Source organism: Sceloporus occidentalis, unplaced genomic scaffold (assembly GCF_023333645.1).
Source record: "Sceloporus occidentalis isolate IW3139 unplaced genomic scaffold, rSceOcc1.0.p SCAF_101, whole genome shotgun sequence".
NCBI classification, from domain to species: domain Eukaryota; kingdom Metazoa; phylum Chordata; class Lepidosauria; order Squamata; family Phrynosomatidae; genus Sceloporus; species Sceloporus occidentalis.
This window is the reverse complement of record NW_028317081.1, coordinates 1,686,543-1,830,721: the sequence shown is the minus strand read 5'-3', so window position 1 is coordinate 1,830,721 and position 144,179 is coordinate 1,686,543. Positions and strand designations below refer to the sequence as shown.

At 38.9% G+C, this 144,179-nt stretch overlaps 3 protein-coding genes across 3 annotated transcripts; all 3 read left to right on the top strand.

Moving 5' to 3' along the window:
* The first annotated feature begins 70,824 nt into the window (after positions 1-70,824).
* On the top strand, positions 70,825-96,938 carry LOC149283786 (disabled homolog 2-like). Its single transcript, XM_089497302.1, has 13 exons — positions 70,825-70,912; positions 75,041-75,180; positions 76,668-76,766; positions 79,508-79,639; positions 80,893-80,976; positions 81,612-81,638; positions 82,038-82,091; positions 86,204-86,266; positions 91,152-91,832; positions 94,226-94,397; positions 95,221-95,862; positions 96,333-96,445; positions 96,876-96,938. The coding sequence occupies exons 1-13, from the start codon at positions 70,825-70,827 to the stop codon at positions 96,936-96,938; spliced, it is 2,358 nt and encodes a 785-aa protein (XP_089353428.1).
* Positions 96,939-107,368: 10,430 nt separating this feature from the next.
* On the top strand, positions 107,369-122,017 carry LOC149283785 (complement component C9-like). Its single transcript, XM_089497301.1, has 11 exons — positions 107,369-107,457; positions 108,360-108,453; positions 109,228-109,372; positions 109,745-109,895; positions 110,535-110,673; positions 110,985-111,206; positions 114,294-114,534; positions 114,975-115,109; positions 118,106-118,278; positions 120,631-120,859; positions 121,866-122,017. Exons 1-11 carry the CDS (start codon positions 107,369-107,371, stop codon positions 122,015-122,017), a joined length of 1,770 nt encoding a protein of 589 aa, XP_089353427.1.
* A 6,437-nt stretch (positions 122,018-128,454) lies between these two features.
* On the top strand, positions 128,455-140,411 carry LOC149283784 (complement component C9-like). Its single transcript, XM_089497300.1, is given in 13 exon segments — positions 128,455-128,505; positions 128,965-129,047; positions 129,874-129,967; positions 130,468-130,612; positions 131,356-131,506; positions 132,210-132,348; positions 132,606-132,821; positions 133,564-133,804; positions 133,958-134,072; positions 135,772-135,797; positions 137,021-137,199; positions 137,787-138,015; positions 140,254-140,411. Coding segments are annotated over 13 exon segments (1,827 nt in total).
* Positions 140,412-144,179: the final 3,768 nt, after the last annotated feature.

Below are 144,179 nucleotides of genomic sequence, written 5' to 3'. Positions count from 1 at the left end.
GGATCATTATTATGCAGAACTAACCTACATGAACATATTGTCAAAAATTGTATCTACATTCAGCTTTTAAATAAAATATATGTATCAAAAATATATATACGTTCTGTTTTACCTCACTGATTGTCATGTGTACCTTTAGGCTTAACTAGAGCCAATGGCCTGATGTCCACCTTGCACTGATCTGTTTGCCAGGAGAAGAAAGTGATAGACATTGTTTCTTCTTTAAGATGTTGGTGTTCCAGTAGACTCTTCGCCAATATCCAAGAAGATGTCATAACTGGAAAAAAATAAGTGGGTTTTAGAGAGTTTAACCACAGGGGGAGAAGATTTAGGCATAGAAATTATGGAGCTGAACTTTACATGGTGTAACATATTATCAAGAAGGGTATACAGTGCCGAAAATGGCAGAAAAACACTTTTAGCTTATTTATACAGCGCAATTGTGGGCTCCATTTATGGTGAGCACAAACCTGAATGTAAATATTATCCTTCTCTGATCCCCTAATTCATTAATCATACCCATATTCAAACATTTTACCCACCATTTCATTAATATTTAAGATATATGACTAATTACTTCTAGAGCAAATTGTAAAAAGGAAAGCCCGATAAACCTCTTTAAAACTTTAGATTCTTACCGGCTGAATCTGTTCTGTCCAGCACCTTTCTGGGAGCTTTGTGTATATAGGAGCTATATAAGGTGTGTATGATAAAATATTTTGTTTATGGAGAGGCAGGTAACCATGCCTTGCAGAGGTCTGATGTTTCTGTGTCTCTTCTGAGAATCAGTGCCAGGTTTCTTCTATTGACACTCAGCATTATGAAGTCACTGAGTGACATCACAGCTCATTGTTGCACGTTGAGTGGGCGAAGGTTTAGTTCAGCAATAATAAAGGTTTTTCTCTTAAACCTACCTGCTTCATTTTGAATAATTTTTTAAAATATTTTTCAGTGTACTTAAAAGGATTACATGGAATACTCAATACTCACATCAATGGACAAACATACTATACTATGGCATGGTGAAAGGAAAAAAGTTACCTAAAGGATGGTATTTTACAATAAAGGTTAATTACAGGGTGTGCATGGGTTTGTATAGCACCACCATATTCTGTAGTGCTGTACTATGGGTAATTATCACATAAGCAGATATCTTGAGCATAAACAAAAGCCGAAGAAGACTTACGATCGAAAAAAAAAAGGTACGTAAAGTACGTAGGTCCCCAGTAACCAGTTCATTAAGCTACATACGTAGCGTATAAACGCAATAGCACTGTCGGCCAGTCGGCCGTCTTGGGCTTCTCTGTATGTTGTTATTGGCCGTTACAAATGCTGAGGTTTTTTAATAGACGCATCTGGCCACATCGTGCAGCCTGGATAATTAGCACATGACAGAGCCTTTTATTTCTTACTCTGTTCATGTAAAATGTGTTGTTCAGTGAAGTACGGGGGTCGCAGCCTGCGACCCCTTGTCCGTATCCCCTTGTACCGGTTCAAGGTAGTTTGGGGAGGGGTCTTCCGACCTGGACCGCTGCGGTCCAGGCCGGAAGACCCCTCCCTAAACTACCTTGAACCGGTACGGGGAGACAGGAACGTATCGGGGTCAGGTGACCGCGCGGTGAAACCGAGGCCACCCGCACGGAGCCGGGGAGTGTGTGTGACAGGGAGATGGGCATAGTGGTGGCTGGCGTCTATGTATGTATATGTATGTATATATATGTATGTGTGTTTATATGTATGTATGTGTGTATATTTGTGTATGTATGTGTATATATATATATATATATATATATATGTATGTGAGCATGGATGCGTAACTGCAGTGAGATGGAGTGTAAATTTGACAATGTGTACATGTATGTTATTGTGTAAAAGTTTGTATATGTGAGTGTATGTTGGAATGTGGGCCAAAGAAGGCAGACACGCTGTTTGTGACCAATGGTGGCACATAAAAGCTGTTTGAGGGTAATGGTGGCACATACCAGCTGTTTAGGAGCACTGACAAGCTGGGGGCATACATAGCATACACAGGAGAACTTAAAATCCAAAGTGATTTAAAATCATTTTTAAAAGAGAAATGGTCATAATGATGTATGTAAGAGAATAAACATAGAATCTGACAGCACATGAGACCCATTTGGCCCGTCTTGTCTGTCCATTTTTCCTGAAGTAAAGATCGTGGTCTTGTTTTAGATTCAGGAGACATATGCCTATCCCATTCATTTATACAATCCCTCACTGTATTAGCCTCTACCACTTCTGCTGGGAGGCTGTTCTATTTATCTACCACCTTCTCTGTAAAGTAAATAATAAAGCTTTTCTAGTGTTATAATAATACATGTTTGAGTAAATAATAAAGCTTTATTTTCTGCTGCTGAGTGAACAATGATAGGTCTCCAAGACTGCAACGCATATTTACCACCATTCCGGTGCTCACTGGTCAAGGAGGAAGCTGCTAAAGTCGTGAAATGTGTTGTGTGAGGCTCTGCCAGAGTTAATTTATTCGCTATGTGCAATAATAAGATTTATTCCGCGTCCATATAGCGTATGTATGTACGCATGGATCGGATTGCCGAAGCTCTTCAAATGCATAAGAGCAGCAAATCCATTGGAGCTAGCGGTGCCTTCCCTACTAATGCCCTTGGATTATACGTCAAGTGCACAGAGCTACCGATTCTTCAGTCATCCTGCTTGACATTTGACTTTATTATGATTATTATTAGCTGGATATGAAAAGTACTTCACTGTGGTTTTTATGACATAATACTTAATGTTAGGCATTAAGATGGAGTCCAAAGTCATAAAATTATATTCCAGTTTAGAAAACATTCATTTCCATGAATTTGTAGGTATCACAGTGTCCTACACTCACAATAATATGAATAGAAGCGGATTAGCACTGACTTTTATTATTTTTTAGCTTAACAGAAGTATTGGGCTTGGAAGAACACTCATCCCTGGTACCTACAGTCCCTCTTCCCACTTGCTGTATGTATAAACACAGAATATTCCGCCCCGATAAACGTTACTTTAATGTCCCAAGTGTTTTTAGTGGACTGTCGATGATAGGTATTCATCAATCCTTGTCTAAGTAATGCTAGAAGCCCAACACCAGACAATAATAGTTATTATGCCCTTTCTCAGGATAAAGCAACTATTATACCATGTTATTCCAATAAACATGTTAGAAAATAAAATGAATGCTTAGATATAGTGATTTATATAATGTGCATAGTACCTTCATAGATGTTTTCAAAGGTATAATATTCACCAACGCATATATATATATATATATATATATATATATATATATATATATATATATATATATATATATATACCATATTACATTGTAGTCATTGGATATTTCCCTTCTCAATGTCTTAATACAGATGCCGAGCATCATGTCCAACTACCCTCCAAACAGACGCTTCACCCACCAATCCAGTGAAGCTTTCGATGAACAGTAAGTATACTTATCTCGGATGGAGATTGGATACAATGCAGGTGTCTGGACATCTGCGGAGGAGATTTATGTTTGGAGAGTAGTCTTATTAAATATTTGCCACCTGCTAAAGATATCCCATTACCCTCCCACCCTGTAACAAATGCTGTTGGCTACCTGTAATGTTATTTTTCAAGATTATTATTAAATAAGAAAAAAATATATATAGGCCCAAGAGAAAATGTCCAATGTGATACCTTTTGTTGGGCAACATTAAAAAAGATTTAAAGTCATATGGACCTCAGAGCTCCTCATCTGAAGTTTCGAACGCTAATGTGATGTTATGTTTTTTGATGGCAAAATAAAATAAATCAACTTTAACTAAAAACTCTATTTCCTTTACATGAAAGTCTTCATTGATCAAACATACACTCTTAGTGAAGGATGCATGGGCAAAATGAGCCGGAAATGGTCCTATTGTGTTCATGTAAGAGATGTCTTTGTAGAGTAGATTGTAAGCTTGCAACCTTTTTTACCTAATTTTTCGGTTTCTCTTAGTCTGTAAATTCTACTTTAGTCATATCCTTTGAATAAATGTACTGTAAGAATACCTCCGTAATTTGGTATAAATAAAAATAATAAAAGGCAAGTGCTTAGTTCACCCTACTAAGATTTGAAATAAAGAATAAATATATTCTTTAAACATTTATTGAGAAATTATACACAATGCTATTAACTTAATTTTGGGCCTTTTTTAAGTTTTGTGATGCATTACCTGACTTTAATTAACTTTTAGGACTTTTTATAAAACAATCAGTGTATAATATTGAGAGAACTGGCCGGCCAAAGTGGTTCAATGTCTCCCTCTAGTGGACATATGTTGTGGAGCAGTGACCGGTGTCTTTAAAACCCAAACAGGAAAATGTGAAGTGATTAGCAGACATATTCTGCAACATAAAATATGCTGCCCATGCATGCGCTGAAGTTCTTCTCAGCTGGACAGATGCGGTCTATCTAAAACATCAATCTATGATTATTATTTTTTCCACCAATTTGCTTTATACGCCTAGCAAATTGGAATCTACTCTTTTGCCTTTACCCTGCAATATCACTCTGGTCATGTATGCCACTGTTAAATCTAAACCCCTTTTACTACCCTTTAACCCCCTGTTTTTGCCAGGTACCCCCTTTTTGCCACACTTTAATCCCCTGTCATGTCTGGCTCTATTGCCTGATAAGTTTACTGGTCACAAGTGGACAGATGGTGGAGTTAAACTGGAAGGAAACTTAAACACTGTTCGCTTTTGGCATCCCAGGTACTCTGCTTTACTTTGTTATTCGTATTTTCATGCTTGTTATTTAAATTCTTCATTTCACTCCCTTCTCTTTAACTGATAACACTTCTTATTACTTGTATATTCAGGATTTTTCCTGTGCTGTAGCTATTCTCGGGAATTCTCTACCTCAGGCCCGGACTGGCTATATCTGCACACTGTGCCAATGCCTGGTGGGCCACTAGCCGACAGCGCCACGTACTCACCCAATCTGCCTCTGCCTGCACATGCCTGGCCACGCACTCAGTAGCACGCAACCTCACATACCCATTCTACGTCCGCTTGGCATTGCCGGTCCGGCCCTACCCTACTTTGTCAGACTCACTCCTACTTATTCTAATGTTAAACACTCACTAACCATTCACAGAATTTTGCACTCTATCCTAATACTCACAAGATATTTATGCCACTGACCTCCCCAAATGACCATCGCTACAACAGAACAATCTTCTCCCAAGCAGCCCTTCTTTCTCGACTTCTTTCTCATTCCCGTAACCCCCCTAATAGATTGTAAGTTCGCAAAAGCATTGCCCTCTTTTTCTTCTGAATCTGCTGGCCCTCTGTAAGTAATTTAAATTTAATGTTAAATGTCACACAACGCATAAATACTTCTGGAGTTCCCATCATATCAATGAGAGCCAAATATAAGAATTTAGAAACCATGCAGTACTGTGCAAGTGTGTTGTTCAGTTGCCCCTCTATCTGTTATATTTATACCTTGAGATACTTATATACATGTTATTTAAGAGGCTTTTTGTTGTTTACTTGAGAACACAACTGTAACATTATTTCAGTAATCTGCTATTTCAGACCAGGGTGACAGAAGTTACACCTGGCACAGAATATTAATAAAAAAGTCTGTTCAGGGAAAAAATATTAATCATGTTTTTACTTCGAAAAACATATTTACCCCATTCTTCAGGAGATATACGCATATAAAACCTTTTTTTTTTGTATTTATTTTAAAAATATTCACAGGCAAATCAATGAAAATCACAAAAATGAAATAAAAATTCTATACTGTGCAACAAATCACATGTGACATGCAGCTACAGTGTATGTTGCCATCTAGTGGAATTAAAAGACAAGTGCAGCTCAAAGATAAAACTGATCGGGTACTCTGGTATGTAGGCTTCATCATGCACTTAGTAAAGGGGTGTATTTATTTCCTTCCGTTTAAGCCGTAAGAAGATGATTATCCAGGCCTTCTTCTTTCTTAGTTAAACACCATGGCTGGTTCTTGGGACACTTGGTATTCTTTCCCCTGGTTGTGAATCTACATCTTTCTGGAACTACTTTAAAAAAAAGTACAATTTGCCTACTCCTAGATTGTAACCTTGCTCGAGCAGGGCCCTCTTCACCTATTGTTTCTGAATCAATGTTAGGGTTGCCACCTATCCAAATTTCACAGAGACAGTCCCAAAATAAAGAGGTAAGTCCAGAGTCCAGGATTTACCTCTGTGTCCCAGAAACTGATGGGCTGGTAGCACTTTCCAGAGCAGGAGGCAGTGTTCAAAAGGGTCACCTGTGCAAGCTGCCCTGAAGACAGCAAGGCATTACACAGTGTTCAGGGTAAGTGAGAGTGTGTGAGTATCTGTGTGTGGGGGTTATCTTTAGAGGTATGTCTTAGTTTGAGTGTGTGTCTCAGTTTTAGTGTATTAGTGTGAGTGTCTGGGTGGGTGTGTGAGTGTCACCCATCTCTCCTTTTCTCCATTCTTTCCATCTTTCTTTATTCTTTTTTTCTCTCTCTCTCCATCCCTCATCTTTTTCCTTTCCATTTTCTCTTTTCCTACTTTCATTCCTCCTTTTAATCTTGTCTACCGCTTTTATCTTGTTCACCTCGTCTCCTCTTTTTTCTCTTTCTTTAATCTCGCTCTCTTCTCTCACTCGTCTTTGTAAATGTAAAAACATTTTTGTTGTAAATCATAAAACCATGACCCGGCCAGACCCTTGCCACATGCCAGAAGCAACCCTTTAAACACTGTTCATGAAATGGCTTGTCAAAAGCTGGCAACCCTACTCCAAATTGTTATATGATACATTTACTCACTGTACAGCTCAGCTCAGTTTTGAGTTAGTTCCCATCCTGTCAGTTTAAATAGTGCGTCCCTAAGCGTACCTAAAAGCAGGAAGGTGTTTGGGAAATGTTCGCGGACGCTTGTCCCTTAACAATAAAGCCAGCCTTGTTAACAAAAACACACAGCCCATTGGTACCAGCATTTACTTAACAAACTTCATAAACTAAAGTTTATACGGATAAAAAACACAAAGTAAAACCACACTTTTTTCCTTGCAGCAGTTTTAATATGTTTTATATATCATTTATATTTATCTTCACTCCCTGGTTAGGATTTGTAACATTCTCTTGTTTAATAAAGATTTTTTGATAACACATGCCTTTACAGAAGTGAGTGGGTATGTCTTGGTGGTCATCCAAAAATGAAAATCATCCAAAATGAGAGGGCATATTACTTTCATTACTGTCAATGGAGGATTCAATGTGTCATTCATCCACTTGGGGCTATTGGTACGCGGGGGTATATACACATGCCCAGTGACATATCTTTGTCTAAGTCCACTATGCCTAGCCAAGTGGTAGTGGCGTGCCGGAGGATGATGTCTTGCCTTTTATTCTATTTGGGATGTTGACTGTGTAAGTGTGGAGGGGTTGATGGGTAAGGGCACTACACTGGGTCAAGCCGAGGACCACCTCATCGCTGGACATGCAACCACTCAAGCAACAGCTATTTTAGATTCCAATCCATTCAGACACCAGGTGTTGTTTTCTTTTTTGTTTGTATTTAGCATTAGGCCTTTTTGTTATTATTTTTTGGGATGGTTGATTTCCATTATTTAACCAGAACCATGCTACACCACACGGTACGGAAGAAGGGAGGATGCATGGTTGGGCGTATGCTTTAACAAATTGATCCCCGTTGTCTTAACCATGTGTAGGCTTTTGTGTGGTTCATGGGTGCTAAATTATTATTAAATTATTAGCCATCCATTGCTTATGAGGTAGGGAAAATAATGAGAGAATTGTTTAGTGGTAGCATTTCAGTTCAAGCAATGTTAGTAAAGTTACATTGGTTGACTTTTAATGCAGCTGTTTAGTGAATAGTCCCCTTTGTATACTCCAGCACCCACTCTCTAAACACACATTTTACATGTTTGATACCTTTTACGTGCACCTTCAAGCAATGAAAAATAGATGGCGCTCCTACATAATTTACTTAGCCAATGTAGTTGTTTTATTTCATTTATCATCTACTTTTTATGTATTCTGCAAATAATCAACATTACTTTATTAGCAGGTGCAATGCATCTTCATAAATGATTGTTATTTTGGTTGAATATTTATTTTGAAAGTAAAATGTAATCTCTAAAATATCCATATATAACTTGATTCAGTTGCTTTCTACATTTAGGACATCAGAAAACAAAGAGAGTGCATGTTTCTGGTGATTTTGCTTATGATTGTTATATAGTTGTTGGCCCTTTTCTGGGCTGTAGATCAATGTGATATATTCATACCTAGGTAACATTACAAACGCCTAGAAAATATGGACATCAGGGAAGAAAAGAGGGACAGGTGAATTTATAATGTTACCAAAGAGTGACATTATAGTATATATTATATATATTGAGAAGATGGGTGTCAGGAGGGCACACTGAAAATCAAAGGATACAAACTGTGTGCGAATAAGGTTATAGGCTCTTAGAAGATTAGTGTTAGTGAAAACAGTGGCGCGTTTGAGGAAATCGATATGTTTTGAGATAAACAAAAGGGAGTGCTGTTTTCTCACAATGATTTCATTCGATTCTATACTTCGAACAAAGGACTTGCCCACAGATAAAATCCAAAAAGAGACTCATTTATTTTATGTGCACCGTTTAGTTTATAAATACATAAAATACATTTCCTGCTGTTTTTGTTTGCATTAGAATAGACTTGAGCATTCAGATTCAAATTTTAATTTTAACAAAATTTCCCAATTTCTTTAATTTACACAAATCTCTGAAAACTAGGAGGGCCCCAATGAAATAAATGGAAGAAAAAAAGCTCTCATTCTCTCAATGTCAATAAGGGGCAAGACTGTCAACTAATAAGATATATTTGGGAACGTTTGTTTTTCATCAAAACTCCAAGATGGCGTTTGATAATGTTTTACATCCAACAAGTTTAATTTGGTAATAAATCAGGGCAAAATAATTAAAAAGATGTCATGTGATAATTAGCATTATTATACTCTCTATGAGGTATTTTTTTAATAGTTCTTAATGAAATATTTGCAATGAGAATGCACATTTCTGTTATAGGCCCAGCCTTTAAAATGGATTAAATTAAATAATGTATACAATAAACTGGAAGATAATCTTATGATGATGATATGTGACTGGCTAACCAATCGTTGTCTGGAAAAAGTCTTGAGGCTTTAAAATGATATGTATAAAAGATATACCGTATTATTTAAAAATAAATTAGAACAAATAGGGTGTTCAGTGATTCTTGCGATAAGAATATATTTCTTAGGATACAGGAAATTGCAATGCACATTTCAGGAAAAGCCATTGCTGACAGTACATTTCCAAAGATAAGGGAAGTAAGCAAAAATGCTGTTTTCATTGAAAAAAATTTTTTTATACCGTATACACTTTAGGACATCAATCTCACCTACCAAGCAACTAATTCTATTGGAGATTTTAGACACATTAATCATAAGGGTATAACAACCAGATACATGGTTCTGTATTTGCATCTTAATATAATATTTTCATAAGAGATTATAAATATGGATCAAAGCATCCAAAGCATGGTCCTGCTTACTCTTCCTCAAGTGAAACTTCTTCAAAGGTTTTTCACATACCTCTAAATATTCCGCTAATAGCCCTAATAGATGTCACTTTCCTCTCCCTTTTTGCTTTTGCCACCTTTTTGCACCCCATCAGCATACAAAATTTATGGGTATCAGACGTTTTCAGATTTACTAGGCATTGTCAAGAATGTTCCTAGTCTGCACGGATGAGATTAAACAAGACAAGTACAGCTGTATCTCGGTGGAACTCTTTGGCATACCGTTTCCACCATACCTGGGAACTCTCTGAGTTTGACCTGAGGTCTCTGGGTAAAGTCCTTTTTTCCTCAAGTCATTCCCAGGTCTTTCCTCAAGCCATTCTTAGGTCTTTCCTCAAGCCATTCTTAGGTCTTTCCTCAAGTCATTCCCAGGTCTTTCCTCAAGCCATTCCCAGGTCTTTCCTCAAGTCATTCCCAGGTCTTTCCTCAAGTCATTCCCAGGTCTTTCCTCAAGTCATTTCCAGGTCTTTCCTCTTTCTCCTTGCTGCACCTCTTCCCACCCACTTCCTCTCCTACTCCCCACTAATTTAAGTCTATATGGGGCTAGCCCCACCGCCACATGTGGATTACCCTACCCTCCATGAAGCCACTGCCCTAGAGGGAGAGCTGCAGGTAGAATGGCCTAGGAAGTTCACAGGTATAATTTCTACCCCGTGCTGTGTGCCAAGCTACATATAAGGTGGCAGAAAAATGCAAATGGTGGTTTGGGAATCAGGCAACCCAGAATTCCCAAAGTGCTTTGGAAACTTTGCACATTTTGAATTCAGGTTGTTCTCCCTGACAGAGGAGTAATTTGTACAACGCCACTATTAAGTTAAGTTAAGTTAATATTATGTCAGATCGAAAACACGCATTTTCTTATAATAAAGTAATCTAATACATTGATTTTCTAAATATTGCAGAAGAGTAGAAAAAAAAAAGTTTTTTACAAGACTGTACAGGACTGTTAATATAGAAAAGGTGAATTTAGATCGCTCAGCATCCGAGAATAACATTTTGTTAATAAAGTTAATGTTAGGAGACAAAGATATCATTGGTGTTCTGAAAAGTCCGGAGAGTTGTAAATATAGTACATTTTGTACAGGCTGCATTAAATCGACCAAAAAAGGAACAGGACATAAAAACATTATAACCTTAACATAACTAAAAACTAAAGCGCACTTTTGGGAAGAGAACATATAAATCATAACAAAGAATGTTGATTGGTGTTCTGCTTACCGAATTCAATTGTGCTCACTTGACAGGTGCAGTTGTTGTAACCTTTACCCATTGACTGGGAAACATGCCAAAAGTCCTTGAAAATTTCTAAAAAGATTTAATTTCTTTTTAGAGTAACAGCTTTTTTTCCAGGATATTGGAAACTTACAAAACATTGTATGCTCTGGTAAAATAATACATAACGATATAACTTTTTTTCTCCGCTGTAATATTCAAGAAAACAAGTTTTGGGGGTATTGACCAGGCCATTTTCCGTATTATGTATTTCAAAATCTGAGTTTTATTCCAAGACAGTGGAGTAACTATAGGGATCGCAGCGGTTGGAACTGCAATGAGACCCCAGCTTTTAGGAGGCCCGGATGACCCCTGCGACCAGTTGTTCCTGTCTCCACGTACCAGTGCAAAATAGTTTAGAAAGGGCCCTTCCGACCTGGAGTACAGAAGGGACTTTTATAAACTATTTTGAACCGGCACAAGGAGTCACGAACGCATGGTGAAACTGAGCTGCTCTCACAGTGCTCTCTTCCAGCTTATGTGATGCTCTCCTGTTAATAGCCCTGCCTACCGTAGCACTGTCAACTATGTGAAGGTCAGGTCTGGCTGACATTCGGAATCCATTGGTGCCCTTATACCGACTCTGGAACCTAAGGAGACCCTAGTTTGCCTATAGGATGGAGCCAAGCAAGGTTGTTAGTGATTATTCAGTACAATGTTAATATTATGACAAAATAGTAAAATTTAACAAGGACTATACCCAACCAGCTGATGATCAACTAGCTAATTTTTTTTTACTCAACATTGTTTAGTAATAGGTTAGACAGATTTTGAGCCATGATCATTAACTCAAGGGGACAATGTTCAACTTTTTGTGTATTACCGGTACTTTGAAAAAGTGAATATACTACCAAGACTTGAGGTCAACAGAACAAAACAGTCCAGCAGCTATAAGTGCACATGACTAAGTATCTGAACACCCTGTAACCAAATTCAGATTATTCTTATAACCCCATGAAAGCACCATAGAAAAAGGAAGGACATTTTGTCTCTTAGTGGTTATGTATCTCAATGCCTCCAGTTAGTTTCGTGGGAAGTATGGCCTTAAAGTGGAATGGAAGTTAAGGAGTCCAAGAAGCAGTTTTACAATTAAAAAATAAAAGTGCATTTTACTAACTTAAGTATTGAATGAAGCAGTTTAACGGTTGTTGGCATACATCCAAAACTTTGTGAGCTGTTATTATTTGAAATAATACATTTGCTAATACAATGCTGGGAATTCCCAAATGGCTCATTAGGGTCCTTTATTTAATTTATATTTCTGTTAACATTTTACAGTTTTACAACACAGCAAGTACTGATGCAAGGTCCAGAACTGTGGCATGCACAGTACAGAATATCATATCCATAATAAGATAACATGAAAATCCATCTAAAACACTGAGATTTCAGGAGTAGTACAGATATTTTAAATATGGGTAACTGAAGAGAAAGTTATACAATTATATGAAAGGAGCAAATAACTTTATAGTCCGGTCTGTGCTTTAGCATAAGGAATTTATTCAGCCATGGATCCCAGTTTTTTTTTCCAAGAGTTTCTTTGCCATGGCTATAAAATATCATATTATTTAAAAACTTGTTCCGGGTGAGTAGAACGGACCTCTACTTTTTTGACAGAAGCTGCCTACGATAACGGTCTCTGCAAAATGGTCCTGGTTAATTATTGCGGCAACCAAAACTGACCTGGAGCTCAATGAATTAGTATTAAGCTTAAATATTTACTGAGGAGAAGAAAGTCCTAGATGGATGCCCCGTACTGGATGTCCCTATATGAATGATAATTAGAATACCAGCAGTAACCAACACTATGTTTAGTGACTTTAAAGGATTCTATAAGAAAATTACTTAGTTCTTGTCTGTATATTGGTCTTCCACTGCTTAACATTCTGAAAACGGCACTTTTTTTCATTTTATGTCACATGGTACTAGGCCTAGAACAATACTCTGAGAAGTTCTTCAAGCCACCTGCAGATACCACCTCTCAAGTGCTTTCGTGCCACTTAAATATATATTGCAATGTAATTGTGAGATGGGCTAATCATGTCATCTGGAGGCAAAGCTCACATTTTTGTTCGAAAGGAGGTCAGCTGAGGGTTATTGAAACATGGAATTTGACAGCAGGTAGGAACCATTTGGCGCATCTAGTCTGCCCATTCTTCCTGATGTAGAGACTCAGTCCTTGGTCTTGTCCTAGATTCAGGATAGCCATGTCTCATGTATGTTTAAATTTCCTTGCTGTATTAGCCTCTACCACTTTGGGGTTGCTGCTCCCAGTAAGACCCAGCACCACATTCTCCAATAATACTGGGATTACGATATGACCTGTCAGTTTATATGTTTCAGCAACGACTCGGTTGTCGTGTAACCTTGAGTTCCTAGAATGTTGATGTAAGTAGCTGTCACGTTTCACCATGCGCTAGCTGGACTTGTTCAAACTTGTTTTTCCATTTTCACGTTTCCTGCCACTAGTGGCCGCCCTAGCCAATCAGGACATCTCAGACTAATTATCAGGTCCAGCTGCAGTGGCTTACCTGATCAAGTCAGCCTTGATAAACCTGCCCAGCCCTGCAGTCTGGGCCTTGACATTGAAGTTGGAGGACTACCTGTTTGGTTCCTGATTTGTTCCTGTACCTGCCTTGTTCCTGTACCTGCCTTGTTCCTGTACCTGCCTTGTTCCTGTACCTGCCTTGTTCCTGTACCTGCCTTGTTCCTGTACCTGCCTTGTTCCTGTACCTGCCTTGTTCCTGTACCTGCCTTGTTCCTGTACCTGCCTTGTTCCTGTACCTGCCTTGTTCCTGTACCTGCCTTGTTCCTGTACCTGCCTTGTTCAAGGACTACCTGTTTAGTTCCTGCCTTGTTCCAGTACCTGCCTTGTTCCTGTACCTGCCTTGTTCCTGTACCTGCCTTGTTCCTGTACCTGCCTTGTTCAAGGACTACCTGTTTAGTTCCTGCCTTGTTCCAGTACCTGCCTTGTTCCTGTACCTGCCTTGTTTCAGAACCTGTCAGTACCTGCCTTGTTCCAGTACCTGCCGTGTTTCTGAGTTGCGGCCTGCGCCCCACTAAGTGGACTCCCAATAGGAGTGCCCTGCATCGCGACTCCCAGGATGACTGCCCACTAGCGGACTACCCTGGTTGAGTGCCCTGCAAGTGGGCAACCTGCCGTGTGCCCTGCAAGTGGGCAACCTGCCGTGTGTCCTGGAAGAGGGCTACAAGCCGTGTGCCCCGCAAGTGGGCTTATCTGCCATGTGCCTTGTTCCAGTACCTGCCTTGTTCCAGTACCTGCCTTGTTCCATTACCTGCCGTGTTCCTGAGTTGCGGCCTGCGCCCCACTAAGTGGACTCCCAAGAGGAGTGCCCTGCATCGCGACTCCCAGGATGACTGCCCACTAGCGGACGACCCTGGTTGAGTTCCCTGCAAGTGGGCAACCTGCCGTGTGCCCTGCAAGTGGGCAACCTGCCGTGTGCCCCGGAAGAGGGCTTCAAGTCATGTGCCCCGCAAGTGGGCTTATCTGCCGTGTGCCCCGCAAGTGGGCTTATCTGCCGTGTGCCCCGCAAGTGGGCTTATCTGCCGTGTGCCCCGCAAGTGGGCTTATCTGCCGTGTGCCCCGCAAGTGGGCTTATCTGCCGTGTGCCCCGCAAGTGGGCTTCCTGCCAAGTCGCGTGACTCTTTATATATATTGTTGTACCACCTCATTCAATACAACTCTTGATCCAGATCTGTTGTCTGTGGTTTATTCCTGCGCCTGTCTGTAACAACCCCAGACCATAAATCATCGTGGGGTACAGACAGAGCCCCTCGTATCCCCTGCACCTGGGCTCCTTATCAACCTGTGTCCTCGGTTCGTGACAGTAGCACATGAAATGTTTATGTTAACTTCACATTTTTTCATCACCCAGTAGGGTCAGCTATTGCAGAATACAATCAGTTAAATTTCCCTTTCTTCCAAGCATTCACTTCCTTCAAAACAGGACAGGAAAAGAGGACAATGAGCAGAAATCGGGCATGTGCACACATTAAATGCTAAAATCACACGATATGTCAGTTCCTGTTTTTAAAGAACAGAAGCATATCCTTAAATACCACCAGTTAGAACCTCTTCTCATGGATTTAGTGTCCACATTCTTTACAAAAATGCATGGCTGTACATTTTAATAACAGAATTTAAAATAGTATAAACCAAGAAACATTTCACAGTTTTTTTTGACAGTTTCCTAAATACATATAATGATTTGTGTTTAAGTGGGTTTTTAGCATCAGCATTCACATTTAATGGTCATTTAATCATACAAATTCAATGCAGAGTGGTTGTCATGGTTTTTATCATCCAATCTGATATTCATTAATTATATAAATATAATTAAATGTGTGTTTAAATTAGACTGACATTCAGAATCAGAAAATAGTTGCACATTGCAAAGGTATCTGTACATTCTTTCGGTAAGATACATCTAATCATTTTCCACGTTTAGCCGCCGCCATTACATTCTGTGTTGGCGATCGTTGATGAGGAAAGCGGGAGGACTGCGTATAGCAGGGTGCATATCAATGACTGAGGTGGTTTCATTGATGGTTATGGCTGTGGTTGATGTCACTTTAACTTGTAAGTGGCAGCAGTTACAGATTGGGAGTTGGAGTGTAAGGCAGTCAGTGACAGGTAACTTAGCAGAGACTGAAATTGATGCTCAACTGCAAGTTGATTCAATGGCTTAGTGCAGATAATTTACTTGGGTGAATTGGAGAAAGCCATAGTGTACTGTATATCAGTTATTATTATTATATACAAGGACTGTAGCAGCCCATTTATTTTAGGGGGTTTTTTTTCACATAAAAATCTCTTTTTTTCTTTAATGCAAAACAATAACTCAGTAAAAATCAGCCAAACATCTAGTTTGTGGACAACACAAAAAAAATTATTATTATTCATTAATAAATAATTGGTGACTCAATCAGGCATTTGACTGTGTGAAGGTCCTTTTACTGCATGCCTTACTAATGCTGCTGCTTAATAGACTCCCTTACTCTGAGGGATCAATTCTTTTTAATTTTGGTTAAATGTTTAACTACATGTGTCTGTCTGCCAGTGTCTGGCCTGTCGCTTGCCCTTCTCTGAGCCTTACTCTGGGGGATGAATTATTATTCTTTTTTAGGGCATTACCTACCCTATGACCTGCCTTGCCTCTGCTGCTGTGGCTCAATCTCCTCCTCTGTAGTATCAATTCTTTAAATATTTTTCTAATTTTAAGGAAATTTCAGAGTGCTGTACCGTGGGGCTGGATGTGTGCGTATAGGGCTACATATAGCCGCAGACTAGTCAGGTTGTCCATGCTGACCCCTGTCCACTGCCGAAAGTGCCTATAATGGGCATATGAGCATAAGCAATGGACCACAGAGCAATGGAATAACGTGGCCTGATCTGATGAATCACGTTTTCTTTTACATCACGTGGATGGCCATGTGCCTGTGCATCGCTTACCTGGAGAATACATGGCACCAGGATGCAGGATGGGAAGAAGACAAACGTCTTTTGGGTTTGGGCATTGTTCTGCTAAGAAGCCTTGGGTCCTGCCATTTATGTGGATGTTACTTTGACATGTACCACCTACCTAAGCATTTTTGCAGATCATATATACCCTTTCATGTTATTCCCTGATGGGATTGGCCTTTTTCAGCAGGATAATGCACCCTGTCACACAAAAATGGTCCAGGAATGGTTTAAGGAACACAACAAGTTTAAGTTGACTTGGCCTTCAAATTCCAAAGATCTCAATACAATCAAGCATCTGTGGGATGTGTTGGACAAACAAGTCCGATCCATGGAGGCCGCACCTCGCAACTTGCAGGACTTAAAGGATCTGCTGCTAAAGTCCTGGTGACAGAAACCACAGCACACCTTCAGATGTCTAGTGGAAACCATGCCTCGACAGGTCAGGTATCATAATGTTATGGCTGATCGGTGTATATCCATTGGTGCAGTGCTGCTGTTGCTGGTTCTGCAGAGCAAAATCAACTCTGGATCTCTTCCCGAACCTTGATAAGGTGCAGCTTTAGGTGACAGGTGAGTTTCAGAAGGTGTCAGGGACCTCCCCTTTGGGAATACCTCCATTAATGTTTCCAAATCAAAAAAAGGCCTCTGAATTTTGTCCAAAATGTGTTGCCCGAAAAAGAAATGCAGCAAAAATGAAAATTGTGTCTGACGTCTAGTCAGTGGGCTGCTAATCACAGATTAAGCGATAAAACAACTTTGTAACAGAATCACATTTTATAACCCCAAGGAGTGATGTTGTGGTACTCTGAGCTCCCAGTATATAGTTTAAGTTGTAGCACAGGGCCATAGAAGGTTATTTCATCGTATAAGCCGTAAAACCCTTCTCATACTTACTATACTTAGTATAGCATCACTTATATTCCTTTCTGGCTTATTTTTATTTTCATAAACTGGAAAAATCTAACCAGTTCTCCTGTTGGTACCATACTTCTATGTATGTAAACATTGATCTTCTGTTACACATATTTGCCTAAAATATCGTCTGGCTGGAGAGAATTAAAGAAAATCACATGAATGACATATGGGAGGTACTGTATATGTACCATGTGGAGCTCATGTACTGTATCACACATTAAGAATAAAATGCATTGTAAAACACAATAAGAACACATTTTTATTTTGTAATTTTGTAAGACACAGAAAACATATTTCACTTAACAGTCATCTGTTGTGCAATTCAAAATGTTTATGAATGATAATGGTGAAAAAATAGGGAAACTTTTTGAAAATGAAACCAGCAAATCCTAGTATGAAAATGCCTTTCACAAATTAAACATTTTATTTATTAAGCATATGTCAGTCGCCCAGTGCTCTGAGTCATAACAAGAATCCAGGAACATTGCTTAAACATTTCAAGAAACTTGGTTCATGCACTTGCTTAATCGTTTCCCTAAAGGATCATTTTCTATGTGTTATTCATGTACTAAAATTAATATAGCCATGCATGCTTTGCAGAACAAAAAGCTGTTACGGAGACATTTCAAAATTTCCATCTGCAAAATACCATGGAACCAATAAATAATCTAATGTAAACATATTAAAATTAAACAATTAAATAATCTTGCTTTACTATACCCTTTTTGGCCTCTCCTAAGGATGATGGAAGATGATGTCAGTTGTTTAAATGTTATAAAGTACAGTATTAACACCGATATAAAACAGATGACCGTGGCCATGAATTTAAGACGTTGCTATAGAACTTGGTCTTAAAAAACATAACAAAAAAATTAATAGTCTATACAATATATATATATATATATATATATATATATATACACACACATATATATATATATATATATATAATTTAATGATTAATATTTTTAGATTTCTTCTACCAGGTAAACATCCACTCCAGAACCTTGAGTTTTTGTTCTTTTTACTTTTAGAGCACGTGTTGATCACCTCTCTTTAACAACTCATACATAAAAGTCAAATTTTCTTTTAAGAGGCTAAATACTAAATGTGTCTAGGATCCCCATTGTTTTTAATAATTTAGTAATTTATGACACACAATTTAGAAAAGGCCAATTATCAATTGTAATGGGATTATTTATGAGGCAGTTTACACTCTGTATGAAACCGTTATTTATAAATGTATTTACCCTTGTTTAGCTCGAACCACAGTCGCTAATAACTTCCATATGCCTGTTTTTAGAACACGATTTCAAAGCGTTGAATGCCTTGACGGATTGGCTGGTTGAGAGTATGAACACAGACACAGCCTTAGTGCCACATTCCACAAAACACCCACTGTTCATTTCTGGGCATACAGCCAACGCGAACTACCTAATACCTCTCTAAAATCTCAACAAATGGGATTTAACTGTTTTTCCCAAGATAAAAAACATTAGACGTTGCCCTGTGCTATCATCCAGAAACACATACGTGTAAAAATTATCCATGCAGAACGTCTTTGAGTATTAAACTTAACAGAATTCAAGATCAAGCCACGGAAAATAATTGGTATTGTGGTCCAAAGAAGAAACAAAGAGAAGTTTGTGATTAATTTGTACTCTTAGACTGCTAATTTAAGCATGATGCTGAAATAATATTTTAGAGAATAGAACGATATGAATAATGATATTTGAATGATAATTTTAGACACAACGTTTCAATATATTAAAGTATATCCTAATTATTCATTTCACTTTAATGTTTCCTCCCATAGCAGCAGGGTCAGGGTTGAACTCTCTTGGCATCTGTTCGGCAGAATGCCACATCATCCTGCTTAGCATCTTAACCGGCCTCGCACATTATAAAGTACTATGCATATAATCCCTGCTCTCATCTATGGAGACCTTCATTTTTACATGAGACCAGGACATAGAAGCAGTCGCAGAGAAAGAAGAGCAAACGAGAAAAGTGAGCGAGTGAAAACCAACAAAATTTAAAGCTAGCGAGCCGGGCTCTGTCCACCTAATGTATCGGTTTGTCTTAGTCTGTCAATTCCTGTCTTGTCATACCCCTTGAATATATGTATTGTAAGAAGCTCTGTGTAAATTATTGGCGCTATATAAATAAAAGATGATAATAATGTTCTTAACCTATGGTTATATATGGATTTCCATGTAAATATGCATTGCAGATAATCATGTGATCCTATTCATGTATCCAGGTTTAAGACATATGGAATATTCAACAGTATACCAAATAACCCTTGCTAAATTCAGCAGAATTATTTATTTTTTCAAATGGCAGCTGACAAATTTACTGCTGCCGTACAATCCGAAGTGTTGCTGTTGGAGTGGGATTTTGCTGATCTATGGAAGAATACAGGATGCTCCTGCTGCTTCCTGAGTGTTTTAAATCTTCCTCAAAATGTTCCATCACTTTGTTCCTGGTATCCAGGGTTCATGTTTCTGCGCAGGATAAATAAACTTTGCATAACACGGATCAGCTGGGTAGTATAATTTGCTGATTTCTGAATAATTATCTTTGTCGAGAAGTTACCGAATGTTTAATGATTCATTATGGTTAAATTGTGTTCTAAATTCATTCCACCACCTAACAGATGGTTTATTCTTCATTTAATACATTTGCTATTTATTGAAAAAAAAATTGTTTGCTTGTGTGTTAGATGACAAATTAGTCAAAATATAATAAGATAAATCCAGACCAAACAACAAAAATAAACTATAAAAATTATGTTTTTTAAAGTGGATATTTAACCCTTGGGGCTCGTGCCTGATAATAATATGCATTTAAAAACTATTGTACCTTGTAGTTTGAAAATATTGCATATATTTCTGCCCCCCTTTACGTTGGCAGAAATCTGTGACTTGTTTTTTATGTGCGATCAGTTGGATAAAAAATATTAATGCCCTGAACTTGCCTCTCTGTTGATGCCACCAATAGATGCCACCAAAAGAATGGACCATACCAGCCCATGACAAGGGACAGCATGCCTCTCCAAGGGGTTAATTATACATTTAACCCCATCCTGCTTTACACAGGGTAGGGTCAACAGGTGGTCCACATTTTTCCCATTTTATTGGTTCAAATGTGTTTTTACGGCATGCCTACATAAACTTGATGGCAACTTGCAAAATCTAGAGACGCATATTAACGAATATACAAGTTGCTTTGCGAGTTGCAGCATACAAGTGTATGGGACTTTAGTCACATCAACCTTATACTTGACTGACAACGCAACTTCTTTAGTGAATAGACCTCAGTGAGTTGGTAGAACCAGTTGGGTAGTACATTGGAGGCAAGGTCATCAGTCATGATACCAACAACTGTGATATCTCCAGGCAATAAACGCATGTAACCTACACGAAACATACATGAATGAATAATAATGGTAAACAAACACAAATCTGGTTGTGAAATAGAATTACCGTTATCCTGAGACATCATTGAAACAGATTTATGTTTTCTATCGAGGCAGACTGTAGGAAGTACACAGAGTACGTGGCAAGCAAGCATTTCACACTTAGCTTCTTGGGTGGGTGGAAAGGAAAACATTTGTCAAGCTGTGACATATTTCTTTGTTTTCTAAACTTTTTATAGTGCATAAAACCCAGGAAAATCTGTGTTTCTTTACCTTCTTTAACTCCACAAGAACAAGCAGGGTGTGCAGTCCAAGGGTCTAAATGGACAACTTACCATCTTGGAACTCAAAGGGTTTTCCTGATACACATAAAAAAAGTGGAAGCTCATTCTGGAACTTGATTTAATGTTTTTTTTTTTGTGAAGTGTTGGTCTTATTTAAGTGTGAAAGTCATTAAAAAGAATTTAACGTGTGATTTAGGCTTTTCTACACTTGGCCTACATTGTTTTTTATTATTTGACAATCTGCTACAGTGTGGAACGAATGGTTTATTGTAAATTAATTTGTGTCACATGCACATGTACATAGATAGATATCCATGAGATTTATTTTTCTTATTTGTGAAGGAATTTAGTAATTATCCATGAAGGGTTTGAGAGTTCATATTTTTTTCTTCTTGAATTACTGGAATTAAGCTTTTGCAATTATTATCTACCTCGCAATTAAATATTTTGTATATTGCTGAGTTGGTACTAGAATATGCAGGGCCAGGTGCACATTAATACCTCTCGTGCACCATCACCCTCTGCACTGTATTTATGATCTGGTGCTGTGGCACCTGCAAACTTCCCAGGTATATTTCACAGTCCTGCTCCATATAAAAGTGAAATGGGGCAGATCTGGGCTAAATGAGGTGGGCTAGCCATGCCAGAAATGGGCAGATATCAAAGACCGACGCAGAGATCCAGTGATCAGCTGTAATGTCCAGCAATGTGCTTACCTTTGGCACTGCCCTGAGGCAGCACAGCCTCCATCGTGTAAATAGGTTGATTGGGGAACTCAGAGACCTCCCCTGGAACCAGCCCGTTAATTATCAACACACCAAAGAGGGCAATCAGTAGGGAGAACTGCCACCTCCTGGACCTGCCGCCATAGCCCTAGGCTTCGTTGGCCAGCATGCATCATTGGTAATGCCTAAAGACTCTAGGAGAGAGGTGAACAACTCTAGTCCTCGAGGGACAAAAACTGGCCTCATTTCTAGATTTCCCAGCTTGGGCTCTGCTATCACAATTAAATATTCATTAAACTATATTTTTTCAGGCAAGGATACAGAGTGTTCCTGGCCTGTGTGCGACTCTTGAGGACTGAAGTTTTGCACCTCTGCTCTAGGAAGTTTACATATACTATTGAATTGATCATATGTCAGATTTTTTTTATGTAGCCAGAACTCTGGACAACTTAAGGCAATCCTGCAAGAGTAAGGTTTCAAACATTAAGCTTTATTTTATTCTCCCATATTAAATATAGAAAACTGGCAAATTCATAACCCCATAGGCTATTTACATACACATAAAATATCCAAAATAGAGCGCACTATAGAATAAACATCTCTTCTCTCTTACATCTATGTCCTTTAGGCTCAAGAACTTCTCAAAAACTGTGCAACAGCTGAGGAGAGAACTGCCAAATGTTTTTTTTTCTGTACACAAATAATTTTGGATCGCATAAAGAAAAGTAGCTGGAACATGATTCATATTTATCAGAAGGGATAGATAAATTCCTCTTCCCAAGAAATAGGGTGACCACACAGGCCATTATTTCCAGGAAATTTCATGGGGCCAGTTTCCATAGTTACTATAGTTATATTTAGGGGACAGACTTATTTTTTCGGGACAAATTAAGCTATTCATAAATGCCTAATGTAAGTCACACCATGCATTAAATAACATGATATAGCGGTACAAATGTAATTATATATGGCTTACAAGGACCGCTGTCATTTTTCTGGCTATGGGTCATAGGATTTGCAATCTACAAAACATCAGGTGACTTATTTTAATAAAATAGGGAGCATTGGCAAGTGTGGCAGACAATAGTGTTTCCATGCTGACAAGCGGATCTCGGGTGAACAGCACCCAGACACCCATTAACCAAGATGCCCAGTAGGTAGTGCATTATTAGGGCAGTGCAATGGAAGGGGAGCTGGCAAGCTACACCAATGATGGGAGAGGGTGTGTATGTATGTGTAAGCATATGGTAGAGTGAGTGGGTGTGTTACGGTATGGTGGTAGAATAAATGTATGTTACTGTATGTTGTTAGCATTGTTTGCAAATGGAAGTCTTGCGTGTATATTAAAACAAATTAAGACTTCACCTGTAGTGCTGATGATTGCGCAGAACCGGAACCCAGGAGCGGAGAGAGGAGCACAAGTGTTGCAGACAGGAGAATGGCCGGTATGGAAGCCAAGGTCAGCACACAGGAGAAAACAGATAATGGACATTACAAGCCGTCTCAAGAAGCCAGAAGTCAAGATAAACAGGTATAAAGCCAGGTCACAAAAGTTGCCACACTCGCATGCCAAGGTCCACATCACTCGCAGACGTACATGGAACCATAACTTTAAGGACAGTCCCGCTACACTTCAGAAATATTTTAGACGAGATCCCTTTTAGCAAGGGATGACAATGTTAAGATATTCACATAAGGTGTGTTTCCATACATTTCAGTAGCATTTTAAATTATTATTGTATGTATCGTTTATAATGTAAAACCTTTTAGGTTGTATGAAAGCTGCCTAAAATTATTTTAGATTCTAAATTTGATGATTGTGATTTTTCTTATTTTTGTCATGTCATTTTTATTTTTTTAGGTTTAACATTTCTTCAGGGCCATCGCATTTATATATTTACATATTTTCAAATAGTTACTTTCAAAATAATTAATAGTTTTTTGAAAAGCACATCAACTAATATAACATGTAAAATAAAGACATTTACGGAATGAACAGATATATTCAATGCTATGTTGAATTGTTAATGCATTGTGAAAGCAGCAAAGATCAGAACACAGCTCCCTGTAACACCACTACACAATGGGCCAGTTAAAATGGTGATCACTGATCATTCCAACCAATCCATTATGGAGGGCTATGAGTCGACACAGTCCAACATAGTTTCCTTTTGCGGCACAGTGGGGCATCAGGATATGACATCACATCTCAACTCCTGGAAGAAAGCATGGTGGTGTGGAAGGGGTGGTGCTGCCCTTGATTAGGCATAGGGCAGCACCAAACATAAATAAATCACGAGCACACATATAGACACATTCTAACATTCTACACGCAATTATATCATTCATTCACATATACAAACACTGCTCCATTCAGAAATGCTAATTTAATAACTCTGACCGGAACATTCACCCACACACAGATAGAGGTACATATTTGTACACAGATCCACTTAAATAATAACCGGGTCCTGAACCTTTATATGCTGATCTCAAAATGTGATGTGAGCTATATAAAGATCATGCTTAAACACATTTTTCCTGTAATTAATCATTACTTATTTCAGTGGCTGAGCATTCTTTAAGTACAAGACAAGCTTGCAGTTTTTTGCTGTGAATAAGTAACATTTAAGGACATTTTTCTGCATCACGTATTTCTGTCAATTCAAATGCATCTCGTTTCACAAACATATTCTGAATGCAGTTTCTTTCCCCCAGTAGTAGAACTTTCACATGCTTTTACTCTGATCTTGAATCTTCTTAATGGTTTAAATGTTGTAATGTTTAAATTTGGAATAACGTATTAACTATATTTTAGGAACACTAAAGGTTGAAGAGAAGTTGTATAGTAATCAGTTAACACAGAGCATAAAATTAATATTTGACGTTTCTTGTAAGCTGTAACAAAAAATGTCGATGCAGAAATATATTTGTCAAAACAAAACTGAAGCGACGCTAATGTAAAAATGCAAAATATGTTTGCAGAAACATTTCACAGAAACAAAATGTTTCAGCGATTGCTCCAAATTTCCGAGTAGGATCAAAAATGACTTGAATTTTGTCAAATATCTTAAATCTGGAAGCATCGTATAAAAAATGATTTTGATTGGTTAAAGGTGCTGAATTCAAAGCTTTTGTAAGTAGATATTAGAAACATAATTTGAGAAAACATGAAACCTATCGGTTACCCTCTTCAGAGACAAGAACCTGAAAACGGGGGTTATAACTAGTCCCTGTTTTTTGGCTAACCTTACTGATCTAGTTTTGCTGATATGCCGTGGGTGATACTCACCCTAACATTTAATTCTTTAAAAGCTTGATTCCAAACCTGGAAAGCTATAATAACTGGAATTGAAGAGTTGCTACAAACATTACAAGATGGATTTCCTCCTACAGCAAGGGGGAAAAAAAACAGTAAATGGTATAAATATTTTTTGATGTGTTAGAATGCCAAAAGAACAATCATACTTTTATCTGTGTCGAGCCCTGCAATCTAAAAGCATATACAATTGCAGCTCAATAACATAACAAACACATCTATAAATACAGAGTGACACTTTTTTTTGGTGTGATTTTCTTTCATCTTCGGAATTTTGCTTGTACTACAGATTGTCCTGGAAAATAAACATACGTAAATTAGGTGTAAAAGAAAGACAAGCTTTGTCTGCTCCCTGTTATCATTTATATTCATTCTCACAACAGGATATCTCAAATTCCATTTTTGTAGGATACTCGTGGTTTATGTTGGCAGCATCATCAATGCCGATGAAAGAATATTAGGGTAAACAGCCAAAAATTTCGCTATTTTCTTTTTCCTGTATAATTTAGGTAAACGAGAGGAGAAGGCTGGAGATGTAGCATGAGACTTTTGCAACCATATAACTGCATTTGCTAAGTTATTTACTAGGTAATGACCTATACTGGCAAGATTTTATGACTGTCAGGATGCATAATGTAAAGGAATAAACCCACATGGCAGCACCAGTTAGTCATTAAGAAAACAGAAGCTTTTCATCTTGACATTTTATTTTTTTCCAATATGTATCTTCCACATATACGAGCTATCTCTGGGTGTTATTCTTCCACACTGCCTTCTCCAGAGTCCTGCACCAGTTTCTACTTCCTTGCCCACGGGTTGTCTTATTTTGCTGTACCAATGCCATTGGATCCTGAACTGTGTACCTGAACTGTGCCTTGCCTTGACCTCCGTTCCTGCCTTAGCCCTTGATGTTGATCCTGGTCCAATATATCCGACCTTGACTTGCCCTTCTGCATTACGTTACTTCTGTTCCTGTGCTGTGTTTGCCCCTTAGGTGAGACCAGCTCTGCATTGTGGATCTGTACCCTGACTGCTCTACCTGGCATGATTAAGGATAAGAACTTAAAATAAAATAAAATAAATACAGATTGTCCCTAGTAGCTACACTAAAAAAATAATTTACAAACATTTCACACAAAGTTAGCATTTAAAAACTCGGCCAAAATAAAGTACATTGTGTTCTGAAATGACGGCCGTCTTTCAGGAGTGGAAACCACAAGGTTTATAAACCATGTTTTACGGCCACGAGCTGGGTGTGGTACTTTTTTTTTATTCCGAGAGAAGAATCTGATTTGGTAAATTGCCTTTTACATTCACTGCTTTTACTGTAAACTTTGTGTTCTCGGTTCATCCCACCAGTTTTTGTGTTGAGTATGGCCTGAAATGTTACAGTAATCTGATTGTGTAGCGAGATTATCAAAGTTCTCCAGGATGGTGTAGGAGGCTGGAGTGCTTAGCATGGCCAGATGCATTGGCCACAAGCCCCAGTCAGGTCCTAGCTAGGGGTGCTCAGAGGTTGGCCAGATATTGGATGAGAGCTTTTCCTCTTCCCTTTTGCCACAACTCCCCTCTGCCCAGGTCATAGCGCAGAAAAGGCCTCGGAGCTTCCTCACTTACCCTACTGCTCCTTGCTTGCCTGGTCCATTGTGCCACAAGCAAGATGGTTGTGACTGCATTATAGGGATCACACAGCTTGTCAGACAGCTAAACAACATTATTTTATGTACTTTTGTACCCACAGTAATCATCTAAGCAACATTCAGTAATTATTGTAAAGTTTTATGTTTTCCAATAAATGAAATGAAACTTTTTTTGTGAGTTTGCATTCAGAGGCCAACCGCATCTCCCCCAATAATTGTGAGGTTCCAGTAAGTACATATCAAGTAGTAATGGTAAGAAAGAATATTTTAATATTCTCTATGCATTAAATGCTTTTAGGCTATGGACACTTTATGAAATATTCTAATAAGTAGCAAACTGGAAGGAATGAGATAGTGGTTGTGAACATTATAGGGGTTCATATGACGAAAGAGAAGGAAAACATGAATTAGATGCTTGTTGGTTTATCATGAATGATACCAACCAGCCTTTGTATAGTCACAGGGTTAACCTTGTGACCTCCTTTAGTTGACTTTAATTGACTTTGTCAATGGTTAAAATATAGTAAAGGTGAATTTTTTTTTCTACTAATAGAATCTTCTATACAGCAGCATGCCCAACAGATTACAATCATTAAATTAACGTTTTTTTGTTAAAATGAAGTGGTAGAGGCCTCTACAGTAATGGAATGTAAAATTGCAAATATAGGCATTAAATTATCCCAAATCTAAGAAAGGTTCAAGGACTGATTAAAGTATTTACATTGGGAAAGACAGGCAGACTGGGTGGGCTGAATGGTTGTTATCGGTCATCAAATTATATGTTTCTATACCAGACACACCTGCCCCCATAACCGATTTTGCCTGCTCTTTTAGTAGATCCCCAGCCAATAATAATGGGCCTTAATACAAATGATGGGTAAATACAGAAATATGTTTGATTTCATTCTTCCACTTCATATTTTGCCCACAAGATAGTAAAGAGATTTTTCTCCTGAAATAATGTTTATTTTCTCAAGGAGCTCATACATGCAAAATGTTTTTTCCGCAGTCATGTGACTGCATGCATTGGTATAGGGAGAGCTGGGAAGGTTTTCTGTCATGTGTGGACATCACATCTCAAGTAACATAGTGGCTAAATCTAACTAATTTGAATTATGTATTGCATTGAGTTCATGCTAAAGTTCACCATCTTGGATTCTAAGCTCTTAGGCGATAAGTAACTAATGGAGAACCATATAATAATCCGACATCTATCATATTGTGTTATTTTTTTATGTTCCAATCTTAGGTTATTTACATTTATGGTCTTCCTATTTGGAATCCATCCGAGGCAAAGCCAGGACATTTCATGCAGATACACCAGATGTTTGGACTGAGCTTACACTATATATAAAAGAAACCATCCATTGACCCCCACCGACAAGATCTCAACACCGCTGGTTTCTCCATATTGCCCTCCTTTCTAATCAAGTCATCCCTACCCAAGTAGTCCTCTCCTACAGTCCCATTTCCCCCACAACCACCCAATGGATTAAGCTTGCAAAGGCAGGGCCTTCTTCTTCCTATGTATAAACAGTTATTGTCAATGTTAAATTGTCTTTGTTAAAATTTTTCTCAATCCCCCTATTTTAACAGTGCTACAAAATCTCTATATACATAAATGTAATGCTGGGGGTATTAATGTGCAGTTTTTTCAGCAGTGCCACCTAACTTGAGACCTCCTAAGTATAAAACACATAACAACGGTATCAATCGAGGTGGAAGTTTTCTAGTCAAGGGTTAAACGCACTAAGCAAATAGAGAGCTGTGTTTTACATTTACCGTTACTGTTTATAATTACTGTTTTATTTTAGAAATTAATTGCACCAATTTTGTTCTTAACAAATCCCACTAGTATAATAGAGCTGGCCCCTGTCTTGCCTAAAATATCCCAGGGGCCTCTTTAACAAAATAATGTTGCCTTTATCCTGGCATAGAGAATGGAAGCTGTTCAGTGAATAATATCTTTCTATGCAGTCATTACCAAGTGAAATTCTAGTAAATGAAACCCAGGGATCTAGACTCCAAGAGCCAAGGAATGAACCATGTGCGACGTGATCTCTGATCCTTGGAGTGGGGGTCGCATTTCAACAAAAAAAACAAAAACAGAATTGCATACCCATTTGGCACGTTTCCAGCCAGTTATAATATAACGGTGATAATGATGAATTATAAGACGTTAAAAAAAAAGGATATGGCAAAGATCTAAAATAGAATGTGTGCTCTTGGCATGCTACAGGATAACATAACATTTACTGTATTAATCAAATGCTACATTGTTTGTAAGATGTGTTACTGTGTACTTTTTAACCCCTTAAGGACAATGGGCGGTCCCTAAACCCATTGAAAACAATGCACTTTGAGCCTGTACAAAGGGGTTAATCCCAGTCCCTCGTCAATGGCGGTGTGTAGCGGAGATTGTTATCCAAGAATCGCATTTTATTTCCTCCTACATTGTGTCTCAAAAGACTTAAATGAGACATGTTATTAAAGGCACCCTGCCAACTTAAGATTTCCACAAGGAATGTAAATGAATCGCGTGGACTTTAACTAAGTAATGACATACTGATTTTTAACTGCGGCCTGTGACAAAATGGAAAAGATTGTGATTCGTTATTACATTTTTGGCCAGTATACTATTTCTTGAAATGAACTTTATGTTTGTTGTCGTGATGACTATTCTATCAAGAAATGCAAATAGAATAATCTCTCGTTTGTTGGGGTTTATTTGTCTAGATGTAAATGTTATTTTCACCCACACACATGTTGAAATAAACATCTAAAATGTAGCTTTCTGATACCCTAAATTAACTTCTAGTTGTCTCTCTTTGGCTCCAAAATCCATATGAAACCTTTTTCCTCCTGTCACATAATAATAATATATACCGCTCAACAATAACATGAGTACTGAGAGGTGAAGTGAATAACACTGATAATCTTGTTATCATGGCACCCGTCAGTGGGTGGGATATATTACGCAGCAAGTGAACATTTCATTTTCAAAGTTGGTGTATTAGAAGCAGGAAAAATGGGCAAGCGTGATGGCTAGAAGACTGGGTCAGAGCATCTCCATAACTGCAGCTCTTGTGGCCAATGCTGAGTGCAGTCATCTGCCAAAAATGCTTACAATGGGCACATGAGCATAAGAACTGGACCACGGAGCAATGGAAGAATCTGGCCTGGTCTGATAAATCACATTTTCTTTTACATCATGTGGATGGCCGGGTGCGTCGCTTACCTGGAGAACACGCGGCACCGGGACGCATCCATGGAGGCCGCACCTTGCAACTTACAGGAATTAAAGGATCTGCTGCTAACGTCTTGGTGCAGATAACACAGCACACCTCCAGAGGACTAGAGTACCATGCCGTGACTGGTCAGGGCTTTTTTTGCGGCAAAAGGGGACCTACAGAATATTAGGCTGGTGGTCATAATGATATGGTTGATCGGTGTATATATAAAGAGCAGAAATTGTAAATAAAATGCATTCTTCTTTGAAATACTTGATTAAATAAACAGTTATTATAGTTAGTGAATAAACTTACAAATGAGTCTCAATGTAGCCGAGAAGCCGCGTTGAAGCCTTTTTGGTCATGTCATATGCTTGTTGTTTGATTTAATATTGATCCTGCCACAGAGGGTCATCAACATCACTGCGAAGATAACCGGTTCTACTTCACTGTTCAACCCAGGCACCATTCTCCTATACCATTTGATCCATTCCATATATATTTCCAAGAACCAATGCTTCTTAATCCCTAATACTTACCCTCTGGAAGAAAATACCTGGGCCCCTTTATTCATCTTCCTCGCGTTCCACAGATTCCTAAAAATCTGAGAAACTACTAAATATTTACACAAAAATCAATTTCCTGACTATTTTGAATGTTCTCACATAATGCCATTTCTAAAGGGTAAACAAACGCTTTTCCTTCACTAATCCCTTTTTTAAAACTATATCTAGCACAAACCAAAATAGTTAAAATTAAAATCCCCAAATGTTACAATTTTACAACAGAAATGACATATCTTCAATACTGTGATTTAATGTTGTGGATTAAAACAGCACCATTGGGGTTTTTTCCAACAACAAGTCCAGTGACACATAGTGACAAAATAATAATCATGTAAAAATAAAGCATACCATGTATTTTTTAACTAAACAATGTACCTAAACTTTGCATGATGGGAAAAGCCTTTCTACAAGTTATTCAGGTTTAATTAACACGATTACTATGTGCAAAACAAGCTCATGAACTGGATGACTAGTATTTCCCAATAATTGTATTGCATTATCCTGCCTTGGTGTGGTTCTTCATCTTGTAAAACTGACCAATTTTATGTTATTAGATCTGTATATCCAAATCGCTTATAAATGAGGGTAATAAATCAGAAACTTCTCATTTGGTGTTTTCTGTAGCTTGGTTTATGTGACTTATGTTTAGGTTACTATAGTTCGTTTTCAAATTCTGTACTTCAGCAGCGGTAGGTTGATTGGAGATATTTGTCGATGCTGTCACCTACAGCATTCTATCAAGTCTTTTCACCAAGACAGTATATACCATGTTTTTATGGAGTATCCTCAGATTTATGGACTTCAGCTCTCTTGGACAGGCCCCCATAAGGATAAATTAAATTAGTAGTAAGAGGCGCATGCCATCACAAACAACAAGGATCAAAATATATCTATTTTTTTAACTTTTGCCCCAACGAAGACCCTGATTTTGTTGGGTGGAGAAGTACATTGGCATCTGTTTTGTTTTTTTAAGGGAATAAATACATAACTGTTGTAATTCATTGACCTCCCTGGGAATTTTCTTTTTAAGTTTTCTCTTAATGGTAAGGCAGGCATGACCAGGCCTCATTTTGGAGTATTGCTTGCATGGTGGTAAAATGGAGGGTAACTGAAAGGTATTAGGTGGTGGATGAGATAAGGTCAGGGGAAGATAAAGGAAATATTTCTTAAGGCCAAGATGTCCTGTGGACACAATGCTTTTCAACCAGCAGGTGAGAGAAGCCAATCTCTCACCCATCATCCTGTTCATATTGGGCTAGAGTAGTGAATTAGTCCATTGCTTTTGACGTTGGCTCAGTTTTGTTAATAATTTAAGAGGTTGGCATCAAAAGTATAGGAACCAGGACTGGTAAGTTTTATGGATGTGCAATGGGAAAATCTTTACCAGGATACCAACTCATCTGCTGGTGTGGGGATGTAGGGTTATGGCTCTTGGGCAATTTTGGTACTGAGTACCTTGAGTGGTATTACGTATTTAGGTTACAAGTTGAACAAAGAGCAAATATGACATATAGTTAAGGATAATTATAGGATACCCTAATACCCTTAATGATATGCTATGGGAAGATGGTATTGTTACAAGGACAGTAATACATTTACGGGTGTCACAGTGGGCTATTTACACAGTCCAAAGATTTATCTTTCTCCTTTGTTTATTCTTTCCTTTACCGCTATGGCTAACAAGGGGATGGTAGTGTGGCCCCATATATATAGTGCCTGGGCCAAGGGTTATTTCCCTGTTCTAGTTATTGAGGAGAGGCAGTACATCCTGACATTTCATCACAAAATAGCTATCTAAGGCAGTCATGAAAATAACTTTTTATACACAAAGTGGGTGGTAAGGATGTTCCTTAGGGGTGAAAAAATCCCAGTTAAGTGAAGTCAGCTCAAAGATTTTCCAAAAGCAACAATTATAATTTTAGGTTTGCGTACAAAATGTGTGCGCCACACAAGAGACATGTTGTTCTCTTTCCAAAAAGACGTTAAACTTAAAGAGAAAAGGATACGTGCCAGCATGTTATACCGGATAATGGATACAAAGCTTTATCTTATTTATCTTATTTATTTTCTTCTGCCTTAATAGGTGATCTGACATCCTATGATTGTCATAGTGTGTTATACAACTGAAAGAGTTAAAAACAGATATAATTATATTTATTATTATTTCATTGTTTGATATAGTGCCACCATATTCCGCAACGCTGTACAAGAAATATGATATTCAGAAATTATTATTGTTATTATTTACATGTTTACAGGATAAGAAAATGCAACATTATTTGCATTTTATTTGCAGACTTTACATTAAATTACATAGATTTTAGATAAAATCTATACAGTGTTTCCAATTAATATTTGGAAGCTGCACATCAACAATAAGTAAAACAGACTTACATGACCTGCCACCTTACTGTTGTATTTACGTGAAGCTATGGGGGACATCCTAATACATTTACTTAAAATAGCTTAATGTGTAAAAAGTGTACAAACATTAACCAAGTGAAACTTTGCACAGCTTGAGTTTTTGACTTCCCAAACCTATCCTGGAAGTTTCATGGATTTTGGTCTCCCACCAGGTAAATGAGTGAGAATAAGCATGTATTGTGGGCGGCTTAATGTGGCATAACATCTGATTCTCTAAATATAATGGACCAGATCATTCAACTAATTTTAAAATAAGATGAAGACAAGGTGAATAAACACAAAATGCAGTTTTTAAATGATCATTTTAATTATTGAAGGTAAATAGTTGATCACAACCTTTATCATCCATGATAAAAAGTAATTGAATAATACACAATTAAAGACTCCAATGATGGAACCATGACATAAGGGGTACCATACAGTCTCAAAAAAATTCTCTCTGGGGTACTTAAATAAAGCAAGTGACAGAATGTAAAAATAATAATAATAATAATAATTTAAAATGAAAAAAAAAATGTAAAAATAGGTGCTTAAACACCTTATGTCCCTTCTACTGGAAACAAAACAAAAAAAGAAACATTTCTTGCCCCAGTCCAAAGTTCAAAAACAAGAAGAAATAATGTAGAGTGAAAGCAAGTATTTTACTCCCTTATACAATATATGTAATATATGTAACATTTAAAAAAAAAATATGAGCAGGCAAAACACATTTCTTTTATTTCTTATGGGATTCATATTCAACTGTAGGTTACAACAGAATGGCACAATCATAAAATGGCCGCAGGGCCGCGGCAGGGCCGGATTGACTTAGGGGCTAATGGAGCTGCAGCTCCAGGCCCCTACCTTAAAATAGGCTCAGTCAGGACCGGACTGACTAGGCCTATGCGGCCGTCTTTAATGCAGGGCAAAAGGGGCACCTTCCCCTTAAGCCTGCAGCAACTGCGACTGGGCCCGCAACTCTAGCAGCGGGCCCGCTACTTACCTGGCAGATGCGCGTGAGCTGTATGGAGTATGTGAGATTGAATGAAAGAATGAATTAATGAGTATATGTGAAGGAGTGAGTGAATGAATGTTTGTGAATGAGTATATGTAAATGAGTATCTGAATGAGGGAATTAATGAGTATCTGAATGAGGGAATTAATGAGTATCAATTTATGAATGGATATCTGAATGAGTGAATGATTATCTGTGTGTGATAGCATGGATGTGTAAGGGGGGGCAAAGATGCAACAGGCAGGCTGTTTTGATGGCAAAGATGCCACAGGCAGGCTGTTTTGGTGGCAAAGTTGCCACAGGCAAGCTGTTTTGGTGGCAAAGATGCCACAGGCAGGCTGAGTGAAACCGTCCGTGGAAACCCTCCGGATGCGGGTGTCAGTGTGGCAAAGCCTGTCCAGGTGTTTGTGATTGGTTGTCAGTGTGGCAGAGCCTGTCCTGTTGTGTGTGTGTTTGGGTGTTGGTGTGACAGAGCCTGTCCTGGTGTGTGTGTGTGGGTGTCAGTGTAGCAGAGCCTGTCCTGGTGTGTGTTTGTGTATAGGTGTTGGTGTGACAGAGCCTGTCCTGGTGTGTGTGTTTGGGTGTCGATGTGCCTGTCCAGAGCCTGTCCTGGTGTGTGTGTCTGGGTGTCAGTGTGGCAGAGCATGTCCTGATGTGTGTGTTCGGGTGTCAGTGTGGCAGAGCCTGTCCTGGGACGTGTGTTTGGGTGTTGGTGTGGCAGAGCCTGTCCTGGTGTGTTTGAACACAGAAAAGAACCCCAGCACTCCAATCAGCTTCCAATCCTTAGGTTACTTTATTCAAAGAAAGCAAAACAAAAAAGCAACGTTTCGGCCAAACGTTGCTATTTTTGTTAAGCTTTCTGTTTTTGTTTTGCCCTTTTTTCCTGCTAGCTCCCAGCTTCCTGGGAGTTGAGTGCTGAACCATTTCTTCTTTTTTTAACTGTCCTGGTGTGTGTGTTTGGATGTCGGTGTGGCAGAGCCTGTCCTGGTGTGTGTGTGTTTTGATGTCGGTGTGGCAGAGCCTGTCCTGGTGTGTGTTTGGGTGTCGGTGTGGCAGAGCCTGTCCTGGTGTGTGTGTCTGGGTGTCGGTGTGGAAAAGCTTGTCCTGGTGTGTGTGTTTGCTTATCTGTTTCCTTAATTTACAGTAGGAACTATTTCATTTTTACTTATCCAGAGATAAAATGTCCTCCTGAATTTGTAGTGACTTCAGGGGACAAAACATTCAAGGCCCTGAAATCATTTAGTGGAAAAGATAAGGTATTGTGTTATTTACTCTATAATATTTTTTTTAAGGATTAGTTGTACTAAATTGTGGCTTCAGGCTTCCCATGTTGAATGACCAAATATTATGTATATGTATGTACATATATGTTCTTTCATAAAAATGGGCTGCTCAGTCTGAAATGCCCGGGCCTATTTTTTGTCCCAGTCTGGGACGCGTCAAGGTGTTGTCGGGCATATTGTAACCGGGCTTTTTTGTGGCATTGGTGCAGTAAAGGCTTCTGTAAACTCGACCAGGCCGCTCATTTTTGCTCAAGTATCGTCGTAAACGTGAAAATGGGAAATCATGATTGAACAAAGTTAAGCCAAAAAATGGCAAAAACTCTTCAGTCACTTAAGGGGGTAAACTCCTCTGTCACAAGTTGAGACAAGCGAAGTCTGTTATCTTAGTCTGGGTTCTTTTGTGACCTCCTGAATTAATTCTCTGTGTGCTCTTGGAGGAATATCGGACGACCTCGGGAAGGTTCTCCACTGTTCCAGGTTTTCTCCAATTGTAGATAATGGCTCTCAACGTGGTGCACCGGAGTCCCAGAGCCCAAGAAATGTCTTTGTAACCTTTTCCAGACTAATAGGAGTCAATGACTTTGTTTCTCATCTGTTGTGGAATTTCATTAGATCGTGGCATCATGTGCTGCTTTTTGAGACCTTTTAGCCGACTTCACTCCGCAAGACAGGTTCTTTTTAATTGATATTTAGATTCAGCAGGGCTGACAGTAATCGTGTCTGGGTGTGTCTAGTGAAACTGAACCAAATTATCAATTAAATTTGGTTAATTGATTTAGTAACTAAGGGGGCAGTTACTTTTCCACATGGTGTCAGGTAGGGTTGGATAGTTTTTTTTTTCCTTTTATACATAAAATCATCATTTAAAATCTGCATTTTGTCTTATCCGTCTAATAATATAATTAGTTTGATGATCTGAAGCACATAAGTGTGGCAAATATGCAAAAATAGAAGTAATGGGAAGGCAAATACTTTTTCACAGCACTGTATGGAAGGGTGATGCTTTGCTCTCCTGGGTCATGTCTAAAGCAGTATCACAAATTGTGTTCCCGATTATGAAATATATAGTAAACTATGATGTTCTGAATCAGAATAATCAACTTACTTACTGCTACATAATAATATCCACGTGAGAATGTGTTATATGATTTGCAACAGCTATAGAATTGTAGGATCTGAAGGCTGGCTGTCTAAAGCACATTCCATGTATGTGAGTAGCTCCTGTAACATGTTGGGGTTTTTTTACGCAAATCATGCTATTTTAAGATTTTCATCTGTGGATATGATTATATAAAACGACTATAAAATGTTTTTTTTTTCCCCCTTGAAACATGCGCTGCCTGGTTGTGGAACTTACCATGACCCTGGGAAGGAAGGGAAGTCTAATTATGATGCAGGACACCATATCCTTGAAGTATGAAGTATGTTTATTTATAGTAATAAAGTTAGATATTTATAATGAGATTAATATAGCGCAGCGGCTTTGTTGTCATTGCTTTCTGCACTCGTCTGTATGATACTAAATATATTATATATCTTAAGGCTGCTTTTCCATTAATTGAGTCTGTAGAATAAAAATGAAAAATAAAAAACTCCAAAAATATAGTTTTATTTCATAATCTCATGGTAATCTGTATATATCAGTGGCCTCATGCATTACTCCCAATGTCATTTGTCGGTGACATATATGTTCTGTGCCTCCTGGAAAAAAAAAACACCGGACCACTACCGGACATAATATTTACCATTAATTTTACGATCAATGTGGCCAGCGATGCTAGGAGTCGTGGGCTTTAAATTGTAAATAAAATAAGTGTTCCAAGCATTTTTCCCCTTGTTTTTACATATCTGCATGTAAAATATCTACTGCTTTTGGGAGATCTTTGGCAGGAGATCAAACGTCCTTCCTTAGGAAAGGCCCTTCTTTTGTGAAAATCTCTTTATCAACCTCAAGAAGTTGGGAGTCTGTTGAAAAATATGTATTTTATAGACGAATAAAAGAGGTCTCTTTTCCAGATGGATGTGTAGCCTACGTATACCATTTACCTCTTGGCGACTCCCATGCCAAAAGTTGTAGGCATATCAAAAGACTCCAAGAATGGATAAAGACAGATACTAGAATGGAAAGAGCAAGCAGGTTTAGAAGTAAGAATTCACCGCATACCCAGCGTAAACAATTCAAAACATCTATCTAAGGCATAAATATCGTGGATTCCGTCACACTGTATGGCAATATATTGCTTAGCCCACCACTACGTCCAATTCCCCTAAGATTGGTGAGGTCGGTATAATATTTCATGGCTGTATTGCTTACCAAGGAGCTGAAGCAATGGGACTGCTCTGCATTTTAATCCATTGAGACTCTCAAGCAATTTAAAAACGTCTCTGAACTCCATTAATGAGGCTCCTGTGGGTCAGGAGGGGCTGCTGGACCCTAAGGTTTGGTCACAACCTGCGAATATGCACAGCACAAAAATATACAGAATAGGGGAGCGCATAACCTAGAAGGCATAAAAGGTCTAAACATTCAGATTCCTGGGTTCAAAAAACACCTATATCTGATGCACCTGTGTGGCAGGGTTATATAGCCATGACAAATGAGATAGGACTCTCCGAACTTGGGGTACTTTGACATAGTGGGTTTACCAATATATGGCCGTACAGTGTGACGAAATCCCAAGTATTTATACCTAAGATAGATGGTTTTTTTTGTTTTTTGCTGGGTATGCACTGAATTCTTGCTTTGTTGTGTGCACTTAATGATCCTAATGGGTCATTATTATCCTAGCAGCAACCCTGGAATTTTGTGCGCTCCCCTATTTTGTATATCTTAAGTAAGATGACTGCTAGCGTTTGGGTTGTGGAATACAGAACTCTAATGATGACACCTACCAGTTTTTAAGCAACCACTGGCCGGAAGGATACTTTTCGATGAACATAATGGCTAAGAATCCCCGCACACAGAGTAATCTCTTTTCAAAATTTGGGGACCATAATTCTCACAGGGGGGGTCCTGGCACGAAAAAACTGCGGAGCTACTTAGATTCTATTGCCAAAGGAAGATGGCAAAGGTCTGCAAAAAGGTGTTAAAATAATACAAAAATGAGATTGTATCACTAATAACTACGCAACTTCCCATCAGCAACTTCTTTACAACCTACAAACAATTATGTTTGGCAGAAATAATATATCACAAGAGTTTCTTAAAAATCAGAATGTTGACGTTTTCAACTTTTAAGAAGATTCGAGACAAAGAATAAAAGGGCCTTGCGAGCGAGCTGCTTTCTTAATCCTGCCCTCAAAAATAAACACATATTAAGCCCGAATATTAATAACTGGACCCCTGAGATAGGGCTGCCAGAGAGATAAATTACTGGAATAATCCTGGAGCCCGCTTTTGAGATGCCATCCTTCCTAGACCGGATTATACAAACAATGCATTTCACAGAACCTATCATCGTGGAGAAGAAAATCTTTCGGTTTCTGCAGCATTTTTCCCATTTTCATACCGTATTTGGGCTAAATAGCTAATCTATGTGCTGCAGGTCCTTTGGCAACATGTGAGCCGAGCCAATCACCTCGCTTATCTCCACGCCTCAGCTGAATGAGGTTCAACCCGGCAGTGGCTTTATTGTTAAGATTTATTTATCAACCTCTAACATACGCCATAACAATGTACAATGGGAGACAGAACCTCCAATGTGTATTCTAAAAGAAAATGAAAAGGAAGAGGGAAAAAAGAGGAGGCAATTAAGGTTACTGATAATGATTGATGATGGTTATGAAAACGAATGCTACTGCATTATTAAGAATAATAAATACTAATAATTAATAATAGCAGCTTCTACTACAAGGTTTGTATTTGAATGTCTAACAAACAGGGCAGAATCTGTTGGTGCTCTCTCTATGTAGATTTGCACAAAGGAACTAGCAATCTCCAGACAAAACAAAAATATTATTCTTAATAATAATAATATAATAATTGAATAATAATAACAATAAAATAAATAGTTTATTTGGTCAATATATGGTCAATATTTTGGCTAATCCTCATAGCCTTTTTGATGGTCAATTGACGACCCTATTTAAGGCCTGCAGCAGCCCAATATCATATGCACCTCACCTGTACGTTATGGTTTTATACTCATGTAGCGTGCGGCCGGGCATATCGAGCCGGTGGCTGCACCACTGGGGCACCTTATCTGCCACTAGAGCGGCAGATCGGATAAGTATGGGGTGCTGTTGCCCCACTGGGCAAATGCCTGATGTGCCAGATGGCCAGTCCAGGCCTTTAGAGGGGCTACAGATGGGTCCTAAAAATGATCTATAAACAATGAGGTTGGAGAGCCATTCTGCAGGGGATAGCGGAAACATCAACCACAATTTTTTGTATGTTTCAATAAATTAACTCTTTATTCTTTCAAAAGAGAGTGACAGCTCTTTCAGTGTCCGTGGTACGTAAACCATTCCAGATCACCAGCGCAACAATTAGCAGCGCCTTGACATATATATATATTATATATATACTGTACATATACTGTATATACATACACACTGATCCAATTCGGAATCACACAGTTCTATGCTTATAGAGGCTGCATCATTGCGGATTGGATCGCTGACTCTCCTGGCTGGTATCAGAATGCTTGCATTCGGCTGATGAGGCTATATATACCCCCCCCCCCCCCCATGATTGCATTTTACAAGCTGCGATATACATGTAGTGGCTGCCCAGGACCCTTTCATTGCCAGGCTGCCTGCTGTCTGGGAGCCGTAAAGGAGTCTACGGACCAAGATGGAGCAGCTGGCCGATGTACAGGATGCAGGGTGTTTTTTCCACTGAGTCATGAAACAGATTATTAACATACGATCCGATGTCAGCGCCGAGCACACATTCCAGAGGCTGCAGCCCGGAGAGCTTGCTCGGGTTAACCCTTTGCTCGGCAAACGTCAGCCCCTCTGCCTGGCAGTGAAAGTGTTAAGGTGGAGGAGAGTGGGGGAGTAGCCAGGCTAAAGCAGCAGTACGATCGGAGCGCATTCCTGGGCTCAGTGAGCTGCCAGCATCTGATTAGAAACATACAGTATCCAAGGGGCTGGGAGAGCCGGAGCAGCGCTCCAAGGAGAAGCCAGAAGGGAGCACGCACTCACACTCATCTGTCAGACCGCGATCAAGGACATCTCCGAACACTGCAGCTACGCAGTGAGTACGTCTGATCCGTGGGGACATGGGCGACCCAGGGCTTCTCTTCCTGAGGGAAGTGGGGATTTTGAGAATTATTGGGGGGAAAAATGGTTACCCAAAAATCATTTGGTGGGGACTGCTCAGAAGGGACTGGGGGTGGGTATGGTTTGTGTTATTCTAGGTGTCACATACTGTATTTAGAGAGGGGATTTAAAAGGACTGGCAGTATAATGTAATGAGAGGTGAGATGAGTGGAGCTGGGGAAAGAAATCACTCCCCCTGCATTCCATCACACTCAGCCAGCGCACCCCTGCAGCTAGGTTACCCTGCGTGCAAAGCTGGGATTTTAACCCTTTTGGGCATATGGGAGGGGGTGCACTTAAACATGGCAGCCTGCAGGATTTAAATGGTTTAAATGGCATTTTTTCTGTACTAATGTGTCCAATCCCTCTGCATTCCAGTATAGTACTGGGAACAGTGGGGGCAGTTATATAAGCAGGGGCTGCCTCTAGCAGGAGAATATGAATCTCTGTAACCCATGTATCCATTATTCCTGGAAATTTGCATTCTGCTCATGACAGTGACATTGTTCATGCATGATACAATACATATTGGTATGTCTTATGAGGTTAAAAATGTTTATATATATATATATGTCCAGAGAGTCAATTTACTTAATATTTTTAGAAAAATCCTATTAGTCCTTATCCTTGGTCATTTGTATATTATCCACGCTACAGCACCTGGGTATATAAAGACGGCTCCTTTTCCGATGAGTGCAGGAGCAATGTTTTTGCGTGTGTGTATGTATGTATGTATGTATACATGTATATGTTTATTATATTTGTTTATTGGTCATTTATGCTGTTCGGATCTTTTGTATTAAGAAACAGATTGGAGAAATTCATACCATGTCATTCAGTATAAAGCTGCATGCTTGCAGTGATCTTCAGATGTATTCATAGAATGATCCACAATAGCCTGTAGCATTAGATACCCAAGAGAGGCCAGTTGCTGTATCATTTTTGGTGGCCCTTTCCCACAATTGTTGTTCTAGATTGGCCCTAATAGCACCGAGGTATGATGTCATATGCCTCACAGCAATGTGGGGATAACGGGTCATATATGATTTAGCAGTGGAGAGACAATATGGTTTATAGTGGTGCAGCTATGACCAAACCTAGGAACCCAAGCCACAGTAGACCCCCTTCAAGCCATGTTTCTGGTGATCAATCATGGAGAGTTGAGATTTGTGCCTCCTAGAGCAGAGATCGTTCTTCTTCTGTCAATGTCAGTTTTAGTCTGGTGTTCATGAAAAGCAGGAAAAGATAAGTCTATTCTCCCAAATCTCCAGCCAGCCCTTCTCAACTGCAGTTGATAATGACCTGCAGTCCAAAGTATTTCATGATGCGAATCCCCTGGCATCCATGGTGTGACCCTTAAACTCAGGACCTAGTCCCTCAAGAACCTTATCCATGGGTCTACAGCTCACACAATGGTATATACTTGTCATGTACAGTTACATGCCATTTAACTCTTTTAGTATGAAACAAGTGTGATACCATTCTTATTTTTTTATCACTCATTATATTTTATTGATATCTACGGGATAAGAGCTACACGGGGTTTAGTAGCGCATGGTATTATAATATATAGCAGAGCACTGTGATTTGCCCACTAGGGAAGATGAAACCGCAGACTTGTAAATCCCAGTAGGTTTTCTCTAACATGCTTTTTTAAAACAGTCATAATCTTTGACATGAGTCATATGTCAAATGTTTTTTTTGTGCGCAGTAATAGTAGTTTTTGGCTATTTATTGTATGTTTATTATACGCAAGTAGATTGTTCAGTGGATGTGCCGGTTGTCATTCCAGGTTGCTCGATCGCATCAGCGACTTCTTAATTAGAATGTATCTAGTAATCCTTATAAATGTGATTCACGAAAGCAAGTGACATACATAAGAGAACATAAATAAATTGCTAGAAATTCCGCTGTCTGCCTCTTGCATTGAATTCAATGACAAATGACAAAAAAAAGGAATCTGCCTTGAATCGTCCTGTTCTATATTAAAAATATGTATAGTAAAAGGTCAAAGGTGTAAATTCTTTTAAGGTTACTGTAATTATTATATAAAAAAAATAGCTTTTTTTGTTTGTTTTTTTATTGGAAACTCACCACCAAATATATGTTCCATTAAAATAATTTTACCGGGGTCACATCCTTGGTCGGAGACAGGGGCCCTGTAGGAACACTTGAAGCTACTTCATCAATTGCCTTGCTTTAGTTGATGAGTGGTACTGGACTATTTTGCTTTTAAGTTGTGTAAAGGGTTAAATGAGACCGCTTTCAAGGCTGCCAAGAATCTACCCTTAGTCCAAGTACCATGTATTATTCTATTACACTATTTCATATACAGGGCCATTTCCAGATTAACAACATTACACACTACAACTTATAGGAGGAAGCATCACGTGTGTGACTTAAAGGCAGATTCTGCCACGTCTTGCTTCCCGTCTTTCCTGTGGTCCATACACAACATCGCATACACACGCGATAAACACCTCATCAGCACATACTGGCCATTGACGTGTCGCGACCCACTCAAATTGTGCGCTTATAATAGGGTCTGCATGCTCAGGATGATCAATCTATAGACAATGGAAGGAAAAGCGAATGGTTTGAAGATCTTATAGAACTTATAGATTTTGAGTTGCATTGATAAAGGTGATATTCTAGTCTACCCATAAACAATAATAATAAAAGGAACATTAAACATAACAAACAAGAAATACATTATTATTCCTGATTATGGTAAATATGCAAAGAAAACAAGTGATCTGTTCAACATTCCAACTCTTACCATCACTATCAACCCTTTGGAATAAGTAGAATATTGATTCACTTTACTATTTCTAAGAAGCGTTTTAATTTAAAATGAAATGTGTCTTGTTTGGGAGCGGAGCTACAGGTTTGTGAAATGTTAAAATATATAGCCCAGCATCATTCTGTTGATGATTTAGCTGTATTCACTTATGGGTTAATTAGCCTATAAACAACCCTATTCATATCAGGGTATCCACAAACATCCGAGGTCCCTCTCTAGTTTACCCTTTGAAAAGCCCCGTTAGAAGAGACTGAATTTTTTATCAAATTTGATAGCAGATAAGAGCCATTCAACTGATTGACTGAATTATGCTCCAGAGATGGGTCAACTGGGTGCAGAAGGTGGGACGTCTCTTTGATGCTAGGAGTTGTTCTGCATTTAGTCAATGCGTTAATCACTTTAATCCTTCTACTCGTAAGATTCTGCAAGTTTTATGAATCACTGAGTTTTTGGCAATTTGTGCAAATTAACCACAGCACTGGAGTTATACTTCCAAAGCCTACTTGACCATCTTCTGTTGATGGTCCTTGCACCAAGAACATGAAGTTTTTATTTCGCACCTTCCTTTCTCCACCTGGCCATTAACTAGCACAATACAGAGGCATGTTTTCTGACATCATGATCTTGACAAATCAATAAAACCAAACTAAAAGAATTTGGTCAAATGTTAAATTTGTAGATGTTAGACTTGAATGAATGATTATATTTAGCCTGGATAGATCCAATAACGTAAACTTATTTCATGTTTGAATTATGTATATGATGGTATAAGTAATGGTTATATGTAAAATCTTTCTGCAAAAATTACATTTTCTTAAATGTGTCGCATGACAGTTCATGCCAGAGATTAATGGTCGAAGAGTTTGATACTTAGCAGGACATTGCCAAACAAAAAAATCAATTCCTTAGCAACCTTTATCTTGTTCCTTTTGCTAATAAACATTTTGCACACATCAGAAATAATGGTATCTGGAGAGGAATTTCTAAATGCTAATTATTTCTAATCTATATTACAGTATTCCCCGTCGTGGCACAGCAGTACTTTGATCAATATTCTACTACACCCCTAAGCAATAATTAGAACAAAATCATTTGTAAGGAACGTCAGTAGTTTTGAGATGAAAGTCCTACATAGAGAGTGATACAAAACCCAATTTTTAATGTATCACTGGTCTGCAGTGGCATAACAAAAATAGCAACATACTAACATACACACATACATACTAACACTATAACACATACTTACACATACATTTACACATACTTACTAACATACACATTGCCCATTGGTCAGTGACAGGTCTTCTTCTCCCTTGCAATCCTCACACACTGCCTACATCTGAGCATCGGAAATGATGTCATACCCTGAAATATGGACGTTGAATAAGTGGTGAGTTATACAGCAGCTATGATGCTCCACAACAGTTGGAAGCCACAACTGATTAAGTAACCCAACAACATAGTAGCCATACAAATACATATGGCAGCCGACATAGGGCTGCATAGATAGCCCACAAAAAATTGCCAAGCAAAAGACCCAGTCATGGTGTCAATGTTGCCAGAAGCTGGAATTTTAGACACCCTGGTGGTTATATGTGTAATTACAATTCGAACACAACGTTATTCAGGCACTGGCCCAAAATCTTAAAATACCAGCAGCCCTGGGGACTTTTGCCCCTTAGCCCAGCTTACCAACCCTGTTCTTGAACCAGCCTTCTTAATATGAGACTGCTATATCCATTTAATAATCTGTATTATACTAAGTGATTACCAATGCCACACTGACTTTTCGATACCACATAATAAATATATTGCTGAGATACGCACATGCTTGCGGCATGCTCATAGTAGAATGTGGATGTAATTCTGTCACTGCTGCCAGTGGTAAAATACATATTAATCTGAAGGGGGGGTGCATGTTATGTATAGCTTTTGCATCACTATTAGAAGTTGACCATAAAAATACTCCATTAAGTTTAGCATCAAAAACAAGTTTAAACATATTTCCGTTCTTACTATTGCATTGTGAAAATCTTGTATCCTATAAAATGTGTCCTTAGAAAACAGGTTATTTTTGTTTGAATCAGCCTAATTGCTTGCAGCCTATTGCTTGCTGTCGCTCTGAGATCGTCAAGAAGGAAGCTTTGTTTTGGCAAATCCTTCATAACCACAGGAGCTGGATAGGCAGACATTCCTTACCCCGTGGATGCATGCGCTACAGTTAATGTATCACTGATTGCACATGTGCAGAATTGCAGCAGATTTGCAATTAACAAAACAGCACAGCACTGGTGCATCAATTAATAGTAATTAAAGAATAAAAAAAACAAATAAGGAAAAGTCTAACAATGAACTTGTCACTTTAGATCACAGTTTACAATTCCATAAATAAAGAACAATCTCCCTCCTTGTTCTGATTCCTGATTATTTTGTCTTGTGTATATATTGCAGTTTTGTTTTGCATAATTTAATCATAATTAAATCCAATTATAATAATACCGACATAGGTCTGATACTTCTTTTTAATTATGCAAGAAGTCATTTTAAAAAAGTCTCACAGCAACCCCTACAGCCAGGTCATAGTTTAAACAAGTGTCTTAATGTATTTATTTATTAATCATTTATTATTATTATTATAATATTTGTGTTATTATTATTATTTTAATCATGTTTGTTTCAGGATCCCCTCATTTTTATTTCTTACAGTACATGTAATTTAAAGTTTATTTTCAGTGGAAATATTTAGCTACACTGATCTGTGATAATTACATCACATTAAATAGTAAAAAAAATATTATTTTACTTTGAAAAAAAAAGTCTGTGAGTACAATGGCCACGAAAGATTTCTCTTAGACAGGAAAAGCATTTGTGGAACTGGAGTTGAAGAACTGTGATTGGAACTAAATGCAATGAAGTGAGTACGTGCAAGAGGAAGGAAAGTCCGGACTGAGGTTAATCCCCCATGAATACCTGCCAAGTGTCTCTGATTAGTCCACAACAGTCCCTCTTTACTAATAAGCTTACTTTGTTCAGAAACAAGCACATAACATACAAAGGGGAGAACTTACATATATCAGTCACTAGTGCCACTTTGAAACCAACAGAATTAATTCGGGGCACACATCTACGTTTACAAAAATATTTTGATAGTGATTGCCACGGTTTTAACACCTTTCCCCAGAACTGCCCTAGTAATGAAATCAATAGCTGCTTTGACATACGCAGGTACAACCCTTTGCAAATAACCCAAAATACTAGACACCATACACCCATTTCTACGTTTCCTTCAAATACAGACGCTTCTTTCAGACTCTGTCCCATACTAGGAAAAACTTATAGTACGACTTCTAGAGGAATATGTACCCGGTGTCTGGAAATATTTTTGGAGAAGTGGAGTATCTCAGGCAACTATGTTACAATAAATTTTAATTATCCTAATGGCAAAAACGATGTAGACTCCACAGCATTGTAGATGCAAACCTCCCAAGTGTTCCCCTTTCGGTCCTAAATCTCTCTTCCCTTCCCTGATGTCCCTCTTTTCTAGCATCTCAAACTGGGATATTCTGTGTCCCTCTATGGCCGGTGGACACGTTGGGAGGTACTGTATGCAGGTGGCTGTCCTATGATGAGCATAATTCCATTTACGAAAATGTACAAATTCATCTGACATCAAAAGGGTTAATTTTAGGGGGATCTGAGGAGCTTATGATTCACAACAGGCTTTTCCTGCACAAAAAGAGGATTTTACAGGATAATGTATAGTGAATAAATCAATTCAATTCGGAATATATACAATTGTGAATTTTTAAACAGCACTGAACACTACAGCCTCATCTAACAGGGACGGCATCGTAGAACAAGTGTGTGGTTTCCGCATTTTAATTATATGATGATTTAAAATGTTTCTTAGTTATGTATAAACCATAGGTTGGCTTTGCCCAATGATTATCACAGGCTCCGCTCAGTCTATGGATCATTCTCTGACAAAGAGGTTCTCTGTGGTATACATATATTCATTATTATCCAATTATTGTTTTGCTTCAATCTAAAGTAAGAGTGCAAGGATATTTATTGCTATTGATAAAATGAAAGAAATGTATGCAGTTTATATAGAAACAGAATTTGACAGCAGATGAAAACCTTTGAGCCCATCTAGTTTGATGCAAAGAGCTTAATCAGTCATTATTATTATGTATTGCTTTATATAGCAACATTAGGTTCCGTAGCGCTGTACAAACGGTAGACAGGCCATAACAATTAGTATATAACATAACAAAATGGCATAAAAACATAAACCGGTGAGGATGGACCCTTTAGTTTTAGATTATCACCTCTTGTTCTAACATTTCTCCTCCTCCAAAATCCACGCAGTTACTACATTCTACTAATCCCCGCTCGGACGTGAACATTTCATTGTGTAAAGTATTACCTAATTTAGATGTTTTCCTGAAATGTATTTGTCATGTGACACAAAAGCTGATAGATTGCAGCCACAGAAATAATAAAAAAATCTTCTTACATATTTCTGTGTCTTTGATGAGATTATTCTGTCAGTGAAAAGAGTAAAATGTGAATGTTTACTTTATTTGGTTAACACACTAGTGGAACAGCACCTTTAAGTGTATGAAAGTCCGTCTCAAACAGCCACGGTCTCTTCATTATAAGAATTCAGAGCAGGTTTTTCGGACATGCTCGTGTTGACACGCTTATATTTTATTTAGCTTGCTGCCCTCGTTATTGTGTCATTCGTTCACCCTGCGATCAGCGTTGAATGATCACACCCTGTGAAGTTTATATGTACAGTCTTGTTTTATTCGAAGCAAAAGAACTCGAGCAGCGCCTTTTTAATCTGACCCAATTACACAAAGATTCTTAGTCCAAGTGTGTTTGCTAATCTCATAGAGACACACTTTGTCTAATCCCTTCAGAAAATGGCTATTAATTACTCTTTAACCATACAGAGTCTGAAAAACATTGTCATTCAATAATCTATCTATCTATCTATCTGTCGCTTCAGACACGATGCTATCTTTCCCCCAGCTCCATGTCGCAATGCTTCCTTAGGAGTTTCCATGTTTAGAATCTTGGGGCAGAGCCCGTGTTTTCTGGGAACTGTTGGATCCTCATAACTCCAGATACTTCCTGGTAATATCCTCACGCCTAAGAAGAGGTAAAGAACTCCCACTATTCTCTGGTGTAATCATTTAAGGAGACGTGTTATGGATTCTTAGACAAACAATAAGTTATGGGATGATTAACATCTAGCATAACATGTCATATGAGTTCCCAAGGATCCAGGGTATGTAGCAAGAGGCTTCGTTGTAGCTGTTTTTACTGAAGGGACCTGGCCGTGAAAGAGCCAAATCCCTCTGCACCCCTATATGTTTCCTGTTGATATTGTAGAAGATGTAAGGTCTTGTCATAATTGAACAGATGATTAATGTTTGGTCACACCCACTCCCCACCCTGGGTCCACCCATTCCCCACCCCTTTTAAGTCTATTTGTGGCAAGTCCTGCCCCTATGTGTGGTTAACCCTTGATCACGCCACCCAGTGGCATATCTATCCATCAGCTGCCACCCTAGCTGACTTGGCGGCTTAGGTCCAAATACACCATTGACAACATCAATAGGGAGCACCAAAGGGAGAGCTTTGAGGTGGGGGAGCTCTGCTTCCAGGTATGATAGCGAGAAATAGACAACCAGAACCCTTAGATGAAAGTCTTCTGCCAGATGTCACGACCTGCAGCCACAAAACAGTATTTAAATAGCACATGAGGTGGAATTGTGAAATATTTAAAAATGATGTAATTCTTCTTTACTTAGCGTCTCTGGGTGTATACAACGTTACCAAGTCAATTCACTTGCCTAATTATGTGTGTTCCATCCGTGTATTTGTTATAAAGTACTATTAAATAAAGGATCTGGTGGAAAGGAACATATCTGTTAAATTGCGAAGCACAATTTATTGCATAGTTTACGACTTAATTCTTAAAATAGCATTAAACGTCACATGTAGCATATAATGTATAAGTGATGCAAGAGAGTCGCTGGGATGAATGCCGCTCTTGGTGGAATGATATGACTCCCAGTGCATGCATTTTTCATTATTTCTATGCCCTGCATGTCACAGGTCTGTTTTCACTGCACTCTGCGCATATGGATTTCATTTTGACAGCACCCTGTTCATGTGCTAACAGGGTCCATTGTTATTGCGACATACATGACAAATGTATAGAATTCTACTTTGCTAGCCGTGGAAAAAAAAGAACACATTTGGTAGCTAAATTGCATTAGATTTGATTAAGGAGCTTCAAGGGAGGGCTGGTACCTTCTGGCCTGGCGGATAGGTACAGCCCTTATCCCCACACAGTAGCACACATATACACACTAACACTCATATAAAACTCACTAAAATATACTCACTCCATCATACTTCACTCTGATCAGTCATACATCATATATCACCACACCTCACTCCTCATCACTCCACATAGCACACCCTTAACTTGCCTGGCTGTAGCTCTCCCTTATCAGTTGTAATATAACCGCAGGGTAACATAACATAGTGCTGTGTGACCCTGCTGCCCCCTCTGCGAGTGGCATGGTCTCAGTTGGACTGGCCTGGTCCTGAAGAATTTTGTACGGACCCAGGGGCAATTACCCCACTGGCAAAATTTCAAGGCTACTTCGGTCACTTCATCAGGCACGTTATACCATATACTATGCCTGAAGAAGGGACCTTAGTTATGTCAAAAGCTTGCAATCTAATGGAATGCAGTAAGGAAAGAAAAAGTAACATCTCTACCAAATTTGCTCAGCGACACACATGTTCAAGATGCAAATCAGACGAGTACGTCTTAGTCGCTCAGTACTTCCCTTGAAATTGTATAGGTCATATTAGAACATATGTATTTATTGTATAAAGTACCATTAGGCTAGATCGCAAGATTACGGGCCGAGTTCTCAACTCCTGATGTGTCCGTATGTATTAATGTATATTTGTTATGTATATGTTAAGTGCCCCATTTAAATTGTGCAGCGCTGTGTAATTTGTTGGCTCTTAAAATATAAAAGGTAATAATAATAATTGTGTATTTTAATCATGTTTTTATAGGCGTTTTTACTGGGGTACAGCATCTCTCAACACGGCTTACTTCAACCCACTCAGGAATGGGAAATTCAGGGGATATCCTGGCCGTTTATTAACCCCTTTTGTCTGAACACTTTTGCTTATCTTTCAAAAAATGCGGGGTCAGTGTTTCAAGTGTTTTTGTATTCAAGGAGGAAGCATTAAGACCAAAACAGCTGTGTGGGAGAGATAAAAGCTAATTGTCAAAAACTAACATTATCATTATTATTATCTTTTATTTATATAACAATTTACGCAGCGCTTAATACAATACATATATTCATGGGGTCTGACAAGACGAGAATTGACAGACTGAGATAAACCGATACATTAGGTGGAGAGAGCCCGGCTCGCAAGCTTACAATCTTGAGACAGAAATAGCAAAAAAAATAAATAAAATAAAAGCTAAAATAGAATCTGAGATCAAAGTCCTTTACATTCTAAAAATCTATACATTTACATTGCTTTAGTCACACAAAACAAACAAGAAAACCGCCTGTATTTGGCACGATCCAAAGAACAGGTTTCAGCTTCACCACTGGAGAGCTTATTATGCGCTATGGGCATTTTGGGCACTCATCCATTTTGACGTGTTACGTGATGTCTGAAATCGCAGAAATAGCTGGGGTTCTGGATAAGGCAGAAACGTCATTCTGGTTATTATTAATGAAGCAGGCGGTTGGATAGAACTGTTAGTTGCTATGGCAATAAGACCATTTTTCCATCTTTGCACCAAAAAACCCTTTGAAAATATGACTCCTACGATTCCATATGATGAATCTTGGCAACCTTAGTAAAGAATCATTCTCCCCATCTAGTCTGCCTATTTTTGCTGTTGTAAGGACTCCTTAATTAGTGATTGGAATAGCTTTCTTTGTGCCTGTCCCATGCAAAATTAAATTGTGCCACTGTATTAGCCTCAACCATTTCTGCTGGGAGCCTGCTCCATTTATCTACCCCCACCTCAGCAAAGTAAAACTTCCTCTAGTTTTAGATTATGGTCTCTTGGTGTAATATTTGTCCGTCTTTGAGGTAGCAGTTACCTACTGCTCAATGCAAAGGAGGAAACTTGCAACGGGTCTCCCAACGCTTGATGTAGAGTAAATAAATAAACAAACACGAAATTACCGGTAACTACATATGTGAGTTGATGGTGTGTGGATACACGCAGCGCTCCGTGGACAGAGTATGGCAGTGTTTGGTTGTTACTGATGTCTCAGACGGCAGGCATCTGTATATTTCCAGGATTGCATTAAACGAAAGCTGTAAGATTTTCCATTCTCGTGAAAGCAAGAAATAACTTGGTTCCTGTCGCACCTATTTAACATTCCGGTCATTTCAGGCAGACAGAGGGATAATTATTATATAGAAAAACATTGGCGGAGTGTATGTAACTTGCGTAAATTATAAACTCTAGAACCTACGTGGATTCTTCCAAAGGGTAAAACACTGTTTTGGGGATGCTCCTTATTGCACAATATTGAAGACTCCGTAGAACATTTGTGTTTTGCAGAATCTCCCCAAATATTTTTGTCCAGCGAGCGAGAGAAAGTTGAAATTTTTTTTTAAAAGCTGAATCTTTATTGAAGCAAACGTATATCTAGATGCTGAGATCAATACTTTACGCTTTTCTTGCTGGACATCTCACCTCAAAGGTAACCTTACCCCGTGACGTCTGGTTTTAGGACTTTTTTTAGGATAATTGGACCATTAATTACAATGGATCCTTATGTGCTTCTGAAGAAGAGCTTGTACAGCACATATGGAGACACCTGTCTGCTTTGAGACCTTGGGAGAGACCTTGCCGACGCGGTATAACTACCTTGTGTGTTGTTGCTGTGCTGCGTGCTGCGTGAGTTTGGCTGTTCTTCACCCAGTTTTATTCCTCCTACACAATTGTTTCTGTTTCAGTTAATGATTGTTTCCACCTACATAATAAATGAATGCTCATTAGCACCTGCTTGATATAATTACAATTAATATAAACACAAAATCCCTGACTCTGTGCAAGCGTACCGAGACGAATTGATGCTGCTATGAAGACAAAGGGTGGTCACACCAAATATGGATTTAGTTTAGATTTTTCTTCGGTTCAATCACTTTGTATTTTGTAAAATGCCAAAAAATGAACTATTGACATGTTTATTTTTGAAAGTATTCTCACTTTACAGCCTTTGTTTCACACTTGCCTAAAAGGCTTGCACAATGCTGTATGTATATCTGTACATTTTCCTTCTATTTAACTGGTTTTGTACTACCATTGTTGTCGGACTTGGCTTGGCTAGGGGTTATATGCAGCCATGAATTTCGTCAATAAGCAAAGATGTTTCCTGGTTCCTGCGAGTAAATTGTCAACGCGGGTCAAGCCCTGCAGTGACGTCTCTGAATGTGCTTTTGTATGGCAAGTAAAGCACGTTACTGAAAGAAGAGATTGTCATATAGCGGCTAAGACGGCATACTTTAACGTATAGAATGTTGGGTTTAGTGAATTCCTTACAGAAAAGGCTCGTGTGGTTAATGTAAGTGAAAGCCAGTGCCTCGAATAACTTACAATGGCTCTTTTAAAATAAAGTGAGTCAATTTGCCCCATAATTTATAGATCTGTTTTTTTAAAGGTTGTGTTTCTTGTCACATTTAATTACCATACCCCGTCCAAGTCGTACGTTTACGGAGATTATGTTTATGGATTCAGCATTAACAGACTAGCGGGACATTAAATTATTTGGATTGAGGGAATTATGCAATTTGTACCGGCTGTACCGGCGATAAAATGTCTACGAAAAAGTCCATTCCTTAATCAACATTGTATGAGGAGTAAAAAAAAAACCATTAATTATTATTAACTACAGGGAATTAAATTATTTTATGTATGAGTTAAGGAGGTATAATTATCCTTTATTTATGTGCCAAGCACCTGTATAGAGATACTGTATTAGCACAATGTACTGTAGGTCTAGGGGCATGGAATGAGTAGGGGTTCCCTGCCACACAGAGCTTACAATCTAAAGAAATGATGAAGGGTTCAGACAGGGGTGTAAATGTGGAATGTGCAATTTCTCTTGGAACAAAGACAGATAAACAAGCAACACTTAAAACGCTGGCACTACAAAGAGGGAGAAGGACAGAAATAAACTGAATGGAAATAAAGGGAATACTTTTGTCCCAGATACAAAAAACATAGATGATTAAAGGCTGAGATGCAGCATTTAGATTTATGCCTCTAACCGTACCTGGAAACTCTAAAGGTTTGATCCTGAGTCTCAGGGTTCTTGCCCCAATAACACAGCCGCAGGGTGAAGGGGCAGATTCTCAGGGTCAATTTCACAACAAAGTGTGCTGGTCTGAGGAGAACACAAGGATCTTGGCAACTAGCCCATGATCCCCCCACCTGTCAAAGCAAAAATAGTGGGGCTACTTAGCAGGAGAGTATGGCATTGCCCCCAAATTGGAACTCTGTGACACCTGGGAGATGTGCACAAGGACAGCCTGCTCATACCCTTTCATGGGATGGTCTTGGGACAATATCAGGGTGATAGAAAAACATGAGGTAATAATATTTTTAACCCAGCCCCTCATCTATTGACTACACCATTATCATATATTAATAGCATTAGTATGACATTTACGTTGCAGTGTACCTTGTTCAGCCTGTCTATTATCTGGGACAATACATCATTTAATGATTTCACTAACCAAGTAATTGAATGATCAATACCAATATTATTTGACAATTATGGTTCTTGTGCTCACACAGTCTAGAACTGATTCATTTTCTCCTCTCATCTCAGCATATCTCATCTTAACAGCAGGTGCTCTTCTCACTGCCATATCACTGCTGAAATCCTGCTTGAAAACAGGTGACTTAACTCAGGACGTACGTCCTTCCTGACAAATGTCAACCATTTGGTTGTCGAAGTCTCTTCAATATTATTATTGTGATATTTACCGTGCCTCGAAGTCAGCTGATTTGGTTCACAGGAATGAATACGGATGCCAGGGTTTTACATGAGCTGAATTAATGCGAGAGCTATGTGGGATTTTAAAAATCTCAATACTAGCACCAAACGCTTCACTTGACAGTTCATGATTCAGTTGATCTGGTATTGATGTCTCTTGCAAAAATGTACCATGTTTTCTAAAAATGTACTGAAAAATGTAAAAGAACTGGCTTCTTTTAAAGAAGTCCATTGTCTGCCGAGAAGAAACATACAGAGTGCTGGTTTTTTTTAGGAAGCTTATTTGATGCATTTTGAGTCATAGAAACATAGAATTCGATGGCAGATAAGAACCATTCATCCCGTCTAGTCTGTCCATTTTCCTGGTCAGTTCTTGGTCTTGTCTTAGATTCAGATCAATAAGACTAAGGGGCAAACCGGGTAACTGGCATTCGCTATGGAGGACATTTCCCCAGCCCAGCAAAATGTCAGCAGTAGCAGTTAGAGACAGATTTTTAGTAGGCAGCGTAGGCAGATGTCCAGGGAGCCATTTCTTTAGGGAAGCTATGGGATTGAGGTTAACAGTAGCTCCTTCTACTCTTCCTTCTATTCATTACAACTTAAGCCCTACTCCTTTTTCTGGAAAGATTTTCCACCCACTCCCTACCCATAAAGCCTATCAAAATATTGCATTTTTAAGAGTTTTGGGGTTGACAGAGATCTTTTTACTTAGCTGTAACTTTTTATATAAATCCAGGTCTGGCCGTGAAGCCATTTGAAGTAGTGTTGCCGCATGAGCCATCTGGGAGGCTTTATGAAATGTAAACTCACAGAAAATAATACTTCAATCATTATATATCTCCATACCTGTTAACAGTCCTGATTTTGGTGGGATAGTCTTGACAGCTAGGTTTATGTCTCTGTTCTTGGCAGTCCTGGTAAATGCAGTACTGGGTCAGGTGCTGTGCTAGCTGGAAAAAGGAGGAGATCGGTGTTCCACCAAGCTGGTGACCATGGACCTCCCAAATACTTTACTGTAGCACTTTTTGTGAATATCTTACGTGTCCTGGAAAAAGTGGCCAATGTGGTCAACCTGTTTAGAGTCTGTGAGAAAAGAGTTTGGGAGTTACTAGATAAGAGGAAGATTTCATGATGGGCATGGATGAAACCAAGCACAGATAACCCTACTAATTTATGTTTTGTCCCCTTAACATTGCAGCTTGTGAGATGTCCTTGTTCTGCAGGCTTGTCTGAAGAACTTTGTTTAACCCTTTGAACTATATCCGCTTTGAACCATCATGTTTTCTCTGCATAATCATTTACTAGCTGCCTGTCCGTAACCAAATAATGTCTCATCCCTTACTCTGCCTTTAATGGCAGAAGACATGTATGCACTTTCCATGCATGTCTGTGTGCATTGTGGGCAATCAATTGACGTCAAACGGATAGCTGGCTCCCACGCAGAGGTTTGTGGACACATGATAAACTGTAAACATGGTAGATAATAATACATACCTCCTAATTTTCATGGTACAGTCCTGATCCTTAGACACTGTCCCTCTATCCATTCTGAACTCACCTCACTGTCCGTTTATCCGCTATGATTGCTAACGCATAGCCGGCTTACAATGCTGAGAGTCGCAATGTTGCTATTTGGGTAAGGTAGGTGAGTGGCTATACATCAGACCCTGCCTATTTCCACACCTGAGTCCACCCGTCCCCTCCTCTGGCCGCACAAACCAACACTGGAGTCCTGATTTGGACACCTGAAATGTTGGAGGTTATGATAATATGAAATAAGACTTAGGGGAAAGTTCAGAATTATTGCAGAGCAGAGTAGAAGAATATAAGGACATACAAAGCTAGTCTCATTGGTCTCATTGTGAAATAGCAAACTTGGCGAGCGCATTGTTTCCCATTTACCTACAAAATTTAAAAAAAAAATGCCAAGTTAATTCCCAGTTGTCTTTGGTTTGAATGTAAGTTCTGGAGATGAACTATGAGGAACTCACCATAACCGAGATGCCCCAAGCTATAATATCTTACATAAAATGTCGTGATGAACCGTGGCATAAAGAAGGCTCTGAGTTCAGCTAAGTTCTTGCACATTTTTATAGTCATTTTTGTGAGTGGTTCAATCAATTCTTGAGAGAGGGTAGCAAACAAAGATGATCTTGACAGATGAGAGGTGCATATACATAAAAGGTGATTCTGAAACAAAGTTTGAAAAGTCATCTTATTATCTTCATAGTAACTAGCGGATGGTTCTTATAGAATCTTTGGGGGTATAAGAGATCTGGGAGGTTCCGTGGAAAACTGCTCACTGCTCAGCGAAATATAGAAATATGCATATAGAGACAGAGGTTGAGTGTGAATTAATGATGGATATCAAAGAGAATAATATGAAGCCTATATATAGTGGCATTGCGTTAACATAAAGCTTCATTCACCATTGTGAACTCCACGCACTTACTTTTTGCTGACACTTCCCAGCAGTGTTTTCGAGACAACATGGAAAAAGCAGTGTCATGTTTGCTGGCATAGTGGCAGACAGCCAGGCCATCCTGCGACCCCCTCCTCCTACTCTTGCCTCCTGTTTCCATGTGTCCTTAATTTCCTTTAAAACCTTAAAATCCTCCTGGCTTGCATTTTCACAGTTTATCGGGTATGTTTTCGCTGCGTATCACGCATGTGTGTTGATTTAAACAGTGAGGTTTGAGTTACATCACACAGCCAAGAAAATGAAAACGAGCTGTAATCAAATTTACTATGTACTTTACTACCACAAGACCCCACAAAAAAATAGTAAGTTTCTTTTTTATTTATTAAAATATGAAAATAATAAAATAAGATACACTCAGTACGGATTACTCTTGGTGATCTCTTCTATCATTAGATATACAAGGTATTGTTGCCTGCTAGTGATTCATCAGTAGTGTATACATTTTCTTTGTCTTCTTCTTCTTATAAAACAATACTTTCACAATTATTACATTGTGGAGTGATGTATTCATTGTATTTAAGCTATTATCTTTGAAGACCCTGGCCATAAGAGCTTTACATTATGTATTCCTTGTGTAAATTTAAAGAATAATCATACCCTAAGCTAAAAAGAGCCTAGCTTCTTTAAAATGTATATGGTATTGTGCCACCTTGGTGTTTGATACTACATTTACAGCTTTTATTTTCTGTTTTTTAAAACTTCTGAAAGGTGTGACCTTTGCAATTTGTTCTAGAATAATGAGGAAGAAACTAGTATGCTGTTGTTCAATTTGGGTTATATTTAGGTTATTTCAGCAAACACCAGCACTTCATTTGAGGTCACAAAGAGTTGGTCCGAAGTTTAGCTGCACCTCTTTAGTGCATATTGAGGACATGTTTCATGGCGCCAATGCATTTTACATATGCAATTTGGAACATGCTTTTTAGACACAAATAAGACTTGTCTCACTTGACATCTCTCTTAGCTGCCTCTACTGAAACCAGGAAGCATTTACTATGTTCAGTAGTATTCCAATTGGAGTCAATGCGACTGAGCCACCATTAAAATCAAATAAAGTAGCTGCAACAAATCACAGACTAAGCAAAAAATAGGAAGGTAAAAGCGCTAAGAACAATAAAAACAGCAATAAAATAAATAGTCCTATAAATAGCAGCAGCCTACTCGCCAAGGTTTATTCTTCTTGGCTTGGCAAATAACTTGTAAGTCACAGGAGATAGTGGTTGCGCATACTGGAGAAGAAAGTCACAGTAATATAATATGTGGCTGGCACCGTGTGGCAAAGAGTCAAGGAATGGGTACTCACATTTTTCGGGGACTTAAGCAATTAGTCCCACAAAACTTGCATGGGCGATACAATCCTCGCCTGAGGATATCTTTGGCAGCAGTCCTGTGTAGTTCTTTTGTTTGGTTCTCAGGATAAGGTGCACATAAAAATTTAAAAAGAAATAAGCATAGTGCTTTCTGTATATATAAAATGAATAAAACAAATAAAAACAGTTCACTATATACTCACAATATGGTGAGCAATAAATGGATTGCTCACACCTTCTGGCCTTCCACCTACGCCAGAAGGTGTGAGCAATCCATTTATTGCTCACCATATTGTTTAGGATCTTTATGACCTCTGTTCTGAAAAATAATATTAGATATGTCTGCAAAACTGCAGTAGGCATATCTTCAGCCAAAATGAGAAACTGTACCTGAAATGTCAGTTTTAATTATTTCATTTTCATATACAAGTCACAAGTGTATATTGTATCCATAATAGGGCTGCAACTAACGATTATTTTAATAGTCGATTAGTTGGCCGATGATTTTTTCGATTAATGGATTCATCGGATAAAAAAATGCAATTTTTTTAAATTTAAAATAATGTAATAAAAAAACTTACAATTTACACTTTAATCTCTTTATTGCAATGGCCTCTCTCTATTCACCTTCTTATTTTACTGACATAATAAAAGCTACAAGAACCCAAACACTGTTTCTCAAACTAGGTTTTAATACAAAGTTATTAGTAAATATTAATTCATATGTTAACTATTTTCCATATTTAATAAAAACTATGAGAAAAAAAGCCTTGTTTATATTTTCTTTTATTTACCAAACTGCCCCCAGTTATGCACATCTGACCCCCAGCTTGCCACTCTGCCCCATATATGCCTTATACCTCCTATATGCCAGAGATTCCACTGTACCCCCTGATATGCCTTATACTCCTTATATGCCAGTGATATGCAACTGAGCCCCCTGATATACCTTTTACCCCAGATATGTTTTATGCCCCCCTGATATGCCCAATATCGATATGCCTTATACCCCCTATATGCCCTGAAATTCATAATACCCCCATACACCACTATAACTCACCCATACACCACTCTGGCTCCTCCCCCTCCCATACACCACTCTGGTTCCCCCCTCCCATACACCACTCTGGCTCCTCCCCCTCCCATACACCACTCTGGCTCCTCCCCTCCCATACTCCACTCTGGCTCCTCCCCCTCCCATACTCCACTCTGGCTCCTCCCCCTCCCCATACACCACTCTGCCTCCTCCCCCTCCCATACACCACGTTGGCTTCTCCCCCTCCCATACACCACTTTGCCTCCTCCCCCTCCCATACACCACTTTGCCTCCTCCCCCCTCCCATACTCCACTCTGCTTCCTGTCAGCAACGGAGGTTCAGAAGACACCAGGGAGCCGGGTAGAGAGGCAGAGTGGCGTATGGGAGGGGGGGAGCCAGAGTGGAGTATGGGAGGGTGGCTCCCATACACCCCTCTGACTCCTCCCCCCTCCCATACACCGCTCTGCCTCTCTACCCGGCTCCGTTACTGACAGGAACTTTCACTGCAGCTTCATAGAAGCCTCAGCGTAAGTGAAAGGCAGTAACGGAGGCTGTCTGTGCGATTCAGACCCCCACCGGCTGACGGAGAGGATGATTCTCTGTCAGCCGAAAGGGGTCTGCGCGATGCGCACAGAGAGCCTCCGTTACTGCCCTTCACTTACGCTGAGGCTTCTATGAAGCTGCAGTGAAAGTGCCTGCATTTGCTCTGAAAAAAACCTCTTTTTATAATCGATAAAAATCGATTCGACTAATCGATAATGAAAATCGTTGACAACGATTTTCATTATCGATTATTATCGATTTTATCGATTAGTTGTTTCAGCCCTAATCCATAACTAATTACGGAAGAGTAGATATGTTTGTTCCTAGTAAAGCTCATTTACCGTTTTTTTCAGTGTTTTGGTGTTCTGAATTGTAGTAGGGTATATAGTTATTTTTGAACTGGGATTCCTGTAGAATGAAAAAGTAACCACAATGATTCATAAATAATGGAATCACAATAAACATTGAGGAGGCCACCTCGTCTGTTTCCCTCATGTAATGTATTTGCTCAATGATACTCACAATGTGACTGGGCCAAGTAATTCACTTGTCCCTAAATAAATGTGCCCCCCCCCAAAACTAATATGACCCTGTTGAATATCACAATTGACTGAGCACTTCTTACATTTTTTTGCCCCTAAAGCATCCACAGTCATTCAGGAATCAAGTATGGGTAACATATGCTTGTTTAATAATTAAGGTCTAGGATCTCTGTTTACTATTATTTTAATTTATATATTTATATATTCTGCAGTGCTGTATGTACAAAGCTTTAAGGCCAGCAACTGCCTGATGATGAATGAGCGGACAACGTCTGGAAATGCGCAGCTGCACCTGGGTTTTTATGCTCGTGTAGCGTGCGGCTGGGCATTTCCAGCTGGTGGCTGCACACTACAGCACCTGATCTGCCTCTGGAGTGTGTGGCAGGAGGTGTGGAGGGATATGCTCAACATTTTAGAATGACCAAAGGTTATGATTTTAAAATCACTAACACTGTTTACAAAATAAAATCATTAAAGGGACACCTCAGCCTACATGTGTATCATTTGTCTCCTTTAAATTCTCATGGTAACCCAAAATTTAGTGCTTCAACAACCCTACATATTCAGATTTAATTGTATTAAAGTGAATTGGGTAGGGCTAATGACAGCAAGTCGGTCGTGTGACAGGTGCTGTGGTATAAATGTCTAATTAGAGAACAAATACCCAAGGATTCCAATCGACCAGCTGACCACATGTCAGTGTTAAAGGTTTGGAGTCATCAGCAAACAATGCAGAACATGGACACAGCTGACTCGACTTTCTAACTCTTACACATTACACCCTACTTAAAGTCATATGGGAGTGAAATCAATGTTTGTTATAAAGTATACCCCTACCTTTAGCAAGAGAATTGCTTTAGACTGTGTGAAAAGAGGGTTATACTCTCGAAAGAAAAACTATTGCCACAACATTAATAAAGGAACCCATATGAGATACAAAGTGCAGTGTATGAGCAACAGACTGGACATCTAAGACGTTATGGTGTGGCATATGCATTAATTAAGACTATTCAGAGTATGTAGCCCTACAGCATCCACATTACAAGATAAGAGGCACAGGGGATAAGGTCAGCAACCAGGGACATATAGTTGAGATGGATGGCAGGCACTGAGTGCTCCACTAGCACTAGATTGCATTATTGCTTCTCTGTGGCCCTTAACTGAGTAGAACACTGGGATGTCAGATGCTGAACACAGAAGCCAAAGATCCTTGCATTACTGAACCACTTCACGGGAGTCCTGTTTTGCATTTTGGTGCTGACCTAAATCAAGTCTGAGCAGTATCCATCATAAATGCATCACTGGACATATGTTAATGCCTTATTGAGGGTATTTAAACATGCATGGGTTAGGCATGTGGCTCCTGAATCTAAAACAAGATCAAGGACTGATTAAGGTCTTAATCTTTACATTAGGCCACTATGGATCTTACCATCAAACAGCTGGGATACTGACCATCAACCCATCCAGTGCCAACCAGATATGAGATAGGCTTTCTATTGCCTACATGGGATTAGGGGGGAAATTCCATGTATAAACATATATATTAGATAATTGTACTAGGGATTCTTTGTTTTAATTTGATTTGATTAGTTTTTATATTTGAGTTGTAATTCCCAACATGTGTGAAAAAATACCTATGTATGGATCTATAACCTTGAATGTTTCTGTCCAATTTTGCTGTCTTACTTACTTTTAATAAAAGTGTGGTTAACACACTAAAATTGGACAAAAGAAAACAGCAGCAATATTATATATATATATATATATATAATTACTAACTGCAATCACACTCCTATCTTGCCCAGGCAGCCAGTACTTGCTGGAACCTGGGCATGCTAGGAGTGATTCCAGCCTCCCTATGCCATGCTACCCCCACACACACTTACACATCCATGCTATCACACACATACTCATTCACAAACATTCAGCATAAACAACAGCATAACACCCATCACTCTCACACACTTACCCCTCTGGAGGGGTACCGGTTTGGTGGCACCCCCCTGATGAGCGGCTACTGCCTTATAGCAAAGACCATTTGTATAGATTAGTTACTTTGCCATCAATAAATAGTGCTAGAAGTAATTCCTCAAAGAGCCAGAAATTACTGAGATTTAACAATAATACTATTAGCTTTGCCACCTGTATTTAATCATTTCAACAATAAAAGTGCTAGCGTCATCAAATCAGTATATATAGCATGACTGATTACAATCTGGATTCTATGTTTCGCTTATGTTCCAGTTGTCAATGCGAGTAAGAGTTCTGGATACAAGTTTAGGTTAGGGGTTTATTTTTAGCCAGTATGGTAACAATGTTCCCGTGGTCTTATGACTGAAGAGCAGACGATCTCTGTGTCGTGAAGGGTGTCATGGTGCTTTCTCCGCATCCAGTAACTATGTTGCACCCTGTTCTCTTATTACATAGTGTACCTTAATGTTCTGCAGGGTGGCTAATGGAAATTGTACGGGTCACAATGCACGACCCTCTGCCCTGCAAAGATCTTATATATCTAGGAAATATTGTAACGTGATCTGATTCCTCCCTGGCAAAGATGGGCTCAGCAAGTCATGAAACGCGAGCAGTGATACAGAATCTAAAAATAAACAGCCGCCATCATGTCATCTTATCCAAGCACATAAATATCATTATTTGTATTTACAGTATTTAATTTATATAATATTTAATTAACATTTATGGATAGTCTTTGGGATAAGCTGTGCAATGAACTCACACAGTGATTTTCAGTTTATTTATCATCACAAATGATAGATATTACACTGATGGTCCCTTTGCACAAGGCTGTGTGAACATTGTAGGAGCTGGCATTACTTAGTTGAAGTTGATGCCACTACCTCTGTTAGAGATAACGGGAGGTAAGCATGCTGATCCTGAAAACAGAACGTTAGGCTGGAGGAGTAGTTGTACAGAAGGTTAAAGTACGATGTTAAGGTTTGCTGCTCGTGTTGTGTACACATGGTATCCTTACCTGGGAACTTTTAACTGCCCGGCTACCTGGAACGCAACCTCCTCTGTGGCAGTGGCTTTGTGAGGTTTGGGGCTAGCCAAGTGTGGGATGAGACCCAAGGTATAAAATTAGATTTCTGATACATATATACGTAAGGACCATATTTTAGACACGCGGGTGATATTGATTGTTCACCGCTAACTTATCTATCTTTCTTTAGAAAAGTTAAATATTAATGTCTTTGATAAACCTGGGCCCTGTAAATATGGTTTGTTGGCAAGGAGTAGTTTGGTATATTTTAGGACTAGCAAAAAATAAGAAGGTAAAAGCGCTAAGAACAGTAAAAACAGCAATAAAATGTCCTTAAGTACACTTGGACAAAATAAAATGTCCTAAAATGCACTTTGGGGAAATCAAAGTCCCATAAATAGCAGCAGCCCACTCGCCAAGGTTTCCTCTTCTTGGCTTGATAAATAACTTGGAAGTCACAGGGGATAGTGGTTGCACGTAGACGAGAAGAAAGTCACAGTAGTATAATATGTGGTAAAGAGTTAAAGAATGGGTACTCAGATTTTTCGGGGACTTTAGCAATTAGTCCCACAATGCATGGGCGATACAATCCTCGCCTGGGGATGTCTTTAACAGCAGTCCTGTGTCGTTCTTTCTTTCGTTCTCAGGATAAGGTGCACATAAAAAGTTAAACAGAAATAGACATAGTGCTTTCTGTGTATATAAAATAAATAAAACAAATAAAAACAGTTCACTATATACTCACAATATGGTGACCAGGCCCGGACTGGGACAAAAAATAGGCCCGGGCATTTAAGCCTGAGCAGCCCATATTTATTTATTTATTGTTAAAGCCCACCCTTCATGTACCATCTTTGCATTTAATCATTCACACAAATCATTAACACATTCATTAATGCAGTCTCACAAATCATTCAAGCAATTCATCCACACATGAATTCATTAATTGTCATACGCATTCACACAATTCATCCACACATTTATTCATTCATTCTCATACGCATTCACACTACCCCCTCTCATCATCTTATCTGCCCCTTCTCACTATGTTCCCCCTTTTCACTATGTAACCCCCTTCCCCACTTCTCAATATGTACCCCCTCTATCTATCCCCTCTCCCCCTTTCTCACTACCTAACCCCCCTCTGCCCCTTCTCACTGCAGCCCCTTCCCTCACCCTATTTACCTTGTTGCCAGAGCAAGCAGCAACTGCGACCGCGCCTGTGGCAGGGCAGGATTGACTTAGGGGCTGATGGAGCTGCAGCTCCAGGCTCCTACCTTAAAATAGGCCCAGTCAGGACCGGACTGACTGGGCCTATATGGCCGCATTAAGGCAGAGCCCCTTAAGCCCGCCGCAACTGCAACCGGGTCCGCCACTCTAAGGCAGAGCCGGCCTTAGGTGTTCTGGCGCCCTGTGCGGACTACTCCTCTGGTGCCCCCCCATCCCAAAAAAAGAAAGGAATAAAAACTTGTAACAAAACTCCCCTTTCTCACTATCTATCCCCCTGTATCACTATCTACCACCTCTGCCTCTTCTCACTGTTATTATATACTGAGGCAGAAATTGACGGTGGTACAGCATAACACCTACCACTATATACTGAGGCAGACAATGACGGTGGTACAGCATAACACCTATCACTATATACTGAGGCACACATTGACAGTGGTACAGCGTAATCCCTATCACTATACATTGAGCCAGACATTGACAATAGTGCAGCATAACCCCAATCACTATATACTACGCCAAACATTGTTGTGGTGTAGGCCTACCACTTCATTGTCTGGCTTAGTAGTAGGGATGCACCGAAACGAATTCTGGACTGAAACCGAAAATGCAGCATTTACCTGTCCGAAACCGAATATGACCTCCCCACACCATAAAAAACCCCCTTTTATTTAAAGTAAGTAACACACCAAAATAGGACAAAACAATTAAAAAACAATATTATATGTATATATATATGATTGTTAACAGCAATCACATTCCTATCATGCCCAGGCATACCCAGATTCCAGGATGTACTCGCAGACTTGGCATGATAGGAGTATGATTGCCCTATCTACCCCTTCTAACTCCCTTCTGCCCCATCTACCCCTTCTCACTCCCTTCTCCCCTATCTACCCCCTTTCCCCCTATCTACCCCCTTTCCCCCGTCTCACGCCCTTCTCCCTATCTACCCCCTCCTAACTATCTACCCTCTCCCTCTTTGAAGTTCACTTACCTTTCAGGAGTCCTGCGGTGAGGGTGCAAGGCCTCTGCCTCCCAGCTCTGCCACTGTATGGAACAGTATAGAGTGATGGGAGTTATGATGTACTTTTAGAGCATAATTAGATCATGAAAAAGACATTGGAAATGGTACAGCATAACACCCATCACTCTCACACACTTACCAATACACACATATATACCAATCCACACATACACCAATCCACACATATATACCAATCCACACGTATATACCAATCCACACGTATATACCAATCCACACGTATATACCAATCCACACGTATATACCAATCCACACATATACACTAATCCACACATATATACCAATCCACACATATATACCAATCCACACATATATACTAATCCACTCTCACTGAATATTTTCCTACCTTTACTCTTTTCTCCTTACAGCTCCTTTTCCTCCTCTTCGCTCCTCTTCTTCAGTTCTTCTGTCTTCTCTGTCTTCTTCCGGTTCAGAGGGCACGGACAGCGGTGGGCGCGGCTTCAGTGTTGTGCGCCGGGATCTAACAACAAACCCCGGCGCACAGCAGCTGTTGCCGCGCGGATCACAAGGGAGCGGTATCGGAGGTCTTTAGCAGACTTCCGGCTCCCTTGAGTGATTTTAAGCCGGGTTGAACCCGGCTTAAAATCACTCAAGGGAACCGGAGGTCTGTTAAAGACCTCCGATACCGCTCCCTTGCAAGCCTGCTCCTCCAGCGGCGGACATTACTGTCCGTCTCTGGAGGGGTGCCGGGTGCCGCAAGTTGGCACCCGCTGATGAGCGGCACCCGGTGCGGACCGCCCCCTAGAGTGTGACGCCCTGTGCGGTCGCACACCCCAAAGGCCGGTCCTGCTCTAAGGGGCCGGGAAGCCCCCACCAGGGCCGGCCTTAGGGGTTTGCGGCCGCACAGGGTTTAAATTAAAACATCGGGGTTTTTTCTCAACTTTATTTAACATCCTCCATGTTAAATAAAGTTAAAAAAAACTTTATTTAACATGGAGGATGTTAAATAAAGTTAAAAAAACCCCCGATGTTTTAATTTAAACCCTGTGCGGCCGCAGACCCGTAAGGCCGGCCTTGGTGGGGACTTCCCGGCCCCTTAGAGTGGCGGACCCGGTCGCAGTTGCGGCGGGCTTAAGGGGCAGGTGCCCCTTATGCCCTGCGTTAATGCGGCCGTAGGTAGGATAGGGGCCTGGAGCTGCAGCTCCATCAGCCCCTAAGTCAATGCGGCCCTGCCGTGGCCCGGCCCACCGGGCAAACGCCCGGTGTGCCCGATGGCCAGTCCGGGCCTGATGGTGACCAACAAATGGATTGCTCACACCTGGCGTAGGTGGAATGATCCCCACCAAGGATATAGTGGTCACAGGTCAGATGTTGGAACTTGCGTGTTTAAAACATTAGAAGGATACCAGGAGCAGAAAAGAATGGTGTTTAAAAAACTTATTTTCAGCTTTCTGGTTAAAAACCATGAAAAGATCAGTAAAAATGTAAAATTAGCACATACGCGTTTCACCTACTAAATAGGCTTCCTTAACCCCTTGATGACAATTGCCGGTCCGGGCACGTCACCGAAAATCGTGACGATTATGACAATTGACGTGCCAGGACCGGCACGTCTTTAAACGGGTGAAAAAATCGATCCGTGATCGATTTTTTCACTCAAACGGTGTTGCTCTAATGCCTCGACATCGAGGCATTGAGCAACACCAAAAAAAACATTCCCGGCCCCCCCCCCGATCGCTCCTAGGAGCAAATAAAAAAACATGTTTGAAAGACTGCACGTCTTTCAAACATGGCGGCGCCCGCCGCCGAAAAACGGGTTTAGGAAGCGATCGCGAGTCGCTTCCTTTGCTTAGCTGGTGTTGCTAAGATGCCTCAGTATCGAGGCATCTTTGCAACACCTGTTTAGCAAAGGAAGCGACCCGCGATCGCTTCCTAAATGCTTAACTTACCTTCCCGTTACCGGCGTCTTCAAAACACACGCGGTGTTTCAAGATGGCGGCGCCCATCAAGCCGGGGGCGGAGCCTGCTGTCATCATCGGGGGGGGGGGGTGTTGCTGGATGTCATGGACATCCAGTGAATAACACCCCTAGTGGTCAGATCACTCATAAGAGTGATCATGATTTGCTAAATCAAAGGCAATGTTTTCTAAACATTGCCTTTGACCAGTATTGGATCTGCCTCCCTCCTTCACTTGCTTCTAGTGAGGGAGAGAGACAGATCAGTGTGTTTTCAGGTATTCTCAATAATATATATATATATTGATCCAAAGGCTCTTATAAGAGCCACCCATTTAATATTAACCCCTTCATTGCCATTGATCACTGCATAAACAGTGATCTTGCATAGTGGCAATTGTTTTTGGGGTTCTTTTTTTTTTACATTTTTTTGACTTTTTATTTTTTTGTACTTTTTTTTTAGGGTTTTTTTAATTTTTTTTATTAGAGCCATTAACCCTTTCCTTCCCCACTATTTTTGCTGCAATTGTTGCCATGCAGCGGTATACGGCTGAGGAGGCATGTTCCAAATTTGGCCCTTTTGCCCCCAAACAATCTGACAAACCCATGCATGTGGGGTATCAATGTACTCAGGAGATGTTGCTGAACACATATCGGGGTGTTGTGTGACAGCAACAACATACCAGGAGCTGTAATTTTACACCTGAAGTACAAAGTATGTTTAAAAAACAGCAAAAACAATTACTATCACAAACTTTGACAAGGGTTGGTGGTAGGATTAGTGCATGGAAAGGGTTAAACTATCAGCATCTAAAATACCCTGGGGTGTCTAGTTTTCAAAAATATATGGTTTGATGGGGTAAATTTAATTTGCTGGCTTCAAAGATGCCCCAAATACCACATGGAGACAGAATTACCAGATTCAGAGAAAAATGGTTTTGAAATAGCAAAACGCTACTTGTACTTATTGCCCCATAACGTGTAGAAGAAAACATAAAAACATTGGGTATTTCTAAACTCGGGACAAATAGTAGAATCTATTTAGCAGGTTTTTTCAGTAGTTTTTTATGATGAATAAAAGATTTTTCAAATAAAAGTGAGAATTTTTTTTTTCTTTTCAATTTTTCATCATATTTTATTATTTTTATTATAGAAAATTACATCATATATAAAAAATTATGGTGTCTGAAGAAAGCCCTTCTTGTCCTGAAAAAAACAATATATAACTTGTGTGGGTTTAGTAAATGGGTTAAGAGAAAATTACAGCTAAACACAAACACCGCAGAAACGATAAAACAGCCATTGTCACGAAGGGTACAAAAAATAGAATCAGCCTTTGTCACGAAGGGGTTAAAGGTTTCAGACACCCTTGATCCTTTAGTTTGCTATTCCTTTACACTTTTACTGGAATAAGAGTCAGTTCATCACAACTCATTTCATTAAACTGAAGAATCCGGCCAACACACAAACTTATTAACTGTACTGTAACCTTTACCCCGTGTAGACCATTACGCTGTGTACTCCTGTCTGAATCCGCTCTAGCTTAATAGTGAAGGATCCAGAGATCTATTACAATCTCCTGATGTCTTGTTCCTTCTTCTCATCCACCATCACAAAGGCTACCTGAACCAATCATCAACTTAACGAGCGGGCATACATAAAATTGAGGAGGAGTAATTGTACAGATGCTTAAAACGGTTAAAAATTATGCTTACGTGTAAAGATGCTTAAAAATGTTAAGATAGCAGCTCTTGTGGTGTAGACATAAGCAGCCTTTTGGTTTTGCAGTACAATAAACATCAGTGTCAAAGTGCGTTCAACAACTTTAGAACAATCTCTTTATCATCTGTTAGGAATTCTTGTATTACACATGCTCCCTAAACTTTGCTTTTCACTGATTGCACGGACGCAACAGTCAACCTAGAAAAAGATCATTTTGAATGATTCCAAAAAGTTTTAAATATTTTTGTCACTGTTACACAATGTTCTGTTGGTTAAGAACGTAGCAGCTTGTCATTATATTTTAGAAGTCTCTAGTGGCACAACTGATTCCTTGAGCACTTTGAGCGCTTTGCGAAATGTCTCTTGTTTGGTTATTTTGTTCTCTGGTGGAGATACAAAATGTTTTAGTACTTTTGTAAGCAGCAGTCACAGCTGCTCCACGGAATTGACGTTGTGGGTTTATTATTCCCAGTTAACGGGACAATGATGTCGTAAGCTTAGCTAACACATTTCATATAGTTTACATATAGCTGGGTTTTTTTAACAATTTTACTTAAAAATTAATCGAACCTTGAAGTATTGAGCCTTTAAATTGTATAGTAAGTAACTTCTATTTATAGCACAAATAATTCATGATTTCCTAATGAGGTCATATTTCACTTAGAAAATGTCATTGTAGGAGACGCCAGCGGGTTTTTTTAGCATAAGGAAATTAGGAGTGATAGATGAGTTAAAGGGGGTTATATATAAATGATGCACAATTTGAAAAGGGATGCTGTTTCCCTAGCAATCAGATACTAGTAGTATCATTGGCTTCTCTGAAATCATAAAAAAAAATCCAGTCCCTGTCAGTACAAACTGGATCATGGATCATAAAGTGTAACTGCCGGTTTCCATGGTAACAGACAAAAAAAGGACCACTTGGATCTGCTCTATTGTTAGAGGCGTTTTCCAACATGAAAGAACAATTGTCTGATCCATGCTAACGTGCAGGGATCAGACATTCTGACTTCACAGGTACCCCTCCACCGGTCAAACCTTCCCCTAAATAAATAGAAAGTGAAAAGTGCAATATTACCCCTATATTGTTTTAAAATAACAAGAGCAGAAGACCTATTGTGAACTACAACTCGTATGATCCTCTTTCAGAATATAATTGTGTATATTTTATGCCTAGATTGTTTCTTTTGTATAATTATGGCATTTAACCCAATGGTATGTGTGCGTATTCACATAACTACATGCTGTGTACTGTCACATACATGAGTGTGCAAGAATGAGTAATTATACTGAGACTTAATACTTTTTGTTCTGTTTTTTTTTGTCCCAAATGATTGCTGCATTTCTGCTCTAGTTCTCAGACTTTGTAGGCACAAGGTTAACTAAGAATGAGTAAATTCATTTTTATCTTGCCAATCTAAAACTACTTTTGTTGCTGGTTGATTCAGTAACTGATTATTTTTAGTTAAAACTAAATTGTATTTTTTTTATCTGTGATGTGTATTTTAATGACAATTTTTTTGTCTTTTTTGTAGACATGAAAATGACATCTTGCTGAGAGTTCTTTTTTTTTTCCTGGAAATTAAATCATCACAAATCAACCTGCATTATTTTAAGGAGACTGAAGCTGTGAGGCAGGCCTCCAGACATGTCAACTGAAGTAGAAACCACCACCAGCACCACACCTGACGTGGCACCGGCTACAAAGCCCCCTTCAAAGAAGGAAAAGAAAAAAGGTATACCACTATTTTATAGAGAAATATAATAGTGTGATAATAACAGGTTTTCCATGTTTGAGGACCTTTTCACAAGTGGTTGTGTCTCGAATGCTTGTACAAACTTTGTAGATACTGATGTAACCCAGGAGCACACACTTCAGGAGTTCTACCGAAGGGTTGAGCACCAAGATAAGAGGACTTTGATAATCCCAATAGTGAGGAGGCTCAGGTAGAACCAGATTATATATAAATATATATATATATATATACACACACAATAGGGTGCTTCAGAATAATGGGTCTAGGTTTTTCCGTCACACTTTTCTAAAGCCCAAAGAGATCACACAGAAGACGGCCATTGCTCCAGCTAGCTGCCGCTTGGCTGACAGTAGCGGGTCTCTACATATACCAATCTTTGTCCCACAAATTTTGGCCAGAAATATGCTGATTTGTTTGCAGAATTTTTTGGGAAATAGCGTATAACTTCAAGTTTAAATAGAGCACCAGGTATTCTTACCCCAGTACATTTGGTTTATATGATACTATAAGATATTAATATATCTCTTAGAAGATTATCAGCATGCAAGAGCAGGGCGTACAATAACAATCTACCTGTTGTAATAGAGCTACAGAATGTGCTGGTGCTCTGTAAATAAATAGTATTAACTTGCATAGGAACGATGATGTCACTCTCTTACATGACCTCAGTATGTTTGGTGTGTATGATGTTATATAACCATGTTCCATAGTCGTTATTCTTGTTTAAATAAAACTTCCTTTAAGATACCAATCAATAGGTTGCCATCGATAAAGTCTTGGCGGGGTCCTATTAACTTGTTTAATCCTCTATCCATGCCCGGAACACATATGAGTACCGTGATTTTTAGTCATTTACAGTGTTGCAAAGAATAAAAGGCGATAGATTGGGAAAATGAGGAGAGATGATGCTATTATTTGCATACACAAGGGCTATAGAGAAACAGGGGACAGCATGTTGGTAGATATCATCTGCTTAGCAATAGGACACAAAAATATTTGGTTTAGATTAAAATATCCATAAAACATTACAAATGTTTTTGCAGCAAAAAGCATTAGAGAAACTTCATATTCAATACACATTATAAAAGTGGCAGAAGAAAATAATCTTGGAATGAAGAGTTTTTTATCCATATATATTTTTTTTAAATTAACCATGAGACCTTAATGAGTTCAGAGTAAAGATAAATAGTAGAATGGACTTTCCATTTTCATCTTTGTTCTGGAAATGTTTTCCTTTTTTTACTGAAATTATCTGCAAATCAGGTTTCTGATAGACTGTTAAAATTCATGTGGAAGCGGTTAAATACCTTTTTTTCATGTCCTTTGCCAATCGTTACTTTTATACCATTTTTAGTATAAGCGTAAATTGTTGGCGCTATATAAATAAAAGATAATAATAATAGTATGGTGCCAAAACGTGAAAAATCCATTTCCATTATTCACCAAACAGGACTTTCTGTTTGTTTGTACAAAGATTCGCAGGCTCTTATTTAATACCATTATCTTGAGGATCTTGCAATTTTTTGCATTTCTTGCGTTTGGCGGGATATTTTGCCTGGCTAAACTCAGTAATGCTGAGTCTGCACTAAAGCCATTTTTGATACAACTTAGTCTATTGAGCCCATGAAGCAACTTCAGAAGTTAATTGGACTCAAAACCACAGTCCATCTAGTCTGTTCATATTTACAGATTTAAATAAGATATATATGTTTAACCGAAATGAAACCACTAGAATGTGGAACTTTATGTTAAAGTTTGCACCATTTGTGCCCACGACAAACAGGATAAGAACCAACCTCCTAGACTCCTAGGTCCACTATCCACTCATATTGTTGATCTTCCGTCTACCTGGGGAAACTACAATTATGGGGAAACAGCTTATTGATCCAAGGAGAAAACTGACTGCCATTTTGGGGTCAAGAAGGATTTTTTCCCCTGGTTAGTGCAAAATTGGAAAGAGCGAAACTGGGGGTTTTTTGCCTTCTTTTGGATCAACAGCAACAAATTAACAGATATAGGAAAGGCTGAACTTGATGGACACATGTCTTTTTTCAGCCTATGTTACTATGTAACTTACTACACAGGCTCATTTTATTATCCTCCCAGGCCTCCCCTCTGCTCCTCGGCTAGCCAAAATGTTCATGAAGGAAACTTGTTAGTATTCATTGGGTACAATAGCATATCTTTTCAGAGAGACATTCTCAATTTGTCTCTTGTTTCTGTAGGACTCTCTGTAGACATCCAGGGGTTGAACTACATTTTCCTCCATTTACCCTTCCCACCTGATGGTCTCTCGAACAGTACCTCTGGACTTAATAAACATGACCTGCTACCTTTGGCCGCACAAAATGTCCTATGTTCTTTGTTACTTTTGCAGATCTTCAAAGACTTTTTTTGTTAAAAACTGACCTTTACTATATATATATATATATATATATATATATATATATATATGTATGTATAGAAATTGCAGATTTCATATAAAAGAATAGATTTATTGGTTGTGGATATTGTCCCGTTTATATTACATATCTGATTCACTGGGGCAGTGAAGCTGTTAATGAAATGAGAGTGTTTACAATAACCAGAAACATCTGGTTTGCATGTAAAGCATTGAATTATCTACCCACGGTGGCCACTGAAATGTGATAGCACGTGTTTTTTATTCTAAAGATTTACAGTCTCTGTTTTGGTTTTCGAGGTTATTTGCCACTCTTCACATAGTTTGAATATTCTGTTACCGTTGCTTGTGTAATTGCCGACTTACGTCATGGCATAATCTTACAGTGTCCATCGCCGTTGCAGAAGCTGAAATACAAATTTAAAAAAAAATATTTTGAAAATGATTCAATGTAGCCATGCTTGATCATCGCTGATTATATATGAAATTATATGGATATTTGTGTAAAATCACAGTCTTATATTTAGACTAGTGGTCATAGCTAATCATGGAGGATTCATTTTACATCTCTTAGCTCCAGCAACAAGACAGTTCTGGCATTAACCGATAACAAATTAAGGAAAGCTCCACAATTCATTCCCCGGTACTTTAGTGAGATGAAAAGCAGTGGTGCAGAAGGTCTGAAGCTAACTACTTTTGGTCAGAAGTCCTCTTAGTACAAATCAGTCCATTGGTGACCCCCATGGCCAGAGGTAGATCAAATCTGATTATTTCTCTTGGTTAAAGATATACTTTAATGACATATGGCGAGTACTGTTACTCTTGTGTTTACTCAATAAGAAGAACATTTTGAAAATCAAAATTATTCTTATGTATAACTAGAAATTAGCATAAAAATATTTCCCATCAACCACATACCTAATGCATTGATATGTTGCTTTCATTTGTTTTATCACAAGTTTTACATGCTACTAAAACAAATGCATACAATGGGCAGAGCAGTATATCCCCAATAAGTACTGTTGATTATGATATTCCTAAATGTTTTAGCTCATGTGTTTCACTACTTCACAATGAGCTCTACATGATATAGTTAGTTACATTGAGCTATCTCAATGGTAAATGGATATCGGTAAATGCATCATTTGAAATTTTCAGGTCACTGACCTTATCTTCAAATCGTTCTAAGATAATATATTTTATTTATGCTCCTGTCCCGGGAATAGGAATTGGAACCTAGAACAGGACCACTGATAACGAAAGTTGCTAGGGTGTGATGTACCTGTGACCTAGATGTCTGAAGACCCAGCACTTCAAAAGCATTGTTACAATATTAAAATTCTTTAATGATTACTATAATCCTAAATACAATCTCTGCAGTAACCCAAGGGTTCGTTGCTGAAATAGTAATTATTGATGGAAAAGGTTTTCAAGTCAGCTATGAAAACTAGTTTAAGACCAAGAAGCCGGGCTTTATGCGTAACCTGATGAATGTGACTTTATTTAGCTCATCTGCCCATTTCCACCAAACATAACTTACTGTGTTACAACTAAAAATATTGTTAAAAAATGTATGAATAAATAATGGCATTTAGGTGTAAAGAATTAGATTTACACATAGGTATATTTCTTCATATAGATTCCCTATAGTTTTTTTAGGTTGCAATTCTTGCTTAATTAATGACTACTGTTCCATGATCTCACAGGTCCAGAAAAAACAGATGAATTTCTTCTGGCCAGATTCAAAGGAGACGGAGTACGATACAAGGCCAAATTAATTGGCATTGATGATGTCCCCGAAGCCAGAGGAGACAAAATGAGCCAAGACTCCATGATGAAGCTAAAGGTACATTGACTAATGAGTGATGTTTATTTGTTCCTGCTGCGGGGAAAGAAGCCATTCGCTCAAATTTCTTGAGAAAACGATTTTCTCTGAGCTTTTTCGGATGTTTCTTGGTCGGTGCATTCACTGAAAAAAAATATCTTAATCAAATTATGTAGACTATGTGTTTTAACGTACTGCCAAAACGCATGCATGGTTATGTTCATATTTGAAATGCGTTTAGTCTTATTTATTTAATCAATTTTGCAATTTAACATCATGATCTTCACAAGATGTAGTTTTTAAAAAGGGAAGCACAACCTAAAAAGCATTCAGATTCCGGGGTGCTGCTGAAATGACCAACATGTACACGCAACAAATCAACGCAACCCAGTAAATACTATTTAAGACCTATCTGAGCCATAACTATTGTCATACGATATGGCCATATACTGCTTAGCCGGCCACTCTGTTAAAGTACCCAGAATTCGGAGAGTCCTATCTAGTTTTACACGGCTATATTGCTGAATCAGTGGGACTGCCCTGCATTTTAACCCACTGAGACTCTCATGCATTTTAAAGCCTTCTCTTTTTAGGTTTAACCAACAAGACAGTTCTATCGATATTATTATTATTATTATATTATTTACAGTACTTTTGTAGGACCATTGTGCTTCCATAATATGATATATAAGAAAAACAATCAAGGTAATTCCACTTCAGCTATAAGTTGAATCAATTTCCATTTTTCCACTGGTTGTGAACATAAATCATTTAGGTATCCCACAGATATGATCACACTTTGAATTGACTGTGAGACTTTATTCTTATCTCAAGATTTCAGATCACAAACTAAGTGGCAGCATAGTACGTCCAGTTGCCCAGAGTGCTGTGTGATGCCGACCATAGACATATAGAAATTAATTTAGTTATTTTCAAGGATTACTCTACCCTATTCTTATGTGGAATATATATTGGAGTCCATGAGATTTTTGTTTCATTTAAGTGCTCCCCGATGCATCTACTAAAAGTAGGGAGTTGCAGTACTGAGCATGTGCAAGACTTATGTACATACTAACAATTCCTGGTTTCTGTAGAGGTAACCAGGTGAGAAGTTAGACAGAAGTCATTGCGGTAAAATACATGCAAAATAGACTCCAGCATGCCTTCAAAAAAAAAAGTTTGGGGGGCAAGACTGTTCCTTTAATCAAGGTGTTTGGACAAAGAGTTACCAATATCACAGTTCAACTCATTGCCAGCCATGAAACTGATGATACCAACAACTTCCAATCTACGGCATTTTTCTGGTATGCCATGATTTGTTATGTTTTTATTAAAAAATAAGTCCTAGAGCCACTTTAAACCCCCTGCATTCTATATAAGATCCTGTAGCAGGGTGTCTAAAATACATAGAATAAAAAAATAATAATAATAAAATAACAAATAGCGCTCAATGGTATTTTAGCCACCATGGAACCCACTATATTTTGTAATGATTATCTTGTTTTTAGGGCATGGCAGTAGCAGCTCGTTCTCAGGGACAGCACAAGCAGAGAATCTGGGTCAACATTTCACTTGCCGGTATAAAAATTATTGATGAAAAAACTGGAGTAAGTATCCTTGATATGTGATATTATATTGTACATTATCAATGTTTATCACGGTATTGTATACACATCTACTTTTACTGAAATAATATGGCATTGTGTGTAGTCTTAACAGCTTCTTTTTGTTCAGCTTGTCATGCTTGGTTGGCAGTTGACATTAATGACAGTATTTCTGTGCATGCTCTAGAAATGTTATACGCTTTATGTGAGATATTACTTCCCACTCTTCCTTCGGTCTTCCAATCTTCTTGTAGATTTCATGTGGAGTTCCAATAAAGAAAAGTCTGCTTTTTTGGGTCCAGACATTTGCTCTTAACAATTTATCACGTTTTATGATCCGCATCATGTTAACCAAAGGCACAGATTCAGAGAGACCTTTTAAGAGGTGTCATAACGAGGTTAATATACCCTATCTCCTTGTTGGAAAATACAATTAAATTATATTACTGCTCAAGGTCGTAGGATTTGTTTTAAGAATCATTTCATTAGAAATTAGTCTCTCCATGAACAAATATATTTTGAAACTATTAATATTTCATAGCGTTTTTTTCCTCTCATTAATCATTCGAAGGCAGAGAAAACACAATTTATTAGTCATTCTGCTCAAGAACATCAATAACACTGAAGATCTGAATGTATTTTGAAGTGTTTCAGTAGAGAATGCTACAAGGATTAATGGGAAATACAGATGGAATTATGATTTTTGTTATGAGCAGGGATGGACACATCCTTAGGGACATGTAACTATGTTGGGTTCGAGATTTGTAAATCTGGTTTCTGTTTTATATTGATCACTAGGGATGAATCCTCTCCTTGGATGTAAAATTTACGTATATTTGTCCAGCTGTCTATACATTGTATAGAAAGAAGCTGAAGGGCTGTAGGGGCTGCAGCTGCTAACAGGACCCTCGCTGGTCCTGTTATGTGCATGGTCCTTCTGCACCATGTGTGACTACTCTGCCCGAGGGCCTGCGGACAGCACATATATTTCTACATCTGCATGGATCTCTCTTGAGCTGCTACCTGTTGCTTAACACCTTAGTCCATATTAAAATGCTGACCAGGAGAACAATTAGATTAGAATGAGCCAGTGCAGAACACGGAGCTACAATTAGATTCCAGGTTCCATGGAGATAATATGTTATGTACTGGATGGGGGGGGGGGCAGTTTTGTTAAGGGTAAGGTCCAGGAGCAATGGGATAAGAAAATTGGGCTCATGGTGGTGTTTAGAATGGATTTGAAAGTTAGTAAGGAGACAATATTGCAGTAATGGAGTTGCAGTAATATTATTAGTACTGACACGCCTGGGTGGTTTACTCATAGAAATAAACTTAGCGTTTCACATTTTTTACCCTTTTTTGTCAGCGCTTCGTGCTAATTCATCTTAGGGTCTTGACGTAGGAGGTATGTGTGTGTGAATGTGTGACATGCCATCCTGGACACACGGGATCATACAGCTGCTGCAGCTGTCCAGCAAAGTTCCAGTGTTTTTACACTTTCTAGATCTATGGATTAACTACATCCATACAACATCCTACAGCCAAAAGTGTTCACATGTACACATACTAATGATAACCCAGTAACAGTATTTATTCTATGAACCATTACAGACACCTTACATGGGTTATCATAGCCTAGAACACTTTCTACAAATTTGAATTAACAAAAAATATTTAACAATATATTTCCACATACTGTACTTACTCTATTTACTAAAGTGGGAGAATGTTTCCGCTTCCTAATATCACTATCAATTGTGAAGGTCCATTCTCAGTGAGCTTCTCCTGCAAGAATGGTTGAGCTGGACCTACATACTAGAGCATTGAAACATTTTATTGATGTAACTATGCATTATGCAGGGCCAGCTGGACCGGTCTTGCTGATGACCTTAATAATTCATTGTTTTATTATGGAGTTCAAAAGTGAACTCTCCTGCAAACTCCATCGATCATCTTTAGTAGGCAAGTATAGATGCCATGTAGTTGGGGCTAACTCTGTATGGGGGGGACTATCAAGTGGAACACCAACTCAAACCACGTAGTAACTGGATTGCGGGTTATAGTCTGTCCAAGGTTGCTCAAGCTAAAAATGTGGAGCACCCACTGCTACTGTGAAATGAAATAATAATAAAAAGCTGGCACTCCTTAAAGAGTGAAGCAATATATTATTAAAATCATCTATTAATTCCTTTTTTAGGGATTGTAGTCCTATAATAAAAATATATAGTGTCACATTTTAAACAAAAAATAATAGCAATAAACATACCAGCCGCTAGAACAGAGAACCTGCTTAACGCGTTTCGCACCAAAGGTGCTTTATCCGCGGGGCTATCATCAGACAGTTTTGAGTATGGGGTAAATGGGTGAGAAGTGGGCATGGATAAATGCCACTACCACTGCCCGGAGAAAGAGGAAAGTTACCTGGAGACTCTGGGAAGCAGAGCAACACTAGAAGACTCCAGGTCAAACCCAGAGTTTCCACATATACTCATGAGTTTCTCCTGCAAGAAGGGCTGATCTTGCCCTGCATAATACCTAGGGTATTTAAGGAACATCCTAGGCACTCTACTAACTCCACTGAATATTATGGCTTAACCTGTACTTCTTGTTGGTGGAGCCCACCACGCTTGGCTCTTTGCGATGCATAGTTTAACTACAATGTTTTACGTCTCTGTAACACCAGCATTCTCATTGTTTAATGAATAAAAAATGAGCGTTTCCATTTGAATTGTATACAATTGTAGGTAATAGAACATGAACATCCGGTAAACAAAATTTCATTTATTGCTCGGGATGTGACCGATAACCGAGCCTTTGGATATGTGTGTGGAGCAGAGGGACAGCACCAATTCTTTGCCATAAAAACAGCACAGCAGGTAGGCTTTTCATTCCAAAGGTATTTTTTTGTATGCTTTTTTTTACAGGAAACCAGAAAAAGTGAAATTGTTAACAAATGGCTGAAGAGAATAATTTCCACTTATGGTTCAATTATACTTGTCTTGACAAATGAAATTATGTTTGTTTAAGTAGGCTTCCAAAATGCTTGAGCAAATAAATGCAATTATTTTTCAAGCAAAGTAGAATTGCCTCAGAATTGATGGAAATTATTTGAAAAAGAAACATTAGTTCATCCTGGATTTTATTAATTTGTATGAAAATTTCATTTAACCCTTTATAAACAGTAGGCGAAGAAACCAGGCAACTAAACCTTCCTCTTCTAGCAAGGTAATAGCCTTTATATTCTGTGCCCAGTTGTTAAAGAAGCATAATATTGTAGGTTCTCCTGCGGCTTATCCTCTAACTTACTGACCTTTCTGGGGTTCTTAGGGCCACAGGCAAAGGAACGTCATGGACTTCCAGTAGGAAAATCACTGAGCTTGCATTAACGCTTTGGGCTTGAATGCAAGCTCAGTAGCGCACAAGTTAAGCAAGACACATAGCACACCATGGACTGTCTGGCTTGTATGTCTTCTTCAGGATGCGCGCGTGCAACCAGTAATGGAAGAGGGTTAGCATGGATCCTGCATACGCTTCCAGCCTCGCTGCTGCTCATGTTCATCTCTTCCTACCAAGCCAGGCTTTACACTTGAGCCCACATATAATCACCCAGCATAATATGTGGACACTCAGATGCCTGGCCCACTGAACGTTCATCTTCTGAAATATTCTAAGTACTGGGGCAAAAAAATTGCCCATCTCCAGAGAAACTCTACAGGTTTAGTGTCTGCTTCCGTACACATAACTAGCGTCCTGACTTATACGTCATACACCCTAACTCCCTCTAGATTGTAAGTTCCTTTGAGAAGGGCCCTCCTCACCTGTTGTCTCTGTACGTCATATTTTTATGTTACATACTATTTGCTATCTCCTGTCCACCCGTTGTACAGCGCTACGGAATTTGGTGGTGCTATATAAAACAATAAATAATAATAATAAGTCTGACTGTTTGAGACATCACAAGACACATAGTGCTCAGGAAATAACATTCTGATGGTTTCATTTCTCTGTGTCGCTTGGCACTGAACTATTTGTAAACTTTTTGCCCTAATTCTAATTCAACAATCATTTCAATAATTCATAAGAATTAAGGAGCTTAACATTGACTGAATTCTTATTTTATCCACCCAAGGCAGAACCTTTAGTTGTGGATCTTAAGGATCTCTTCCAAGTCATCTTTAATGTAAAGAAAAAGGAGGATGAAGACAAGAAAAAGGTACATTACCTTAAAAAAATTTGCATTGTTTTAAATTCTTATTATATATATATATATATCTTAACCATTAGCATAACTCCATAAACATTAAATGGTAGTTAGTTACAAGTGTGATAACCAAAATAAAATCTAATTGTCTTTTATAATAATAAAAAATAATTTTTTTATAGTATAATTTCCTTTCTGATAGTATGAAAAAATATTTTTTTTTGCAGAACGTGAGATATTCTGAAATAAATGCACTGTTTTTTAGAGCCCGTAGGCAGCAATATGCGTTCTTCACTTCATGCTGTTTCTTATGTAGTGACATACAAGGGCATCAAAAATTAACTAAAACGAAGAATACGTTCAATGAGTACAAAAATACATTTATCATTGAATGGACATATATGTCCTCAAATTTATTTTTCATTTGGGGTTTTATCTACTGAAACCGAAAGCATCACAGGCTAAGAAAAAAGCTATTTTATTGGTAATGTCAGATGTTATCCCTGTTGGACGACTACCCGGGCCTCCTTTTCAATTACAGAAAGTATTTCATCTCTTAGCTGGTGGTTTTTAATATGTGGGGCGTGCTTTTGGTTTTGATTGAAACGTTAACCCATTTATGAGACATTATTATGTTTTTTTTATAGAGTGATGAATGTAGTGAGCCAATAGAGGTAAGACTTGTCGGTATTATTATCATCCCTTCTAAACCATCACAAAAATGTGCTCATAAACTAAATAAGGGGGATGTGATAGATGCATTTAAATACATGGGGGATTTCTAAGCACTCAATACGCTTTTGATGTTTTTAAATGTTTTTTTAAGAAATAAACAGGTAGCCTAGATAAGACAAATGATTCTTATCAGATTCTTTATTTAAAGGACCATGTCACCTGATCACAACAGACTTGTTATATGTTATATATATACTATATGTAATAACATATGTATATGTATATATGTATTCCTATGTGGAACTCCTATAGGTGATGTGTTCATATAAAAAAGATTTTGGCTTGAAATATTGATGTCCTTGTAATATTGCCTACAACAGTGTGTCTCTGTTCTACAGAATGGTGGCGATGCTCTGCTCAGCATTAATGAGGATGTTGACAAGTTAAAACTGGTAAGAAAAATGTAAATATTTTAAATGCATAACACGATTTAGTCTTTCAGCTTTATCAAAAAAGGAAAGTATTATTTACCATAAAGGTTCTCCAAAACACTTTAGAACTCATCTAAAGTTTAACATGGTATGACCTGTTCATGTCCAAGTCATTCCTAGTACATTGGAAAGTAGACTGGTGGAGTTAAGCCTGTTCTTGTTGACTCCTGAGGTCTACCTTTCTCCTGCGGGTGGATGTATAACCTATAATCTCCTATACATTCTTTCCTCTTTTATCTACCCATTTCAGTTCACGTCTGCCTGCTCCCCGTGTGCTTTTATTTTCTTCCCCCGCGTCATTGTTATTATCCTCCCAATCATAGGTTCTCACTCATCAGCCAAATAACATCTACTTGCTCAGAAGATGATGGGTCATCTCTACAATTACACATAATTAAAATGTCCTGTATTCTGGAATTGTATGCACCTTTGGAGGATTTCCTAACATTTTTGACAGGAGCAAAAAGCAAAAACACAGCATGTCGACATTCCAGTAACATGTATAATAAAAATAAAACAGCTGGCAGAGAATACATATGTTAATAAATCAACAATGACTAGACATAGCCACATAAACAATGAAGTACTACAGGACATATTTATCAAGGAAAGAGTTGCCCATATCAGATCAGATTTGTTCGCGTTTGCCTTGATAAATATAGCCTTAAATCTCAAAAATTGGTACTTGGCCTTTATTGGGAATGGCTCTATGTTTCTTTTCTTACGAACGGGGTGCATTTATTTTTCTATAACACCCACATCCCTCTTTCTTGACTTAATTCAAATCTCTCCTTCCCTTGTCAGACCAAAAACAAAGATTGTTAAGGGCTGGAGTTAAGTGTCGGTAAGTCTTTTAGCATTATAGTGCAACAGTGACATAAACAGAAGGAAAAGGTTTATAAAATCTTTGATAATTGTTACAAACATTTACACAACACCATAAATATTTGATCATAGGAATAGTAAAATATTAGCTATTCTAATATAAAAGAAACTTAAATATTAGTTAAGTTGAAATTCCCTGATCTTAGAATATATATTTATAATTTGTTAATTAGATGATTAGAGTTTCAGCTCAGCTAACTTTGAGGACCAGTGTTGAGAAGCACTGATTGTGAAGCATTAATATTTGTCTACGAATGTTAATTTAATATTTGCAATAATTTCCTTATTACTTGTAGTCCTGGTAGGTTCCAACTCATTAAATTAATTTGAAGACCACTTTAATAATTGTTTAATAATATTTGTTAATTCTTTTTTGATTTACAAACATACATTCCCCACCAGATTTCCATTATAAATGTCCACATGCCTTGTAATCTGGTCTAGTTCTACCCCTATTCACAGCTAGTCCCACCTCTCAGTGGTGGATTCTCACCTAGGTCAGTTTGGGACTAGGGTGGCAGTTCCAGGAGGGGAGAACCCTCTTTGCCGCATAACCAGATGCCTGATTGCCCTATTGGAGCTCTAGTTATCCTTGGGCTGCTTGGAGGAGATCAGGGATCTCCCTTGTTATCGACCTGAAATACACTATGGAGCACGGTGTCTAACCAGAACAGCCTCCATAGTGACCTTCCTCCGCCCCGCGCATGCATCGCGCCGGGATACGAAGTCCTATCCCTATGCCCAGCATGATAGACGGTGGTAAGTGTTAGGGGCGCTGGGGTCAGGCCTAGGGCAGGACTTTTAGGTAGCACACCCATACAAGTTCTCAGGTATGCAGATTACCAGGCCCTACTTAGATGTACATGCGCCACAGACACGCTATTCTGTGAATTAAATATAAACGTAGAGGAGCCATTAATTCTGTATACATGTAACCAAATTGCGCTCCTTGAAAATCATACAAAAACATCAAAGAGAAAAGTTTGATCTTAATTTTTTTTTTATGTCACTGTTACACTAAGTATCGTTGTGTATCACAGGTCTGACATTTAAAATCTCATTTCCATTGTTATTTCGATTATTATTAATGTTTTAGGATGGAGCTAAAATGATATTTCTCCTCCATGTTTTTTCCTTTCCAATTACATATCTCATGCAGCATATATGTCGATGTCTCGGTTGGACGTCTCAAATGCCAGTCTTCAAAGGCCAATAACAAGGAATTTGTAATTAACTATGGGTGGATAAACATAGGATTCTGTTCATAGATTGTCCTGTTTCATCAGTAAAAGATCCATATGTTTGGAGACTGTATTTTGAGAACCCGAGTTTTAATAGATAGTCATGCATATAGATCTATTTTAGCAGTTTTGTTGTTCCCATCTTTTTATTTATTTCATTTAATTACAGCATGCATACCTTGTCTTATATTTATGGTTTCTGTTCCTAGAGAGCTTATACTATACGTGAAAATGTCATTTTTGACACTACAAATTTTTGGGGAGCTGGTATAAAAATATTTGGGGCAGCTCCCTATAAGGCATATCACTGAAATAAGTAGACTTCAAGCTCTGCTGATTTTTCTCATTTATTCAAAAATTGTAATGGAGTGAAAATTACAGTAATAATTATGGCATATGTACCGGTGGAGGAGATTCCCTTCTCTGATGTCAAGAATTACTTTAATGTCTTGCCATACCATTGCATAAGCTTGATGTATAAAAAGAGTAAGAAATGTCATATTCAAATTTTAATTTATATAGAATTTACAATGTCACCAATGCCAAAAGCTGTCTCACATGGTATAAGATAAAAGATTGGTGCAGATTTATTTAGATAATTCCTGTAAGGTATAACCAGATGGAAAGTAAGTACTGGTCAGGCCCACACTGGTCATCTGGCACACCAGTGGCTGCATGGCCGGCCCAAGACATTATGCTGCCTGGGGCGAAGTTTAAAATGCCGCCCCCCCCCCCCGTTATCTACCCTTCCTCTCCTTCCCTCCCTATTATCTACCCCCCTTGTATTTACATTTCAGCAGTCCTGCGGCGAGTCTCCCTGCTCGGTCTCGGTGCCGGCTTGAAATGCTGAGCGCCGAAAATGAAGTTATCTTCCGGCGCTCAGTATTACAAGCCGGCACCGAGACCGAGCTAGAGGGCTCGCAGAGGAGAGAGAGGGGAATCGAGCGGGTACTGACAACTTGGTAAGCGAAAACCACTCGGCGCCCCTCTCTCACCTCCGATTAAAAGAAAAAAAGTGCCGCCTGGAGCAATTGCCCCACTCTGCTCCATGGTAGGGCCGGCCCTGAGTGGCTGACAGCATTACATACTTACCCCATCTGCCCCTTCAGCCATGCAGTGTGTGTCCAGCGGCTGTATATCGCTGGCTGAATGCTCCGTGATCATAAAAAGCGCCTATCCAGCCGTTCATCCCACTTAGTTCATCAGACGGCCTCTGGCCTTAAAGTGCCAGTCATTGCCAGTCTGCCCTTTGTAGTGGAAGCGCTGACAACAAATAATATACAACTAATGATTTATATTTGTACCTATGATTTTGCATTAAGTCTAGTTAAATTATTGGTTCCGGAGCCAGCAAATGTTATTAAGTCTTTAAACATGCTCAGGGCCATTAGAATACACGCTTGTGTAGCAACTGGTCATATGTTCTTCCAATAAGAGGCTCACTGCCATTGGTGACATTTCTAATCCTTTTACCGTTTCTCCCACTCGGAGAATTGACAATTAGATTATCCAGGCCACCACTTTACTTCTTAAATAGACAGAAAGGGACAGGTTTTAAATACAATTCAAATTATACCTATCTTCAACCTTGTATAGGGTGAGGCACAAAAAATATAATATTACCCCACAACAACATGATATAGGGGCCAAAGAACCACAGCTTGACTCAACATAATACTGTTCACCACGCTCTTTTAATTGGTCTTCAAGGTTCTTGCTATAGAAAGTACACATTAAAATATACTGCAATTTTTTTGTAAATTGGGTGCAATCTATACATTCCAACAGCTTTGGAAATACATTAAAATCAAATTCAGTAGTGTTACTTGTAAACTTTTGAAAGGAAACCAAAAATTGATCTTAAGATGCCATTAATGCTTACTCTAGATTCTCATTTTCCTAATTCCGTCGGTGGCGCAGTAGGTAACAGATTATTTTTTTCCAAAGGGTGTTGACCAGATGAATTTGTTTGGTGATATGTCCACACCTCCCGACCTCAACAGTCCAACAGTAAGTACAGATTGCTTCACTGTTAACGACTTGCTAGTAGTAGCAGAACCCTATGCGTTGTACGTATGGCTTTATATGAGGTACATTCTATTCATTGCTCTGGTGGGTTGCAAACATCCACATCAGCCTACTTCATTTGATATTGATTTAAAAAAAAAAAAAGTAATTTTAATGAAAACACATATGTTTTTTATGATAATACCTTCCTGGACATGTACCCCATATGAAGTGGAGATGTTACCCTGCCTTGAAGGTTCTAAGTTGGTTTTGATCAACATATGTCATGAGAAACTACATGTTAAAAATATCCAGGTGTGTATTACGAGCATCCGTGTTACAGCATACCTGTTCACTATTATTGAATTATTACACATACATTTATTTTGTTCTTATGTGCATGTGACGCCCTCTTGTGGCATAAAGTGTACTCACTGCTTTCTAGAACCTACAGACTTTTTTTTTGGACGTCTGAATGCTAGAGTGAGTCCTCTCATCATATAAACTCTTTTAATCCACAAACCTGGATTTTTATTGCTTTATTTCTTTTTTATTTTCTATAATACATCATTTCAACTCCTCATAATTCTATATTATTTGGGCAACTACTCTTCTAAACTGATGCTTCTATTTACTTGGGTCAGTTTGTTAAGTGGGTCTTATGTGCTAAATACTAGAATTTAAAACCTTATCTCTTCTATGAAGGAACCAATTTATCTTTTATTTAACCTCACTATATGTCATTTTACACACACACAGGGGAGGGCTGGCAGCCTAAGGCCTGGGGGGCAAGTGAAGTGGCTCCATCCCCTCGCACTCACCTTTCACCCCTCACGCTGCTCCCATTGCTATGCGGCCATCAGACTGCTGGAAAACTTATCTAAACGGCTGCTGGGTGCTGATGCCACCGGCCGGAGCTACTTTAATCCTTTTTTTCATTTATTTAATATGCCGGATCGGCTTGCCATATTAAAAATAAATAAATAAAGTATTAAAGTAGCGCCGGCCGGCAGCATCAGCACCCAGCGGCCGTTTAGATTCGATTTCCAACCATCTGATGGCCGCATAGTGATGGGAGCAGCGTGAGGGGTGAAAGGTGAGTGCGAGCGGGCAGAGCTTTCACCCCTCACGCTGCTCCCATCACTTGGCGGCCATCGCATACGGCCGCTGGGTGCTGATGCCGCCGGCCGGCGCTGCTTTAATACTATTTTTTTTTTCATTTAATAGCCGATCCGGCTTGCCATATTACATTTTAAAAAAAAGTATTAAAAGTAGCGCCGGCCGGCGGCATCAGCACCCAGCGGCCGTTTAGATTAGATTTCAGGCGGCCTGGGGGGCCCAGCCCGCCCCTGCACACACACACACACATATATATATATATATTGTGACAGTGTAAACCCCAGGGAGATGGTTAGTGTGGCATTTGGGTAAAGGTGCTATCCAGATCGTAAATATGGGTCCCTGGGGTGGAGCAATTGGAGAGCAGGGTGGGCCAATGCTCCGTTTCCCCATTTTGTGGAAATTCCATGCCGGGTTTTCCAGGAGGCAAGAAGTCCGCAGGATCCGGTCCGGGATTCCTATGGGGCCGCGTTAGGCACAAGTGCTGCGCATTAAAAACCCCTGGAGCCTGATACTCAGAGAGACTGTTGGGGAAGAGGAAGTTCCCTGCGCTCCCAGGGCAAGGAGAGGCCCTGAACAAGAAGACCATCCCTGAGCCAAGTGAGGCAATACCTGCCTGGACATTTTGTGTGCTGTCTGGGGGAGGTTTTCCAGTTGAGGTAGTGGGTGATTAGGCTGGTCAGTCTGGACCAGCATAGTTCAGTTAGAGAGGGCTCCAATTGGGAGCTAGGTTTTCGTTTTATGATTTGATTTTTGGGGTTTAAGCGGTTAAAATAAAGCGCTGTTTTGTTCAAAGCTGCTGTTCCTGACTCTGATTGCCCTAGAGGACTGTGCTTAGGACCCCTAAAAGTGACATGTATGGCCCTCATGCGATAGGGTTTGTCACAATATATATATATATATATATATATATATATATACACACTCACTGGCCACTTTATTAGGTACACCTGTTGCTTGTTAACACAAATAGCTAATCATAGCAGCAACTCAATGCATTTAGGCCTGTAGACAACTTGCTGAAGTTCAAACCGAGCATCAGAATGCTGAAGAAAGGGGATTTAAGTGACTTTGAACGTGGCATGGTTGTTGGTGCCAGACGGGCTGGTCTGAGTATTTCAGAAACTGCTGATCTACAGGGATTTTCACCCACAACCATCTCTCGGGTTTACAGAGAATGGTCTAAAAAAGAGAAAATATCCAGTGAGCGGCAGTTCTGTGGATGAAAATGCCAGATGACAGAAAGGCAACAGTAACTCAAATAACCACTCGTTCCAACCAAGTAATGCATAATACCATCTCTGAACGCACAACACGTCGAACCTTGAAGCAGATGGGCTATAGCAGCAGAAGACCCCACCGGGTGCCACTCCTGTTAGCTAAGAGCAGGAAACTGAGACGACAATTCTCACAGGCTCGCCAAAATTGGCCAATGGAAGGCTGGAAGAACCTTGCCTGCTCTGATGAGTCTCGATTCCAGCTGCGAAATTCAGATGGCAGGGTCAGACTTTGGTGTAAACAACATGAAAGTGTGGATTCATCCTGCCTTGTATCAAAGGTTCAGACTGGTGGTGGTGTAATGGTGTGGGGGACATTTTCTTGGCACACTTTGGGCCCCTTAGTAACAATTGAGTGTTGTTTAAATGCAACGGCCTACCTAAGTATTGTTGCTGACCATGTCCATCCCTTTATGACCACAGTGTACCCATCTTTTGATGGCTGCTTCCAGCAGGATAATGCACCATGTCGCAAAGCTCACATCATCTCACACTGGTTTCTTGAACATGACATTTAATTTACTGAACTCCAATGGCCTCCACAGTCAACAGATCTCAATCAATAGAGCACCTTTGGGATGTAATGGAGTGGGACATTGGTCCATATGGATCAAAATTTCTGAGGAATGTTTCCAGCACCTTGTAGAAAGTATGCCACAAAGAAGGAAGGTAGTTCTGCCAACCCGGCACTAGCAAGGTGTGCCCAATAAAGCGACCAGTGAGTGTGTATGTATATATATATATATACCGTATTTTTCGCTCTATAAGACGCACCTGCTGATAAGACGCACCTAGATTTTAGAGGAGAAAAAAAAGGAAAAAATATTTTGAGCTAAAAAATGGGCTAAAATATTTATTACAATAACTGAATAAGCTATGAACACAGTAAGACACACACAGTAAGACACACACAGACACAGTAAGACACACACAGACACAGTAAGACACACACAGACACACACAGTAAGACACACACACACACAGTAAGACACACACACAAACACAGTAAGACACACACAGTAAGACCTCCCTCCCTAACCCCCCTTCTCAGTATCTCCCCTCTAACTCCCTAACCCCCCCTTCTCAGGATCTCCCCTCTAACTCCCTAACCCCCCCTTCTCAGGATCTCCCCCCCCGCCCCGGTCACTTACCTTAAACTCCTGTGTTGGAAGCGTGAGGCGTTTGTCTCGGGTGCCGGCGCTTCACTGCTGAGCGCCGGCGTCTGACGTCATATGCCGGCGCCCAGCGTAAAGCGCCGGCACCCGAGACAAACGCTTCCAACACAGGAGTTGAAGCGCTGAGGCAGGCGGCAGTGGCGGCGGCCGCCGCCAGCAAAGGATTCCTGTATATCTGTCAGGCAGGGGGGCCCGAGAGTTGCCGAGCGGTTGTCTTCAGCAACCGCTCGGCACCCCTTGGGCCCCCCTGACTGGCAGAAATCCAGGACTCCTCTGCTGGCGGCCGCCGCCGCCGCCGCCTGCCTCAGTTGCGACCCCGGATTTATCGGCGTATAAAACGCAGGTAGGGTTTAAGCTCCGGATTTTAGTTAAAAAAGTGCGTGTTATACGCCGATAAATACGGTATATCGTTGCCCCCTCCCTGCCTGCATCTTCGCTCCATAAGACGCGGCTGATTTTTCATCCTACTTTGGGAGGAAAAAAACTGCGTCTTATGGAGCGAAAAATACGGTAATTATATTTGTCTTACTAGACAGTGGGTGACGAGGTTACTGGACATACCAGGATAACTAATATTCAAAAATGTCTTTAGAATAACCTGTATAATATTGCATATATTCATTCAATTATACTTTGATAAACTTATTATTTTTTTAGTGGCCAATGATCTTTTAGGTATTGATAATTTACAGTGAGTCGCGTCATTTAAGGGAAACTAGTAATTGTGTAATATATAGTTGTGTTCCGTAATAGCACCCAAGGTTATATTGCTCAAAATTACTCAAATCTCTGTTAACAAACAGTACAAAGGACATTTTTGTTGCAATATTTAACTTTCCTGTTTGGAAACAGTATTACTGGATTTAGCTGTAGAATTAGGTTTTAAACCAAGAGCTCAATACTGAAACCTTAAGGGTTTTTATAGACTATCCAATGGTTCGAATATAGCGACATAATTATGATCATTTTCATAACCACCACTTTTTTGAAAAATAAAAGCATGCTTCATTTTTGTATCTGTTATGTTAAAAAGATACATAAATATGACTGAGTCCCAGTTGAAATAATGTTCTTATTACCGTATTCTGATTTCCTCAGGCTGAATACTGAAGATTTATTTTATTTATTGCGCTATCTTTGCCGTCTGGATTTATGGCTAATTCATTTTACATTTTAGCATGTAGCCTGCTGTCAGAGTCTGTTTTTTGAATGGTAAATTGGAACGTACTTAGGAAAATTGCTCTGTATCATGATTATGTTGATCTCTGCACATCTACTCTTGTTAACAATTTGTTTAATTTCTCTTTACGCAAACAGGAAAATAATGATATCCTGTTAGTGGATCTTAACACTGAAATCGACACCAATCAGAACTGTGTTAAAGGAAATCCCTTCTTATCGAATGGCGTCATCAATGCTTGTTCTTCTCTTCCTCATCCAAAAGCACAGTCACCTTTCTCGCCTGAAAATCAGTTTTCTGCCACTCTCAGCTTTTTTCCTTTGCCTAATCCAGATCCCTTCAGTGATGATCCTTTCACCGCTCCAGATCAAAAAGCCTGCTCTTCTGCTCTTAATTGTTCAAACTCTGTAAATCATAGGAGTGAAAATGTAACTATAGTGAATGGTTCGGGAAACAATAATGCTCTAACAAGTGATATTGAATTTGGACAGCAGTTTGACCAAATCTCTAACCATTCTGCTAAATCAGAAGGAAGCTCAGACCAGTGGCCTTTTAAAGCAAACCAGTCAATTCATAACACAAGGACTCAGAATGGTGTTCTAGAACAAAGACAGAATGGTTCCTTGATCGGTCCCAGGGCAAATCCCTTTGCTGAATGCACACCCAAAGGAGTGGATTTGCAAAATGGAATGCAAGGGAACTCAGAAAGCAATCCCAGTCCCAAGGCAGATACCACCAGTCCCCACTCAAGTGATCCTATAGCTATTAGCCCTCCGCCGCAAAGTACCAAGCCTGGAAGAGGCAGGAGATGTGTGAAGGTGAATTTATTTCTTTTTTCTCCTTTTCTTCGCTTTACTGACCATAAACGACTCCCTAAAAGAGATATAAAATATAACACAATAATTAGTTTAATGGGGCATTACAGGAAGGTACAGCAACAATGGATGTAGTATAATAAGTAAATATTATTATCAGCATAGAATAGGTATGGGTATATTCGGAATGGAGGTCCATGTTTGCAACAGCTTACACTCTAAGTAAAATTAGATTGAAATGTTCCCCATTTTTATTTTACACACTTTTTATAGCATAATGCAGCTTTACAATGAACATGGGTGTCAGTTTATAAGCAAGTTATTGACTGATGCATTCCTTGCATGCTGCATGAGCTCAAGATGAGCTATAGTGATCATTACATTAGGAAGGGCCAGTCATGGTGTGTTACCTGGTGAGGAAGGATGAGTTTGCGGTGCATAATGCATAAATTAATTGGTAAAAATGGAATTTGAAGGTCTCGCTATGCCTTATGCAGAATTGTCACAAAAAAGAATTATGGGTCTGTCCATTTGTAATTCATAGTGGGGGAAGGGTCAAATGTGTAGGAATGGAGAAGAAAGGCTTATGGAGAGAAAGTCAATCTGAAGTGTGCCAAAACTGGCGTGCCAGGTAAGCCTAGAAGAAGTAGTAATGATAGAAAAGGAAAGATATAGATAAAAAGAGAATAATAAATGAAGGAATGATGGGAACCAAGGGAAGGAAACAAGAAGACGCTGCAGCGATTTTGTGGGAGAGAGACACTTTGGTTATAAAGCAAGTGGCTAATTAAATGAGCCTTAAAATTTACATCTTTTAGATGTAATATTCCATCTCACAGCAACTGACCTTTAGTTACTTAGCAGAAGACAATAGATAATATTGGGAAGGCATTCATTGCTTGGTACAATATAGTTTTCCTCATTAGATTTAATATCCATTCTCTTCATAAAACCATTCTATAATTTTGTCTAAAAGATCATATTTCTGCATTCTTTTACATCTTGCTCTCGTGATTTGATTTAAAAGACTTGCATGATACTGTTATATCGGTAATATGAACACAGCATGCGCAATGCAAAATTGTTAAACAAATCATTTTGTATCATTTACTAATGTATTTAAGTTTGCAATCTGATAAGTGCGTTTAAAGGTCTTTATTCCTTAAAAGATAAAACAAGACTCTTGTTGATTGGCTCAGGCAGCCTTTTTGCAAGGGAGAAGAAGAAGGAAACTTTAGGAAGAAATTCAGTACATAATGCTAGATCCTTCCACAGATCTGAGCTCCTATGAGCTGAAATGGTCCCTTACTTTTAAAGTATGTTTTGCCAAAACATTACTCCGATAAAAGTTATGACTTCCACAGTTGCCTTTAAATTCCCACACTGTATTAGCCCGGTCTCTTCTGGCAGGAGACATTGTTAACTACAACCCAATACTAGAATGGCAACAGCAAATTTCTTGAAAATGTGTTACTACAACCTGGAGCAAAAACATTTGTGTAAACATTTGGCTATAAAGGGTAAAAGTATAAGGTGGGATGAGAATTCCCTGATGATACCGTAGATAGGTCTACAGAGAAACACACATTTTGACTCGTAACCTTAGATTTTGCATTCCAAGATTTATCTGTATAGGTTAGACAGTGCTAATAGTCCAATATTTAACTTGCTCAGCCTGCATTCATGTCCTATTTGGGACATCTTTAAATTCAGTCAATTCAATTTACTCCATCAAACCATATATTTTTGCAAACTAATCATGAAGGAGAGTGGGGGATTAATCATCTGGCACTAAGTATGTAACTAGGGTTTTAGTATCTCTTGGAATTCTTGTGGTATTTAGAAACAGATGTTTGTACTAACACTGTACAAGGCTAATTGTCGCTGCTGTGATCATGTTACAAGGCAAAAATTAAACATTTTTTTTTTTTAAATGTAAAAAATAAACCAAACAAGAACATTTTTTCAAAAAACATGTTTTTCTTAAATGTCTTTAATACCATGTTCCTGTATTTAATCGAATGTACCTTGGATAACAAATCCAACTAACACTATTTTACCTTTGTATTTTATGCTTCCATACATGTTTATACATGGTAAGTATAACTAATGGTTAATAGTTTAAGTCCCATATATATATTTAACCCCATGTGGCTTTTTTATGGATGTATATTCAGCTCTGCCAATAAAATGCCTTAATACTTTAAAGTAAACCTATTACCTACAAACATGGACTTTATATTTGAATGAGAGGTTTATTTTGTTGTCCTTAATTTATTATTGTTTCAATAAATTTACGTATTGATAAAATATTATAATTATCGAAGAAGCGATCCCTTTTATCAGCATTTACATTTTGGCCGACTCGTTATAATTAAATATTTTTTTACATTTAGCCTTCATCTGATGACATATTTGGCTCTGACCTCTTTTCATCAAGCACTGTTACCAATTCTGAACCAGTTTCATCTGTAACATTATCAACCCAAACATCCTCAAAGATGGTAAACCCTTTGGATCTATTTAGTGTACCTACCCTACCTGCCGCACCTGTCATTGGGAATCTCAGTAAGTACTGCACATTGATTTAGATTTTGTGTTTTATGAGTTTATACTAGACTTTTTTTTTTAAGCGAAATTGGGTTTTGTTTAGTTAATTGATCTACAGGTTTATCATTGGACAAAGCACAACTCTAGCCAATTTATAATTTTGTAGCGTGGCCGCTAATGTTTTGCAGTGTGCATGATACCATAATTGAATAGCGCTGCTGCATCTCTAATTTTGAAATTCTGCTTTGCTGAAGATATTGTGATAATTACTACCAACATTCCAGATGTCCAAATGTCCAAATCGGGGTTTGGGGTCGTAACAAGTGGCGGGGAGGGGTTTGGCTGTGGGACAGTGCCAGAAAATCAGGACTGTCATCTGAAAACTGCGACTATTAGGTGGTGTGTAATAAATTCACTTTATTGAATGGGATACAACTTAACCATGGGGATCATAGAAAATGTGTGGAAATGTGCATTAATTGTCCTGGCTATATCATTGGTGGCATCTAAATCTAGGCATTATTAAGTTAGATAGAGAATATTAAATAAAATAATGCAAGTGATGCGTGATTTTATATGGTGGAATGCTTCAAAGAGTTAATTGTAATGTGATAGTTGCCATTTAAAAAGAAAGGAATACAACAAGGATTAAAATAATTCTTCATTTCCCATATATATATGTCGTGTTCTTCCAGCAAAGTGATTTACTGTGTTTAAAATATTTAAACATATAGTTAGGTTTTATTCATTGTAGATTCAGGAAACAAATTGCATGTTTTAATTAATCCTTGATTAACAGTCATCAATTAATATATTACAATTTATTATTTCATATTTGTAGGTACCCTACCAGTGCATTCATCTCAAACACAATGGAACCCTCATTTAGGTTTTAATCAAACAACAGTCACTCTTGCTAACCCAGCTGTTGGAGCGCAGACTGTTTTTAATCCTCCTAACGTTCTTGCACCTCCACCAGCCATGGGATCTTGGAATCAACCAACCAATTTTATAGCACCACCACCCGTGCAGAATACAGCCTTATGGAATCAGCCAGTATCACTACAGCCGCAGGGTTGGCCTCAACCTCAAAACAAAGGCAACCCTTTCCAGGTCAACACGTTTGCACCAACACCACCAACTTTATCTTCTGGATTCATGCCACCAGGTTCGGTTCTTGCAACTCCTCCTCAACCACCACCCAGACCAGCACCTCAGAAGGAGACACCTAAGAAAGAATGTGACGCTTTTACAGCTCTAGATCCACTCGGTGAAAAAGAAAAGAAAAATGTGAAGGAAATGTTTAAAGACTACCAATTGATAAAGCCCCCAGCTGTTCCTGCAAGGCGTGGAGGGCATCAGCAGAACAACGGCAACACATCTGGCGCATTTTCTGATTACTTTAATAGCAAAGTGGGAATTCCTCAAGAGAGTGCTGATCATGATGACTATGACATTAAGCAGATTTCTTCTAAAACTGATGGTAACTATTACAATAAAACATTTGCAATGTTACTTATTTACTAGTACTTTGCTGTGCAGCATATTTATTAATAGAAATTGGGACTAAAGTTTCTGCCAAGTTCCGCTCATTATTATAATTCCCATTGAAGTATTTGAAAATGGTTAAATTCACTGTGAATAATTGAGATTTGTCTGCTGAGTGGCAGAAACGTGTTGCTGCCTAGCTTAACATATAAAACCAGCGGCTAACCTATATTAGTGAAAACAATCCAGCTCACGTCTTGCTGTGTACCAGCAGAAACCCAAGGCACCAGACATGATGTCATGATGTCTCATTCTTTGCATAGAACCACATTTCTCAAACACTTTGTCAGTGGGTGAAAACCCTATGCCGTATACTAAACAAACACCTTTAGTGATGGAAGTAACTGATAAACATGTGCGTATGTATATTAAATGATTAAATTATTTTCACCTTGTTGTTAATAGAACCACCAAGACCTGCCCCAAGGATACAATCGCTACCAGTGTCCAAACATACAGAAAGCTTGTTTGATAACCCGTTTGGATCAGATTCTTTCAATATCTCCTCACAGACTTCTGTAAGTATATATATTTTTCTTTAGTAGCCATAGCTTTTTTAACTATTAAGTATTTCCGGAAATTCTCATGCTGGGAGCTTCCTGGGTGTAGTCCATGAAATTACAGGTGGTAGGACGGTACATGTTATTATATTATATTTTGAGCAAGGTGAACCAGTGAAGGTTAAAGCTAAACTTATACCATTCTGAGAGAGCGTGTGACATCACAAGCGTGACATCACATGCTTAATGTTTTCTATACCATGAATGATTTGGGCATTGCACAGGCATCTGCTGGGTTTTCGGAGTGTCCAGGAAAATTCAGCACCCGTGGTATGGGTTTAGAGTCTTTGTAATGATTAAGATGGTACAATTGTGACTGCCATATGCATGGATGCATTACTAGCTATAAATGTTATATTAAAAATGTGCTCCTATTTCCCATTTTTAGAAAATAAATCAGTTAACTACGTCTGATCCATTTGGTGATCCATTTGGAAATCCATTTGCGTAAAGAAAATATGTACTGTGTGTAAGTAATTGTTCAATTTATTTTTAACAGTTTGTGTATATTACAAGTATTTCCCTTGGCTTTTAAAAAAAATATTAGCCAAGTAAGGCTTATTTAGGCACCTCACATTTTTCATATAAGACATTTTAATTTTAAATATTGAATACAAATGTACTAAATATTATAACTTATCCAAACAGTTTTAATATATTTCTGTTGAATTAAATATGGGTCAGTTTTAAACAAAGAAAATAAAACAGATATTATGAGGCTCCATAACTCTGCAGAATGCTTTTTCCCTTATGAATCAGTATACTATAGGCCATCTCTGTACTACTTCTTATGAAAATACATACATGACCTCTACAAAAATATGATCTCTACATTGCTTGTAGAACAAAATACATAATTCTACATATTATCCCTTTAGTTTAAAGCTCCTATTATACTTTTATACATTGAATAACTGCGGGGGCGGATCATAGTGACCTTTACTCACCCATTAACCCTTACATCATCATGCCTTTATCACACTTTTAACCCTTTTGTGTCAAAATTCTGTTCCGGGCATTACCGACCCATAAGTGCATTTAATGATTAATAATTTATTTTTTGTTTGTATTCCAGCTATGGACAGAGTGACACTAATGCGGAAGAAGTAACTCCATGGCACCATGTTTCTTTTTTTTTGCCTTCTGTTCATCACGGTTAATGATATATTTGCACTGGTTCTACAAATTGTCAATGTAGCGTTTCCCGAATAATTGACGTTTAATTCTAACAAAAAAAACCACAGATCTCTCTAAAAAAGATGGTTTAATATATAATATTTTGTCTGCCCTCATTTGGTAATCAACACTCTTAGGTTTTACGAATAGGGACAACATATCCCACTGGAATCTGTGCATAGAAAATCGATACCAATTTTCTCCGAGTAATAGTGTGTTTCAAAATTATCCCTATGATCCTTGGGAACATAAACTATTGTTAAACTTTACTATGTGAAATATGTATGAAGAGTCATCAGCTGTATTCACAAATTCTTTCAAACTCTTTACTATGTGAAATATGTATGAAGAGTCATCAGCTGTATTCACAAATTCTTTCAAACTAGCTGTGAAAAAAAATATCTGGTTTTAGAGAACTTGTATGGATTTCTTGTTCATATTTGACCATACTTTGGAACTTGATAGATAATCTGGCCTAGAGAAGAAGGTGGGTTACCAAAAAAAAAAAGCCAATGCCCCACCCAAAGATGTCCAAGAGACCTAGTAGTCCGCTTTTTATACATCCAAAGACTCACAGAAATAGGGACCCCATGTAGTGGCATGTTTATGACCAGTACAAAGCTTCTTCTAGAAACCTAAAAAAAATTGTGATTTGCTTAAAAAAAAAGAGCAAGATAAGAGCATTTGTGTTTGACTTGTCATTTAATTTGCCTATGCAATTCCTCACTAAATGTGGATCATCATGATCTTTATGTAGTTCAAGTATATACCTCAATGTGACGCATTACAGGATTAAAGGAAATGGAGAAGAACAGCACATCCCCTTCCTGCAAGATTTTGTGATTGCTGAGTCTGGGAAAGTGTCATTGTCCAAACAAACATCAACAATGTCACCAATAAATGATTTGCTCACCACCCGACAGCCTTTTTGGATTCTTGATAGAAGCTGAAGCATTGTTTTGAGATACCTACAGAACAATGGGTACCATTTTTAATGCTAATACTACATGATATTAGACGGACCCTTTATTTTGAAAATAGGGTGTGGAAATAATATTTAAGCTGGTGTTGGACCAGCCTCCTTTACTAATACTCCACACAATGGACAGCGACTGCTTTTCAAGAATGTGATGGAAGACTTTGTATTGACTTCAATGTGTACTATTACCAAATGTAACAAATGCTACTCTTTTTTTTAGTAGCTTCTTTTTATAGTTGATCTGGTATCAGCTCAAAAACACAGCTGAAGATGTTCGTTTGCTAATTGCAGAATCAATTATTTTTCATCAATTAGTTTGATTATGAACTAGTTATTAACTTGAGATCAATCATTTACACTTACTAAACTGGAATTATTTTAATTTTAAAAGTGATTTGCCAAGCAGGTTCTGAGTGATCATCTATATACCTATGTTAAATGCACTTTTTTGTAAAAGGAAACCAATCCAGTGATATTTTAATTACCTTTTGCTCTTTCGAACTGGATCTGAAATATACTTTGTAATCTTACATTAGCCTCTGAAATGTCTGTATAAACTCAAATGTTGTTCCGTATACAATGTATTCAAATATACAACTATGTATACTATCATTTATATGTGTTTTATGTTGTCTGTTGAGGTATTGGAAAGCAGTGGTAGAGATATTTTATTATACCACAATGAAAGTATACAAATAAGAAAGATGCATCTAGAAAAGCATTCCTGAGTTTCTATGTAACATTTATTTGTAGCTATTTCGGGGCTGTAATGAAATCAATCTTGTCTTGATCTTATTATAAAGATAATGACCCAGACTAAACACCAGTTGGGATCAAGGCAATTGAAGAATTAAAATGTGTCCACATCCCCTTGATTACAAACCAAACTACAACCTTAACAGCCATATTTCAAATCCTACATTTTCATCACATATATACATACAAAAGTAAGTATTAATAACATGTGTCAAAAATATAAAATTATATTTGCCTGCATTTAATTATTTTGAAATATAAAAAGGTGCTAACATTACCAGTTTTCTAAAATTGTTTATTACTGTCAGATATTTATTTATATAGATATATTTATTTATTTATTTATCTTTCGACCTTTGTGCAGGATTAGTACAGTCTGTATGTCAATCTTCATTGCCAACAGTCCTCTTCTAATTAACATAGATACATTCATAGCAAGGTGTACAATATAACTCCCGATGTAATCATTTAAGAGAGACTCATAGTATGAATGTGAAAATAAATTATATCAGAAAAAGGTAGGAAAAAAACCCTTACAATACTGACGACGCCTTTCTACTTTTTTAAGTAAACTAAATCCAGACAGTGAATGTATATATACACATACTATATGGACAAAAGTATCGGGACACCTCTCCTAATTATTAAATGTAACTGTTTCAGCAACACCCATTGCTAGCAGGTGTAAAAACAAAAAACAACCCACCATCTCCATAGACAGTGGAATGGGAGGTACTGAAAAGCTCATTGAGTTTAAAGGTCAGTCAGAGTCCATCCTGCTAGATCTGCCCCAGTCCATTGTAAGTGCTATTATTGTTAACTGGAAGCTTCCAAGAGTAACAGCAGCTCAGCCACGAAGCAGTAGACTATGCACACACACAGAGTAAGGCTACCGAGTGCTGAAGTATGTAGCATGTAAAAACATGGCAGTGTCATAGGTTACAACCTTTGCCACAAACCGGTTTGTGACATTTCTGCCCTTCTAGATGTGCCCCGGTGCACTGTAAATGCTATTATTGTGAAGTGGAAACAGCTCAGCCACAAAGCGGTAGACCACGCACACTCATAGAGGAGGGTGCCTATACAGTCAGGAGGTAACGTTCTCCTGGCATCTGCCAAACCCCGGCTCACCCATCAGACTACCAGAGAAGCGAGATTCGTCATTCTACAGAACACTTCCACAGCTCCAGACTCCCGTGGTTTACACCACTCGATCCGACACTTGGCATTGTACTTGGTGATGTGAGGCTTGCATACAGTTGCTCGGCCGTGGAAACTCTCGCCGTACAGTTTTTGTGCTGATATTAGTGCCACTCTTCAGCTATGGAGTCAGCAGATGGTGGTGACTTTTACACATCATGTGCCTCAGCACTCTGTGACCCCTCTCTGTGACTTTATGTGGCTTTCTGCTTTCTGTCTGAGTTGCTGCTGTTCCTAAACACTTTTCACTTTCCAATAATACCACTTGGACGTGGAATATCTAGCAAGGAGGAAATTTCATGGTGGGATCCTATCACAGTCCCATGCTTCAATTCACTGAGCTCTTGAGAACGACCCATTTTGTTCACAAATGTAATTGCAGACTGCATGGCTAGGTGCTTGATTTTATACACCTGTGGTAATGGATCTGGATGGAAAAAAATCCCTTAAGCCTATCTCTTTCACTCTGTACAGTAACCTTTTATGAGGAACTGTACAGTGGTGTTACTAGGGTGTGAGACGAGTGTGGACCGCACTAAGCGACACCTTCAGCAAACGTGATGCCTGAAGCTGCCGGGCTCTGCTCAGGGATGGCACTGCCTATAGGCTTAGAGCTTCGAGAGGGGAGATATGGGTGCCATCTAGGTGCCGGGTAAATCCTGTGGATGAAATTTGGGCATGTCCTGTGTCTGAGTGTAATCTGGGTGCTTTAGTAAATCCATTGAATGCAATATAGGCAAGTACTCTGTGTGTTTGCTGGGGAAAGTCCTTATGCGTGCAATCTGAGTGCTGGGCAAGTCATTTGAATGCAATCTGGACACTGGGGCAAGTCCTATATAAATAACAAATCCCGTGAAATAAAATGTAATATTAATGCTAATTTCAGGTATGCATTGGTTTCATGGAATTACTCATAGAGAGGCAATACTGCTGTCATTAAACTTTACATTGATTCTTATTGCAACAAAATAACAAAACTGTAAAAGCATGTCCCTTATGAGTGACCGATATATATATACAGCGCCAAAGTAAAATAGTTAATATTTTGGGGGGCCCTTTACTATGTACAAACATAGCTGAGTGCTTAAAAACGTATCATAGAGCCCCACTGCCAGAACATTTTTGAATTATGACACAGTTCCTTGTATATTAGGGACCCTAAATCATAAGTGACATAATTTATATTATATTATTTGTGAACAAATTTTGACTTTAACCACATTATGTAAACTATGTAAATGAAAATACATTTAGGTTGTGCATATGTATTGTAATTTAAAGGTGTAATTTTAATTTTCCTAGTTATGCCACTAATATTGCCATTCCATTCAGTGATATACAGGAATTAATTTTTACAATTAACCATTAGTACAAAAACACATTACTAAGGATTCCATTCGATCTTCTACGATAGGAGATCCGGGGGGGTGACACCATGAGTTGCTGCTCTGGTTGTCAACAAACCTAGTGACGCCACTGGAACTGTATCAAATGTTTCAGCATGAAAAGACCCTGAAAGATCCTGGTCTACGTTTTTTCTCAACTCTTCATAGAGTGTTGTTGACTCTTACTAATGATGTTATTGGACAAAATGTATTTCTGAATATTAGTAAATTCAAATAATCCCCCCACTACAAACGTCAGGTCTGTAATTACCTGGCTGAGCTTTTGAACACCTTTTGAATATTGGTACCACTTTAAAAGAATCCTTGAAGATCAAATGTTATGACCTGGCAATTTCTTGGCTAAGTTTCCTAAATACCTGGGCACGTATACTATTTGGTCCTGGGGCTTTATGTTTTTTAACTTAATTAAGCAATTTTATCACCAGGTCTTGTATCAGCCAATCACAAGCTTTTTGGTTCTTCCTTTGTATACACGGACTTCAACAGACCAACAGTTTTTTGTTGCTAATGCATTTAAAAAAAAAATTGGTTTTGGGTTTGTCTTGCTGTCATCAGCTATAATTATCTACTTTTTTATCATTATCATTATCTACTTTAGCCATTCTGATTGCCCTTTTATATTTTTTTTTACCATCTTTATATTTTATTAATGATGATGCTGATCCCTTTGATTTACACGCTTTAAAAGCCAATATTTTCCTTATTTCCAGACTACCTGCTCTATTAAGCCACTTTGGTTTAAAAATGCTTCTTTTGTATTTATTACCCAATGTGAAATATATGTTTGATCAATCCCAGTCAATTGGCCCTAGGCATGCCCTTAACCTGTTGGAGTCTGCTGCTCTAAAATTCAGTGGTTTGGTGGAACCTCTACTAGTTTCCTTTTAAGAATTCATCTCCAGTGTTGCCATGTTAAGGTCACTGATCCCCAAATCCCCCCTTACTTGAATATTCTCAAGACTGTAAGCTTGCGAGCCGGGCTCTCTCCACCTAGTGTATTGGTTTGTCTTACTCTCTCAATTCTAGTCTTGTCATACCCCTTGAATATATGTATTGTAAAAAGCGCTGCGTAATTGGTTGGCGCTATATAAATAAAAGATGATAATAATAATAATAATAATAATCTATTATGGGTTTGTTATCTGGATCTAGTAATAACAGCTATCCTTTCTAGTTGATGCCTCCACTAATTGTGGTCATTTAATGGTCATTTAAGATTAAAAATCTGCTCCTCTTTGCTAAAATTACTTGTTCCAGTATTCCAGTCAATGACTAGGTAATAGACTTGTGCATCAAGCCCAAAATTATTTTGTATCTGCCCCTCCCACCTGCTCACTGACAGGGAGCAGGGGGGAGTCAGTATGTGAGACAGTGTCCTCCTGCATAGGAGTGTGTACACACGCAGTACCTGCAGTAGAAACTGCTCGAAATTATAATATAATCCTTGCTTGAGATAAATTAATGCACAGCCTTCCATGCAGAGACTGAAATTGTCATTTGCATATTAATTATGCTCCTCTTGAGATTTTTACTTTTCTTTAATATAATAAAGTTTTACTTAATGTAAGGAAGACTTACTTTAATGAGAGGGTGGTGGATATGTGAAACAGCATCCTACCAGAAGAACCTTAAGGTTCACAGGACCCCTGGGGTTAGTAGTTGTATTTAATGCAGTAAAGTCTTTCTTAATGTATGGAAGATTTACTTTACTGTGGGGAGGTAGATATGTGGAAGAGCCTTCCAGTAGAAGTAACTTGAGCTCCAGAGAACCCCTGAGATCTTTTCATTTCTTCATCTTAGCACCTCTCTAATATAAGTTTGTGCTTGTCAGGGTTACCCAACTATTGATAACGACCAACTCCTTTCATTTGGAAATCTCTTTACAAAATAACATTACATCTTCAAATAGATATATATGGGTAAAACGTTAAACATTGATTGTATCCATTTACAAGTTCATGAAAAACATCCAAAATCAAACATGGCCATAGAATTCTGAATGCCATTATCAAAGTGTTCACATACCAAAACACCTATACTAAGGGGATAGGCCTCACTCTATCTGTCTGTGAACCATTAAGCTATGATAAGCTAAGTAACACTTGTGTCAAAGTTGATTGACATGTCCCTAGCAGACAGAATAATTAAATACCCCCAACAGTTTACACTTGTCTTGGACAGGTGCTGTTATTCCTTATACAGTTTGGATTTGGAAATATAATTGAGCAACTGGTATTTTTATGGTTTTTAGCTCTACATATAATACTGAGAGGTGTAGGCAGGGCCGGCCCAAGACATAGTGCCTGGAGCGAAGTTTAACCCCTTCGTGACAAAGGCTGATTTTACTTTTTGTACCCTTCGTGACAATGGCCTTTTTAACATTTCTGCGCTGCTTGTGTTTAGCTGTAATTTTCTTCTTTCCCGTTTACTGAACCCACACACATTAGATATTGTTTTTTTCAGGACAAGAAGGGCTTTCTTTAGATGTTTTGATTGTATCATATTATTTACTACTAAAAAAAGTATAAAATAGGGTGAAAAATTTAGAAATGTTTCTAACTTTTAGTTGAAAAATCTTTTACTCATCTATAAAAGGTAATGAAAAAACCTGCTAAATGGATTCTACTATTTGTCCTGAGTTTAGAAATACCCAATGTTTTTATGTTTTTTTGCTTTTTTCTACCCATTATGGGGCAATAAGTACAGGTAGCGTTTTGCTATTTCAAAGCCATTTTTTCCAAATCTGGTAATTCTTCCCCCCATGTGCCATTTCGGGTATCTTTGAACCCGGCCAATGAAATTTACCCCATCAAATCATATATTTTTGAAAACTAGACAGCCCAGGGTATTCCAAATGCTAGTATTTTAACTATTTCCATGCACCATATCTACCACCAGTTTTTGTCAAACTTTGTGGTAGTCATTTTTTTGCATTTGTTTTGTCACACACATTTTACTTCAGGTATGAATTAAAAGGTTCTCGTTTATGTCACAAAACACCCCAATATGTGTTCAGCAACATCTCCTGAGTACAGCGATACCTCACATGAATGATTTTGCCTGGCTGTTTGGGGGCAAAAGGGCCACATTTGGGACATGCGCATTTTTCAATGTTGAACTTTGGCATTTGGGGATCCACTGCCCATGCCCTATTTGGTACATCTTTGAGCCGGGCCATTTCAGTGTGCCCAACAAAACCATATATTTTTCAAAAAACTAGACACCACAGGGTATTTTAACTCTTTGCATGCACACATTTTACCACCAGCATGTTTTCAAAGTTTGCAGTAGTATTTTTGTGTGTGTATTTTTCCCACACACACCTACTTTATGTATGAATTTACAGCTCCTGGTATATGCCGCTGTCACACGACACCCCATAATGTGTTCAGCAACATCTCCTGAGTGCAGTGATATCCCACATGCATGGGTTTGTCATTTTTGTGGGAACTAAAAGGACACATTTGGTATGTGTGCATTTTTCTAATTGGAAATTAGATGTGTGGCCATCCTTCCCCCGGTGTTAATTGGGACGTTGTTGAACCCGGCCAATTCAATTTACCCCATCAAATCATACCTTTTTTAAAAGTAGACACCCCACGGGCATTTAATATGCCAGTATTTTAACTCTTTCCATGCGAGAATTGTTTTAAGCTAATATGCTAATTTTAGGACTTGCTCACAAAAATATATTTTTTATATATATATATTTTTTTTTTGTCTTTTTAAAAAAAAAATTAACATTTTTTTTCAACTTGGAGGTTCCCCTGATAGTGACATCAGTGGGAAATGATTTTTACATTTTACTAGTTTTTTACTATTTTTTTTCTAATTATTATTAATTTTATTTTATTTTTTTATTTATTTTTACTAATCACACTGTGATTAGAAAGCTGGGTTCCATTGACTTGCATGGTGAATGCAGTACCTGTATTCAACCTGCAAGTGGAGCCAAAGTTCTCTAGATGGTCTGGACCATCTAGCGAACTTTTAAAATTTGTTGGTTCCTGTTACAGGGCAGCGGCCATCTTGCTTGATGGCGAAGATCATCGGCAGCTGCGGCTGTGACCGCTCTCCGGAGCGGTCACAGCCCATCGAAAGGTAAGTGTTTGGTGTTGCTGGATGCCTCCTGATCGAGGCATTCCAGCAACACCATTTAAGTTTAGGAGGCGATCGTCGATCGCCTCCTAAACGCTTTTAAAACGGGCGTCAGCCGCCATACAAAGTATGGCGGATGTTGACGCCCCGTGGAGGGGCCAGAGATGGCCCCTTCGTTCCGATCGCGGCGTTGCTGAATGCCTCGAGGTCGAGGCATTCAGCAACGTTTTTTGGGTGCAGAAAGCGAAAACAGATCGCTTTCTGCACCCGTTTAAAGACGTGCCGGTCCTGGCACGTCAATTGTCGTAAAGCACATGCTTTTCCGTGTCGTGCCAGGACCGGCAATTGTCGTTAAGGGGTTAAAATGCCGCCCCCCCTGCCGACGCCACTGCTAATTATCTACCCTTCCTCTCCCTACCTTCTCATTATCTACCCTTCTCCCTCCCTATTATCTACCCTCCTCCCTCCCTATTATCTACCCTACCCCCTCCTTTGTACTTCACTTACTTTCCAGCAGTCCTGCAGCAAGTCTCCCTGCTCTGCTGCGGTGCGCGCTGCTTCACTGCTAAGCGCCAGAAATGACGTCATATTCCGGCGCTCAGCATTACAAGCCGAGACCGAGCTAGAGGGGTCGAAGAGCAGAGAGAGGTGAAAACCACTCGGCGTCCCTCTCTCTCCTCCGCTTAAAAAAAAAAAAAGGCGCTTGGGGCGGCAAAGTGCTGCCTCTTCAAAAGTGCCGCCTGGGGCAATTGCCCCACTCTGCTCCATGGCAGGGCCGGCCCTGGGTATAGGGTTTAAGAAAGTTTGCTCTAGTTCTTAATTTCCCTTTAAACTTGGATGTAGGCTTTGGTATCCATGTAATATGTTGGTGTCTCCAGTAAATGAAACCATGAGGAAAGTCCTTTTCCAGTAGGTTTATAAGGCAAATGGTTGCCATAGGAAAGTAAAGCTGTGATATATTATTATCCAATGCAAGGCACGAAGTTAAAGTGAGATGCAAGTTCAAGATGATTATAACTTCAGATCATGGCCTAGAAAGAACTTTTCTTCCTAGTTTTCAATATCTGTTTTATGAGATTTTTTTGTTTGTTTTTCTTAGGAAAGAGTGAACCTTTGGTTGTGTTATGTTTGATGCTGTTGCAAAACCACCCACTTTTGTAACTATGTAACTAGGTAAATTTGACCTCAATAGTGTCCTGAACCTTTAAGTACATACATGTTCAGTTGAACAAGTGAATATTTTCTCCAGACCCTTCACCAACCACCATGTCAATCAACATTTTACATTATGTACTTGGAGTGACTTCTGCATTGTGCATTTTGAAATCCGATGTTTTCACCTCAGGGGACACAAGGTAAGCTGGTATTTGAAGATTAAGACAATATCGCATGATGTCTCAAAGGTTGTGGTTGGGCTCAATTGATTGTACCTTGAACTTAAATTGTGGCTTGTTGATTTGTAATATATTGAGTACATATGAACGCAAACCATATTATTTCAATATGTGTCTGATTTTATACATATATAAGATGTTTTCAAATAAATGGACATCTGAGGTCACAAACAGCTTATATGACTCTATATTCTGTAGGCTGGGAGTTTTGGTCCAGTAAATATTATCACATACTTCTTTAGGGAATATACCTCAGTTCTGGCTCAAGCCAGCTGCCAGCTCATCATTTGCTGAGAAGTACAAGCCACAATTAGCAAAACATAGCCTGTAATGAACTGCTGGTAATTGTGGCTATCGATTCCGATATCCACCCAAACATTTGCTCATGCACATGGGCCATTTATATTGCCACAACCCAAATGTTTTTTTTAACTCCAGCTGCACAGTTTATGATTAAACTCAGCGACTGTGCCATTGGCACACTAACCTGCTTAACAGATTAACATACATGGTCTTTGAGACATGAGAACCTTTTATTAGCTTCGGTAGAGCAGTGCAGGACTGTGTTCACCCCCCAAAAGAGGCAAAAGATTGGCCTCCAAACTCAGAGTAGGCATCCCTTGGGACAATTGTGGTAAAATTGTCACCACAATGTCGGAAAATACTGTTACGCTTTTCCAGATATAATGGCCGCGTTAACTTTTTAAGAAATGACTTCACATATGTGTGGTCTTTGGGAAACACTTTAAGGGGCAGTACAGAATCTGCTTTGTTCATATATAATACTCTGATATCTTTAATACATTGTTTAATAAAAAATAAGATACCATGAAACTAAAAAATGATTGTTTGTATTTGAATAGCCTGGATACAGAAGTTAATGCACCGCCACCAATTGACTGTGAGCTGAGTAGTTGGGGCAAGTGGAGTGAATGTGATCCCTGCACTAAACTACGGGTAACGGTCTAATTTTCACACTCATTTGCTGGAAAAAATATGGTCAATTCATACACATGTCTGTACAAAGCGATATCCTTTGATACCCGTGGAAATGGCATTTCAAATTGAGGAACATTTAAGATTAAAACAGTAGGGGCTGTGTAGGTACATCGTTTGAAGATTGTTTTTGGAAAAGTGTGATAAATTAAGCAATAAGCACAACCAAATGCTACGTAGAATAGAAGAGACTGTATTATTTTCTGCTTACTGGAAGATAGATCATAAAACACATTGTACAGCGCTACGGAATTTGATGGTGCTATATAAAACAATAAATAATAATAATAATAACGTGATGCATAAGAAGTTATTCTGGAGGGACACCACAACTATGACAACAAATGGAATGTTCATGTGGACCACTTAATCTGTTGCTATAGTGATAAGACCACTTTTCAAACCTTGTATCAGGATTGATTTTATATGTAACCCCCTTTGTGTGTTATGAAGTGATGGGAATATGCCTTTTGACCTATTCTATTAGTGTCATGCCTTAACTCCCTATCATTCTCTTGTGTTACAGTCGTTGTATAATGTTTCCAGTCAGCTGCATTTTAGTCATGTTACTGTAATCTACTAGACAAACACCTTGTCTCCTTAACATATTGCTTTGTGGTAAACAATAGAATAGCCCAGTCTTAATCACTCAGACTGACACTCTGAAATAAACGGTCAGCTGATTTGATCCATTAATGTTGGTGTATTTTGAAACATGTTGTTCTGTCTGTGAAGTATCGTTCACGGAGCATTGTGAAGTTTGGTCAGTATGGCGGAAGGCCTTGTCTGCATTCATTGGGTGACAGCCAATCCTGCAAGTCTGACAAAATATGTGAGGAACGATCTGTTGACTGCGGGAATGATTTTGAATGTGAATCAGGTAAGAAATCTCTGCCATTTTTATCAGCATTTTTTTTTTTTTTAATAGAGTTGGGTACAGCAAGCGAAATCGATTCGGATAAAATCTTTGTTTTATTTTTGCTGCATTTATTTTCGAGTAATTTTGAAATTTGGAGGTATTTTTTGATTGGAGAACGAAAGCAGCGGTAATAGCAGGGCACTGGGAGTAGGTTGACACTGGCACATATCCCCCAAAATGAGAAAAAGGCACAGGGCAGGCACTGCCAGACAGACTGAACCCCCCCACCCCGCGTATTAGAATATTTGAATATTATTTGAAAAATATTTATTTGTACACTTCAAACATGATGAGAAATAAAAAATGAGGAGGTTTTTCCCTTTAATGCTATAGGTAGATGTATTAAGACGCGCTTACTTTGTAATGGTGATAATGACTGCGGTGACCATTCTGATGAACTATGTGAGGATGGACAAGATCCGAAGTCACCCTGTCGCAACATGGACATTGAACTGTCTGAGCTCGGGCGAACTGCTGGGGATGGGTATGTACAGTCACGGAGAGAGCTCCCACCTATGCTACACAGGCAATTACAAAGTAACCCCCTGGGTTATGGCACCCAATTCAGTTGAAGGACGGGACTGGCACGTACTGGTTTTAAAACATTGCTGACTTGCTTCTCTTTGCTGTCCAATGAAATAAACTCGGTGGGCTAATTTGCTACGACTATTAATCACAGAGGTTGATTGAATATTTAACGTGGACCTCTCAAATGCTAAGACCCACCTTCTTAATGCATATAAATATTTACTGAAATTACATTGATATTTTAGTACCGTTTTGTATCCACATAGCAGCAAATGCAGCTAATAAGGTTGAGTTCTAAAAAGGTAACATTGTTCCTTGCTTGCATGCCTTGGAACTACACAGTGCCTTCAACGTCCTGGTCTAGAGCCAGGCTAGTCACTACAAGATCTGTGGCTAGTATAAAATAGGCAAGGCAAATGTCCCACTCCCTGGACATCAAAGGCTGCATGGAGAACATCTAGCTAGACTGAATATTTCAAATACCACTTAACAGAAAAACATTTAATTGTGCAAAGAACTGGGTGACAGTTTCACTTTACCATGCATTTTGTTGAGAAAAAAGTTAATATGGTGTTGCATTTTCTTATTTTTTTAGTTTGAACATCTTAGGCATGGACACATTGAGGAACCCTTTTGACAATGAATATTTTAATGGTATTTGTGATAGAGTTCGTGATGGTAATACCAAAACATATTATCGCAAACCATGGAATGTTGCTGCTTTGGTGTATCAGGTAGAGTATCTACATACACTTATATATGGCTAGGATATTATTTTATATAGTATGGAGGATACAGTAGACTGTATATTTGAGGCTGATCTGTACATTATAGCATACCTCTGAACATTTCAGATGGACACTTTACGGGGCTGTGGTTAAAAGTGTGTCTAGAGGGCAGGGCTTTGTCACCATGTTTTATGTACTATTGCGACCTATTGATCAATTGGTAGAATTTATAGGGTTTTCTTAAGAACAATAATGTATTTTATTTACACAATTTAATAAAGCTCTTATAGGTAACAAATTGGTTTGTCTTATTGCAGACTAGATCTGATAAATCATTTACCACTGAAACCTTTGAGGATGCTAAAGATGTGATCCATAGGATTTCTGAAGAAAAAACTAGTGAATTTGAAGCATCGCTGTCTTTGAAAATGACACCCACTGAAATAAACAATGACTCTGTAACTATCACAGGAAAGTTGGGGATAAATACATCTAGAAACGAAAGCCTTAGCAACCTCAAAAAGTATGAAGAAAATAAGGTAATGTAAAAAATGTGTTGTTTTTTTTAATTATATATTTTAGATAGTATTAGAAGATGTTTGTTTCAGAAAGTAATATTATCAAAATTATTAATGAACTAAACAGTTGAAGGGAGAGCTCACTTGTTTGTCATAATTATAGGCGTCCAAGCTATGTGTTGGCTCAGCTTGTTTCTGAGACATTTAGCTTGTTCATTCAGCTTGGCTCATATATAGCAACATCCGGCTGTACAACTTGACATTGCAATTTTAAAGCTATATAACAGTTAGTAAGTGTTAAAACACAACCATTTGAAATACCCTGGGGTGTCTAGTTTTCCAAAATATTTAGTGTTTGATAGGGGTAAATTTAATTGACCAGCTTCAAAGTTGTCCCAAATAGGAATATATGGTTTGATAGGGGTAAATTGAATTGACCGGCTTCAAAGTTGTCCCAAATAGGACATTGATGCAAGAAGATTAGATGTAAAATTCCAGGTTGAAAAACTGAAATGCGCATGATAAACCTATGCATGGCTGGTATCACTGTATTCAGGAAATGTTGTTGAACACATATGTGTTGTTTTTTAGTAACCCTTTAAATTCTCAGTAAATGTATACCTGAATTGCAATCTGTGTGAAGAAATGACCAAAATTTTACCTCGCAATAAGGAGTGTCCTGGCCACGGCCGGCCCGACAATGGAGCCGAGTGGGGCAACTGTTCCAGGCGGCACTTTGCCGCCCCAAGCCCTTTTTTTTTTTTTAAAGCGGAGGAGAGAGAGGGGCACCGAGTGGTTTTCACTTACCAAGTTGTTAGTACCCGCTCGGCGCCCCTCTCTCTCTCCTCTGCGAGCCATCAAGCTCGGTCTCGGTGCCGGCTTGTAATGCTGAGCGCCGGAAGATGACATCATTTCCGGCGCTCATCATTACAAGCCGGCACCGAGACCGAGCAGGGAGACTCGCCGCAGGACTGCTGAAAGGTAAGTACAAGGGGGGGGGTAGATAAGAGGGAGGGAGGGAGAGGAAGGGTAGATAATGGGGGGGCAGCAGGATAGATAATGGGGGGGCGGCATTTTAAAATTCGCCCCAGGCGGCATTTTGTCTTGGGCCGGCCCTGGTCCTGGCCTGCTTAGCTTTGCAAAATACCGTATTTGCTCGATTATAAGACGACCCTGATTATAAGACGACCCCCCAAAATCTGAATATTAACTTAGGAAAAAAGAAAAAGCCTGAATATAAGACGACCCTAAAGGAAAAAAGTTTTACCAGTAAATGTTAATTCATGTAAACTATTTTTTTTAATAAAAGCTATGATTGAGAAAAATATTTTTTTTGTTTTTATTTCTTGTATTTTCCAGCCTGTCCCCCAGTTACGCACATCTGCCCCCAGGCTTGCCACACCAATATGGCACTGTGGCCCATGATATGCCTTTTAACCCTCTATATGCCACTGTGCCCCATGGTATGCCTTTTGACCCCCTATATGCCACTCTGCCTCCAGAAATGCCTTATACCCCTATATCCCATTCTGGCATTTAGGGGGTTAAAATGCATATTATGGGGCAGAGTGGCATATAGGGAGGTATAAGGCATTTCAGGAGGCAGAGTGGCATTAAGGGAGTTAAAAGGCATTGTATAGAGCACTCTGCCTCCAGAAATGCCTTATACCCCTATATGCCACTCTGGCATTTAGGGGGTTAAAAGGCATATTATGGGGCAGAGTGGCATATAGGGAGGTATAAGGCATTTCAGGAGGCAGAGTGCTCTATTAAATGCCCCCTTAACGCCACTCCAGAAATGCCCTATGCCCCCATTTAACTAACACACACACACACACTCTCTCCCCCCCCTCCCCTCCCCTCTCCTCTCTCCTCTCTCCCCTCTCTCCCCTCTCAGCCCTCTCTTACCGGTGCTTCCAGCCGGGGCAGCGGGTTGACGTCGCCTTCTGCTGCAGCCGGAAGGAGGTGGAGTTGGCAGCGGGGGTTTGTATGCGTCCGTCGCGTATACTTTCCCCGGCTGTCAGAGATCAGAGATCTCTGACAGTCGGGGAAGGTCTACGCGACGGACGCAGACAACCCCCGCTGCTAGCCACACCTCCTTCCGGCTGCAGCGGACGTTGTCTACGCGCATCGCGTAGACGTCAACCCGCTGCCCCGGCAATACAGCAGGAAGCACCGGTAAGTGTGTATGATGGGGGGGGGGGGGGGTGAGACAGGAGGATCCAGGTCCCCTGCAGCGGTGCGGGGGATCTGGATCTTAGTCTCCTAATCAGACTCTATTTGAGGTCTGATTAGAAGACGACCCCGATTAGAAGACGAGGGGTATTTTTCAGAGCATTTGCTCTGAAAAAAACCTCGTCTTATAATCGAGCAAATACGGTATGTACATGTTGGGGTGAGTCAGGGATTTATGGCAGATATTAGTGTTACAATGTTGCAGGGGGTTGATGTATTTTATTTAGTTTTGAAAGTGGTGGGGCCAAGAACAGACTGCTGCCCATCTTGGTAACCACAGAAGAACCGACATGACTAACCCTCTGGATACCAGAACAGACTTGCCCATCTCTATTAAACAATTTACACTGATTGCCAATCAACAAAAACCAACTGTAAATAATTTTAATGAATGTGCTGTATCATTACTATTGAAGAATTCCTTCACTTGGTGGACACTGGATGAGTGAAAGGGATTGCTGTTTAGTTGGGGGGAATCAGGCTGAAATGTATGGCTTTTATAAATGTCAATCTCAGCATGGTGACCAATGTCACATGGCAAGTCATTTTTCCCCCTTATACAATTCATTTGCTGCACTCCAAGCATCGTTTCTACTCAATCATCCTCAACCTGGCCAGCTGAAGAGTTTACATATATTTTTTGAATAGTTTTTTTTGTTATATGAGTAAAAATTAGGTTTTATATAAGATATTCTTTAGAGGTCCACCGTCACATCTTGGGTTTAGATTTTTTTCAATTTATCCCCTAGTGCATGGAAATTTCATATTTCTGACTATTTTTGTCAATGGAAAACATTTTTGTTGCACCATAGTTATGATGTTACACGATATTTTATTGGTTTATTTTTCATGCATATTCTTCTTTTACTGCAGACAAAAACATTCTTCAAAGTGTCCGGATCTCTTCAATTAGCAACATTTCAGATGAGAACAAGAAGTCCTATGTTATCACTTTCTTTTCTCGAAGATTTAAGAAGTCTTCCAACTTCTTATGAAAAAGCTGATTATTTTTCTTTTCTGGAAATGTACGGAACCCATTACACCGTTTCTGGAAAGCTTGGGGGAAAATTTGAGCTTGTTTATGTGTTGGATTCCAATGTAATGAAAAACCAAGGTTACTGTCATTTCCTAAATTTTATTAACATTTATTAGATTTAAAAAAAACACAAAAAACATCTTGTCAAAGCTGTCCAAAGAATCCAAAATAAACTTCAGGATTCTCTTTTTATGAAGTCACTTTTGAGGTTTTAAATGGTTAGGTGATTGTATATGGCCTGATCAAAAGTAGCAGTTTTGACCATGAACTTCATGTTCTCGTGGACCAATGCCAGCCGTATCTATTTTTCCTATTGAAAACATCTGTATATTTTTATGTCTAAATTAATGATTTCCTAATTATTTGTTGACAGCTCAAACTAATATTTTAAACTTCCCCCTTTCTTGGTGATATGTGGAGGGCATAGTCTGCTATTTATGAAACAAGTTAAATGTTAATATATTCAGACCTTTCTTCCATGTTTTAAGGCATGTTATTACATAACTTTTATATTCCAGCTATCACTACAGAAGATGTAAAGGACTGTCTTGGGTTTAACCTTGATGTAAACGTCGCCAGTCAAGGAGTCGATCTCAAAGCTGAAATAAAGAATCCTAAATGCACACAAAACAACCAATATGATGAAAGTGAGTGCTATTATTATTATTATTATTATTATTATTATTATCATTATTATTTAACATAACACTTTTAGGAGTGTTTAACCTCTTCACTGTTTTAGAAGTAATGCAATGAAGTATAATGAAGTATACTGAAAAGGTAGTAGATAAGTTGAACAACCTCCCAGCAGAAGTGGTAGAGGTTAATACTAGACTTGTGCATTCATATTCGGGCGAACATGAACACTAACACAAAGGGTGTGTTTTCGTTGTTCAGCCCGAATACCGAACATACGAACATGGCCGCGGCGGCAAACGTATACGAAAACGGAGACACACAATCTTTGTGTTCATCTTCGTTTACTAATCTCCCTGGTCCCTTCCCTATCTAGCTTACCTTATCTATGCAGCATTGCAGTGGTTAAAGGGAGCAGAAATCAAGAGTTAAAGGGTCCGTATGAGTGACTCTATTGTCCCCCGGCCAAGTTGCGGCACCAGGATTTTAAAAGTCTGTACGAGCGACTCTATTGGTCGCCAGCAGGGGGCTCATCTGCCATCAACAAATGAAGTGCAGGTGCCGGTGACCAATAGAGTTGCTCATACGGACCTTTAAAATCCTGGCGCCAAAGCTGCTGCGTAGTGCATACCGCGTTAACCCCGTATTAACCCCTTCTAAATAAAACTAAGAGAAAAAACGAACACGAAGGATGTACACGAATATTCTCCCGAAAAAGACATCAAGCTATACTGAATCTAAGGAAAGACCAAGGATTGATTAAGGTATATGCATCAGGAAAATTGGGCAGGCGACATGGGCCGAATAGTTATATTCTGCTGTCAAACGCTATGTATCAAAGAATAACATAGGCTTCATGAGATGTTATTGGAATGAAAATGGATATATATTGCCTTCATCAATGAGAACCTTAAAAGAAAATGAACATGGATGGAATTACATTCCTGGCATCTCTAGTAACTAATACCACCGTTTGCATAAACATTATATCCTATTAATATAATTAATATAAGCCACAAACCAGAGGTTTATTTTATTCAAATGTTTTAGTAACCACTTCTGAGCTTTCTTACTAAAAAATAAAAACCTCACACATGCACACAGACTGGCACACAGAGAGACTCTCACACACACACAGAAACTCAGGCAGTCTCTCGCACACACACACAGAAACTCAGGCAGTCTCTCGCACACACACACAGACTCAGGCAGTCTCTCGCACACACACACAGACTCAGGCAGTCTCTCGCACACACACACAGACTCAGGCAGTCTCTCGCACACACACACACACACAGACTCAGGCAGTCTCTCGCACACACACACACACACAGACTCAGGCAGTCTCTCGCACACACACACAGACTCAGGCAGTCTCTCGCACACACACACACACACACAGACTCAGGCAGTCTCTCGCACACACACACACACACAGACTCAGGCAGTCTCTTGAATACACACACACACACACACAAACACACAGACTCAGGCAGTCTCTCGCACACACACACAGAAACTCAGGCAGTCTCTCGCACACACACACAGACTCAGGCAGTCTCTCGCACACACACACAGACTCAGGCAGTCTCTCGCACACACACACACACACAGACTCAGGCAGTCTCTTGAATACACACACACACACACACAAACACACAGACTCAGGCAGTCTCTCACACACACACACAGGCTCAGGCAGTCTTTCTCACACACACACAGAGACTCAGGCAGACTCTCTCTCACACACATACATACACACACTCAGGCAGTCTCTCACACACACACACAAACTTAGGCACTCTCTCACACACACACAAATTTAGACAGTCTCTCTCACATACACACACAAACTTAAGCAGTCTCTCTAACACACACAAACAAACTTGCACCCTGGAGCAGGCATGAGACATAGCTCTACAGAGAAATGAGCAGGATGCTGCAAGCTGGGAGTAGGGAAGCTAAGCAGAGTAATAGCAGAGTAATAGCAGAGACATAGCAAGCAAAGGGGACAGAGCAAGCAAGGGGAGACTGAGCAAGAAACATAGCCAGACAAGACATACATGGTACAGGACACAACAAAGGAGAGCGAACAAGGCAAGGAACACAGGGGATGGAGTGAGGAGCCAAGATCCTCAGAAGCTTCTCCTTTAAGTAGGGATAGGACATCTTAACTGGGACATGGGGAGAGGAGAGAGGAACCGAGATCCTCAGATGATTCAGGGGAAAGAGGGCAAAAGGCACATAAAAGACAGACACACATGAATACAGGACTAGCCTAGGACTATATGATAACAATTGGATATTTAGTCACATCATATGGCGTTAGTATGCTTAAATCTAAACACAGAACAGAGAAGGACATACCTATAGACTGCTGACTGAGACAAACATAATGGGTGGGGCACACCTTATAAAGGAAACAGGAGCTGAAGCTAAGAGCAGGACTGAAACAAAGTATCAGAAGTAAACGTCAGAGCACAAGGAAATCCAGGAATGGATTACAGCAAAGTGGGAACTGTAGCGAGACAGGGGAGCTGTAGCGAGACATGGGAAGTGTAGCGAGACAGGGAAAACCAGAGATATGCAGCTCCGCAGCCTGAATGGGGCCTGACAGGTGAGTAAACCTGAAGGAGTTGAGACTTGGGAAGAGTCAGATAATCCAGCGTAGGGCATTTCAAAGAATAGGAGCAGTCGTTAAGCAGTCGTTGAGCAGTCCTGTTTATGAGCTTGAGAGGTAGAGATTAGAGCAAAGGAACCGTGTAGTGGGTTTGGAGTACAGTGAAAAGATGCTGGTAGGGGAACACGGAAATCTGTGTAGGTTTAGTCAGGATTTTAAATTCAGAATATAGAGAGCCAGTGAAGAGCTTGGCAGCAGCATTCATTGTGAATTGTAAGGGGGCAAGGTAAGAGGGAGAGCCGATAATTGTTTCTTGTAACTTTTATATAAGATGTTTGACATATACATGTTGGTGTATATTTGACAGGGACTTTAAATGCAACTCTTTTGCAGATAACCCAATTAAAAAATCTGTGATTACTGACGTCATCAGTTTTGTTGAGGGAGGAACAGTGCAAGCTGCAATACTTCTTGATGAAAAACAAAAAAAACAGGACGTTGATGTAGAAGACTTTGTAAACTGGGCCTCGTCCATAGTCGATGCACCAGTTGTGATAAAACAAAAGGTAAATATTTTCTTTACTTCTTGAAAGACTTACAAAAGAGGAAGAAAAGTTTAACACAGAAATAAAAACTTTCTTTCCGTACTAATTCTAAAATTAAATTGTCTGAAGGACCAGTTATTACAATAAATGTTTACTGAATAAACACATTTAAATAAGTATGTGTATAAAATACTGTCAAAAAATACAAGCCACACATCTCACGTAAGGAGTTCAATTATTATTATTATTATTATTATTATTATTGTTATTATTATATTTTATTTATATGGCTTTATTGCATTTTATTTATATTTTGTGTATTGCTATTTCTAGTCTATGCATATTTTTAACTATTAATATGCATCGTGCTTGAGATCTATACTTGTATTGATGGACACTGTTTTTAAGTTTTATATCCATTCATATTTGATATCATCTGATTACATTTACTTCTCTATTTAAGTGACAATTTAATCATTATTTCTGTCCCATAGCATTTGTCTTTTTTGCGGATATATATTTAAGTAAGATTTTATATACTTAATTAGATTGTATTCAGCTTTTGGTAAACGAGACCAGACCCCCCCCATGGATCAGATTAAAATGTAGCCAAAAAAAAGATTTCCAGCTGAAATTTGTGGGTCCACATTCACTCATACTCTCTTACACACTCACTCTCTAACACTTGCTTTCTCATTCACCCTGTCATGGTCTATAAATGTTTCCCTAATCTGCCAACCACTTCCACTTCTGTATCTTCTTCAGCATCTTTTTCTATCTTCTCCCTTCTCGTCTCTTTTCAATCTTCAATCTGCTATCTTCTTTCTTCCTCCGCATCTCCGCGGACATTACCTGGCGGGAACTTCCATCTAAATGGCAGCTCTTGTGGTGACGTCCTCCCTCGATCCTCCAATCGGGGAATCGTACGAATCGTTTTTGCCCCATTTGCACATGTCTATTATATACTTAAGTGAGTTTGTAACTGAATTACTATCCGTTTCACATTTTTTGTTGGTATTAGTAGTATACCAAATATACAACCCTGGCCATGTATACAAGATCAATTGATTTACTGATGTTGGCATGCGACAATCGGTCAAGTTAACACTTTACTGACTGCTCAACTGATTAGTGATTAGACCCAAAAGAGTAAGCTGTTACCACCAAAATGTATCTATAGTAAAACTGCAATAAAACTGGCCTCCCAGGGGTAAATGCACTGACCCCAGAACGCAAAAGATTTTTTTTACCAACAAAATGTGGACACTCTCTAATGCTTTTCAAGCACCCAGAGACTACATTCTGCTGATTAAATCAAAATAGTTTTAGGTGATGTGTGCTTTTACTTTGTGAACTCACTGTTTCTCTTTATAGTAAAATCACTGTGAGGTCAATGTCCAAAGCCAGGTAAACAAACAGAATCTGTCCAAAGGTCTGTTTGCTTTGAAAGGTACCACTGGCAACAGTATGCTCCCATGCAATGTTTAAAGATTGTCAGTACAAATTGTCCAGAGGCTACCCAATGCCCTCTTGTGGAATGTAGGCTCACATGGCCACCATCTCAGCATTTCTTTGGACATAGACATAAAGAGGTAAATCCCAGACCTCTTTATTCTTGGACTGTCCAGGTGGCAACATAGTCTCTCAGCAGAAATTAAAGGTAGATGATTACATACCAATTGATCTGAGGACCTTATTTATTTCATTGGGGTCTAAACTCAAATGTTTTGTAATTAGACTTAAGGTAACAAGACAGAGGCCAGGTCTGACCATAGGGCAGATGGGCCAAGTCAAAGGTGGGTTGCTATTCCTACCTTTCAGTTGCAGGGCGTATGTAATCACTGAAACCGGGTGGTCTAGTCTGCTTTAAATGCTTAGGGTGGTAGATAAGTGGAACTGCCTCCCACCAGAAATGGTAGCGGCTAATACAGTGAGGGAATGTAAACATGCATACGTTATGTATATGTTATGCATAAGACTGAATATAAGGACTGAATAAGGTTTGAGGTTTTTACAGCAGCAAAAAACAGGCAGTCTAAATGGGCTTGACGGTTCTTATCTGCCTTGACATTTTATGTTTCTGTAAGTATTCAGGGTGCAGACAATCTTGCAGAATAAATGGACTGAATGGTTCCCATCTGCTTTCAGATTCTGTGGTTCTACATGTTTCCTATACCCAGCTGAACTCAATGCCACACACGCACACACACTAACTCAGTGTTCTTTGCCCTGTTATCAGGCTTTCCGGTGTTTTCTGTCTGTATTATAAATCGCTAATATTTATTACCTCTACATAGTCAGTGCATAGTCAGTTCTACTTATGTAGTAATCATAGTAACATTTTTTTAAATTATTTTTATTATGAACCCACAGCCAGCTCCAATTTACAACCTAATTCCTCCTGAAATGTTTAATGCCTATACAAAGACACGGAACTTAGAACGAGCAATTGAAGATTATCTTCATGAACACAGTGTGTGCAAGTGTCAGCCTTGTCAAAATGGCGGCACAGTGATGGTTATTGACGGCATCTGCCTGTGTAAATGTCCTATACGTTATACCGGTGCGGCCTGCCAGAAACCAAAATCAGAACTGTATGAAAGTAAGTAATTCTATGAAAATTGTGGGCTTTTTAAAAAATGTTTTCCCTTTCCTTGCACAAGACAATCCTAATGAATTCCCTTGTGATATCTGGCCTTCCACTCTAACTGCCCTCCATGCTCTGTCCATGTCCTATAACTCCTTTAAACTGTTATCACTTTATCCCAATTGCATCTAGGATTTTACCCGTGCTGTACCAACTCTTCTGAGGTCCCTATCTCAGCCTTTGAGACTTTAAACCCTTACTAAAAACTCTTCTCCTTGTGTGCCAGTATACCTTAACGTGTGTTAATGTTTTTGTCAGTTTTGTAAATTGTCAACTTTAATTTTCACCCCCCCCCATAATAGTGCTACAAAATCTGCTAGCACTCTATAAACAAAATGCAACGTAATGATGTAAATAATTAACGCTTAAATACCAAATTTGAAAACTCGATACACATCTTTACTTAATTCACTACTTTGAGTTTTACCTCTTGAAGGCACTTAACCTATGGATCTCTTCTATAATAGTGCCAGTGGTCTGCTTTTCATTTGCACTACCAAAAGTGAAAAACACATAATAAAACACATTATCATAACCCAGCCACTTTCACTGAGGGAATACTGGATATAAGTCAGGCATGTATACAAAATAGATTTTGGTCCTATAGGGGTTTTAACCATTGGGGAGTTACCCCTATCACATTTGTGGCCAACTCCTAAAGCATCTGTGCAGCAGTGCACATGTGTGGGATACTCACCACCAGGTAGCTCCAAAACTGGTCCACACAAGTGTTCCAGAGAGGTCCAATGAGACCTTTACTCAAATAAGTGCAAATTGATCCAATTATATTAAAGCAGCCTGAAAAGTGTGCATTATTAATGTGCCTTTAGCATTGTGGGGCAATTAACTCTCGCTTTAATAAAGTATATAATGAATAGATTTTACCTTTAATTTTGTGATTTTATATATATATATATATATATCAGATATTAACTGTATAATACATTTGTGTCTACAGGAGAAAGTGGGGTGCATGGAAACTGGGGGTGCTGGTCACCTGTATCATCATGCACCAACGGAGAAATCAAACTAAGTCGCACGTGTGATAACCCTGCACCTCAAAATGGGGGTAGACCATGTGCAGGAGACAACACAAGAACTTTGCCATGTTAGTAATGCTATGGAGAAACTTTGTGGTAAAAGTGGGAATAAATGAAGCACTAAATAAAAAAATAAAAAAAATGAAATTTGAAGTAATTAAAGGAAGAATGAAACAGCAAAACATTGCGTACTTTGACATTTTTAGTCTGCTATAGGTTTTTAAGCACTTGGTGCTTTAGCTAGTAGTCCAATAACTCCTTGATGACTCATTCAGACCTTGACATCTCTTCCTCGCTCCTTTAGTGAGCCATGGTAGCCATCATTGGGTGGACTCTGTTATTTTAGTTTTTGACCTTGGCTTATCCACTAAACCTTGTTTGTTCTAAGCTAGCTCTCAACCATTTGACACATTCTTTGATTTTGAGGTTTGATTCAGTTTGAAGGAGGCAGATAAGTCCCTATAGTCAGTGTACCCGGAGGACTAACCGAAGGTGGACATGACTAGCAGAAGAGCTTCTCTCCTCAACTTAAAACAGACTTGAAAAGGAGAGACATGAACATAGCACTCTTCACCTACAGATAAAAACCCACTGACTCGTAGTCCTGGTAATCAGCTTTGAGAAACCCCTCTTTTTTTACTTGAAATTACTACACAACAGCTGCTATTTTATGGTTGTTCTAAAACAATTCAATGGGGAAAAAAATTAAGAAAAATAATGACCTTCTGAGTTCTAGGGAAACAAGGACAAGATAAGTACAAACTTGCTACAATGCATTCCCTGACGGTGGGGGGAGACAGAGAGAGATACAGAGACTGTACAAAAAAGCTTTAGGCAGGTGTGAAAAAATGCTGTAGAGTAAGAGTGCTTTTAATATTTGGTGTGACCACCCTTTGCTTGCAAAACACCATCAATTCTTCTAGGTACACTTGCACAAGGAACTCGTCAGGTAGGTTGTTCGAAACATCTTGGAGAACTAACCACAGTTCTTCTGTGGATTTAGGCAGCCTCAGTTGCTTCTCGCTCTTGACGTAATCTCTGACAGACTTGATCATGGTGGCCATACCATCACTTCCAGGAGGTCTTGTTCTTCTTTATGCTAAAAATAATTCTGACTTTGGCTTTATGTTTGGGGTTGTTGTCATGCTGCAGAATACATTTGGGGCCAATCAGATGAATCCCGGATAGTATTGCATTATAAAGAGAAGAAATGGAGCTGCAGAGAAGTGGTCAGGGAAACAGGTGTGGTCAGGGGAGAAGATAAATAAGAGAGTGCGAGAAAGTGAGTAATAGTGTGTGAAAGTGGGTCAGAATGTGAGAGCAACAAAAGCAATACAAATGAAAAATTGGAGCTCTCTGCTTCATTTTCGTTTGTTTTGTTGGGGGCCCCTTCTCGTTTTCGGACATTCATAAGAATTAACATAACTGGTGAATATGGTAAGGTAACATTTAGAGTGCGTATAAGTGAAGGAGAATGAGAGTGTGAGTAAAAGTAAATATTGGCCCCGGGCAACAAATTTCATTCCAGTATTAATAATGCCTCCGAATTTTCAGCTGAATCAAATTAGCAAGGAAAAGAATGGGGCAAACATGAACTGAAAAATTTGTCCGAATCGTTTTTGGCACATTTACACTTGTCTATTAAATACAAGAAACGGAGAAACATTCGATTTACTTTGAACCCGCCAAATGAGGTTTAAAAATGGGCAAAAGAAAACAGCTTGGGTACTGCAATGTAAATGTAGTGGCACAGGAGCCCGTATAACAGCTTCCACCCTTCATCTGCAAAGCAACCACAGAAAAAAAAAAAAAGATGCTGGGGGCTGGTGCTGGTGGTGAGAATAACGGGGGTTGCAAAGTGCTGGGAGTAAGGAGAAGGTGATGGTGAGAAGGTGCCTGTGATGTGGAGGAGAAGGTGATGGTGAGAAGGTGCCAGTGATGAGGAGGAGAAGGTGATGGTGAGGCGCTGGTGGGAAAGAAAAGGTGGTGGTGGTGGTGAGGAGGAGGGATCTGTGACACACATTGTTTATTATACACCTACATGTGAAAATCTTTATTGGTCTTAACATCAGTGCCCCTTTAAATGCTAAAAAATAAACACAAAAAAATTAACAGTTTTGCCTGAGGAAGGATACATTATTTCCACACTTTCAAGCCCTGTTATTAAAAAAGATGTCCCAGTGACCCGGGTGCCAGTAACTTGGAATTTTAAATTACACTCTTATCCCTAGATCTGTCAGTAAACATCTAGGTTTATTTGACTGGGAAGGTCAGAAAACCAGATTCTTGTGCTATGAGTAAATAGTAACCTTGCAAAATGTAAATAAAAAAACATTCTTTCTGTAAATACATGGCTATTTTCTCTTCGGTATCGGGCAACTGTGAATACATAGACACACACTTTAACATAGCCAGATACTCAAACTAACAAATCCACACACACTAACATACCCAAAGATACATGTTCACACACTAGCATACCCAGGCACGCACATACTAACATACCTAGATAAATACAGTAACATACCAAAAGACACATGTTCACACACTAAAATACCCCCAAGCTTACAAACATACCCAGAGACACATGCTAACATACTCAAACACAGTCTTTCACTAACATACCCAGACACACACACTAACACACCCAAAGGCACATGTTCACACACTAAAATACTAACATATACAAACATACCCAGACAAAGACACATCTTCACACGCTAACTTATCCTCACACACATACTAACATACCCAGACCAGGGGCGTACCTAGAGTATTTGGCACCTGGGGCGGATCCTGTATGTGGCACCCCCCCACACACACACACACTTTAAAACTGCATAGCTTCTACTGTTATATACCGGTGCAGACACTGAAGGTGGTACAGCATAACACTTACTGTTATCATTATATACTGAGGCAGACATTGACGGTGGTACAGCATAACACTTATCACTATATACTGAGGCAGAAATTGACGGTGGTACAGCATAACACCTATCACTATATACTGAGGCAGACATTGACGGTTGTACAGCATAACACCTATCACTATATACTGAGGCAGACATTGACGGTGGTACAGCATAACACCTATCACTATATACTGAGGCACACATTGACAGTGGTACAGCGTAATCCCTATCACTATACATTGAGCCAGACATTGACAATAGTGCAGCATAACTCCTATCACTATATACTAAGCCAAACATTGATGTGGTGTAGGCCTACCACTTCATTAGTAGTAGGGATGCACCGAAACGAATTCTGGACTGAAACCGAAAATGCAGCATTTACCCCCCACACCATAAAAAAAATTCTAACACTTTTATTTCAAGTAAGTAACACACCAAAATAGGACAAAACAATTAAATAACAATATTAATATATATATATATATATATATATATATATATATATGATTGTTAACAGCAATCACATTTCTATCATGCCCAGGCATACCCAGATTCCAGGATGTACTCGCAGACTTGGCATGATAGGAGTATGATTGCCCTATCTACCCCTTCTCACTTCCTTCTCCCTATCTACCCCCTATCCCCCTGTCTCACTCCCTTCTCCCTATCTACCCCCTCCTAACTATCTACCCTCTCCCACTTTGAAGTTCACTTACCTTTCAGGAGTCCTGCGGTGGGGGTGCAAGGCCTCTGTCTCCCAGCTCTGCCACTGTACGGAACAGTATAGAGTGATGGGAGTTATGATGTACCAGAGCATAATTATATAATGAAAAATACATTGGAAATGGTACAGCATAACACCCATCACTCTCACACACTTACCAATCCGCACATATACCAATCCACACACATACCAATCCACACACACACCAATCCACACACACACCAATCCGCACACACAGCAATCCACACATATACCAATCCACACATATACCAATCCACACACATACCAATCCACACACACACCAATCCACACACACACCAATCCACACACACACCAATCCACACATACCAATCCACACATATACCAATCCACACATATACCAATCCACACATACCAATCCACACATATACCAATCCACACATATACCAATCCACACATACCAATCCACACATATACCAATCCACACACATACCAACCCACACGCATACCAATCCACACACATACCAATCCACACATATACCAATCCACACACACACCAATCCACACACACACCAATCCACACACACACCAATCCACACACACACCAATCCACACATACCAATCCACACATATACCAATCCACACATATACCAATCCACACGCATACCAACCCACACGCATACCAACCCACACGCATACCAATCCACACATATACCAATCCACACACATACCAATCCAGACACATACTAATCCACACATACCAATCCACATAAATACCAATCCACACATATACCAATCCACACATATACCAATCCACACATATACTAATCCACACACATACACCAATCCACACATACCAATCCACACATATACTAATCCACACACATACACCAATCCACATACACCAATCCACACATACCAATCCACACACTGAATGCTTTCCTACCTTTCCTCTTTTCTCCTTACAGCTTCTTTTCCTCCTCTTCTTCAGTTCTTCTGTCTTCTGTCTTCTTCCGGGTCAGAGGGCACGGACGGCAGTGGGCGCGGCTTCAGTGTTGTGCGCCGGGATCTGACAACAAATCCCGGCGCACAGCAGCTGTTGCCGCGCGGATCGCAAGGGAGCGATATCGGAGGTCTTTAACAGACCTCCGGCTCCCTTGAGTGGTTTTAATCCGGGTTCAAGGGTTGAACCCGGCTTAAAATCACTCAAGGGAGCCGGAGGTCTGCTAAAGACCTCCAATACCGCTCCCTTGCGAGCCTTCTCCTCCAGTGGCGGACATTGCTGTCCGTCTCTGGAGGGGTGCCGGCAAGTTGGCACCCCCCTGATGAGCGGCACCCGGTGCGGACCGCCCCCCCCGCCCCCCGCTAGGTACGCTACTGACCCAGACACACACAATCTCACCATTCCTTGCAATTTACAGGACTTAAAGCAGGGGTTCTCAAACTGCGGCCCTCTAGCTGCTGCAGGACTACATCTCCCATACTCCTCAGCCAGCCCCTTAGCTGAAGGAGCATTATGGGAGATGTAGTCCTGCAGCAGCTGGAGGGCCGCAGTTTGAGAACCCCTGACTTAAAGGATCTGCTACTAAAGTTCTGGTGCCGGATACCACAGCACACCTGCAGAGGTCTAGCGGAGTCCATGCCTCGACGGGTCAGGGCTGTTTTAGAAGCAAAAGGGGGAACCTACACAATATTAGGCAGGTGGTCATAATGTTATGGCTGATCTGAATATATATCCCTATACTGTAATTGTTGCATAAATCTATACTACAAATGGGAGATAAACTTGTTATTTTGTTATTGCACTTGGATGCAGAAATTCTTGAAAATGTCCTGGACTCCCAGGCAAAAAAATTGACACTCAAAAGGTTAAAAGTGGAGTGCCGAGATATATCAGGATCATATCCCAACGCCCAATAGAAAGTAAGTGCAGCGGAGGGGGCATAGGCAGTACTGCCCTGGGGGTAGGCCTAGGGCAGTGCTGAAGATAAGTACGCCACTGGTCTAAACCACTGCAAGTCTAAACTCTAAACCATTATAAGATCAAAGCAAACTTCTGGGACATCAAAATGGATCAAACTAATTGACAAAGTAAGTTGATGTATGTTACATAAGTCATACAACTATTGTAGAGCTTCTCATTATTATTAGTTACATTTCACACATTTCTGACTTGAAGTAACTTTCATGACTGATTAAATCCCACTTCAAAAGAAAATCAATCACTAAGAACTTGTTACATTTGTAGCAGGCAGTTATATAAAAGGAACGTGTGCGTAGACATGTCCCAATGGGCCAAAAATTATTCGGACTCATTTTCCGGTTCGTTTTTGACCCGTTCATTTTTTGCGCAAAAAGTATAAAAATATAAATTTTTAATTCAGGAACGAAATTCAGTGCCCAGTGCCCACATTCATTATTATTTACTCTCTCACACTCACTCGCTCATACTCTCATTCTCACTCGCTCTCACGATCTCTAAATGTTTCCCTAGCTTCTCTGCCAACCACTTCCACTTCTGCATTTTCTTGTTCTTCATCTTCTCTCTTTTATCTTTTCTCTTCTGTCTTCAGCTGCATCACCAAGGACATAACCTGGCGCGAACTTTTGCCAAATGGCGGTGTTTCTGGTGATGTCCTTTTGCCCGATCCTCCAGTTGGGGAGGAGGACATCACTGGAAGTGCTTCAATTTTGACAGACATTGACCTTTTGGTGACATTGTCTCACCCGATTGAAGGATCTGACATAACTGGGAGAATCGGACATAACCTGGAGAATCGGGAAACACCACTGGAAACACCAATATTTTGGTGGAAGTTTGCACCAGGTTATGTCAGTGGAGATGCGGATAAAGAGAAAACATAAAAGAGAGACAATGAAAGATAGAAGATGAAGAACAAGAAGATGCAAAAGCAAAAGTGGAAGTCGTTAGCAGAGAAGGTAGGGAAACAATTAAAGAGAGTGAGAGAGAGTGTGAACGAGAATGACAGAGCGAGAGAGAGTGTGAGTAAAGGGCCTGCAAATTTTGGACAAAAATGTGGACGTTTTGGCTTCGTTTTTGTCCGCTTCCCTAAATTGAGCAGTGATGCCATACTGATATAAACAAAATCAATTAAAACTCTATTCCTTATCCACGTAAAATAAAAAATACTGATCTAAACACAGTAAAAATGTATTCTTTAAATCTAACCCTCCTACTGCTGGCACATATTTAATTGTTAAGATAAATTAAAACCTGGCTACTTCTGCACCACATAATAAGGACAAGTATAATGTTCGATGTAATGACTCCAAGTTGATTCTTTTTCTTCATTCTACTGAATAAGTTGTTATTATAGTTCAAAGTGAAAAAAAAGCTGTTTTGTTATTCTTCTTACATTTTATATTTAACTCTAACAGCTAACAGCTAAGTCAATTGCAAACAAGAACGTAATCAATGGCTGGTTACAACTGGCCTCCATGTATGCTAATTCATGTGATAAGTGAGTATTGTCTTTTAATGGAACCTTATATTCTGTTTATATTCAGTTAATGAATGACAGTTTGCATTATATATGGGGTGCAGTTAAGCCTTGCTTCATAAACAGTCACAATGGCCAGAATACATTATATCCTAGGACTGAGTCTAGTGTTATGTTTTATAACGTGTGCTGTATCTGGACCCAAAAAGGAGAGGTAAGCTTACTTTATTTTTACTTGAGATACTGAATATAAATTCACAAAATCCATAAATTAAGAAATTGTAATGTTAATGTGAAAAGCTAGAATCTTCTGCTGTTCTGTGCATAGGACTATTGCTTTTATTGAATGACTTGGAACCAGTTGAGGACTGGCAAGGGTGGAAGATTGTCCATTTGGATTGTTAAGATTTAAATGATATTTTACTTGCAATTTCACATATTCCAACCCCTCTCGGAGGTTTAGACAGGACTGTATACCCCACATCGAGAGCACAGCCTGCAAAATGTGCTTTGGGCGTCTTTATTTCTTGGCTACTTGGCTAGACTTGTCCCTCAAGCTGAATGCAGCCAGTCCTCCCCAGCTTGGAATCATCTGAGGAGTATATTGAGTACACTGGAAATTTCCAGAAGTTCCCTGAAATCTGGAGTTTGTGGGTGCAAAATATACACGGGTGAAGTCAAGGGGTTATTTAGCATTGTTTTCATGTGTAACTGCAGTTTTCCAACTTTTAGTGCACCCACGCAAATTATATATTGTTCTTTACTCTTAAGTTTATTGCATAAATTGTTAACTCTTTTATTATGTGTTTTTGTCTCCAAAAAATAACAAAAAATTTATTTTATTCAGGCTGACAAGAGAAGCCAATGCACCACCTCCAACAGACTGTGTGCTGAGCTCCTGGGGCAAATGGAGTGAATGTGATCCCTGCACAAACCTCCGGGTAACTCACCCACCACTGTAAAGAGCTGAAAACATAGGGCTGCAAACAAAATACTGAAATTTGACTTCAGGAACACATAAAAGTGTTGTTTCACTTAAAAAAAGCATTAACTGTTTACCAGTATGTTAGGCACTCTTTCGTATTTGTTTAGATCCGACCCATCTAGTCTACCGATTTTTCCTGATATAGAGACTTCAGACCATAATCCGTTCTTGATGTTTTCTTAAGACAGGATAGCCATATTCCTATCTCATGGATGTTTCAATTCCCCCATTGTATTAGCCTCTACCACTTCTGCTGGGAGGCTGTTCCAATTAATCTACCACCCTCTCAGCAAAATAAAACTTCCATACGTTACAAGCTCAGTTTTAGCTTCTGGCCTCTTGACTAGGTGGGACGGTTTGTTCTTTTCTATGGTCCCTATATATATTGGTACAGTCAGGTCGTATATAACGCCAGATGCCAAATGTGTTGTAACACTCACTCCTCTTACATTAAAGCATCGATCTCGTAGCATCGAAAAGTTTGGTCAGTATGGAGGACTTCGCTGTCTGAGTTCATTGGGAGAATCTCAGCGCTGCAAACCAAGCAAATCTTGCAAGGAAGCCCGCATTGACTGTGGAAATGATTTTGAGTGTGAATCAGGTCATTATTATCTTTCTTTATCAAACAATGCCTCAACAACCTTGTAAGACTTACTTTTATCCTTTGCTTAATCTTCATTTTTTTTTAAATTTAACAGTAATATTGTCGTTTTAAAGGACCGTTATACTGTTGTTCTAACACGAAATACCCATACATTTTGTAAACCTTGAGGACGGGAAGAAAGACAGTACAGTATATAAAATGTTTACTGCATGAATAAATTAATAAAAGGCTATATAGTGCCTTTCTTTCCGTGCCTAGCAGTTACTAAAACGATTTGGTTTATGCCAGTGGTATGCCTTTATCACTGATTTGTTTGTGTTATGGCCATACCTGGGAACTTCTCGGCTCCTGCTACCCGGAGCCTTCCCTTGCGGGACACGGCCAGGACTGCACACTGGCGTCGCTGGGCGGTCCCGCTGACGTCGCTGGGCGGTCCCGCTGATGTCACTGGGCGGTCCCACTGATGTTAATGGGCGTTCCCGCTGACGTTGGCGGCGTTCCCGATGAGGGCAGCGGGAAACATTCCCGGTTAAAGGAAAAATAAGCGGGGAGCGGGGCGACCCGGAGAACCAGAGGAGCAGCGCTTACACGGCAATATCCGGGTCAAACCCGGAGTGTTCCCAGGTATAGTTATTGCACCATATGTACAGTGATTTTTTTAAAAAATGAAAATACATTATTTTCAATAAGCCTGATTATAGTAGATTTTGATAAATTGTCCTTTGTCCTCTAACTCACAGGTAGATGTATAAAGAGAAGATTATTGTGTAATATCGATAACGACTGTGGAGATCATTCAGATGAGTTATGCGAAGATGATCAAGAACCAAAGTCACCTTGTCGCAGCATGGACATCGAGTTGTCAGAAATAGGAAGGGTTGCAGGAAATGGGTGTGTATGATGCAGAACAGTACTAAAAAAAAATTTTTCTATAAGCATTACATTTTTTTAAGAAAAATGGGTTTGTTTCCTAGAATTATACATTGCAACCCTTATATGATATCCTGTACGTTATACAGTGATACAAACACCTGTTCCCAAAACAATGACAACGTATGTTTGGTTAGACCTATGAAGCATAGACAGTGAGTTTATCGCCTTTTGAGACCCTCCATTTTCTTTCCTGTGGCCCTGAATAACCACAATCGGACATGTTGTCTCTGTAAGTCAATTTGTTATGTTACATACTACTTGTTATGTCCTGTCTACGCATTGTACAGCGCCACGGAATTTGATGGTGCTATATAAAACAATAAATAATAATAATAATTGTGTCACAAAGTAAAGCATCCTTCACGTGTGGGCTGATACACACATGTTGGGGTCAAAATGTTTTGAGTTTTTATTTCTCATTTGCGCAAGCTGTGTACACTTTATAGCAGGTAAAACTGTAAAACAATGTGCGGTTTTTTTCAATATATTGCACTTTTGATATTTTTATCATGATGGATTATATCGATAAATAAGACAGAATTCAATTATGGTTGGAATAGCAGAAATGTTGAAAAATGCCTTTGTCATTAAGGGGTTAAATTATTTTTTTTTTGCCCACATAGAATAACAACGTTTATAAGTATATTCTAATTCCTTTTAGTTTGAACATTTTGGGCATGAGCTCCAGGAGAAACCCTTTTGACAATGAATACTTTAACGGTATTTGCGAAAGAGTTCGGGATGGTAACACAAAAACATATTATCGCAATCCATGGAATGTCGCAAATCTAGTTTATCAGGTAAGGAAATTAAAACTTATAAAGAACAGCATTTTATACAAATTACAAAAAAGTGTAAAACACCATGCTTCTCTTCCTCACTAAAGCTGGTACCATGGATATAAACATAATATAGAGTTAAGGTTGTCAGCAGGACCAGACATTTTCATGTATTTCTGTCAATAGTATCCTATTATTTCTATGTATTTACACATATTTGTGTTTTATACACGTTTTAGAATGCTCACACGATTTACCTTTTTTTTTTTTCTTTTAAGACTAAGGCTGACAAGTCATTTACCACCGAGATCTATGAAGATTCTATTGAACTGCTAACAAAAATCATTCAAGAAAAGACGCAGGAATTCCAAGCGTCGTTGTCTCTAAAAGTGACTTCAACCGAAGCGAATGACACTTCGGTTACTGGAAGTCTGGGAATAAACACATCAAGGAATGAAAGTATACAGGCTATCAAACAATATGCAAAAGCTGGGGTACAATTATCTAATTATTTAATATCAAATATGAGTTAGTACAAAAAAATCTGCCATTGCCCTCTGAGACACCTGAGGAAACATTGCATTAGAAATACACATACTTATGGCTGATAACAATACAGCCCAGTTTGAGGTCAGCCCTGTCTTACCTACAGAGTTTGGGTCGTACGAACTGTCCTCAGTTTTGAACACTCACTGATCTTCATATTCATTGAGTCCTGTAGAAAAACATGGACATAGTTGCACCTCCTTACCAACAATTTGTCTGTAAATGGCAGGTTTTAACTTTTAGTGAAGATTTAAATTGCTGTTCTAGCTTTCGCCTTGCAGGTTTTGAGTAAATAACTTGGGGCACTTATGTCAGCAAATACCTTAAGGACTTCAGTCCAAATGACATAATTGCAGACATTAAGTAAAGGCTCTGTAGGGATCATGGCGAATTCTCATGTTCTACCCAATAACTCACTACAAATGTTCCAATAAACTAAGGATTCCATCAAATCAAGGTCCAACATAACAAAATGTTCACCTTGGTGAACACGTGTTTCGGTGGTTATACGTTCTAAATCTTTGACAGATCATTTTTGTCCCATGGAGTGCATATTCTGTCTAAACTGCAGGTTCTAAGTCAATTTAAACATTAACATCTTGAAAGTAAAATATCCATGTATACATCAAGTGCCTTTCATCTATTTTTCTAATAATAGATTTTTCTTTTTCAAATTGTTTCCTCATATAGAAAAAAACATTTATTAAAGTGTCAGGAACTTTGCAGTTGGCCAGCTATCACATGAGGACTCGAGGTGTTATGTTGTCTTCTTCTTTTCTTGATGATTTAAAAACTCTTCCGACCACATACGAAAAAGCAGAATACTATTCATTTTTGGAGATGTATGGAACCCATTATGCATTGTCTGGAATACTTGGGGGGAAATATGAACTGGTATACGTTCTGGATTCAACAACTTTAAAAACAAAAGGTATGGTCATATCAGTCTTTTCATTATTTATCTGCATATGTTTCTATTGTGTTCTAGTGGAAATCTAAAGGTTCCATTGTCTTCTTTCTGCAGCCAACCTTTTCTCTGATATTCCTCTGTTTCACTTGACAATTCTGTATACTTTATCTACAGACATTACAACCAAAGATGTGACAGAATGCCTTGGATATGATCTTGGCCTGAGCGTGGCAAGTGAAGGAATTGAAGCTAAGGCTCAAATAAAAAACCCGAAATGCAGCAAAGTTTTGTCTTATGAAGAAGGTAGGCATTCAAAGCTACTTACTACCTTAATTATGAGAGGAACACAATTTGTTAATAAAAGCCAGTGCTCCTCTTTCTCACATGCCCATGGGTGGCTTCTATTTTAGATAGACACATGCTACATATAACACGCCATACATTTTATGGGTGTGATTAGATGCATGGCTATGGGCAGGGCTTTATCAATACTTTTTATGTGACTGTGACCTATTGGTAGTTATTTATGTAACTGAGCTGGAGTATGTATTTTATTTACATGGTTTAATTGATACATTTAGCATAACTTTTAGAGATGAGGGTGATGTGGTAGGCTTTGTTGACTTGCCCTAAAGTTAGTTCTGGCCCTCTTGATAGTTCAAGTCAACCACTATGCAACAGCTTTCTTTGAATCCCACTCAACAGCTTTGGATAAGAGGTGCAATAGAAATTTGCTCCGCCACTGGCATAAAACCAACCAAATAACACATTAAATATGCATGTAACAGTTAAAATAGAAATCCATAGAAACCTAAATTCACTAGTGCTTTATCTTATGCATTGTCAGTACTTTAATATGTTAAATGTTTTAAAAAATAAAGTTATGTTGCAAAAATAACAAACAAAGCGCCAGACCATATCAGAAAAAACATCCACTCCAACACTGATATCAATTAGAGAAAGGAACACCGGCACGCCACAAAGACAAAAGTAATCAAATAAACGTATAATATAAAAAATATGTTTTATTTGGATGTTTGATCCCATATATATATATAAAAAATATGATGAATAATATGATGTAGAAAAAATATATATCCACTCTACATGTATACTATGTCATTGCATTTCTCCTCCATTGACATATAAATCCTCCTATACTTTATGTATTAGAGTGTTTTAGGTGATCATTTGTAACTATCTGAAACACAAAAATAATGTTTATAGACTGATAGAGAGAATTTTATAAATATATTTGTAGTGAATGCATTGATCTTATTTTCCGCAATCCTATTTTATACTTTGTCTGGAAATGCCCAGGTATTTCTGTACACAGAAACCAATGTAAATGAGGAAAAATGTAACATACAAACAATATCATATAAAAAGATCAAATAATAGTTACTCATTACAAAATGACTCCTACTTGTCTAACAATCATATGATATGGACAGTAGGGGGCAGTGTTGTATACTCCTGAGACTTAAATAGACTTTTAAAACAAGAGCGTGACAATTACAATATTGACTAATGCAACATTGATTGCGTATACAGTTTCCTCAGTGAAGAGTTTTTGATTTGCTTAAAAAGAAAAGGGAAATATAAATAAAATAGTGTGTGTATATGCTGTATTTGTATAGTTTTCGAGTGAGAGTGCTTTGATGTATGTTATTGAATAATATAAGCATGCATAAAAGTGAGGTGTTAGCGTGTGTGAGTGTATGATGTTGGTGTGTGTGTTATCGTAAGGCTTTTGTGTGAGTGTATATGGCAGCATATATCATTAGTGTGTGTGTGTGTAATAGTGTATGGAGTTATCATGCATCTTCATGATCATATAGTATTGGAGTATGCGTGTCTGTTACTGTGTTGCTATATATTAGAGCGTGTATTTTAGTGCATGGTGTTGGCATGACTGTGTATATCTAAGTTTATGGTGTTGAAAAGTAAGGGGTGAGCATATGGATAGCGGTGTCTGGTTTATGGAGAGGAGAAGCAGAGAAAGAATATGTCTGTGTATATATGTGTAATTTGTGTTTAATATGTGGTATTAGAGCTTGGGTGTTAGTATAGCTGTAAGGCAAGAAAAGTTAAGGATACAGTGCGAGTGTGACTCCAAGTGCAATATGTGTATACATTTATATAAAGAAATAACCCACTATCAAGTAATAAATTAATAATATATATTCCCAAACTGTAAAGCACTAAATACATTCGTAGATCTTGTCTACTTCACCAAGGGCATGAACGTTAATTTTCAATTATATTAACTCGTTCAGTGCTGGAGTGTTTGCTTATTAATAGATATCACGCAGCATGCATACATAAATACCTACTATACAATATAGTAGTAATATGAAGAAAAAAAACACAATTCAAAGATATAAACAATTCAGAAAATACATAATATGTAAAAAAAAAAATATATTTTAAAAAGTTGATCTACCAAAGATAATACTACAACCCTAACATACAAGGCCAATCACAGTATAGAACAATTCATTGGTGAAAGAGGATTGGAAACATCACTTCACAGAAAAATAAAGTTATAGTAAATATAAGAAATATACATAAAATATCATATATATATTAATAAATAAGAAATCATTTTAAATAGCTCTTTAGTCCTCTAAAATGCTTATAATTCAAAATCGTTGTTTAAACTTTGCAGGTTCAGGGAACATCCATCCATAGTTTCTGCCCTATCTCAATCCTTAATATAAGTTATTATTTCTAGTACCACAAATACTGTGTAGCTGCCTGATATTGTTGATGTCTAGCTCTTTAATAATTGTAAGGTGGTACACTTTTTGTTTAAAGGTGGTTGCTGTCCCTAAGAGTTTTTTCCAATTAGTGTTTCCTTGAGTTCCTCCCATAGTATCTTTTGGGGGACTCATTTGTTAAGACCTTACTTATTCCCCAAGATACCTTCTTTAAGAGAAAATATATAAAATACTAATTCATAAGCAAACCATTCTAGAATCAAAATGTCTTTTACAAAAGAACATAAGGGTATTTACAAGTAAATGGAAATGTTCCCTTTTTTATGTTTTCAAACTTTCCTCTCCATTTTCTCACTTTTACCCATTTTTTCATGATCACATACAGGCATCCTGTATCACTGGAAAAGAGACATTTGATCACTGCAAAGAAACACCATTTCACCCTTTGTATATAATTATGATTGTCCTCTTGTAGACATTTCTATATTGTTTTATAAAACATTTACATTTCCAGGAAACACACTTAAATCCGGTGTGATTGAGAACGTAATATCTTTCGTCGAGGGAGGAACATTAAGTACTGCAACAGGTCTCGATGAAAAGCTTGGCAAGACAAACAAAGACGTCAGTGTGGAGGACTTTGTTAAATGGGCTTCATCCATAGTCGATTCTCCGGTTCTGATAAAACAAAAGGTACAGTTTTAATTTTTCAACTAAAATTATTTGTGTGATTATGCGTGTTCTAAAAGTAGATTATTCGGCAAATTAAAGTGCAATATCAGTCCTAGTCCTAAAATATGTTACAGATCAGCTGAGCGTGAAGTCTAAGGGATGTCCTTATGTTGGCCGAAGGAGCAGGTGGCTGCAAGTAGCTCCAAAAACTTGAGGTTTTCATCTCATTTTTTGAGAATCTGGATGACAATACACCTAGTGATGCCCCTTATGCTTTATTTTTCTTAGATATCAGCACATTATTACCAGGACCCTATTATTCAAGGCAGTTGGTACTTTTTGTTGTTGACCCATGGTCAAATAATCCAAATTTTTAGATGCTTAAATTCCAAATTATCTTGATGATTGGTTCTACAAGATGAACTCTAAGGCTGCATTTTTACTTTATTTTTTACAAAACGTGTCACTAGGGATATCCTACCGAACCTGATTACCCTACTATAAAAGATAAAATAAATAGAAATACATTTCTCACAATATCAGGCTCATTTGGTACCATCTGGCTTTATTTCTAATTATGTTTTGTTATTTTATTCTTATATGTACAGCCAGCTCCAATTTACACCCTTATTCCGCCTGATATGAAAGATGCCTATATAAAGTCACGGAATTTAGAACGAGCGATCGAAGATTATCTCGATGAACACAGTGTGTGCAAGTGTCATCCTTGTCAAAATGGCGGCACTGCGATGGTTATAGATGGTGAATGTCTGTGTAAATGTTCCAAATATTTTACCGGAGTGGCGTGCCAGACAGTGAAGTCAGACCTGTACAAAGGTAATAAAGTATGCAGGTGTGATCAGTCCTTAAATCACATAGCATATACTGTCAAATATAATTGCATGTTTTACGTTATATCTTTTCCTATGAGTGTTATATAATTTCCAAAAAAATGCAATAATAGATTCTGTGCCCCAAGAAATCAAAAGCCAATTAATTGCAACCATGTCAAGTGCTTTATTTTAACTCTATTGCTCAAATTGTATTTCAGAAATAAATCTTAACAATCTTGATAAGAAGAATATATCTATTAGCTATTATTTGAAACAAACTAGCCGGTGTGCATTGAAAACCCTCTTATATGACTATTACCATGTATAGCTCTAGTCACAAATGGTAGAGTTTCATTGAGCTGGTAATCAAGTCAAGCTTCTCAGGCCAAGTATCAATTACCAACAGAGTTATATATTAAAGATCGTGTTTACCTTTTCTTCTAGCTAAATGACAATTTACTGTATTTGCTTGATTATAAGACGACCCTGATTATAAGACGACCCCCCAAATCTGAATATTAATTTAGGAAAAAAAGAAAAAGCCTGAATATAAGACGACCCTATAGGAAAAAAGTTTTACCAGTAAATGTTAATTCATCTAAACTATTTTTTTTTAATAAAAGCTATGATTGAGAAAAATATTTTGGTTTTATTTCCTTCTATTTTCCAACCTGCCCCCCAGTTATGCACATCTGCCCCAGAAATGCCTTATACCCCCTATATGCCACTGTGCCCCATGATATGCCTTTTAACCCTCTAAATGCCACTGTGCCCCATGATATGCCTTTTAACCCTATATGCCGCTGTGCCCCATGATATGCCTTTTAACCCTATATGCCACTGTGCCCCATGATATGCCTTTTGACCCCCTATGTGCCACTCTGCCTCCAGAAATGCCTTATACCCCTATATGCCACTCTGGCATTTAGAGGGTTAAAAGGCATATTATGGGGAAGAGTGGCATATAGGGAGGTTTAAGGCATTCAGGAGGCAGAGTGGCGTATAGAGGGTTAAAAAGGCATTTCTGGAGGCACAGTGGCATTAAGGGGGTTAAAAGGCATTTCACAGAGCACTCTGCCTCCAGAAATGCCTTATGCCCCCCATTTTTTTCAGACAGCTTCAAGAGGAGCTTTCACCATTTAAGTTTTCAAAACAATCTTCTTTTTTAGAACAGTTTTGGTTTTTGCATAATATAATGTTTTCAATTAGCCGCATCATAGTCATTTGAATGCTTTTTCTAGAGCTTTTATTTCAGCCCAATCACCTCGAGTCTTTACCACACTCATCATATACCCTTATCCCCACCTTTTTAATTGTACGGCAATCCCAAATCTAAGACAAGGACTAATTAAGGTCTGAATCTTTACATCAGGAAGAACTGGACTAGATGAGCTAAATGGTTCTTATCTGCCATAAAAGTCTATGTTTCTGTGTCTTGTGGTAAACAATAGAGTGGCTCAGTCTTAATCATCCAGGCTGACTCTCCAAGTAATTAAAGTCCATAGAGGACAAGTAAGAACCTCTATAACATAGTGATAAAGAGCCCAGTATGGTGTTTTTAGCAAGGAAAGTCACCCAAAATATCACACAACTGCCAAAAACGACTGTATATTACTGTATGTAATGCTGAAAATATTTTGTTTTAATGTGACTATCCTTTTCAGCTCACTTCTGTGAAAAATCATAAGGCCAACTGTCAGCAAATGAAGAGTTACATTTACAGACAGGACCAAATATTTTTAATTTTTTACAGAAAAATATTTATACCCAGAAAAACAAAACCCAATTTTAGAAAAAACATCTAAAATCTATGGGACTTTTTCTACAAGGTGTATACATTTTGCTTGATAGCTCCAGCTATCACAGCTGATTTCATACCTTGGAGGTCCAGGCTACCCAGGAGCTAGCCAGGAGCTAGCCACGTGATTTGCCAAAAGATAAAACTGTATGGGGGGTGTGTAGAGAGTGGGCACGACTAAACAACACTGAGAATAAGCTCAGTTAACCAGAGATCATAGGAAGCCGTGCTTTACCCGGAGACTCCAGGTAAAACCTAGAGAGTTCCTAGGCGTTCTCATTTCCAGACCTCTAAAGACTTGTTTAATCTTCAGGCCCAGAGAGTGGCATTAGGCTCCAGCCATTATCCGTAGAAGTTCTTCCTGTGTGTTTCATGTGACCCTACTGTGGTTACCTGCTGTATGATAGTACTGGTGATATTAAAAGCCTTTTTGTTTTCTTACAGGGGAACCCAAACCTATTGATGGAAACTGGGGTTGCTGGTCTCCTTCGTTATCATGCCTTAACGGTGAAATAACCCTAACACGCCAATGTAACAATCCACCTCCACAAGCAAATGGTAAAGATTGTCATGGCGAAAGAAGAAGAACCGTGCCATGTTAACAAAGCTATTTTTTTTTGTTACCACCAATAAAATTTAAAAATTGAGAACTGTAGAAAGATTTAGTTGCCATATATGAATAAAAATAAATAGATTTTTACAAAATGAGCTGTTTTTCTAGTAATTCAACTAGAAATACTTTACTATACGCCTTGCCAGCCAGCTCAGGCTTGTGTGACAGATTAAGGGTCTCTAACGAGAACCCTCCCCAGACTCAAATGCAGAAATTACTCCAATAGATTTCATTAGGAGCCCTTTCTTGTCAGTGACTAGCTCATTTTAGCCAAAACTAGAATGAATTATGAAGTTTGGAGGAACCATTATGGTGCTGCTCTGGACTTGTCTTCAGCAGGTAGCTTTTTTATTTGTCTTTTTTTTTTTTAACATAAATGCATATTAAAGAACTTAATAGTACTTTAAAATCGATTTCTTTTTGGTGGATCTGTACCTTTAAGATAATTACATTATTTCTGATCTAGGCATTAGACTACAGCACATTCACAGTACATAGACTTGTTCTTTACATTTTGGCCAAACACTTTTTTTGTGCTATACATTAAAAGGATATTTCACCCATCATATGCACTTTAATGGTCCCTTTAAATGGTTGTCCCTGCAGAGTCCCTCATATGTATTTGCCACTTTCTCCATCCTCCAGCAAAATGGCTGCATGCGGCTAGATACGCGTGGGCAATTGTGTGAGTATGGCCACCAAGCCTGTGTATGACTATTCCTCCCTTATTTTCGCTTGAATTTGATTAGATAATGCTAGTTCTGCCACCTTGTGCCACGTATCTCACTTTCCCTATGATAAAATGATATCTTATTGTTAACCTAATGTCTTAAAAAAAATGATACTGATGAATAATAGTTTTAATAAATATTTACTGTGTGTTCAAAAAAAAAAAATATCTATAAATATATATATATATATATATATATATATATATACACATATTGCCCTTATCATGGATAATGACACAAACAGTTTTGTTTGTGAAACAGAAATTATTGCAAAAAAAAAAAGTAAAACGGGAAATTGAAAATACTGTTATAAATATATAGATATAACATACATAGTTGTACTGTGAAAGGAAATCCATGGTGTTGCTTATGACAGCAGCACATAGCACTAGGGAAATTCAGAGTCTGGCTCATGATTTTCTTTTAAATAAATATAGGAAATGTTATAAATAGTAATCTTTAAGGTTTCCAAACATAGTACCGGTTAGTCGAATTTGTAATAATTATATTTATATTTGCATCCTGCATGAAGACTAAATTCTTAAAGATTTTAATGTAACTAACTATAATTTACAAAAACTGCCTACGGTATGACCTTTTCGGCCTTTTGGCTAAGATCGAGTGAGACCCTGTAAGACGGAGAGCTTGGTCCTCTGGCTTGGAGGCCGTGCGCATGACGTGTCTCTGGCTCCAGATCAGTGCAGGGAGGATCCAGTGGATACATCCCCACCTGCTGAGGATCTCATGGGTCCCAGGGATCAGCAAGTCCCTGCGTTACCTGGAAAACTGAGGCGTTCCTGGCACCTGTGGGCTTTAAAGCCCAGACAGTCCCTTTACGCCATGCTGAGTTATATCCTTGTACACAGAGACAAAGAGTTATAATCTATTCCTTGCCCACCCTACTCCTACCCATATTATCAGACGTCCTGGCTTTTGAACCTTGACTTCCTGTTTTGACCCATGCATCTCCGCTCCTGCCCCGACCACAGATTGGACTGGCCACGATTTTTCTTACCCCCTCATCTGTTGCCACATGCTGGACTTTATTATTTAGTTATTTGGTTCCCTGCCACTGGGTTCCACAAATAGGGAAGCTCCCATTACAGTAGTGTCTTTTGGCTCCTGTCTCTCCTCGAAGACTTCAGTTGACACTCATGAGGGGGGACGAAAAGATCCAAACCTCTTGCAGGCTTCAGCTGAGAAGGGACGGAAGGTTTGGCTTTTCCTAACAGTTTTTCCACAGTTACATTTAGTGAGTGATTTTTTAAATTACCTCCCCAGCATTTGCCCAGTGCGTTACATGGTTGGGCCAGGCCAGGCAGACAACATGCTCAACATACACTCTCCAGTCCTGTCCAAAAACTATTTACAGAAAGGGATGACTCAGAGACCCTACATAGGGAACAGAGAAAGGTTCCAGTCAGGATATAAATGCCGTCTAAAGTCTTGGCACCCTAGTGGTTATTATATGTGGGTAATTTCGCATTCAAAAAATTACGCTTCTGGCAAAAAAAGTTTTTTAAATAAAAGTAACACAGGGGGCAATAGCACAATTACCGCTTGCCAGCCTTCTCCCACCAATATGGCAATACCTTCGACATATATTTTATGTATTTTTCCTGTAATACTTTGGTTTAGTGAATTCCCGGGGTAACCACATCTAGTTTTTACTGCGGCACAAACACACACACACACACACACATGCTGATTTTATGATAATGGTGAATGTATCACAAACAAAAAAGGGGAAGTGTTTAATGATAGCGACAGATCTTATGCATGGAATAATTACTAAACTGTACGGCAGTACATGTTCATTACTCGCACGATCACTATTGGTGTCAGAATGGTAAGTTCGTATGCATTTTCCTTTAACTTAAATGGGTTTTATGGGATAAATAACTGACTTGGTGAATTTTTTGCCTAATGCAGTTTGCAAAAACCATTCCAAAATAGCTTGCACAGCAGGAAAATGATAGACTGGGTAAGAATCAAAAAAGAAACCAAAGGCTGGCCAGTTATCAATATGATCCATTTGGTCCTACTCAGCGGGATCCTATTAGCACAGAAAATATATAAGAGCATAGCACAAGTGTTTTTACTGTCCATTATATTTAAATCTCAGGGTATGCAGAAGTTGTCCTGAGATATATTTTTTTTTATTTGAGTTGTAATGTGCTAGCTGAGCTGTCTTAACGTTAGATTTGATAAAGAAAAATAATATTATTCTAATTATGATTTTAACTGTTTATTTTTTTTGTGGCAAGTCAATCAACACAGCAGAAAAATTTATACATTTTCACTACAAAAACTCTTTTGAGAATTTCCCCGTAAGGGATTTTGCATTAGGTATGTATGTATAATATATGTATTTATTTATGTGCTTGGCTGCTTATTTGCTTATTTGGTCATGTATTTTGATCTCGGCTATCACATTGTAACCAGTGTATTTCATCGATTTTTGTTTGCTCTTAACCAATATATAAATGAATGCAGTTAAAATAAAAACAAAGTCAGCAAGTCAAGCTTCCACCGGCCTGCTTGCGGAGATGAAACACGACGGGGTCACATAATGCCATGTTATGTGACTCAGTAGAGGTAAAAGCCTCAGAGAAGCTAAAGGGATGAGGTGAGAGAGGGAGGAAGGAAGGCAAGGAGGAAGAGGGGGGTAAGGGAGAGAGGCAGGGAGATAGTGAGAGAGATGAATAGAGTTAGAGACTGAATATATATGTATGTTAGTATGAGTGTGTAGGTGTCAGTGTTAACATAAATGTGTATATGCAGGTGTGTCTGTTAGCATAAATGCATATGTAGGGTGTATGTGCTAGCACAAGTGTTTAGTGTGTGTGTGTTAGCATGAGTGTGTGTGTTACCACGAGTGTGTGTTACAATTAATGTGTTAGTGTGTGTATAAATATGAGTGCCAATGTGTATGTTAGTTATGGGGGGTCAAGGGGCCGGCGAGGCCACTAGGCTTTACCTGGCCCAGGGCCAAAAGGTGCCAGCCCTCCCCTGGTAAAGACTCA

Bases quoted from the DNA above. Each gene is read 5' to 3' on its own strand.
- LOC149283785 (XM_089497301.1), top strand. From the start codon at position 107,369: ATGTCAATCAACATTTTACATTATGTACTTGGAGTGACTTCTGCATTG. The intron at 109,373-109,744 runs GTAAGAAATCTC...TTAATGCTATAG, and splicing joins TGATTTTGAATGTGAATCAG to GTAGATGTATTAAGACGCGC. The intron at 114,535-114,974 runs GTTACTGTCATT...TTTATATTCCAG, and splicing joins CAATGTAATGAAAAACCAAG to CTATCACTACAGAAGATGTA.
- LOC149283786 (XM_089497302.1), top strand. From the start codon at position 70,825: ATGTCAACTGAAGTAGAAACCACCACCAGCACCACACCTGACGTGGCA. The intron at 81,639-82,037 runs GTAAGACTTGTC...TCTGTTCTACAG, and splicing joins AATGTAGTGAGCCAATAGAG to AATGGTGGCGATGCTCTGCT. The intron at 82,092-86,203 runs GTAAGAAAAATG...TTTTTTCCAAAG, and splicing joins ATGTTGACAAGTTAAAACTG to GGTGTTGACCAGATGAATTT.